The sequence below is a fragment of the Podarcis raffonei genome, chromosome 7, assembly GCF_027172205.1.
Source record: "Podarcis raffonei isolate rPodRaf1 chromosome 7, rPodRaf1.pri, whole genome shotgun sequence".
NCBI lineage: Eukaryota > Metazoa > Chordata > Lepidosauria > Squamata > Lacertidae > Podarcis > Podarcis raffonei.
In genome coordinates, this window is record NC_070608.1 from 37387090 (window position 1) to 37531268 (window position 144179).

General features: G+C 41.3%; 1 protein-coding gene across 4 annotated transcripts; it reads right to left on the reverse strand.

The window, feature by feature from the left end:
• Positions 1 to 25806: 25806 nt before the first annotated feature.
• Positions 25807 to 104332, reverse strand: FAM110B (family with sequence similarity 110 member B). Of its 4 annotated transcripts, none has more exons than XM_053396083.1 (2): positions 103761 to 104332; positions 25807 to 28979 (listed from the first exon to the last, which is right to left on the reverse strand). In XM_053396083.1, exon 2 carries the CDS (start codon positions 28643 to 28645, stop codon positions 27533 to 27535), a length of 1113 nt encoding a protein of 370 aa, XP_053252058.1. In that variant the 5' UTR covers positions 28646 to 28979; positions 103761 to 104332; the 3' UTR covers positions 25807 to 27532. The 4 variants fall into 4 exon arrangements, with proteins under 4 accessions (XP_053252058.1, XP_053252061.1, XP_053252060.1 ...); XM_053396086.1 differs by lacking the exon at positions 103761 to 104332 and adding an exon at positions 76781 to 76902; XM_053396085.1 differs by lacking the exon at positions 103761 to 104332 and adding an exon at positions 60371 to 60504.
• Between the last annotated feature and the right edge of the window lie 39847 nt (positions 104333 to 144179).

Sequence of the window (144179 nt, forward strand, 5' to 3'; positions counted from 1 at the left end):
GCTTTCCTTGTTTTCTTTTCTCTTCCTTCCACCCTGTTCACCACTATGTGAACTTTTTCCTCAATAATTTCTTGCTATTGTCTCCTAGTCTATTCTGAAAGGAGCAATTTTACTCAAGAGATTTCTGGCAGGAGAAAAAGGAAGACAAAAGTCCTCGTTGAAGGTTTTAGACAACAAATAAAAGGTTGAACAAGAAGGTAATTAAAGAAAAACACAAAATGCTTTTCATTCTGCAAGGAGTTTGGGGGGAGGGGGGAGATAGTGGGAAAGATAAAGAGTCTCCAAATCCCAGTTTAATTTTTCTTGTCATGTAGGCAATCCAGCCCTCACGAACAGACAAAATGTTTCTGCTTCTCTTCCTTTGTGTGTAGATGTTCAATTTTCTTTCCACCATGCTCCATATAAAAGTTTAAACATTGGGAACAGAGTGACCAGCTATGCATTGCTAAAAAAGAGGATTTGCCTCAGCAGGTAAAAAAGAGAACCAAAGAGAGCTCCAATTTGTACAACATTTGCATACGGCAATTTGTCTGCAGAGCTGCAAATTTAGAAAAAGTACAATAATTTGAACAGAAGTATTTAATTATTATATAGATGTACATATATAGAAATGAAGTAAGGAGTGAAGAGACACCAGGTGACTTATGTGTTGGCTTGATCTGCTGCCCAGACTCTGTTAACTATGGATGGTAAGCTTCAAGGCTCCTGCTCTCCCTTCTTAAGTGTTCCTTATGTTTAAATCAGACTTAAACTGGAGAGCTTTCAAATAGACTGTTCTCTGTTAAGTAGGAACCATCGCCACCACAGATAGAAAATAAAGGCAAGATGAAAAGGGATTGTTTCCCTCATCAGTGGTGAGAGTGTTGGACTAGGGCCTGGGAAACCAGGGTTCAGTTCTCCACTTGCCCAGGAAGCTCACTGGCTGACCTTGGGCCAGTCACTACCTCTCAGACACACCTGCCTCATGGAGATGTTGTGGGGATTAGATGAGGAGCAGGAAAACTATGAAAGCCACCATGAGGAAAAAGGTGGGATATAAATGCAAGCAAGCAAGAAATAAATAAATAAAGCAGGAGACAAGGGGCTCCTCCTCTTCCTGCATTTTCTCACCAGTCGTGCAATTTTCACACACTCCTGGGCCTATGCCCTTGGTGGGGGCCAACCTTACCAATCATTCCCAGGGAGGAGGTTGTGGCCACTGTGCTTTTCCTGCTGGAGTTGCACTGCTGTGAGCTAAGCTGTGGTTTGCCTATGGCTGTGTTCATACGCCTGCTTACTAGGTACTCGCTGAGTTTCCATTACTGGGTTTTTGTGTTCACACAATGTTATCTAATATGTATATGTATCCTCTACTAGTATTTGATGCAGTGTTTCTTAAACCAGTGTCACATCCTAATTCTCCTTTAATAAGGTTTGAACACATTTGCATAGGATACAGATACCCCCGCCCTGTCAACAACTCCTGGTCTGACACTAATGAAGCTCTGCTAATGTGAACAGCTGAGAGTGGGGAAAGGCATGAAACCCAACAACTTAACTGTGCTCTAAGGCAGTAATGTGGATACACCCTTACTGTGGCATCTAAACCTGGGCTTGTGGCATATCTCTTTCACATGTTTTTTTCTGAGTCAACACTGGTACCATTGGGCAGCATTCAACTAAGTTTTACTCATAGCAGGCCTATTTCAATTAAGGAACTTAACTATTTAGGCTGATTAATTTCACTGTGCAAAACTTGGCTAACTACTGTCCTTTATATGTTAGCCATCTTGTGCTTCCAGACAATTTGGTATCTTAGCTGCTTGCCACAAACAGTTTGGTGACCACGCAGAACAGGATGACAGTCTAGATGAGTCTCTGATATGATCGAACAGGGCTCTTCTTATGCAGTTTACGGCAGGTCAGCACAGGCTTGAGACTGATCTAACAATGTAGACCAAACCACATCCTATTAGTTCTAAACATCCCCACTCCCATCTCTTGTGTTTGGATACATTATTCTTCTATACCAACTTGCTCCCTCTCTCCTCTTTTCCAAACTTCCCACCCTTCTGCATACACTAAAGGAATAAAAGCCACAGACAATTTGCCCTCTCTTAAGAACTAATGCAAATAAAAAGGAGAGAAACCCAACTCCAGGATGTTGCTCTTGCCATTCTTGACACAAGAACCCATTCAGAGTTTGCTTGCACTGGCTGGACCATACTTTCATTGTGGATATACTACTGCAGTTGTGACTGAGAATTTTTTAACACAGTTCTTTCCCATGAAGTCAATGCACACACACTCACTCAGTATAAACAGTCCCTCTTGGCAGTATTGTACTCTGGTCTGTGTTTGTGTAACCCTCATCAAGCTTGCTCCCTGCCTCTCCGTTCCCTAAGGGGGTAAGAATTCAGAGTGAATCAATCTCTCTTTTATCTCCATACATTTCTAGAAAGATCAAAGCTTCATTATCAGTAGAATATAAATGCCACAACATTATAAATCCGGCGCATCAAGATGGAACATGTCATCTTCTCACCATTAAAAAAGTGTTCTTTCTTTCTTTTCTTTTTTTAAAAAAGAAGGATGCAACATTTTGGTAACATTTGAGAGCATGCCTTAAAAATGATCCCACATTTTTCAATCTACCTTCTGCTTCAGTGGCAACACAAACAACTGACCATTTAGCTTTACCAGTTTTAAAAGTAAGCTTATCCCTCAATCTTCTTCTATTCTTAACCTTCAGATGTTGAAGTTATCTCCCCCTGCCACTGCTCCCGATCCCTTTCCAGGGGAAAACACGAGGGGTGGGTGTGGCATCCAAGCCTCTTTCAACATCTTCATAAATTATTATAGTACCAGAGTGGGATTCAGGGGCCATGGTGAAAATGCAGAGGATGTGGGCCTGTCCGTGAAAAATGAGAAGATAAGATCTGTTAAAAAAAAAAAAAGGTTAGTCTGTGGGAGCGAGAAAGCAATGTGGTTTTAATTTAAGTCTGGGAATCAGATTTAACTGTGGAGATGACAGCGCTTGAAGCTCTGCAGTCTTTGCAGGAGACCCAAACAGCTGGTTATCTGAGTGCAAGGAGCCAGCACTCAGCTGGCGCATGTTGCTTTCATTCATTTGAAGCCAATGCAGTTAAGCAAATTCAAAAAAGGGAAAAGAGATAGAGAGAAAGAAACCCTGAGTACCTGGCCCAGGATCTTTTCCTGATTCTGCCCCCCTCATCTTGGCACCAGACCAGCATTGGGTTTGAATCTATTGCTTCCTTAAGTTTTCCATCTTTAAATGAATTGCATGTCATGTCCCATATGTTGATACCAAAGCTGAATCCAGGGGACAGCAAGGGGGGTGGGTTGGAGAGAAAAACCTGACAGACTCCTCTTTAGAGACAGGAAATTTTAATCATATCTCTAATACCTGGCAAACTCTTTTGGCGTCTGCAATTATCCTCCAAGTCTGCAGTCCATTTGGGAAAGGTTAACTAGATGGGACTTTTACTAGAGACAATTAAGAGACAATTTCAGACACTTCTGCTTGCTGGAGATATCTTATATAGCCTGAGAATAATAATGAATTTAAAACAATGACTTCTGTTTTTAATAAAACGTTAGAGGAGGAAAAGTATACTTCCACTGGGTGGTATTCCACTAAGTTTTATTCAGAGCAGACCTCCTGAAATGAATGGACCTAACTTATTCATGTTAAACTTAGCTGAATACCATCCCATTATTTTATTAAAATTAAAATTAATTTATTATTTTAAAAAAGCAAACTTTAAGAAAATTACTTTCTCGGTGTCATTATTTTGGGCAGGATTCAGCTAACTAGTCCTGCCAGTAGAAGCCTATGCAAGGACTTCCACTAGTGCCAGAGGGTTTCTCCTCCCACCATGCAGTGGCGTAGCGTGGGGGGTGCAGGGGGGGCGGCCGCACCAGGCGCAACATCTGGGGGGCGCGCGCTCGCACTCGCAGCTCTCTGCCCCCTGCTAAAATCCACAGGTTAGGGGGCGCAAATTAGAAGAAGAAGAAGAAGAGTTTGGATTTGATATCCCGCCTTTCACTCCCTTTAAGGAGTCTCAAAGCGGCTAACATTCTCCTTTCCCTTCCTCCCCCACAACAAACACTCTGTGAGGTGAGTGGGGCTGAGAGACTTCAGAGAAGTGTGACTGGCCCAAGGTCACCCAGCAGCTGCATGTGGAGGAGTGGAGACGCGAACCCGGTTCCCCAGATTACGAGTCTACCGCTCTTAACCACTACACCACACTGGCTCTCTTGCCTTGCCCCGGGTGCTGACAACCCACGCTACGCCACTGCCACCATGCACTCTGAAAGTGACTTGGGTAGGTCAGGAGAACCACAAAACAGTGTGTGGGAGAAAAAGGGGAAAGATCTTTCTGCCCGACAAGCTGAAAAGCTTGAGCTGCTGGAATGGTTGCTATAGCATCATGCTGCACTTTTCCCTATATTTTGTACCCCCCTCTTCTTCTAGCACATTCAATGCAGATCATCCTATTTAGTCTTACAGCAATGATTCTGTGGCAAAATTAGGTTGACCAATAGGGCCAGCAATAGTTAAGTCATGCCAGTTTTCTTTTTCTTACCTTTTCCTTGGTCAGTCTCTTCTCAGGGAACCAAACCTCTCTGTTCCCTGTTTGTCAACTACTGAATACATTGCAACATTCCAGCTACATTCAAACCATGAACCAGAGATACCCAGAAACTATGTACAATGGCACCTTGGGTTACATACGCTTCAGGTTACATACACTTCAGGTTACAGACTCCGCTAACCCAGAAATATTACCCCGGGTTAAGAACTTTGCTTCAGGATGAGAACAGAAATCGTGCTCCTGTGGTGTGGCGGCAGCGGGAGGCCCCATTAGCTAAAGTGGTGCTTCAGGTTAAGAACAGTTTCAGGTTAAGAACGGACCTCCAGAACAAATTAAGTACTTAACCCGAGGTACCACTGTATGTGCTGCAGTTCCTTTCCTACAATGAGAAACAAAGTGTCTATACATTTTGTTTTGAAATAAGAAGCATTTGTCAGGCCTCTTATTTTGAAAGGAAAAGAACGTCATTTGATGCCAGATTTAAGAAACTGAGTTGCTGTTATATGTAACAATCAACTTTTTTTTTGTTTACTAACCAACACGTCTATATAAAAAGCTAAAAATAAAAACCTAGGAATGAAAACATCTTGTCCAGACTATATATTTTGTAACACCCTGGGGCGTGGATTCCTTACTGTGCTGCGGCCCTCATAATGAGAAGATAACTTTTATTATTTATAGCACAGCCAAAATTTTATTCTGCATCTGCTCTGATAAGATTTTTGGAAGCAAAACAAAGAGCTCGGAGTGTCCTATTTTATTTCCGATTTTTAAAAAACTTTTTTCCCCCTCCCAGCAAGAGTCCCCTATTTTCTCCTTGAGCAACCAATTCCTTTCTTTCTCACTGGTGAAAGATAACTGCAAGTCCCATGATTAATGGCTCATGCCCAACCTTTATCTTTTGAAAAACGTTTTTGGTCTGTGTAAGGGAGTGCTAACTGTTAAATGGGGATTGTCATACTAAGCAGCTGGAGTAATCCCCTGGCATTTAAAAGAGGCCTGGACTCCTTTGACTCTTCCTTTTCATTCCTCTTGGCAGCACCTGAAAAAGATGCAGGAAAAAGATCTGTGCATAAGGAAGATGCTGTTGCACCTTGCATTGCAAATCCTGCATTGAGCGGGAGGGCGGGGTGGATTAGATGCTTTCCAAGACACTTTTCAACTCAGCAACTCCATGATTTTAACCTATAAACAATTGAAAGAGACAGAGCAAGATGAGTTATCTGAGGTAAGGAGTCTGAGACCTGGTTCACACACAGTGTTAAGCCATGCTTTGTTTAGGTCATGGTGCATTTAACCAATTTCAGGTTAACCCCAAGTTGTCCCCCGCAGCTGATCAAACAAACTGTGGTTTGTTTCTCCAAAGCTTGTTTTATTTTCCAGCTGCTCTTGCCTCAGGCCTTTATAGCTTGGTGATAACCTAGGGTGGTAGGGTGTTGGGTTCATATGTAACACCAAGCAGTAGTTAAAACAAACTGAAGTTCTTAAGCCAACAACAAACCATGGCTTCAGATAATGGTTTATTGGCAGAAAGCAAACAATAGTTAAGCTGCAGGGCTGCTTTCACATATTGTCAGTTTGCATTTCTTAGTGCATAAAGTATTTATATAATGTGTAGATATTTCCTATTCTAATTAATTCAAGAGGGTTCTGGAAGCTTCTGGAAGCTTCTCTGTGTGAAAGAAACAAGCAGAAGGTTCATGATGTTTGGGTTATTCCTTCAGAGAAGCTGATTACAATTGGCTTAAACTGGTTCTGTTATCTTTTCTGTCAAGGTCATGCTGACTACAAAAGTAAGGCTGGAAGGTTTCACTTTCTCTTTCTATCTCTCTTCCTTCTGGTGTGGTGTTCTGTACATAGCATGCTTAGTGTTAAGATTTAGACTTATAAGTTATTGTAAGTTTAAGTTAAGTCTGCTGCAACTGGATTTCTTATGGACAGTGCCAATCCTGAATGTATTGGATTTGTAACCATTATGCTCATTTGCCTTCAGTAACAGTAAAGCTCTGCTGGATGAAATACAATTGCCTCTGGTCTATTTTTTGAGAATCCTGCAACGTGTTTAAATTTTTACTCTGCTAACTATACATTGGAATCTACTCTGGATCAGTACTGAGTAGCATTCCACGACACATATAATGCTTGACCATGGTTTCATAAACCATAGTCTGATGACTCATGGTTTGGCATTATGTGTGAGCCAAATCTGAATGTGTGGGCCAAAGCCAAGTAGGCTGTGTCCCATGTATCCACCATTTACATTACATCATAAGCTACTGTTGAAATCTCTTGGTGGTCTAGCATGTGGGATAGTTATTCAAGAAATGCCCCTGAAGATACAAAATCTATAACATACCAAGTGTTGGTAGTTAAACCTACTACTGCAGAAGTACAGTGGTACCTCGGGTTAAGAACTTAATTCGTTCTGGAGGTCCATTCTTAACCTGAAACTGTTCTTAACCTGAGGTACCACTTTAGCTAATGGGGGCCTCCCACTGCCGCTGCGCCGCCGGAGCACGATTTCTGTTCTCATCCTGAAGCAAAGTTCTTAACCCAAGGTACTATTTCTGGGTTAGCGGAGTCTGTAACCTGAAGCGTCTGTAACCCGAGGTAACACTGTACACTCCAAGTCCAGTCTTACGAGACCAAAGCAGAGCTGCTATTAATAGACAGGGAATATATTCTAACATTGATTACTGCCTGGCTGTTTGCTTCCTGTTCACACTGGCTGCAAACTCTGAATAATGAGGAAACTCATTAAATGTGATTTATATCAACCCATGTAATGTTAGGTGCACCATGGCTTGAAACAACTTAATTTGTTTGTAATAAGGATTGTCTGAAAGACTAGCAATTACTGTGCTGGAACACTTATTGGGAAGAGAGCATCATAAATACAGAAGCAAAAGACTGCGCTAAAGTTTACATGGTACATTAAAAGAAGCCCCAGTGCGGTGTTGCAAACTGGCAACAATTTATCCCATGTCTAATGATGTACAGTACTGCTAGTAACACACAATAAACTTTTAGAGTGGTCCTTGTAGTCTCACACAAAGCAAACTCAGGCCTCTATTGTTCACTGGTTTGCACCCCTCAGATACCAAAAACAGTTATGAAAACTAGACAGTGCATCCATTAACGTCAGTCCTGCATGAAGACTTTCTTAAGCAACTGTATACAGTAGCAAAGTTGCGCAAAGCACATATTTGGAAATATCCCATGCAACCATTTAAAAACTGCATTGAATTGATAAAATATGGGAGACTTTGTTTACATTTGCTTACATTTACATTTGCTTACTAAGGTGCATTGTATTTTGATCTCAGCACATTACTTAGTCAAATATATGCCACTTCCGCTCGGCGCCGGCGATTAATGGCGGGTCCCCTCTGAGCTCCGGAGGGAACCGGCCCCGTGGAGCGTGGGTCTGGCCGCTGTGGCGAAGCGGAGACCCGAAGAAATCGCAGGCGGTGAAGCCTGCGAACGCGGAGGCTCGGTGGGCTCCATTTGCGCCCCCCCCCCCACTGCAAGGGAGCCTTTTTAAAGGCTTCTGAACGGAGCGGGGGTGAGTGGCGCGGAGCTGAGAGTCGCGCACCATCGTACCGTCTTCACGGGGCAAAGCCGCAAGCCATTGTCGGAGAGCGTCGATGCCTTTCTGGAAATTCGGACTGAAAACAACTACCCCTGAGTAGGGGGAAGAAGATAAATTTATACAAATTTTTTAAACAATTCGGCACTGAAAAGGGGAAGTACCAACAGGAAGTCTGCTTCTCCCGATTTGTAGACAAGACAAAGCAAAGAGAATATAAAGTAGAAACCTTGAAAGTCGTACTGGAAGACTTTAATTCAGCACTAAAGAAAAAGGATTCCCCTCTGCTTAGCAGGGGCAGAGGGGAGAAATTTGATCACTATCTCTCCTGCAAAGACAATGAGAGGCATTTCCATCGGCTGCCTCTAAAACCTGGAACGGACTGCTTTTGACAGCTGTCAAAAGGGCTAAGTGTTAAGAACGTTGATACTCTGTGAAGGGAATAATTGCTTATAAAGAGATTTTGGACAGAAAAAGCTATTTTTGGTGGAAAGTGTGCTTGACTAAAGAACAAAGAGGAGTTATTAGGACTATATTTGTTACCACTGAAATTGAAATTGAAACTGTGTCCCCCTAGAGGAGATTTGTTGCAATAAGCTTAGTGCTACAGAATAACAGAGCCTGGAAATCCCCTTTCAAAACAAAGTAACTAAGCGTGAGACTGACCTTGGACTGTTGTATGGGAGTGATATGGCAGATGAGAAGGGAAAAATAGAACAAACGGAAGGAAAAAAGCTTAGATCTGGGAAACAATATCAGCAGAGAAGGGCCTCAACATCTGGTCCAGCGGGTTCGGCAGGAGTTATAGTTCCACAACAAAAACCAAAAGTTATGTCATCTCAAGATCCAATCGCCCAGGCATTAAGTAAAATTAATACATCATTGGAATTCCTAGCTAAACAAGTTGCAGAGACAAATAAGCAAGTAGCGGAGGCCTCAGCAAAAATTGATTTGAATACTACAAGTATAAATGAATTGGGGAAGAAGGTGAATTCAAATACACAATCTATTGAGAAACTTATAGAGGAATCGACCTCCACTAGGAAATTAGCCGAAGAAGCAAAAGAAATTGCAACTGCCAATCAGGAGAGGTTTCCACCGGTATATAAGAAGCTTGAGGACCATGACTTGACCCTATCTATGTGGGAACTTCAAGGGAAAGAGAAGAATTTGAAACTTCGGGCGGTACCAGAAGAGGAACAAGATAATTTGGTGGACTTTCTTATGAAAGAATTTACTGAATTTTGGCAAAAGGATTTGGGAAAGGAAGAAATTAAAATAGTGAGTGCTTTCAGGATTGGTAGGAAGCAAAGAAAGAATAAAGCAAGGGACTGCCTGATCTCGTTAAGATCAAAAGAAGAAAGAGATAAAATTCTTAATTTACAGTATCAAAGACGTTTGGAAATTGGAGATTCTTTCGTGGAAATTTTTAGGGATATCCCTAAACTCATCTTGGATGTCAGGGCTCACTACAGAGATTTGGTGGACCTACTGAAAGGAATCAGAATTCCTTTTAGATGGGAATTTCCTCAAGGCCTATCCTTTAAATTTAAAGGAAGGAAAATAAGAATAAGGACCGTGGAGGATAAAGACAAATTTCTTAATGAACAAGGTGAGAATCTGCAGAAGGGAGTGATTGGACAGGACCCAACTGACTCACAAGGAACTTTGGATGTAGCAAATTTGTCATATGGACTTGCTGATCCAGGGAAAGACACACTACCGACTGAGGAAGAAGAGCAACTCGGGGCAGTAGGAGGGAAGAACAAATAATCAACCATGGCTCTGCAACTTCTAAGCTGGAACTGTAATGGGATCAATTCCCCTCGAAAGAGGAAAAGTGTTTTTCATATATTAAAGAAAGAACAACTGGATTTGATTTGTCTACAGGAAACACATGTAATGAGGTCACACAGGAAGTTGCTCATCAATAAGAGATTGGGACAAGAATTTATTTCATCGGATAAGGTTAAAAAAAGAGGAGTTGTGATATATGCAAAGGAGAAACTTTCACCGAAACAAATTTTTAAAGATGAACAAGGAAGATATTTGGCTATTGAAATTCAACTTCAAGGAGAAAAATTCCTGATTGTAGGGGTGTATGCTCCGAATGAGGGGAAATCTGAATTCTTTAAGAAGTTGCATGAGGTTCTTCTGGACTATTTGGACTATAATATAATCTTAATGGGAGATATGAATGGAGTTGTCTCTACAAATATGGACAAGGCACAAAGACAAGTAATCACCAAAGATGGGAGATTACCAAAGACCTTTTTTGAACTGACTGACAATATGGACTTGATTGACATTTGGAGAACTAAGAACCCTCTAGAGAGAGAGTGAACTTTTTTCTCTGAAGCAAAAATCACCTGGACACGGATTGACCAAATTTGGATTACTAGAGGAATGGCACCGAAGATAAAAAAGGTAGAAATCTGCCCCAAAACTTGCTCCAACCATAATGCAGTAAAGATGGAGATGAAACAAATGACACCCGGCTCCTTTAGATGGAGGATGAATGACACCTTATTTAGAGATGAAGAAGTATACAAAAAGGCCCAAAAAACTTTGAGAGATTATTTTGAAGTGAATTTGGCCACTAATGTTGAAAAAAGAGTAATATGGGATGCCAGTAAAGCCGTGATGAGAGGGTTTCTGATTCAACAGAATGCAATAAAGAAGAGAAGTCGAAATGAGAAAAAAGACAAAATTCTGGAGAAAATAAAAGAAGGAGAGAAGAAACTGAGAGCAAAGCCAAAGTCACAGGAGATTTTGAAAGAAATAAAGCTACTTCAAGTACAATATATGGAATTGATGAACCAGGAAATAGAATGGAAAATTAAACAAATGAGACAGAAGACATTTGAATCAGCAAACAAATGTGGGAAATTACTGGCATGGCAACTGAAAAAAAGACAAAAATTAAATACAATTACAAATCTGGAAGTGGAAGGGAAAGACATACATAATCCAAATGAGATTAGAAATTGCTTCCAGAGATATTTCAAACAACTTTTTGCACAAGGGCCATAGAACGAAATGGATATAGACCGATTTTTGAAGACGAATGGATTACAAAAAATTTCACAAGAAAGTAAATTTATCCTGAACTGTGAGATAACGGACCAGGAGATAGAAGGTGCCATTCTAAATATGAAAGCGGGCAAGTCTCCAGGACCGGATGGATTGTCTTCCTGCTACTATAGACTGTTGAAAGAGTGGCTAATGCAACCATTGAAGGAAGTTTGTAATGAAATTATGGAGGGGAAAAGGGCACCAGAATCGTGGAAAGAGGCCTACATTACACTAATACCAAAAACAGAGACTGAAAAGACTCAACTTAGGAACTACCGTCCCATATCCCTATTAAATGTGGATTACAAAATCTTTGCTGACATTTTAGCTAAGAGATTGAAAAAAGTATTGATTGAGGAGATTCATAAAGACCAGGCGGGCTTTCTTCCGGGTAGACATCTTTCGGATAACCTAAGGAATATAATTGACATTTTGGAGAAGTTGGAAGTGAATATAAACACTAAGGCTGTTTTGATATTTGTGGACGCGGAGAAAGCCTTTGATAACATTTCTTGGAGCTTTATGAAGAAGAACCTACAGGGTATGGGGGTAGGCCATGGTTTTGAGAATGGTATTGGTGCAATATATTCAGAACAAACGGCTAAACTAATTGTAAATAATGTGGTTACAGAACAGTTTAAGATAGAAAAGGGGACACGACAGGGATGCCCAATCTCCCCTCTGCTTTTTATTTCGGTCCTGGAGGTCTTGCTGAACATGATTAGAAGGGACCGGATGGTTAAAGGTATACAGGTCGGAGCCAAACAGTTTAAATTAAGAGCGTTTGCAGATGATTTAGTCTTGACACTACAGGAGCCAGAATCTAGTACTAAAAGAGTTTTAGAACTAATTCAAGAATTTGGTCAGGTGGCAGGATTTAAACTGAACAAGTTAAAAACCAAAGTACTTGAGAAAAATTTAACACCGATAGAGAGAGAAAAGTTCCAAAATGAAACAGGCCTGACTGTGGTTAAGAAAGTGAAATATTTGGGGATTAATATGACAGCTAAAAATGGGAATTTGTTCAAAGATAATTATGAAAAATGTTGGGCTGAAGTGAAAAAAGATTTAGAAATTTGGTCAAATTTGAAGCTTTCCTTGTTGGGTCGAATTGCAGCTATAAAGATGAATGTATTGCCTAAGATGTTGTGGATTGTTTCAAGAAGTGGCAGAAAGACATTTCTAAATTTGTCTGGCAGGGCAAGAAGCCTAGAATAAAATTTAAGATATTAACTGATGCAAAGGAAAGAGGTGGATTTGCCCTGCCAGACCTGAAACTTTATTATGAATCAGCAGCATTTTGCTGGTTGAAAGACTGGCTGCTTCTTGAGAACACAGACATTTTGGATCTTGAAGGTTTCAATAATGTTTTTGGGTGGCATGCATATTTGTGGTACGACAAGGTGAAAGCACACAAAGCTTTTAAAAATCATATTGTCAGGAGAGCACTGTTTAATGTTTGGACTAGATATAAAGATTTATTGGAAAATAAAACTCCAAGGTGGTTGTCACCAATGGAGGCTAAGGCTCAGAGAAAACTTAACATGGAGGCTAAATGGCCAAAATATTGGGAAATCTTGGAACTAGAAGGGGACAGATTGAAATTGCAGAGTTTTGAGAAATTGAAAGATAAAGTGCGAGATTGGCTTCATTATTACCAAATAATGGAGGTTTATAATTTGGACAAGAAAGTTGGTTTCCAGGTGGAAAAATCTAAATTGGAAACAGAGTTGCTAGAATCCAAAACTAAGACCTTGTCAAAAATGTATAACTTGCTGCTGAAATGGAATACTCAGGATGAGACGGTTAAATCTGTAATGATTAAATGGGCACAAGACGTTGGACATAATATTATGTTTGCTGACTGGGAACAGTTGTGGACCACCGGGATTAAATTCACGGCATGCAATGCCTTAAGAGAGAATATTATGAAAATGATATATAGGTGGTACATGACCCCAGTCAAGCTTGCAAAAATCTATCATTTGCCCGATAATAAATGTTGGAAATGTAAAGAGACTGAAGGTACATTCTTTCACCTTTGGTGGACGTGCCCAAAGATTAAGGCTTTCTGGGAAATGATATATAATGAACTGAAAAAGGTATTTAAATATACCTTCTTGAAGAAACCAGAGGCCTTTCTCTTGGGCATGGTCGGCCAAGTGGTGCCAAAGAAGGACAGAACTTTTTTTATGTATGCTACAACAGCAGCAAGGATACTCATCGCAAAGTATTGGAAGACGCAAGATCTACCCACTCTGGAAGAATGGCAGATGAAAATGATCGACTGTATGGGACTGGCAGAATTGATGAGCAGAATCCGTGACCAGGGAGAAGAGTCGGCTGAAGAAGATTGGAAAAAATTTAAGGACTATTTACAGAAACATTGTAAAATTTAAGAAAGTTAGATGGTGTTGGATTGAAACTGAGAGGTTTCTAGCTGCAGTAATATATAAGAACATAGATGGGGAAAAGAAGGGTTTGAAAAATAAGGTAATGTTATAAGCTGTAATGCTTTAAATGAAGGATTTGCTGAACAAATAATCTTAATTGGGATACAAGAAGGAGAAGTATGAGGAGGTCTGAGAAATTTATTATTTAAAAGTATGGTTTATGAATTTTATGCCTGTGTTTAATGTTTCTGTTTGTTTTGTTTGTTTGTTTGTTTAAAAAATTGGAAAATTTAATAAATATTCTTTAAAAAAAAACAAATATATGCCAATACAAGTATTATTTGAAGGTTAATATTGTGGAGTTTTATTTCTGCTATGGCCTTTTGTAGGAGTAGCATTTGCCCTTTTAAGAATATTGCAGCTAGGGATTTTGGCTCCTCTCATTTTTAATTTTCCCAGTCTTTAAGGTCATTTCATCATATTTCCACATCCATTTGTGATTCTGTTAAAAAATGTTAGACGTCCACATAAAATTGCATCTGCATGTTAGTACAAATTTCTCCCTATATACACATATTTGCAAAGGACTTTACCCTAATATACTGCAGTTGTATGTTATTTGCACTAATATATGCTCTTTTATGCACACTTAAAAATGGAAGCAATCTTCCCTTGCTGTTAGGCATCAACTTCTACAGAGGCAAAGGATACAACAGAATGGGGGAAAGGAGATGGGCTGAGAAGCTGGATGTATGAAAAACAAGCACAGGGACCCTTCACAATGGCAAGAATTGATGGTGACACAAAATTAATATACTAAAGTGTTTAGAGAACAGCATTACAAAATTTGGGAAACTGTGATTTTTGAAAGATGGGTTAAGTTTCAATTCATGTATTGTTTCACAAAACATGAATTAGGTGGGTTTACCTTTCAATATGAACTGAATTGAATATAGTGGAGCTATATTGGAATATAATGCAAGTTTAATGCTCATTTTCATATTATTTGCATATGGTTTTCCCCCAGAAGCAAATAAAATGGGAATGAGCGCTAAACTTTCACTATATTCCACTATGTTTCCAGAAGTAGCTTTTAAGTCACATGAAAACACAAATATAATTCAGAATTTAAGTTAGGGGAGAGTCGTGAAAACAGAATTGCCATGTGAATGCCGCCCAAGTGAGGAACAGCAAAGTTAAAGGAACAGAGAAGAAATGATTTCAAAAAAAGAAATAATGATTGTACAGGAGAGGATAACCTGATCAGCAAGCAAATTAAAATAGTGGAGCACTCAAATGGTTTCTTGAAAGAGTATTGTTGATCAACATGGCAGAAAGGAGTGGATTTATCATCAGCACCGTTCCTTTGCTGGATCCCAAATGTCTTCCCATTCAAATACTAACTAGGCATGGCTTCTTAATCTAAGTGGTATGACAAGCTCACAGCTCAGCAGAATAAGTAACCTGACAGCTCTGTCAATCAGTTCCATTTTAATTTGGTTGCTTACGTTACTATCGCTAGCAGTAACACGGTGCCATAAAACCAGCCCAAAGCAAACACTAACTTTTTTAAAAAAACAAACCTATTTCATTTTGAGAGTTGGGACGTGGAAGAGATTTACACAAATTTAATTCCTTTGCATGTTTGCTTCATATTTATTGACCAAAAAGGTGTCAACAAAAAACTGTATCAATTTTCAAACATATGCTTTAAATAAAAAAATGGACTCTACAAGTGTAAGAAACATAGGAAGTTGCCTTATACTGAGTCAGTTGAAACAGAAGGCACCAGCTGGGTATTCCACAATACTGGACCAAAGACACTAAAGACTGCATTTGTTGTTGTTGTCAAATGAGCTTCTGCGACTCAAGGAATGAATCTCTTGCAGAAGATCTAAGCTACTGAGCTAGGATATAAGGCTTCAGTCAATCCCAGAGGTACCTAAATTGTTCTAAGCTTTGCAAATTAATACAAGGACCTTAAACCTGACTCAGTAGTACATGGGCAGCCAGTGCAGCTGTTTTAACAATGGTGCCATGTGCTCCTGGCCAGATGCCCCCATCAGCAGTCTGGCTGTTGCATTCTGCACCAGCTGGAGCTTCTGAACCAGACCCAAGAGCAGCCCCACATAGGGTGCATTGTACAATTCCCTCTTCATGAAAGGATTATGTGCACATTCTCTAAGAGGCCTGGTGAATGTGCACAATGGCCAGTTATTATGCACATTAACCACTCAAACTACACCCCCCTAAACATATGTTCAAGCTCCCCTCGGTTCTCAAGGGGGAGGGGGAAAGCCCTGTTATCTGCCCTCAGCCTTAAATTATGCTCTTACCTGCTTAAAGGGGCAATCTATCCTGGGCAATGGAGAATAGTAAATCACCTTTGTGAGCAGAGAATTTTTCTGACTTACTGGGAACACTTAATATTAGAATATCTAAAGGCCCTAATGTTCTCATTTTATGAAGTTATACTCTACCCGTCTCTGCATATAATAAGCTTGTAATAAATAGTCTCTTTTATAGAAGATGAAAAAAAGAGTCTACAAGAATCTGGAATATGTTCCTGTAAAAGTCTTAGGCACACATTTTTCTCAATGGTTTGGTCTCCCAAACTGAAGCCTGCAGAGTTTAATGCAGCTGATCCGATTTCATCTGGCCATGATGGGAACAGGATGCTGGACTAGATGGGCTATTGGCCTGATCCAGCAGGCTCTTCTTATGGCTGAGATGATCACTGTGAAATACTCTGTACTTTTTTCTATAAAACAAAAAACCCCAAACCACTAGAGCAATATACAAATGTTAAAACTTTTGAGATGTGGTGGGGAACCAAATACATTACAGAATAAGTCTCACTCATTAATGGATGTTTTCATGACTAAGTACTGATATATTATATTAGTTCTTCTGGAAACCACTGTAGACAGAGATCAGTAAGGTGGTTGTATTGCAGAAATTCAGTTAATTTAGTCAATTAAGGGCTTAGCTGCAAGTCAGACAAACACAACCATTTTATGATTAAGGTGTTCTGTGCCAACCATCTCCAATACCTTCCCGAATTGTAGGCCATCACCCTTTCTATTTTGTCACGCAGACCTATGTTCCACAGAGGATATGTTGTTCATTAAGCAGGTTTGGTCAGTACTGAACATCATAATGTTCCATTTGCAGAAACACAACAACAAATAGGAAGACACAGCTCTGTCAGTTACTACATGTTTATTCTAGATATGGAACATAGGAGATAAATACAAATGTGTTTTAGGAAAATTCATGACTCTACTTATCAGAGTTGATTGGAGCTTTCTTCTTTGCATTGCACAGCCATTGCTATTTCCTCTTCAGATTTTTTTTTTTTGGGGGGGGTATAAACCTTAGCTTCCCATTAGAAGCTGTATTTGGAAATGATATTCTTTTAGTCTAGGTTAATATACCTTTAGTGCTTTTGACAAACCTCTGCCAAGGTTTGGTGCTTTGATCACAGACATGCTTCTAAGCTATTCCACTAGATCTGATGGTGGAATGGATTTAACCCCCTCTCCCCCAGCAAACTGGGTTCCTTTAAAAAAGAAAAAGAAATGCAAGTAGGAGTTGCGGCTTGCAGTTTCTATGGATTATTTTTATGGATTATCTGGTATTTTCAAAACAAAAAATCAATCACAGACCAGCCCAATAGCAGGATGACTTTATGCCATGAGTTTTTATTAGCAATGCAAAAATTGTATGGCCTTCACCTCACTTGTTTTTGCATCCCAGGATCTGAGATCTGCCTCCCAGACTTTCTCACAATGTGACAGAGGATGCAATACGGCACCTTTCAAGTTCATACACTGTTCACTAGTGTGCCTAACAATACTGCACACTAAGCCACAACTGTTTCTTGCACCAGCCTGGGAGCTGGCATGGCAAAGATACAAAGCATTTCTCTTCCTCCTCTCCCAGTTCTCCCCCCCCCCCCGCTCTATAATGCAATGCAATGGTGACTTGACTGCTTTATGTCCTGCTGCTGCCTAGGCAAGTTTACGATTGCAGCTGCAATGTTTCTGCTTTACTTGATCACAGTTTCAACTTTGGAAGGTTCTCTTGGAAATTTGTTTTAAAAAGACAAATTTGTTTTAAAAACTACTAACTACTTACTATACAATATGAGAACCTCATTGAACCTCATCAGTCCTCTATAACTCACAGGTGATATCTGTTAAGCTAGAATGATCTTGTGAAACAAGTATCTGTGCCTTGTGTGTGGCAAAGCCTTCTGTGTTTCATCTTTCCTCATATAACATAACAGCCCATCTGGGAAAAAGACTCTTCCAAGTGCCAGGAAATCGGAAAGAGGTTTGGTCAGAATCATAGAGTTGGAAGGGACACCTGAGGGTCACTGAGTCTAACCCCTGGCAGTGCAGGAATCTCAACTAAAGGATCCATGACCAATGGCCATCCAACCTCTGCTTAAAAACCTCCCAGAGGAAGGAGAATCTTCAACCACTGTTCCACTGCCGAAGCCCATTCTCAGCATACAGCAGAGGATCTACCTGAGCAGGAATGCTCTAACTAAGGCTGATCTTAACTGACATCAAAAACAAAGCACCAGATTTTGCTGAAAGTACATTTAATAATGAAAATTAGAGAGAGGTATTCCAATCTCTTCCCAACACATGAAGGTTATAAACTCATCAGGCTTGCCTGTATAACTCCACTCTGCTTGTATATCACTGCATGCCAGGAATCTTACAATTTAGATAACAGTGCTTTTTTGTTTTTTTTATTTACTTGCTTGCCATATTCTTCAGAATATGCACATGTTAACATACAGGACACAGACAATTCATCTGAATTGCCATTTAGTGTTTAACAGCTGGAGAAAGTGCAAAAAATGAGAACCTTGGGAAACCTAGGAGTGTTATGACTGCTTTCTTTCTTCACAAATGCTTTATACAACAGACACATCAGCAGATGGGAGTCCAAACCCATAAGCTCACAGGAAGGGTTTTCAGGAGAAGTTCATTTTGTGCCAGATAATGGTAAGCTGATCTGCTTGCCGATATGCATAACATGGATAGAGCAAATTAAGCATTTATTGAGATTTAATACTATAATTTTCATGCAGCGAGGCACATTAGCAAAGCACACATTCCCAAGTCATTTGCAGGTCAGAGTTAATGGAGAAGATATGTGGAAATTGGTCTACACTGAAACACTGCAGATAAAGCAGTGTTATATCCCATAATTTAAAATTGGGGGGGTGGAGGAGGAAAACTCTCTTTTGTACTCTGGAATATTATCTGCAGATGAGAGAGAGAGAGAGAGAGAGAGAGAGAGAGAGGGAGAGAGAAACCCTAGCACTATTCAATCGCCTCACAAAAGCAAGATTAACTATAAAATAATAATATGCTTGAAAAGCAGGTCACACATTTTAGCACACTTTTAAAAGCACCAAGCTATTCTCTTCTAACCTATATTTATATAAGCAATTCCTTCCCCCATCCCGATTTTCCTCCTGTCATGATTCGGAATTACCCAAAATGCCCTCATACAATCTTTTCTGCTCTCATGCCAAAATTTTGTTCATTTTAAGATGCTAGTTATCCTGTTAGCATAAAGCCACTGGGAAGTATCAGGAACTGTCGTTTTTTCTGCTTCTGAATCTTTTGGAAGCTGTTAACACTTTCCTAATGACTTTACCTGCTCACCGCTGACAGAGTAGATGTGTCAACAGTCAAAACTGGTCTTTCACACACTAGAGGCAATTGGCCATTACTTTCTCAATAACAGACCAGAACATGTACTCACAAGAAGAGTGCCAGCTTCTAATCGGGCTAAATCATTTTTTAAGGCAGCTGAATCCATTTTGTTTTGGTTCACTAGCAGTGCTATCCTAGATATGCATTCTCAGATGTTTGTTTAATTGCGCTTACTTCCAGGTGTGGAACAGGGGTGTGGGACCTGTGCCCCCCATGTTATTGACTACAACTCCCATAATCCCTAATCATTGGCTATTCTGTTTTAAGCTGATGAGAACTGTAGTCTAACAGCATCCAGAGAACTACAAGTTCTCCACCTTTGGTGTAGTGTAATAACAGCCCTGTAACTCCTCTTATACACCATGGGTAGGCAAACTAAGGCCCGGGAGCTGGATCCGGCCCAATTGCCTTCTAAATCCGGCCCGCGGACGGTCTGGGAATCAGCATGTTTTTACATGAGTAGAATGTGTGCTTTTGTTTAAAATGCATCTCTGGGTTATTTGTGGGGCATAGAAATTTGTTCACCCCCCAAAAAAATATATAGTTTGGCCCCCCACAAGGTCTGAGGGACAGTGGACTGGCCCCCTCCTGAAAAAGTTTGCTGAACCCTGTTATACACCCTGAAAATGGAAGTGCTCAGTTTCAATTCTGTACCTCCTACCTGAGAGGAGGGATTAAGAAGCCTCGTTTTCCATTGTGTTCTGTATTTCTTTCATGCAGCAGTATTAGTGTTCTGCTGCAGTTCATCTTCTTCCAAAAATCACATTATTCGTCTCATTATCTGTTGAGATGAAATTGCGTAACTTACACTATTAATTGCATAAATTACATTACCATTACGTTGTTCCACCACCACCCTACTAATGCAAAGTAAAGCAAACACAATGCGGGGGGGGGGGGATGTAATCAACTATGTATCATTTGAAATCAACAGCAAATACCGAACATATTTACTGGATTGTTTTCTCTCTGGACATTGGATGAATAAGTGAACACTGGTAATTTCCACCGCTGTTCCTGTTTTCATTGGAATTGTCCAACATCTCTAACTGAAACTAAGTCCCACTAATATTGATTGGAATCACTCATTTGTAAATGGTTAAACCACCTTCTCCCCCATGGTCCTGGTATATATTTTATTATTTTTTAAGTAGAATTGGTGTTGTTTCATGTGTTTGTGTGTAATGTGTGCTTGGCCTCTTATTTTCCCTCCCTGCTTCACTCTATTTCTTGGCCCATTTGTGAGATGACCTTCCCTCCCATTGACCTTTCATATTAAATCAGCTCAACTGATTATAGAAGATGCCATGGTCAGGTATGAACTGCTCCTGAAAGGGCTTAAGAGAACTGTTGAGACACCTCTTTTCTCACATTCTCTTAGGCGACTTAAGATCTGCAGGCCATGAGGGAAGAAAGAAGAGGGAGAAGCCCAACCAGTGATTGAGACTCTGTAGTTCACCATTTCATTCCTGAGAAGTTGGAATGTTCATGAAAACTCCAAGATGCCTCACTCTCAGTGGATTCATTGCCCCTAAGAAAACCCTCTAATAAACTGCAGTATAGGCTCCTGAGCTATAATCGTCAAAGCCTCTGTCACCGATCAATTCCGTTTATTGAGGCATCGTCCCCTTTTAATCTCTTTCATGTTGACGTTTATGCTACCTGTGAACTTGAAAAAAATAGAAAGAAAATAAATAAGTTATTTTGTCTGAAGCCAAGAATTATAGCATTACATGCAGGCAAGGGAAAAGTCTGCTCCAGCTGCTGATATTTGGCACTTTCCGGGTGATAGACTTCTGCGGGGAGTTTATTCAACTCCCTTTCCCAGAGCTCCATTAAGCACTTTGTTTCTCACTGAATGAACAGAGAGACTTGAATCAAATATGTGCAGCCTCCATGGATGGATGAAGCTGCAGCAGAAAAACAGAAAGAGAAAGTCAGCAATGCTGATTGGCTGCATTTTCTAAATGTGTCTTTTGACTGTTGAATTCCTGCCAAACATTTTATTCCTTCTGTGTTTGCCCTTCAAAAGCCCTTGATCATCAGATGTTAGATTTCTTTTGCAAACAAACAAGCCTGAAATGCATAATTTCTATCTGAAACTTTTCATCATCATTTGTCCCTATTTTCCTACCAGAATATAATTGCAAAATATGAAGTAGTAGCAGAACAGCTGCATTTTAACTTTCTCGTGACTCTCCCTTTTGGGCATATGCAGGAAGTTATTAATTCATTGTTCCACATTTTTGAAACAGAGCTTAGAATGACACATACATACCTTTGAAAGTGCAATGCTTTATGACAAATCTGAATTCCTGCTAATGGGAGTACACAGGCATGCAACTCCTATTTGTATCAACAACGAAGAAGTAGCAAATGCTTGTACTATAGTTGCTAACAGGAGTGTGCAGAGAAAAAGAATTCATTTTGGAACCTGCTTCAGTGCTTCCAATAGGGGACAGCTTTGCTTCAGATAATATTTGCTTTGCTTTGGAGGTGGGCCAAATACATCCAACTAAGTCCACAGGAGTTCAGCCTTGGCTCTCTCCAAAGCAGATACACAATCCAAGTACTGTAGCTAACTCCTTTGGAGAGTTACAATGCCTGCGGTGGGGGTAGAGACCAATACAGGAGCTACATGTTTTATTGTAGCTAGGGTACATAAAGGACAGACCACTGCAGGAGCATTTGGCTTTCCAACTCTAAAAATATATTATGACCCATTTAAATTCAAACAATTGATCCATGTTATCGAGAATGAGTCTTCCCTGGGAACTTCTGCTTCATTCGCCATCGTTAAGGGCAGTCCTCTCTTAACCATGGTAGAAATACACATATCTTTTTAAGGGCAATGTGGAAATCCTGGGCTAAAATGCTAACATTACATATATTTGTCTTATTCTTGGATCACCCCTGTTTCACAGACATGGGGATATATACCATATTTTTCGCTCCATAAGACACACTTTTTTCCTCTTAAAAACTAAGAGGAAATGTCTGTGTGTCTTATGGAGCGAATGTGTGGTCCCTGGGGCTGGAGGGGGGGGGGAACCCGGGCTTCCCCCGCCAGCCCTGGGAGCAGCAGGCAGGCTGCACGCAGATGCCCCACGCTCCTGAGCAGCTCTGGGGTAGCCCGCGAAGCCTCCGCAGCGCTCCTTCTAGCAGTTCTAGCATTTGCCTTAGTGAAGCCTCATCCCGCTGCCCTGTGGAGGCTTCACGCGGCTATCGCTGGCTTTTGCGGGAGGTGGGGGAAGGGACAGAGCGAGGCTCTCTCACTTCCCCCACCTCCCACAAAAGCCCCCAAGAACCGCGCTCCCTTTAAAGAGCCGTGTGGAGTGTGTGTGTGACACTTGGGGAAAAGCCTGCAAGCGCCGCACACACACTCCGCGCAGCTTGTGAAAGGGAGCGCTGAGCAGAGCCTGGGATGCACACAGGCTCTGCTCAGAGCTCCCTTTAAATAATTTTTTTTCTTGCATTCCCCCTCTAAAAACTAGGTGCGCCTTATGGTTAGGTGCATCTTATGGAGCAAAAAAATACGGTAAGCAATGCATTGGTTGTGGAAAATGCAGACTGAACAGAATACCAGACTTCTTTATTAAGGGTGGATGGCAAAGTAAAGCACAACTTGCTGAAAAGCTTCAAGGTATCAGTTTAACTGGCTGCTACATCATCAAATAAGCCCATTTGCACCTAAGCTTCTAAATATTCAGCAGGCAATGCTCTTAGAGCAATGTATTCATTTTCAGTCTTCTGATAACAATGAAGTTTTAAGAACTCTATGAGGAATGGATGGAGGAACCTTTATTCTGGAACTTCGCTTGTCATTCATGCGGACCAAAGTGCTCCGCAAAGTCCACCTCAGCTTCAGTATGTGTGGTTTCCTTGAAACTCATGCATAGGTGCTATCTTACCCCAAACCATTTTTGCAACATCGATGGAACAATGTCTCTCACGTTTGCTGGAGGAGATGCAAGGAAAGGGGGGGTGAATGATCTGCATGGGGTGGGCTGGTCAAGTGGTTAAGACATTCTGGGAACAGGGTTTAAGGATATATCAGACATTGTATGTCTAAACATACTGCATTGCCCCGTCAGGCCTGGTCGTTGTCCTCTTCAGATCACCACACAAACGCTTCTTGTTCTTTTATAACTTTTTATTGCGTATTAACAAAACAATCTTATAAACGGTTCTTAAATATTATTCCTCAGAGTCACTTATTTCAGATACCTTCTGAGCTCTGCTTCTCCGTGACCAGCCACCCTCAAAATGACGAAGGCGCCTTTCCCTTCGCTTTCCCGCTCTTTTTTCTAACCTCCTGGCTAGAGCTGGCTTGTATCTCCCCTCCTCCAAATCTGAGCTAGAACTTAACCCTTGCCTTTCCTGTGAACAGCCAGTCCCTCCCTGTTGTTCCTCTTGCTTCTCTTCTATTAGATTCACTGCTCTCCTTCCCCCCTTGGGGAATGCTTTCTCCCTCTGATAAACTGGAAACTTCTAACTCTTCCCTGACAGCCCCAAGTTACCATTTTGCATGTATGTGTGTGTATATGAAGAGCATCAATAACAGCTTCTCCGGAAGGACCTCATCATATTCTTCCTTATAGCAGCTAGAATGGAGGCAGATATAACTAGAAATGCTTCTCTAGATATTCAGTTCAGAATTGGTCCAGAATTATGTTTTTTGGGCAGTGCCTGAAAGATAACATGTCAAAGTAGACTGGCAAGTGATGCAGCTAAATAAGACTTCTTTGAAATGTGATTTCCCTTCATCACATCAACAAAGGGGTGTCAAGTACTCATCCCCTGCCTAATTCATCCTTTTTGAAAGATTCACTTATTTGAAATTATGGTTATCATGTTGTAATCTAACTTATTAGTCCTTTGGGCTATGACTTCATTCATATTCGTTATATGCCCTTATTCACATTTGTGTTTTTCTGTGTGGCAATATATGCACTTGTACTGCAGTAAAATAAAATACAAATAATAATTCTAGCTTTAATAATTCTACCAATTTACCTAGGACAAAGAGTAACTAGCTAATTGTTGTGACTCTCCCTTAGATCCCTTTTTAAGAACTAGTATTACATTGGCTGTTTTTCAGGATGGATTTTGGTGACAAGTTGCGTATTTTTTTGTCAAAGGTATAACAAATTTATATCTGCATTATTTAAAAACTATTGAGCGCATGCCACTGAGCCCCAGTGATCTGTTAAAATTCTGGGATTAATTGATAAAAGTTACCTTCTTCACCTCCTTTCATCTCTGCTCTTCTCTGCGAAAAATGTGGACACATACTTATACCTGAACCACTTTCTTTCAGGAATGGTCTCTAAAGAGGAGACAGTGTGTGAGGAGATAGGTTTTAATCCTTCCGCCCAGATGTGGCCCTCATGGAAATCACTCCCTCTTCTTTTAGCCTTAGAAGGCACGTTTGCATCTCCAGGTGGGGCTGGGAGAGCTACTGCCAGTCAAAATAGACAATGCTGTGGTAGTTGAACCAACAGTCTGACTCTGGTATAATTCACCTCCCTACAATTGTAACATCTAGCCTTAAGGATATCTAATGGCTGCCTGTTTACTACTGGGCCCAATTTATGATACTGACTTTGGCCTATGGCATCTATATAGCCTAAGCCAAAGTATTTAAAACAATGCCTCCCCTATTACCTGGTATCCCGTGCCTTAAGATTTCCAAGAGAGGCCTTGTTCTTAGTTCTGCTGTCGTCTCGTGATGTAATGATGTAGATTAGGATCTTTGTTGTAGCATTCTGGTTGTGGAATTCTCTCCCCTTCAAGATCCACCTGTCGCCTACACTTGTTTTTAGGTGTCAGATTCAGATGCATTAATTTCTACAGGCATATTATTATTATTATTATTATTATTATTATTATTATTATTATTTTATTCAAATTTGTATAATGCCCTTCATCTGAAGATCCCAGGGTGGTTCGCAGCAGAAAAATAACAAATAAGAGTACAAAATACATAATTATACAAAAACAAAAGAATATGGTCTGGGCTGATGTAACAGATAGATTGCTGCTGGGTTGTCTGATTCTGTTTTCTTGATATACTGGTTTGATATTTGCTTTATGACTTTTGTGTTGATTTTGTTATGAACTGTTATGGCCTTTGGCTAGCACAATAAACTTATTGAATTGATGAACAAACGTATTGTTATGCACTGCCCTGGGAACCTTGGGGTTGAAGGCTAAGACTACAATTTTAACAATAACAGCAACCCTGATTATGCCTAGTCTAGCAGTAAAAGGGTTGAGGTAGGGGATGGGGACTGTTCCCATTATACATTTAACCAGGAGTTGCTTTCACACTCATTACATTCAATATTTTTCCTGTGCCCACTTTAGCATAATGAGTACAAACAGAGAAACTCATGACCAGTAGCTGCACCAAGAGCTATTTATTAGCATAACACTTTTTTTTAAAGATCTCGTAAGAACTGAAATATGTACAAAGTCTTACAGCATTTACACAAGAAAAAGTTTCCTATTAGCTGATGAAGTATAAGAGTGCTGCAAAGTACTTCAAAGCATGAATAATAATAATGATAATAATGATAATAATAATAATAATAATAATAATGAAGCAGACCACTGCACTTTCAACTCTCTGCTATGCACCACAACTGCCACTTTGACATGACAGTTAAACCATTGGGAAGACACAAGATTGTCAAAAGAAAAATGTGTAACAGATTGACGTGCAGCACTAAACATCATACGGTGCAAGGAGGAAGAGAAGGGTACAAAAAGAAGAAGCTACATACTGTCATGTTTCTACAGTTTCCTAGAGCTGTAACAAACTTCCACAGCCTTAAGATATAACATATTTAAGACAACATAATCACAATTTCTCAGATATAGTTCAGCTATATTGAGTGTGTTTAAACTTCTGGGTAAGAGGCTCTTATTATACTGATATGGCTGTGTACTTCCATTTTCTGTTCATGAACTGCTCAAACAGATCTACAAAAAAAGTAGTCAGCAGCAGGAGCTTGTAATCATGATGTGCTTTGTCTAGTTTAAAGGCATTCAAAGATCAGCAAACAGGATCTAACCATTCCTGTCAAAAGTTTAAGACAAGGAAGTTTCCTTTAAAATGCCACCCATCCTTTTCATTTTCCCAGCCTCTTTTCAAAATACCCCTTGATTGGTGAAACCAAACCATTACCGTTCTTGCTACATCAAAAAAATAGTTTATAGCTTTCCAGACCACTGCTTGTAAAAAGGCTGTGTATGGGGGCACCAGGCATGTGGCTGGGTGTGGAGGGTGGATTCTGTTAGAAGATTACGACAGAAAACCTGTGTATCCTTTCTTTGAAAGGTAAACAACCTTTTTTTAAAAAAAGAAAGAAAAATAATTGCATTATACAATGTAGTTCATGGACAGGCCAGCCCCCACCCTCCCTGCAACCTCAGCCCTATACCACTGCCTTTTACTGCTGTTCACAGATGAAGACATCTGAAGGCAGCCCTGTATAGGGAAGTTTGTCATGTTTGACATTTTATTATGTTTTTATATGTGCTGGAAGCTGCTCAGAGTAGCTGGGGAAACCCAGCCAGATGGGCGGGGTATAAATAATAAAAATTATTATTATTATTATTATTATTATTATTATTATTATTATTACAGGTAATCTGACCCATTCATTCCACAGACTACTATGCCATTCTAATGCACGGTGCTATAACAATCTTAGGTTGGCAATTTCTGTCCTGTGTCTTAACTATACCTGTGCTCAAGACACACACAAAAATGTACAAAACAAAACAAAACCCCAAAACAACCACAAGGGACCTACAGATCTAGAAAAAAGAAGCCATATAACCATTTAATGTAAACAATTTGTTCATAAACAAAGCCCTATTTAGATTCTGGTCTTAAACTTTTGGCAGATAATGTGTGTATGCTTAGCCAGGCTCTGTAGCTAGTTATTGTTCAAGTGGAAGCCAGGTCAGTTCACATGTTGACAGGCATGCAACTTGAAAACATTGCACAACAAGCAACACAAAAAGAGATCTGAGAAGTGTATTAAGACTTCAAGTAGACTTCACAACCCTTCACAATATTCACAAAGATACAGTCCCTCTTTGCCCCCCTGCGGATCCAACTCACACATGGGACACTTTCTGTGACTCTCTAGCTTGCTTGATGCTGTATAACCACTTGATGATTCTGGCATTTCTTTCGATTGCAGAAATGCCATATGGCACGCGGTCATTGGCACTATCATCGTTTCTAAGGTCACTGTTGCTGTCCTGAGACTGTTCACAGTCTGAACTGATCATACTTGCACTGCGAAAATTGAGAGAGATAATATCAGAGTTAGCCCTTGCAAAATTTTCCATCCCAAGATTTTCAAGTTCTTCAGGATCCAGTCCACAGTAGTTAAAGAATCTTTCAACATCTGCATCAACTCGAAAGTATCTGTCACTTAAGTCTGACTTAGATCGCTGTAGAGAAGGTCGTCTACTGACTCCACAGCTGGATTCTACTGTGTCCATCTCTGGTGATTTCAGCGTGGTGATGGCAGCAATTTTGGGTTTGGGAGGGAGAGGTGGAGCTGAACTACTGCACGGTATTGCTTTTAAGGTTTTGCCACTAGATACTTTCCTAATGTCTGATGAGCTATGGGAAACGTGCAAGAATGACTCTGGCGACTGTCCCAATAGCCTTCTACCCACATTGGAGTTGCTTTCTTGAGGACTGCTACGGCCTTGGGTGGGGTAAACCTTTAAGGATTCTGCAAACGAATGCCGGTTAAGGTCTCCTGAATCGGATTTGTGGGGAGGCCAGTTTCGTGAACTATGTTTGTGACCCGAACCTGAACTAGAGCCCTCTGAGCTATTGATTATGTTTTTCAAAATCTCTAGCTTCAGATTCTCCCTTTGGACACCACTCTCAGTCTTTGCATTGTTGCTAAACACTTTCAAGGTAGGGCTGCCCAAAGCCCGCTTGGCTGCAGGACACACTGGCGGCTTGGGAAGCACTGCTGGTTTCACAGGCTCTTGTTTGGCGTTGATGACCTCTTGGCTCTTAACATATTTTGCCTTGTCAGCTTCCAGCCTCTCCACGGCACTAAGTCTTTTTGGGTTAGGCTCTGCTTGCCTGCGAAAATAGTCAGGTCCTTTGTTTAGAATGCGGAGTGGAACGGCTGAAGTGAAAGTGATGGCAGGGCTGACAGGTTTCACCATGCTACCTGTCTGTAGTGTTTCTGTAGGCATGTTTGGTGGTCTTTCCCCGGCAGCCGTTTTGAATTCCTTTCTGGGATCTTCTAAATGCACAGTGCAGAAACATGTATATTAAGCACAATGAATAGCAGATGAATCTAGGAATTGGGAGGTTAGCAGCAGCAGCAGCAGCAGTGCTTCATTTCACAGCTCATTAAATAAGCACGGTGTTTCTTTCTTCCTTCTTCCCCCACCCTCGAAGGCAGCCTTTGTATAAGAAGACCACCAGAAACAAGCCTGTATTAATCCTGCTCTGCTGGCTTCTTTCTTCTCAATGAAGGACGTGGAAGACTCTGCGGTTCCTTTGTGCTCCACTACAAGCAGTGATCTGAAACGCAAAATAACCAACCACATGTTAGTAACGTGTATGATATCACAGCTATAGCAACAGAGATCTCTCTCCACACCCCTTCATTTGTTGGCTGAGCTACAGCTGTGGACTGTTCAAGCTAAAACATTCCATCATACCTTCGACTAATGGCATGCGCCTTATTAATATGGGATTAACAAACTGGGATTGATGCACTTCTATGTAGGTATATTTATGCATCTTTTAAAGATGTTAGTTATTTGTAATCTAAGCCTGGTTGTTGTTGTTTTTAAAAATAAGTTACAGCGACAAAGCTGCAGGCTTATACGGTAAATGATATTCTTGCTTAGACATTTTATGTGGTCTCTTGAATTTTCAAGGCTGTCCCTATATTTCTGCCTGTCATTTGAAACATGGGAAAGAGGCTGAATGAAAAGGACCAACCGGGATGGAAAATTTAATAATCCCTCCTGCTATATTTATTGTCACAAAAGAAAACCAGAACTGCAGCTGTTGGCGTTTTGCCTAGATGATCTTAATTCATGTATTTTATACTGAACAGTTTATGCAGAGTTAAAAACAGCAATAGCTTCCTTCTCTCTTAATGTTTGCCTCTGCTGTGAATGTTTAAACAAGATGGAGCTTTGTGGCACCTTTAAAAGACTAACACATTTTGTTGTTGCTGCTGCAACAGACTATCATGGCTCCCCCCTGGAATGTTTAAGACAAATGCTACAAATGTCTAAGATAAACATCTCCTTCTGATCTTAGGGTTACTTCATCATCAGCTCTGTACTCGCTATACCTTTAAAGCACATTCAGAGCACATTTTTCTTCTTAAAGAATTCTGGGTGCTGCAGTTTGTTACGGACTGATGGAATTGAAACCCTGTGAGGGGTAAACTAGAGTTCCCAGAATTCTTTGAGGGAAGCAACGTGTTTCAAATGCTGTGTACAGAACCCTTTTGATCTCATATGATCACACGCCAAAATCAGTTACAAAAATAAATCAGTCTTGCAAAGCTTACCTCTCAAAGGGGGACTCCTGTCTCCTCTACTTGCTCTGCCTACTCATGCCCCAGTCCTTCCACCCTATTTTTGTTACTCTTGCTCACTCACTACTTCTTTACCTAATACTCTTTCCCTTCAACTATGCTTATTGCCTTTCCTCTGCTATAGTTACTACTGCTGATGTTATGGTATTTCTTCAAGTAGAAGCACCAGCAACAAAAGGGGGAGGAAACAGAATATAGTGGCAGCACCTGGTGGGCAGAGAATGAATTAATGTATCTGCCATCAACACAGCTGCTACTTACTGGTGGTAAATGATGAATTGAATGGCTGATAATGCAGGGTGAAAACCATAACAACCTAATTAAATTGCAAGCAAATTAATCTACCATCAAAGGGTACTTAGTGCCTACAAGCCATGAAGCACCATTCCTATACCTATACCTGTGATTATCTAGTGCTGGGGAGCAACAGACCAAGATATGACAATCATGCCTTCCACAAGAATCACACAATAGTATCTGACTGGTCACAGTCAGCAGGCAAAATAATGAGTTAGACAGAAAACTAGTTTAATCCAATATGGCAGCTTGTATGAAAACATCTCATTTTGAAGTGGACATAAATCAAATGAATAGAGGGTAGCTCTGCACCAGGGGTGTGAAAGTGCTCCCCATGCCCTTGCACTGGGACTGAGTGGGGGATCCAAAAGCTTTTTTATATGTCTTCCTTCTAACAAGCAAATTATGTTACCAGCATGGGCATTAAATAAAAACACAATTTGGTAACATTTTATTAAGGCACTCCAAACAGAACATTATCTTCTTTCTTTTTCAGAGATGTTACATGGGCATAAAAATATTTATTATTATTTCTTGCTATGAAATTATGACACCAGTAATTCACATATATTATTAATTCTTAAGATCTCTTAATCTACTTATTAGTATCCAACTCAATAAAAGTTCTTTAAAGCTTCATAGAGCAGGAAAGGTTTGTCATACTTCCTCAGTAACTGCTGAAATAAACACAGCAATAAAGACAGAATTATACATCATTTAGTGACATTAAGAATATGGAATGAATTCTTTAATAGGCATTACCAGGCAAACTATGGAACACTAAGGCTACAAAAAAGGCAGCAAATTATGCAACAAAGCTATATTGAATATCCAACCAGAAAGTATATGCAATACTGCAAAACCTAAGATGTTTAAAGAGTGTGGTAAGCAAGTGTTCCAGCCATACAAACACTGGCTGGTAATTAACCTCCATTGCCCCCTCCATTGATGCAAGGTATCCACTTGTGAAAGAGGGGAAATTTTCTCTCTCCCTATTTCCCTATAGCCCCCTGTCCTCCCTATAGCGCCCTGTCACACACATATCCCCCGAAAGTCTGAGGTGGTGGTGGAAGGGAAAAGGAAGAACAGCATAGCAAGTAAACCATTGCATTTATTTACAGCACAGACAATGCAGGACTAACCTGTGCCCTTTCTGTATCAGAAGTCTAAGATCAATGTCAATGGATGCCATTTATCGATCAAAGCTCAAAGCTCTGCTTTCACAATAGATGTTCCCCTCACCAAACCTGTTAAGTTTCATATAGATTCCCCCCACCCTTGACTCAAAGTTTGTTGTTGTTATTGTTCTTTATAGTTCCATATAATCAGCAGATACTAGTAATAAAACAAGCACCAAGGAATGTCCTGATTCCTGTTACTATATTCTTGGCCTTTTTATTGCTTTTGTGACTCCATACTAAATCTGCAGTGAATTCTAAGTTTCTTGCACAAGATGCTAATCAGTTCCTGGAAGTTGCTGCAATTGACAGTCACTGTCCTGAAACACTGACACCATAAACATATCAGCTGTGATATGGCATGCCTTGCATCGCTATATCTCTCATTATACTGCAGAACTGCAGTGTTATTTCAGTATATGAGGATCTAAATTCAGTTTCCAAAATGTAAATTCAGCAGCATGTAAAAAAAACCTGGGTTAAAACCTGGCACACGTGTAACTCATATGCTCTCAGATGCAAACTATTCTCTTTAAAAGGTTGCCAAACACAAAAAACCTTGCATCGCCTTGCATCTGGATTATCAATAGACTTACTGGTTTCTCACTAGGTGGAAGTGTCCTTCAAAAGGGTGCTGTAAGTTTTTAAGCAACACTGTGTGCCAAATTTTATCCCTTAGCTATGTCTTGTGGAAAGGGAGATTTGTTTACAGTAGTACCTCTGGTTAAGTACTTAATTCGTTCCGGAGGTCTGTTCTTAACCTGAAACTGTTCTTAACCTGAAGCACCACTTTAGCTAATGGGGCCTCCTGCTGCCGCCGTGCAGCCAGAGCACGATTTCTGTTCTCACCCTGAAGCAAAGTTCTTAACCTGAAGCACTATTTCTGGGTTAGCGGAATCTGTAACCTGAAGCGTATGTAACCTGAGGTACCACTGTATTTCAAGGAGACACATGACTCAGAACTTAATTTTAGAAAGCAAACTTAAATCAGACAATTGTTGTGCTGCACACATGCTGGCCATAAAAAAAAGATCTCTTCAATGGCATGTAGATGTTGAATTGAATATCTCTAGAAAGTAGAGCTAAAATATGCACTTCAAAAACTGACTTCATATAGTCTCTAATCAGTTAAGAGTTCAGAATACCCTGCTGAACGATCATCTTGTTTTCTGGATGGTGATTCATAAAACTTTATAGCACTATACCCTATTACCTTTTGACTGCTACTTAAAAACAGCCTTCTCTGCAATAACGGCACTGTAAAGGTTACTATTTATTGGCTTCCATCCTTCCCCTCTCTTATACATCATTAATAATGGAAACTCTTTGGAACTCTCTATTTAAGCAATCCCTTTGTGTTCTGCTATTAGCCTTTTATCTTAGGGCTACTATGCTAGCTTTCAAAGCACCCTGGAAAAAACCATGATTACTCTTGTTGCAATCTAAGGCAGTGCGCACATTACTGGCTTAAAACACAGCTAGGTCATTCTTTTTCTCAATTCGGATCGAAGCAGGTTTGTGGGGGAAATGGATCAAAATGCAGTATTTCTTAAGAAATGACAGGATAGGTGTAGATTGTGGTTAACCTCTTGTGTACATGGCTTTCCAAATCAGCCATGGGAGAACATTGGATAAAGAGCAAAACAGAGAGTGTCCACAGCCTATTTCGACATTACTAGCAAATACGAACAGAGCAAACAAAAACCTAGTGCTACATATAAAATGTGTGCTTAGAAACTAGCTTATTTCTTTGTTTTCTTCCTTGCCCTTTTGCTTAGGCCTGACAAGGAAAAAATGGCAGATTTTGGATATTTTAAAAAGCCCATAAAACAAGCAGTCGTAGTACTGGATGTGAGAGAAAATCAGTCTGTGCACAACATACATTCAGAGCATATTTCTCCACTCACAAGAAGCTGGGAAATGTAGTTTGATGGTGGGGTAAAAGCTACAGTTCCCAGGATTCTTGGTCCAGGTGTGCTTTAAGAGAGCTTTAAATATATGTTGTGTATGCAGCCTCAAATAAAGAAAGGCTGGCTGAGATTTAATGACTGTCCTGTGGTGAATACCAGAATTCTTAAGAGATGAGAGTTCAAGAACCATCGTGTAGGATTTTTCTTGTCCAACAAGAAAAGGGATTAGGCAAACTGGCTACTAGGCATGATGGCTATGCTCTACCTTCCAAGGTCACCAGTATGCCTCTGAATGCCAGTGGCTGGGTTACATGAGTGCTGAGTATACTGTTGAAATCATGTCCTGCTTCTGAGCTTCTCAAGTATCTGCCTGGCAATGAAGAACAAAATGTTGGATTAGATGAACCTTTGGTATATGATCCATCAAAGCAAAGACACACTTAAGTCTCTGATAGTCAGGTATTAGTTAAAGGAAGTTATTGCACATCTTAGGGTTTTTATTTTGGTTTTAATTTAGCAAGATGAAAGGCAAATTTTCCACTGCCTTAGGAGCTGTGAAACAGAAACAAATGAAGCAGGTACAAAATGTTGTTTTCTATGGTACAGTTGCACTGGATGTAGGCAAAGGTGGTGATGGAGGGGTTATCTCTCTGAAAATGAGGCTCCAGTGACCCTAGTTGAAAAGCAATTGGTTAAATAAGAACGTAAGAAGAGCCGGGTGGATCAGGCCAATGGCCCATCTAGGAAAGTATCCTGTTCTCACAATGGCCAACCAGATGCCTGTGGGAAACCTGCAAGGAAGACATGAGTGCAACAAGACCCCGTCACCTGTAATCCCCAGCATACTGCCTCTGACAGTGGAGCTGCAACATAGCCATCGTGGCTACCCTGTGATCCTACAGGGTGCTGCTGGACTGAAACTTAGTGGTCTGATTTTGTGTTTAAAATCCAGTCTTATATCTAAGGTAGAATGCTGAGTCATATTGGTGTGAATTATACGTACAGCGGAAGCAAAGGTGGAAAACTGTGGGCACAGCTTTTTCCTTCTCTGTGTTGGGGAGCATGTCAGTGGGGAAGAATGGCTTCTATGCTAGCATTTGTGAAGTGTGATAAGCTGGATGCCAGAAAAGTCAAAGTGAAAGTGTTCTGAGGAAATTGGTCATTTGACTCTTAAGGAGAAAACATCAGATATCTTCCCAAATAGACACCATGGCTCATGCAAAGGGGGTTGGGGAGAGAGAGGTCTTTTAGAAGCAGATTAGGGCAGTGAGCCAGATTTCTTGCAAGCTGACTATGGACTCAGATAAAAGGTAAAGGACCGCTGACAGTTAAGTCCAGTCATGAACAACTCTGGGGTTGCGGCGCTCATCTCGCTTTACTGGTCGAGGGAGCCGACATTTGTCCGCAGACGGTTTTTCCAGGTCATGTGGCCAGCATGACTAAGCCACTTCAGGTGAAACCAGAGCAGTGCACGGAAATGCTGTTTACCTTCCGCTGGAACGGTACCTATTTATCTACTTGCACTTTAACGTGCTTTCGAAGTGCTAGGTTGGCAGGAGCTGGGACTGAGCAATGGGAGCTCACCCCATTGCAGGGATTCAAATCGCCGACCTTCCGGTCGGCATAGACCACAGCACCACCCACGTTCCTAATATAGACTCAGCTACACAGCTGCAAATAAAATGTTTTAGATGTGCAATATACAGATGTGACACTAGATGGCGGCAGTGAGCTATGCAAAATTCAATGTATTTTTCAAAACATTTCCTATAAAAGCATTTTCACAGAGTTTTTTAATGTGTGTGTAGATTCCACCTATATGGCTTAGAATTCCAAGTGTTCTTGGAATATTGCAAAAATTTCATGGTCTGTGCAGAGTCTGGAATCAGCTACAGTGCTGAGATGGAAAACCTCACTTTAAGATAATAAGAGAAATTTAGATAATTTGGATCCAATATTGATCTTTTTAGTGCTCTAGATCAAGACAGCAGCTTCGGATATGGAGAAAAACATGCCAGAAAACAGATTTGTGATCCATGGATATAAAAGTTTGAATAACAGAGGCAACTATGAAATAAAGGAAAACAAATGGGATAGGGGCGTTATGGATTAGTACAGCTTAGGCAGTGTCTGGTAAAGTACTGTGGTTTACTTAGCTGTTCCTTTCATTGATAATTGCATTGATTGATTGATTGATTGATTGATTGCAGGTAGAATCAATGGCATTTTAGGAGAAACCTGAAGATGAGTTTTAGAGTGAGAGTAGGGACTAAAATATAAAGAAAATCCAGCAACAGATTCAGGCACCAAGTTAGGAAGACTAGGCAGGCAAAACAAAGATATTGAGCAAGATATCAGCATGTTTCAGGGAGCCCCATTTCAGAAGTTTAGGCAAGCCCCAACTGGCATGAGGGCTGTGTTGCAGGTTATTGCACAAGTCGGTGGAGAATGCATAAGTCCATTACAACCCTACACCACTCCATCTTCTTTGGGTCCAAAAATGGCCCGTGCGTGCATGCTTGCACATTCTTTGAATGTGCACAAAGTGCAGATTGCCTGTACAAACCACCATTTAGGAAAAAAATCCAAGGGAGCAACTGTGCACCTACCAAACAGTTCAATGATGACCAAGCATGCTCAGTCACCACAATATGCTAAGTATAAATTGGGCATGAGAAAACTGATTGTGGTGGCCTGAAAGAAGACATGGCTGGCTGGCACACTGAACAAGAGTACTGTACACAGCAAGATTTTGCTGCAGGTCCATGTTTAACATTTTATTGTCAAATTTGGTATCCCTCCATAACTTCCATCACCCAACTTAGCATAGATGTCTGCTACTGAATTTCAATAAAAGCAAACTTCCCATTCTCTTTCTATTAAGGACATACCTACAAAATTAACACAATACAAACAAGATATTCAGGGTGTGTTGTTGTTGTTAAGAGGAGAGGCATCTCCAATTCTGTTCTTCCTCCAAATACATGCCCCTGCACTGCCTCTTCCCCATAAGAACCCTCTCTATAGCAGGGGTGGGAAAACTTTTTGGAGATGAGAGCCACATGACCCCTATAATATGTCCTCACTTGCTAGATCATCATCTTGTCATGGTGAGTGGGCTTGCACGTTCCTATGACCCTTGTGAGCAAAGCTGTCGGGAATCTCGTACTCCCAGCAGGGTCAGCCAAGGTGGTAAGGTCAAAGGGAAGGAGCTAGACAAAGAATGATTCAAGAAGTCCTCAACGGCAGAACAGGCGGATGATAACAAGTGGTATGTTACAACGGCTGTGAAGGCAGATGAAGGCTGCAGCAGCTAAGAATCTACTGGTCGTCGTGACTACTCATGCCATTGGAACAGAGCCTTACTGCGAAGACTGTGTGTTGGTCAGCGTGCACTGATCTACACATATAAAACAAATTCACACACAGGCGTCTTCCAAAATCCCCCTGTGTTTATGGAAGACAATCTTACTCGGCTACAAGTGATCGCCAAAGAAGAAGATAATATGTCAGGGAGCACATTCCAGGAGTAGTGGGTGGGGCGAGACCCCCACACAGTCACACAACCTTCTCTCAATCTGTCTCATGAACATAGCTATTCCCTAAGGAAACAGCAATTCTCAGTAATTCCACTCATTTCACCTACCATTTTCTCTACAAACTTTATTCACAATGCTTGTAAACAACCAAACAAACAAAAATGCTCACCAACCTTTATTTGTCTGTCTGTGCAAAAAGAACTCAGTAATCACAGCAGGCTACAAATAAGGTGAATGCACAACAGAAAGCCCTGCCTTGCACCTATCTAAAAACTCAAACCTCCAAATGCAATTGCATCCTGCAAAACTGCATGTATGCAACTGCAAAATGCATGGACTACATTTTACATATTTGCAATGAACACAAGTCTGCGGAGACATTTTCTCTTCTACTTTGATTTAAAGTGCTAACTTAAAAAAAGAAACCCACAGCAGGATATATCTGGTGCATGGATCTGTAAAGGTAAAGGTAAAGATAAAGGATCCTACAATTACTCGACTCAATTCAGAGTAAAAATAACAAAGCGTTCTGGAACCTAGTGTACGGAGGATTGAAAGCCGAAAATCAACTAACTTTACCACCAATTGCAGAATCCAAATGGTCCCAATATTTTACATCGGTATTTAACAATCTACACAGTGAGCTTAAAGGAAATGAAACCACTAAAAATAAAATCAATAAACTCCAGGAGTGGCCAAGGGTAGAAGAAGAGGAAATTAGAGAGATAGTTAAAAATTTCAAATCGGGGAAATCTCCTGGGCCAGACGGTCTACCAATAGAATTATTCAAGACCTATATAGATTGGTGGGCAGAACCCTTAGCTCAATTGTTTACTCTCATAGATAAATATGGGATCATACCTGAGATATGGTTAAGATCAATAATTATCCCAATCTTTAAAAATGGCGACCCAAAAGAACCAAGGAATTATAGACCGATAAGCCTATTATCAGTGATAGGGAAAATCTACGCTAAGCACCTTTTATCTAAACTCCTTACCTGGATGAAAAATCTAAATTTACCAGGGAAAGAACAAATAGGTTTCTCCAAAGGTTGCTCTACATTAGACCACTGCCTTATACTTATGCACTTGGTTGAAAAATACAGATCTCAAAGGCAATCTAAGATATATGCTGCTTTTGTAGATTTTCGTGGTGCATTTGATTCAATTGGCCGCCCAAAGCTGTGGAGGAAACTCACAGAATTAAAAATTGATCAGCGCTTATTGATCCTAATAAAAAATTTATACTCTTCCAATATCTGTCAAGTCAAACTTAACACCAAAGGTCACCTCTCACCAGACATCCCAAACTCGAAAGGGGTAAAACAAGGGTGTATTCTTGCCCCCTTCCTATTTAATTTATTTTTATCAGACTTGCCAGATCACCTTCAAAAAATAGAATCACATGCCCCTAAACTTAATCAGAAACCAGTTTCTCTGTTATTATACGCAGACGATGCTGTTCTACTATCATTAACGAGCTTGGGTCTGAAACGTCTTATATCTTCTCTGATCCTTTACTGCGAATGTAACAAGCTCTCTATAAATTATGAGAAGACAAAAATTTTGGTCTTCTCGAATGGTTGGAAATTAGAGAAATGGAAAATAAGAGGGCAGGAAATCCAACAAGTGAAAATCTATAGGTATCTGGGAATCTTATTCCAGAGCAATTTAGGGTGGGCAAATCATCGCACAAATGCCATAAAACAGGCAAAGTGCACCTCATCAGCTGTTGCCCGTTTTTATTATCAGAAAGGCAATCAATTTATTCCTGCGGCCAATCAGATATTCCAAACAAAAGTGCAATCCCAGATATTTTATGGAATCCCGCTATGGGTCCAAGCATATAATAGTGATCTAAAAAAGATTCACTCCAGCTTTCTGAGACGTATTCTTGGACTCCCAACTGTGATCAAATATGAAACAATGTGTGCAGAAATAGGCATACACACAATGGAATATTGGGCCTGGTCCACCTCAATAAAGTACTGGTTACGCTGCCATTTTCGCTGCCCTCCATCAAGTCTGCTCGCTGATTTGCTCAAAGACTCCTACAAATCAAGATGGTATCAGTACCTCGAAAAAAAGATTGAATCTTTAGGCATCGAGCTGGAGCCCCTGTACAATTCTAATGAGCAATACATTTTCCATAATATCCTAACTAGACTAAAGGATGTCGAGAGGCAAAATATTATGGCAGCTGTAAACAAAATTTGTTCGCCCATATTCTATGATTTAAATATCTTAGATAGCAGAGCCAATTACGTCACCAAATTAATAATTCCAGCCCAACGTAGGGCCTTTATGCTGGCCCGTTTGAATGTTTTTCCCTCAGCATTTGTCAGGGGAAGATATCAAAACATCCCCAGAAACAAGAGATTCTGCAGATGTTTTATGAATGTCCCGGACACGGTAGAGCACATTCTCTTTCAGTGCCCATTGTACAGTACGCTCCGTCAACGCGTGCTGTCCCCTCTTTTGGGTGGTCTGGAGCCCCAACAAGGTGAATGTGTGGGATTCTGCCTATCCGACGTTGACCAAAGGGTAACGGCGGGGGTAGCCGAGTTTTTGGTAGTAGCCCTCCAAGGAGCGGGTTAGCAAGGAAAACCACTGATTTTATATGTATATATATATATATGTATGTAGCCAACTGCTGCCTTTCTGTATATATCTCAAGGCTTTTATATGTTACTTTCTCTTTTATCGATTTATTTGTATAATGCCTAATAAAGGTTTGAATAAGTAAGTAAAGATAAAGGATCCCTGACAAATAAGTCCAGTCGCAGCTGCAGCGCTCATCTCGCTTTACAGGCCAAGGGATCTGTACTGCATTTCAAATAGGGACGCTCTGAGTTGTGGGAATTCCCTTGATTAACTCTGCAAGGCAAAACACTTTTTCAAAGTGTCCATGAGAAGAGAAAATCAAGTGTCTCAAGCAACAATAGGGAAGATATGTATCCAACTATTTTCACCACATTTGAAGTCCTGTAGCACAACTCCTGCGGAATAATATATTTTTGCAAAGCAAAGTTGTAACTTCTAAGCATTTAGTCAGTCTTTGAGAGCAAATCTGGCAGAACAGCAGCAAGGGAGTATCAAATTCACTTGCAAAACTCTGAATTTATCAAAAATCCATCTGTAGTAGCTCAAGCAGTCATCTTTGGGTTTGTTTGTTTTTTAATTGGTTTCAATAAACTGCTTTCCATGGGGCAATTTGTTTCCTCTCTATGGACACAAATTCAGTGTTTGGCATGACTCAGATCCAGGCACATTCCAAGAAAACTGCTTTCATGCACGGTAGTGTTTACAATTTACAGGGAGTGATTCTGCATATACTACAACAGTGATTAAGTGTAAACTAATGTGTAGCTCTTAGTCAAATGCAGATGAAATGCAAATCCTTTCTGCTGAAGGTGAACCAAGAGTTCCACCCTCTCTAGCAATTCTAGCTCACAAAGCATTAAGCCTCACATAATCATCAGCACATTAAGTTTTTTCACAGCTGCAAGCACTTCATGTCAGGGGATGGGTAGGTGTTTGTGCCTGGACAGGTGCGGGAGAGAGAGGTGGTGGCAAGAGGAGGGGTGCATGCCACCTGAAACAATGGGTTGCAATGGGGTGCTAAAGCCCAGCATAATTGATAAACATTGATATTTGCTTTTTAAAAAGAAAGCAAAACACTATGCACTGTTCAACAAATTTTATCACAACTATCCTTAAGGAAACTCAAAGTCCAACCCTTGATTTCACTACTGTTTCTGCTTCTTCAGTGAACTTCCAATAAATAAAGTAAAATGACCTCAAGTACAAGTTATCTAACTTTATATTTAGATGTAAACTGAAGGAGCACAGAATTACTCAAGACATCAAGAAAACAAATTTGTAAACTGATATCTATGTTACAATAATTACGTTTTAAGGCGAAGTGGGTTACAGCATCAAATACTGGAAACACTTAAGATAATTCTTTGAAATATCCCCTCATTTTTATTTTTTGCCTTAGATATTCCAAGACGAATTTGCACAAAAATATTTACAAGGCCTATGCAATAAATATATATCAGTAATTGTATTCTGGGAAGAGTATGCTAGGTTTCTATATTTAGATGCTCCATCATGCTTTTATATGGAGAATAACAATCACAATAGCTTGTTCCCCTGATCTGAGTAAATTTGGCACAGCACAGCTAGTGATACTAAATGCCCAATCCTCAGCTGAATTGCTCTTTCAAACTTTTATCTCATTTCTTGTGATTAAAAACACTGAGCAAGTAGCAAACTGCATAACCTCTGTCAAATGCAATCATAGTTTATAAGCTCAATTTTAGAACTAGAGATGTATAGGATACAGAAGCATAGACCAATCAATCAAAATGTAATAGAGCCAATTAGAATACACAGTGCTAACTCACAATTGAATTCAACTGTCTTATCTATACAGCTTGTTTGATAATTGCTGGTATAACCCTTGATACTTCATTTTTTGCAATGAACTGGATCCAGGCACTTCTACGGCAGTAGAACAGCCCTGGAACCCTGAGGTTGGGCGCAGAGATCCTTTCCCTGAATTATCTTGGACATCACACACAGAGGCAACTTATCTGCCAGAGATATCTACCAATGTTGCAGAGAAACTACTCCAAGGCCAACACACTTATTTATTTAACTAGACTTGTACAGTTTATAGAGTACCACCATCTTGTTTTGCTGCTTATGGCACCACTCTGTGTTGGCACCCAAGGCAGTTTTATCAAGATATGAGCACTGGCACTTCATTTTTTACACCCCCACCGGGTCCTCCCAAAGCACTGCAATTATATCTCAACTTTTCTCCAAGGAGCTCAATGTGATATACAGTACATTGTTTTGTCCTCCCCATTTTGTCTTCCATACAACCTTGTGAGGTAGGTTAGGCTGAGTGATGGTGACTGGCCCAAGGTCACCCTGTGAATCAGAGCTGAATATTCTCTGAGACCTAGTCCAACAATGTAGCACCACACTTTAGTAAAACAGACCTGTGAATCATTTTACAGCCCCAATACAAATAATTCACTATACCAGAGAAACATATATATGACTACCCTAATTCATGCCATTTTGACTAGTGAGATGTCACCCATTTCAGTGACCCACCGAACAGTTTAGACTGAAGAGAGTGCAAAACTTGCCATTGTTCCTCACAAATCCAATCCATTAATACAAATCCTTACTTCCATTCAATTGCTTTCTTTCCAGTTGCCTGGCTGATGTGACAACATTCCTGTTCTTAAGACAAACACACACTATTCTTGTTATAAAATCTGTCCAACAATTGTGGGAATACCAATTATCTTGACACCCACCCTCTCTGTGTCCACTTGGCTTACAAACAAAAATGAATTTGAAACCCAGATCATCATCGATGTGCTTGTTGGTTCGATTTATTACAGAGACACTACAAGATCAAAGTAAGTGAGCAAGCTTTGATTAAACGCTTGCAACTAATAGAGATGGGGATAAAATTGGAAGAAAAAATAATAGTTAAGCACAGACGTGGAATGCATAAAGTTGTGTTAAATGATATTCTAGATGCTTAAATGACGTGTGTGTTAAATAATGGTAAATGATTTGAAGTGTTACTAAGTTTTGATTAACTATGTGTAATTATTAGAAAATTGGGTAAATGGACATGGAAATATAAGATAATTTTGTTTATATAAAAAACCAGAAGAGGGGATGGAGGGAAGTCCAGAGATTCTTGGAATCTCGAAGAAAACGTTTTGAAAAGATATTGCTAAACATGGGGATTGGGTGTGTGTGTAAAAATGTTCTTTTTTATTGGTGTTAATATGGAATTAAATTGTGGAAAACAATAAAAAATTATTTAACGAAAGAAAGAAAGAAAGAAAGAAAGAAAGAAAGAAAGAAAGATCAAAGTAAGTGGAAGTAGCCAATACATTTTTTAAATAAGGAAGTATGTACCGATAATAGTAGAAGGAGGGAGGATTTGTTTGCTTTTAAAGAAATAACAAAATTCAATATATATCATTTTAAAAAATCTGGACATTCTGATCAAACTTTAAACTATGCAAACCTTACTTGTAGAATATATGCTGAACATGCACTAAAATGGACAATGGTTTTCAGACCAAACCTCTCTCTCATTCCATCTTCTCCCTCCAATAATACAGGACTGAAAACATGACAAGAAAGCCTGGGAATATTTAATATGATATCATTAAACCTCTCTAAGTTTAGATGTACCCATATGGATAATTTTATGGCTTATGGGTGGAAAGACTGAATATTCCAATAGTCCCAACACAAGCTAAAAGATATACACAGAGAGCAAGCTGTGTGCAATGGTGATATCTTTGCAATCAAACCCGATTTTCTTCAAAAGACAGATGAAAAGCTTTATGGCACAAGCAGCAGTAAAGAAAGTTAATGAAAAAATGTTTGAACATTAAAACTTATTAGATGCAAGTGGAAAATATATGCATGAACCACAAATAATTCAAAGTTATTTTAAAAGGGGCAATGGTATAATTAAAAAATAACAAATAGCTGTTAAATGTCAGAAGGTATTTAGGAAGGAACAAGGAAGATATATGGAGAGGAAATCTGTGATTCTCCAGATGTTGTTGGGCACCAATTACAACCAGCCCTAGCCAGCATGGTCAATGGTCAAGGATGATGGGAGTTGTAGTCCAGCAACATCTGGAGGACCACTGAATTTCTACCTATGCTCTAAAGTATTAAGTTTGGAGGAGGAAAATGGAGTAAAGGCATCAGCCTGTACAGCTCATCTGTTAAACCTCTTAAAGGAAACAGTGATCCCCTCCAATAGTTAGGGTTAGACAGAGTGCTTCTGCAACCACTCCATATATTTCATCTTCAAGAAATTTGCAGCAGAAAACAATCTTTCAGGAGCGGATTTCAGGAGTAGGTCAGCAATCAATCACATAGCGTCAAGTGCAGTTAACTTTTTATTCAAGGGGGAAATGTCGGCTCAGGAGGCCAGGCCTACTGAGCATAGCAACTCATCCTGGTAGATCCTGCTCCTATGAGGCAGTTGTGGGGACTGAAGGACCCCACCTCCCTACAGTTCTCCTATGTCTTCCCTTGGGCCCTTCCCAAGCAATCGGAGACTCCATCGCTGTGCCTGTCTTTGCTCCTCCATCTTCATACCTCCTCCAGGAGACCAGAATGGGAGGGGAGCTGGTCACAGCAGGAGGGGAAGACACCCTGGCTTCATCACCAGCTTGACTCATATCCCTGCTTCTTGACCCCCCTCCTCTTTGGCCTCTGCTTCTGGACTGCTCTCTTCCTGCTCACCAAGCCCTGTTACCTCTTCAGCTTCCAACACCTCCTCCTCCCAGTCTTCTCCCTCTGACCACTCATCATCATCATCATCATCCCACCACCAAATCTCAGGCCCTGAGTCTTATTCCCTTGGGGGTTATTCAGCTGGCACCTCCCATCACTCCTTGGCATCCAGCCAGTCTATGACACAATCCGTGGAGGGGACAAGACTTATTGTACCTTAAGAGTTTTTGCTTAAAACTGAGAAATAGGCACAATACCACCTTTAATATTCTGCTATATGTTAGTACATAGAAAGGCACACTTGAAAGTGAATCTTCTATGTATTTCTTCTGCATAGGATCTTTGGGGGACAGTCATCTGTAATGGGAGAGGGTTGGGAAGTTCAATCCTGTTGCTACTACTTGATATCTCAGCAGCTTTTGATACTATTGACAATGGTATCCTTCTAAACTGGCTGTGTAGGGTGGATATAAGAGGCACTGTACTATAGGGGTTCCATTCCTACCTACATCATCAAGTCCAAAGAGTAGCATTGGGGGAGTGCTCTTAAGACTACCTGGCACCTGTGCTATGGGGTTCCCTGGGGCACTGTTTTCTTTCCAATGCTATTTAACATCTATATGCTATGGCTTCGGCTAATTAAACAATCTATGACCTTTTAAACAATGTGTATGTGTGGTTATTGTTTTAGTTTGTTATGCATCTTTGTGTTTTTATATTGTAATCCTTGTGATCCTTGGGTGAAGGTGCTGTAGATATTCAATAAATAAATACTATTAATAATAGTAGTAGTTGTAATAATAATAATAATAATAATAATAATAATAATAATAATAATATATGAAGTTATTGGGAGTTTTGGAACATAGTGGCATCAGTATGCTGGTGACCTGAAGCTATACTTCTCCATTAACATATGGATCAGGAGAGAGATAAATCAAAGAAAATAAATAAACAAGACGAGAACAAATAAAAATAAATATCACCCCCTAATGTTCATCCTTGCACATCCTTGACTCTATTTATCTCTTTTGTTCAATTTCAATGGAAGCTTAGTCACTAGCTTCAATGCAGTGGAAATTAAACCCAGTTGAAGTACTTCAAATTCTATCATGCAGCCTCTTCCAAAACAAGCTGCTGTTTATATAGCACATTAAAATTAAAAACATTGTTGGGGAAAAAACGTTAGTTCAGTAAATAAGGAACTTGCTAAGCTTGTGCTTAAATTAAACCATTTCTATTTCTTCTTCTGCAGCACATTATTTTTGTGTTGCAGAAGTGTAAGTAGTATTTGTTCTTGGCACAGATAACCTAGGATGAAAATTACAAGTCAGTGTTGCAGTAATTTCAGTCCTACCAAAAAAGAAAAGGGAAAAAAAAATACTTTAAGAGAGTAGAAATAAATCAACACATTTTTCAAGTGACTGAATAGTTATCAGACAAGAGGCCAGTTATATTCTGTGATTACTCTTGAAGAACAGCATCATTAGCATTCCACAGGCTAAATATGAAAACTCTGAAAAAGTTTAAACTGATATTATGAGGAGCCATCTAACTCCCATTTGTCATCACAAGCGCAGCACTAGCACACAACAGTACACATGTGTATCATGAAGGGAGTGGGGTTGATATGCACTCTCTGGACTGTACGTTGGATGCAGCTGACGCCTGCTGTAGCTGCATCCTATATTCAGCATAAAATTTGGTTGGCCTAATGAAGGTAACCCCCTAATGCAGATTTTGCCATTTTTCTTATGGGCCAGCACATCTACCTGCAAATGACTACCTAAGAATACAATGTATCTCTTGTAATTTACACCTAAAAGATAAAGTAACACAGATTTGAAAGCAACACCGTTGCATATTATCTATGCATTATTATGTAGAAATAATTGCTTCAATATACCAATAAACTGTCGTGCTAGACTACATTTTTAGTTCTCCTGGAAGGAGAGATATGAATTCCAAAAAAAGGTCAGAAGAGCCAAGCCAAGTTACCCCCCCCCAAAAAAAAAGCAGTTTGAGGTAATAAATCTGTGCCTTGATTTAGTTTTGAGGTGTGAACTTGTATGAGGGAAGGAAAAGAATATTCCTCCACCTGGAAAATTAGTAAGTTGGGGGCATGGGAGAAACTTGGCTAGAAAAATGGCATTTGATTATGTATTCCTATACATAATTCATTCATGCAAACCATGGCAGTTTGCAGTGATACCCAGACATAGGTATACCACCTTATCTGCCTGTTTGGGACAATGAGGCTTGTAATTCCAGTCTAAAGAGCTCTTAAAATTCTTTTAGAATAAAACTTTAATGCAGAGGGAAGTGCAGAGGGAAGAAGAGAACAGAACCAAGTTAGAATATCAGCTGCTTTAAATCCCAAGTGTTGTTTATTCCTTTTGTATGCCACAGACATCATGCTTAAGACAGCCAGGGTTCTATCTTGGGGACACTACAGGGAATTAACTGAATGGGCACATCAAGCAATTCATATGTCAGCCATTGGTTATACAAGTATTCACATGCATTTTTTTTTGCACGAAAGGTAGCATTTTCAATGGACAAAACTGCCCTCTACCTGTCTGCTAATACCTTTCTCTGCTCTTCAAAGGCTGCTAAGTGCCTGATAAGAAACTGCATCCTTTTACAACAATAAGAACATTATCCTAAGAACTTGGGCATCATGTAATAAGTGTGATGATGGCATTAAACATTTTAGCCTGAGTAATCTACAGAGTGATATCATGTGACCCATTCAATGCAAGCGCCATTGTTTTTGGTGTCTTTGCACAGGCAAACATTTTCAAGCCAGTAACAGACTCCTTCCAAAATTTGCCCTATTCTGGCTGAGCCTCACTTATTATAGAGACACAGAACACAAGACACAAAGAAATAGTTAAATTTGGGGTGCATCAGTAGAATACCTCCTATGCCATACCATAGCACCACCACCAAACAATTCCTTCACTCACAGCCTCCAAAGCTCTTGCTGATCATACATAATTTTCTTTTGGCTAATTTATCTCTGTTTGGGATAGCATTGTTTCTAATAAGCCTTCATATTTGTTTTAATGTGAGAAGGTAAAAAATATATGTGAGCATGTGTGTGTCAGCAGGGGGTTGGCTGCATAAGAAATAACATCTACAGAAAGGTGACCTGTGTCTCAGCAGATTTATAGGAAATAGAAAGAAAAAATAAGGCTACACAGCAGAGTCTACAACCATATTCACCAAAATATTATCTATGACTCACTCTGCTTAAACTTTCCTGCCACCAAACGTAATTATTTTTGTGTGGGTTGATGCTGCCAAGCAGTCTTGTACTGAACAGTGCTATGCTTAAAAAATGTACTTGGCAAAAAGTTGAAAGCGAAAATACGGATAAACTTTTTGGAAAATGTAGATAAATAGTTAAAAGTTTCAAAAGCCCATGAATGGGCAAGTGATAGCTGGTCAGCCAGCTTGAGATATAGCCACCTGAACAAGATAACAGAAGATAGAAGGCTCCCTTTTGCGCTTTACAAAAGTAATTTAGTGTATACAATGGGAGGTGTAGGCTGTTTTATATACCTTCAACATGCAAACAGTCTGGCCACCTAATTCAAATCACGGATACTTAAACCAAAATTGTACACAGATAACAAACAGTATGATCATATGGATTAACATCAAGTTAGTATATTGCAGAACAAGTTCAATTAGTATATAATATGATATAATATGAAAAATAAATTAATTTGTACACCAATGCCAAGATGCATAAACTTCTAACCAAGTTGAATTCCTGTTGCTTGTATAATGGATCTATGATATATTTGAAAATTTTGAACACAGCATGTTGCACATATTGACTGTGCATACTACATTCAGTGTTAAATAAACTTATGACCTGCAAACACTTTAGTGATTAGATTTTAAGTAAATATCCAGAAGTGGCTTTCATATGTGAAAGGTTACATAAAATGTGAAAATTATCAGCTACATAAATGTCAGGACAAAAGGACAAAATTGCTGTCTGACTGTGGCCTTAAAATACACCAGCTGTTGTGATTCAAGTGTATCGATTTTTTCAAAACCCACAACAGATTGGAGTTTTCTGACATCTCAATGTGGAAAACTGTTGGGATATTTCAAAAGGTACATCTCTTGTGATGTAGGAATACACAGTCGTCATGTCAGATCTTGAAACATTAGTTTAATGGAAAAGAGTTTATTTGAAAATAAGGACAAATCCTGATTTTGCCATTATCACCATTGGTAGCAAAGTCATATCCGCATCAGCCTACTCTAACAATAAGTTTATTGTATATGCTATGTGTCAGGGAACTGCCATCAGTGCCGGAGGGAGAGAGCAAAATCCAGAGGGATTCCAGAGAGCGTCCCGGGATTGGGAGAGGCAGCCCATCTTCTGGGGAAGAGAATCAGCATAGCACCAGTGGAGAAGGGGGGCAGATGGGGGAAGCGGCAAGGCGGTCCCATGACTCCTTGCCTGGGACCAGCGGGGAGCGTAGGGGTCCTCCGTTGCCCACGCCCTCCTTGCGCAGAAGGCTTTCGCGCAGAGAGAATAGGAGGAGACTAGGCATCAAAGAGCTTCTTTGCTGGAAGAAGTTTAAGAAAGGCCCACTGACGGATTCTGCCAGCGATTGAGTCAGCCACGAGTGAGTGGCTGTCCGGACAGAAAAGGTTCACTTTGGCAACCCAGCCAGGTGTTTGCACCCAGCCGGGGAGATAAGCACCGGCTTACGCACGAGCAACCCCTAGAACCATTACACTATGGATATTGCAGCAGGCTGCAGAGTGGTCCATTCCTAAAATATGTTTTTTGAAACTGGAATATAGAGAACCAAAAAAAGAAAAAAAGAAAAAAGTGGATGGTTTCATACCAGGCAGCTACATGATGTTGCAAATAGAAGCATGATGTCAGAATCCCTGAGAAAACAACCTTGAATTATCAGATTTGATTTTTTTTAAAGTAGATTTGTCCAAGACTTAAGCAACGTGTGTAGGATTTGACCTACAGCATTGAGAAAGCAACTATAAGTTAGGCAGTAGACAATAGTTGGAGAAATCAGCATTACAGAATATGAACCTGAGATTATGATCTGATAAGCCTGCTCAATGTCTCTTAATACACTTGATTACTCATTAGCTGGCCTTTAAATTCCCTACTGTCATCAAAAGTTGGTAAGCCCTGCTATATTCATCCCGCACACCAGCTCAAAAACTTGTAGGCTATGTGAAAGAAATATACTAAGAAGAGGTTTAGTCGTATAGGGCAAAGTACAGGTAACTCACAACTCACAACAAAGTACAGGTAACTCACAGCTCAAATCACACAAATTAAACGTGCACGAGGAGGAGAGGTTAAAAGCTCTTTCCGCCTTGGAAAAAGCTTTTAAACTCTCCACCTTGCTTAGCAGTCCCTTGCAAGAACTTGGATGGCTTAAAAGCTCCCCACCTTGTTTGGTGGTGGTTGGGCGATGGCAAAAATGCCTCCTCAATGCACCAGCTTTGGAAAGGTAGGGATGCTCACATGGGGGTGGTTTCAGGGCTGCCTTGACAATACACAATATTGGCTTTATGTGAGTTACCTGTTAGTTGCAGTATATACTGGCTGCCAGGCAGAGCTGTAACTAGGTGATCTTGCACCCCTGGCAGAATTGTTCAGATTGCATCCCCTAGCCACTGACAAATTAGTTCTTCTTTCCACCTCTCCTCCAACACCCCCCCCATTCAATTCACCCTCTATTTAAAACCTTCTATTATGATGCAATAATCAATACAGTGGTACCTCGGGTTACAGACATTTCAGGTTACATACGCTTCAGATTACAGACTCTGCTAACCCAGAAATAGTACCTCGGGTTAAGAACTTTGCTTCAGGATGAGAACAGAAATCGCGGTGCGGCGGCAGTGGGAGGCCCCATTAGCTAAAGTGGTACCTCAGGTTAAGAACTGTTTCAGGTTAAGAACAGACTTCCAGAACAAATTAAGTTCTTAACCCGAGGTACCACTGTATTTTTATTTATAGACATATTTATGGACATATTTTTAGCCCCTCCCCCTTTCCTGCGCCCCTGGCAGGGGCCCACCTCACCACCCCCTAGCTAAGGCCCTGCTGCCAGGCTCCACTGCCTTACTTCTTGTACCATCATCAGTCTGCTTATTTGCAAGTCCAGCAAACTGAGCTCCCTGCCCAAGGTCTACTAATCATGTTAAACTTTAGTGCTCAATTTGAGCAACTCTGTCCTAGTGTAATCAAGTTGTCAACAACAAATTTCAGCTTGCCTTATTAGGCAAAACCATTGCTTGTGTTGCTACTCACCCTTTCCTCCCAAAATACTTGCTTTTTTTCAGGGAACTCAGGGAGGAAGTGTACTCGCCCTTAGAAGATATATTTTGCAGCAGGTGCAAGTAGGACTTTGCTGGCGTTGTCTCCAGCAAAAATTCAAGAGCATGGAGGATCCCCCCAAATTCACCCCCCCAAAAAAAATCCTAAAAGAACCATCTTGCATCTACTCAAGCACACGTTTTAGCCATGAAGTTTTTATGGTGAACTTTGATGTGTACATATTTCTGTAGTCAAACATTTAACAGTTATTTAAGACACTGGATCTATAATATCATATTTGTATACATGCATAGCAATAATATTTGTAAAGAAGCCTGGAGGGTTTCCATGGTAACACATTTGTTAACAAAGAACAATTATTTCACACATTTGCAAAGGAAGCAAACCTAGCAACTTGTAGAAAGAAAATATAATTTCTGTATCACTACGATAAAATCAGGTGGGTAACAGTTCTGCAAGAGCAACTGCCATAGGCAGCAGAAGTTCATTTGTGATTTTCACTTGGTTTGAAATTACTGCTATTTGCAGATAGCAAACATTATTTTGAGTGAAAAAGGCATTTTGAAAAAAATTGTTTTTGAATGAAACATTACTGTTTAAATCAGGAGAAAGAGGCACACAGAATGCAGTCTTTAACTGAACCAAACTGTTACCATCTCATCTTCTCTTGTCTCAGTTCAATTTAAGCTTTTTCATTATCATCTAGTCTATGCTTGAACTCAGGCAGATCATTCAGGGAAGGCATCACAATAGCACACTGTTATGAAAAGGAGAAATGGGGCAGTGTGTCATCAGCAGACCAGTGAAATTTCACCCTATAAATGACTTGGCACAATGCGTCATGGATAATAACAACACATTTATGTTAATTTTTATTTGATTATTTGATTTGATAAATTGTTGATTTAACTGGATTAATATATTGCTTAAGCATCAAAAACTCTAGGTGGTTTATGTAAAATACACATGAAAATTACCGGTACAAATAACATCAGATGTTAAAAACATGTTCGCCCTATTTTTTTCATGTAGTTATCTCACATCACAAACTTTGCCAGTGTGCAGACAGCACTAGAAGTTGGATGTCTTGTTATTCACTAAGTATAATATTTCTTATTAGAGTCAGGATTATGCTAGAATAATCCTTTATTACTCTAGGATAATATAGAATAATTAAACCACCTGATAGAAAAGGTTTCATTTCTGTCAAGACATCTGAAAATGTGTTTTACAGGGCACCTATTTCATTAAAAAGAAAAGAAAAGAAAAAAATCCAAATAGCTTGCATTGTTTTTGAAAGATAAAGGTCTTTAAAGCTCTTCCTTTTTAGAATCTGGCTATAGAAAAACTACTTCCACAGTCAATGAAAAATGCTGCTCCAGTCATCTCTTCCCAAAAGAAATCTCTCTTTACAGCACATACCTTCAAAACAAACTTATTCATTGAAAGCCCAGAAGAAAGTTACCCATGCCCTCATTATGTTCCTAATTAATGTTGGTAAACCAATGTTTAGAAATGGAAAGTTCTTCAGAAAAATATAGATGTGGAGAATATTCACTTCACATCACTAATCAAAACTATAGCACTTGGAAAACAGACCACTTTCACTCCTTTTCTTTTTACACATCTTCTAAACCTTTCACATTACCATGCCACTATACAACATTTTTCTGCTGTATTAAAAAGGGAGGGAAAAGAAGCAGAAACAAAAGCTTCAGGATTTCAAAGAAGAGCTTACAAGCAATTTGTTGCCTCTGTAGCTATGTACTATGCACCCAAGTTCAGTATCACCAACTGGCAAAGTCCCAATCAGAGATGCTAAGGAAAAGGAAACAGATTTGAAGCAGAAGGCTGGCGCTGGCAGGGGAAAACAGCATGAAAGAGTGTCATGTTCTACTAAATCCCCTATTGCAGTGGATGATGCAGGGGCTCCGGAATGACTTCCCATTCTCCAATGGAGCAAACAAAATCCCACCAGCACTGAACTTGCTTCAAAGAAGATCAGGGCTAGAAGGTCCAAAAGGAGCCAAAGAAAGAATCAGCTGTAGTCTATCCCATTCCTCTTTACTGTCATTTCACCCCTTTTCCATTGCTTGAAGTAGTGTTCATGCACACAGAAAGGGGACTGAGGAGGTGGTGACACTGAAAAGAGATGCTGGTAGTTAAGACACTGGAGATGTCACTAGCCCACCCCACTCCCCAAAAGAAGCGGGGGGTTCTCTCCAACCCCAACCATGGACATATCCTTGATTCCTTGATGTCAGAGAACTTGGGTTTATGGCAAGCGGACACAGTGTAAACAACTTTGCTTTCAGTGAGAATGACAATATATCAGAACCATTTTAAATGCAAATTAATGTCTTTGAAAGATAACATGTCCCTGCACTTTTATGAGATAATAATACTGTTGGCTAGTGTATCATATTTTCATATTGAGAGATAATGATACAAGCACCATTTCAACAACAAAAATTAACGGAGCTGTAACAGGCAGACCAAGATAGTTGGAAAATAAGAGTTGAATGCTGCATTTTCTCATATCTGCTGAATTAATAGCTTAATAGGTGGCTTGTCAATTGGTGAAACAGAGCAGAAATCAAGCAGTTTTAGCTATGGGTGAATGTTTTGTCTGCTAAAACAAAGTGTGAGCAAATTATTTCATATCATGCATTCCCTTAAAAATCCAACTTTTTCCTGAGTGAAACTAGCCATGTGTGGAAGTTTTTACTGTAGCCTCTTTGCAACTGGTTTGATTGCCTGCCTTGAAGTATTAAAGTTTTACAGCACATTTTCACTGCCTGTCAGGAGGACATTCTCTTGTCAAAGGCAATATTTATGTATCCAAGGAAAATCAGATTTCTCTGACAAAGTAGGAGTTATGAATTTTTTATGAGAGTGTATTATAAAGTTGAAGTGCATTTCTATCAGCTGGGAAAACTGATGTTTAACCAGGTAAAAGAAAAAAAAATACTTCTTTATAACTCTTGGTCAAAATATTGTTTCACCTTGCTGTATTTACTTATTTAAAGCATACACACTGCCCTCCCAAGGTGGCTTGCCAAAACATTTTAACATATGTAAACATATATTTTACACCAAGCTACAAGAAGTACAATGTTAAAATTAAAAGCCAGCAGCAGTTAAAATTTCCAAAATTAGTTAAACAGCCTGGAAATAAAAAGAATAGATATTCCAAAGTTAATTAATATAATAATAATAATAATAATAATAATAATAATAATAATAATAATAATAAATTATTTATACCCTACCCATCTGGCTGGGCTTCCCCAGCCACTCTGGGCGGGTTCTAACAAAATATAAAAATACAGTAATGCATCAAACATTGAAAGCTTCCCTAAACAGGACTGCCTTCAGATGTCTTCTAAAAGTCTGGTAGTTCTTGTTCTCTTTGGCATCTGGTGGGAGGGCATTCCACAGGGTGGGTGCCACTACCAAGAAGGCCCTATGCCTGGTTCCCTGTAACTTGGCTTCTCACAGTGAGGGAACTGCCAGAAGGCCCTCAGCGCTGGACCTCAATGTCTGGGTAGAACGATGGGGCTGGAGACGCTCCTTCAGATATACTGGACTGAGACCGTTTAGGGCTTTAAAGGTCAGCACCAACACTTTGAATTCTGCTCAGAAAGGTACTGGGAGCCAATGTAGGTCTTTCAAGACCGGTGTTATGTGGTCTTGGTGGCTGCTCCCAGGCACCAGTCTAGCTGCCGCATTCTGGATTAGTTGTAGTTTTCGGGTCACCTTCAAAGGTAGCCCCACATAGAGCGCATTGCAGTAGTCCAAGCGAGAGATAACCAGATCATGCACCACTCTGGCGAGGCAGTATATGGGCAGATAGGGTCTCAGCCTGTGTACCAGATGGAGCTGGTAAACAGCTGTCCTGGACACAGAATTGACCTGCGACTCCATGGACAGCTGCGAGTCCAAAATGACTCCCAGGCTGCACACCTGGTCCTTCAGGGGCACAGTTACCCCATTCAGGACCAGGGAGTCCTCCACACCCACCCACCTCCTGTCCCCCCAAAACAGTACTTCTGTCTTGTCAGGATTCAACCTCTATCTGTTAGCCTCCATCCATCCTCTAACTGCCTCCAGACACTCACACAGGAACTTCACTGGTTCTGATTTGAAAGAGAGGTAGAGCTGGCTATCATCCGCATATTGATGGACACCCAGCCCAAACCCCCTGATGATCTCTTCCAGTGGCTGCATGTAGATGTTGAAAAGCATGGGGGAGAGGACAGAACCCTGAGGCACTCCACAAGTGAGAGCCCAGGGGTCTGAACACTCACCCCCCCCCCCACTTTCTGAACACGGCCCAGGAGGAAGGAGCGGAACCACTGTATAACAGTGCCCCCAGTCCCTCTAGACCGTCCAGAAGGATGTTATGGTCGATGGTATCAAACACCGCTGAGAGATCCTGCAGAACTAGGAAACAGCTCTCACCTTTGTCCCTAGCTCGCTGGAGATCATCAACCAGTGTGACTGGTCATTTTCAGTCTCATGATGAGGCCTAAATCCTGACTGGAAGGGATCCAAATGGTCCGCTTCTTCCAGGCGTGTCTGGAGTTGTTCAGCAACCACTCGCTCAACCACCTTGCCCAGAATGGAAGATTTAAGACTGGGTGATAGTTGGCCATACTGGCCGCATCTAAAGATGGTTTTTTAAGAAGCAGTTTGATAACCGCCTCTTTCAGCGGGTCTGGGCAGGCTCCTTCACGGAGGGAAGCATTCACTACCCCGTGAAGCCCATCACCAAGCCCTTCCCGGCTAGCTTTTATAAGCCAGGATGGGCAAGAATCAAGGAGACAGGTGGTTGGTTTCACTCGTCCAAGCAGCCTGTCCACATCCTCAGAGGTAACAGATTGGAATTAATCCCACGCAACTTGACTAGGCAGGACTCTAGTACTCTCCCGCTCCAGCCCTGCTCCCACGGTGGAGTCCACCTCTTCCTGAATCTGAGCGACTTTATCTGCAAAAAACTTTGCAAAATCATTGCAGGAGATCATGTGGCCTGTACTGGGCCCCGATGCAGCAGGTTGTTGCGCTAAATTGTGAACCACCTGAAAGAGTCTCCTGCTGCTGTTTTCCACAGATGCAATACAGGTGAAGAAGGTCTTCTTCGCCGTTGCTATCGCCACTTGGTAGGCTCGACATTGAGCTCTAACCCTTGTCCAGTCAGATGCAGAATGAGTTATCTGCCACCGGCGCTCTAGCCGTCTCAGCGATTGTTTCATTGCCCTCAGATCCAAGGAAAACCACGGGGCTGTCTGGGCTCCATGCAATCAGAGAGGGCACTTCAGAGCCAAATAGTCAGTAGCCCTGGTTAACTCCACATTCCAGCGGGCCACCCGGGAATCAGCTGAAAGGTCATCAACATGGGATAAAACATCCCCTACCACTCTCTGGAAACCATTTGGATCCATTAAGTGGTGGGGGCGGACCATCCGAATCGGTTCCACCTCCCTGCAGAGGGGAAGGGTTGCACCCAGTTGCACCAGGAAGTGATCTGACCATGGCACTTTTTTAGTTTTGCTTTTACTTAGTATCAAATCACCAACATCCATAGAGGTGAACACCAGGTCTAAGGCATGTCCGCGGCTATGAGTTGGGCCAGACTTATTCAGGGACAGCCCCATGGAGGCCATGCTTTATGCTTTCCACAAAGTGCCGAGCAGCCCCTTGTAAGGTCGTGTCGGTGTGGATGTTAAAATCCCCTAAGACAATCAAACCAGGTGTCTCCAGGAGAATAGCAACAGTGACGCCCTTGGGGAGGGATTCCCCCAAAAATGTGGGGCCACTACTGAAAAGGCCCTGTCTCTGATGCTTGTCAGCCTAATGGCTCTTATTACTGGGCCTAACTGGGTCCTCCATTTGTAATAACCATAGCTCCTTTTTTTCATTCCAGGAAAGGCGGCCATCCCATATAGATTGCTGGCAATTGAAGTTCTATTTGTACATTGATACAAATGACTGAGGAACATGAGTGGGGGTGGAAATGTTATCTGACTGCTGGATATAGAAAAAGCCCCCGGTACATAATTCACTGTGTGTAACATCCTCATGCACAGAGTGACCATGATTTCTGAACTTTTAAAATACTGTGATAAAGCAGAGAGTCTAGGACCAAGAGTCCACGTAATCTATGAACACAGCTATATCTGACATTCTCCTAATATGTTATCTGGTTGTTTATTTTTGTGGTAGTGTTGGTTGGCCAGAATCCAGAGTTCTTCCTTTTATAAAACCATACTGCTACATTCATCATGAAACTGTTTGTTCTAATGTATACTGGTGTTTACTGGTATTCTTTTGTTTGGTATTTAACTATTCATCGGTTATCTCACAAAGAAGTTTCCGAGGAACCTGGTTAAGATAGAAACATGCAGTCTCTTAAGAGTGGTCCCAAACATCTGAGGGCAGATTGTTGGCACAATCCATTGGAAGAAAGCATCCCGTGGGATCTACAATGAATGCAAACTGGTGGCAGTAGTGCTCTTCTCAACAACTGTTTCCACCCTTGGAAAAGTACTACTGTCACACACAGGGAACCTCTTGGAAAAAATGGAAGGTGACCCAGCATGATAAGAAAAAACAAACAAATCTGGTATCCCTCTTTCTCTTAGCCCTCTCCCAGGAAATTTTATAGCATTCTCCAACCTGGTACCCTCTGGATGCTGTTAGATTATAGCTCCCACTGTCTCTAACCATTGGCTATATGGCTGTGGCTGATGGGAGTTAGGAGTCCAATACACCTTTGTAAAACAAAACATAAACCAGCTTATTTCTCAGCAATATCTTAATGTGATGCAATATCACATTCGTTCTTATGTTTACAAGGTCTCTTAACATGAAAAGCAGGACAGATACCATATGCATTACTAGACTGCCTTTGACATTGCTTTTCCTCACTTGCATTAAAAATAAATAAATTATGGGGAAGGGAAGCTGTTAGGAAACAAATCAGGCACAAATGTTTGGAAAATGGTCAGAAAAACTCAGAAACATGTATTTGTCAGATAAACACCAGGAAGAACTTTCTGACAAGTAAGAGCTGTTCGACAATGGAATGGATTCTCCAGGAGGGTGGTGGACTCTCCTTGTAGGTTTTTAAGCACAGGTTGGATGGCCATCTGTCCTGTAAGATTTAGTTGAGAACAATGCATAGCAGGGGTTGGACTAGACGACCCTCAGGGTACCTTCAAACTCTACAATTCTATTATCACAACAAAATGAGGGTGTATTGTAGGAACACCTTCTTCCTTCCATTCTTTAACATTGTTAGAAACCACAAGCTTTCATGTCATCTTGCTAGCACAGTACTGATAAGGGACTAGATCAGTTTTCTCTAACCTGATGTCTTCCAGATATTGTTGGATTACACCGCCCATCATTTTATGACCATTTCCCATACTGTCTGAAACCGATGGGAAGTGTAGTCCAATAATATCTTCTGGAGGGCACCAGGTTGGGAAAGGCTGACAGGGTTACTGTGTCAGAAACAGCTTTCAGTATGGAAGATACCACATGCATGAAGTGGTTATTAAGAGATGTATATAAAACCTGCCACAAATTAAGGCGTTACATCCATGTTTTCAGAAAACTAGAGCTTGTCCTATATACCGGTAGTTGCTGGCACAGAAAAGACAGGTACTTCTCATTTTGAATTAAAACTGTCTAGAACTGTCACATGAGCTGCTGTCAACATCTGCAAGGCACTGGCAGCATCATGCCATGCCATAAAAAGACTGCAACATTTTATTTTCCACCCACATAGATAATTACAGGAGGCAGTAGGTCTCTTTTGAAAAAGAAAACACAGGACAATTATAATTGGCAATATAGCACAGAGAGGGGCGAGCAGACAGTAACACACAGGTTCTGTGTGTCTCTCTCTATTCATCATTGTCCTAGACTTAACTGTTGCTATGCAAAAGGGCTATTCTATAATTTCTGGGAATACAGAGTTCAGAAAACACTGGTACTGAAGTTTCTTCAAGGCAATAAACAAGTAAATTAAATTAAAAAAAAATCTACAGTTCCACCCCCACATTCATGTTCAAAGTTCTTTGCATATATTATCAATTTAATCCTGTAATATGATGAGTATTATTAATATTTTAAACCTGGGAGAGGAAGGTTGAGGTTGAGGGGGTTGCCAAAAGCCACCAACCAGTTCATAGCTGGGCTCAGATTCAAAAGTGTGATGAACCAAATTTGGGATGTCAGTCATAACCACTAGTTTAACTCTTGTTCTACAAATAGAACAAAACAAACTATCAACATTATGCACCATATTAAAACAATCTAGGCTGAAGGTTAAACTCAGTAAAATATTTGATGAACGACTACTTTCTTGTGTTTGCTTTCCATCCTCTCTGTGTTCAAATGTAAAATGCACAAAGCTGACAACAAATGACAAAACCCCCTGCTTTTATGGGCAAAAGACCGATAGCTATGACTCACCTAGTTTTGCTTTGCAATGCAGTGCAAAACTTCACTGAGATGGGGGGGGGGAGGGAGGGAGCCAGAGATTAGTGGGAGAGATAAGAAGTGAAAGCAAAGTAGTGAAAGTCCATAGCTTGTGCTCACTTGAGGCAAATCTCCTGTTACCCAGACGCATGGTGGCGAAGTGCCAGCTGGACAACTGGTGACCTAATGCACATTTATGGGCTATCAGCAGTCAAAACAAACCAAGGGAACATCCTCAAAGAACCTCTCCTGCAGAAACCCACTGAAACCATCGTCATCATGTGCAAGGTCCCATGCATTTGAATGGGATTTGAACACAGTAAGTCACAGCACACTCTGAGACTACATGGAGATAGAGCTCTCTTTGGCTGCTCTTTTAATAAACCCTCGCAATCAGCATAGTTTTGAATAAGTTTGGATCGGTCACCACACAAATCCCAAATGAAAAAACAGGACAATACGAGGTGAATGAAATTTCGGAAATGTTTTTTTCCTGAACAGCCCCCCCCCCGCCCCACCAAAAAAACAAAAACCAAAAAACCCACCCAAGCTTGTCAGATATATCACTGCAGCAATATATACCTCTTTCACTACATTCAGGGCAAGGTCCCTACACACACACACACACACACACACACACACACACACAAGCTTGATCTCACTGTTTGGCCTTTGGGAACAATGAGTGTGCAGAGATGGATTCACTGCACTATAGTGGCTGTTTTTGAAAGGCTGCTTAAAAATTCAAAGGATCAAACAAAGAATTCACCCAAACAACGTAAGGTGACAGACAGACAATGGAGCATATTAATCCGAATTCCTTTCCCTATGCATAAATCGGCAGGCAGTTATTGCACCGATCACATTAAAGCATACATCCTGACATTATTCCCTGTTATCTGCTCGTTGCTTAGAAATATCTCCATCTCCATGAAAGGCAAAATCATATATGCTCTAATTCCAATGTTCAGCCACCCCCCTTCAAATAAACACCAACACTGCTCTTAGAATAACAAAAAAGGTACATGCCACGCTCCAGATTTCATATGAGAGCTATTTCTTTATGCAGTACACATTATACTTCTCTGCTAAATTCTTAGTATAATGATGTGTTTTATAATGTGATGACCATCTCGCTGGAGTACACACAATATTAATGAAAGCAAGATCAAATTAAACAGATGACATGATTAACTGTATTCATTTCATGCATGGATGTGTTTTATGGGGGGGAGATAAAGACCTGAAAGTAATTACCATTAACTGAAACTCCTTCACTGACCTCTGCTTGCAGCCAACAGTTGTTAAATGCTGATGGGTTTATAACAAAGAGCAATGCCTCTATTGTCTGTAGGCTTTTCTTTTATTCTACACAGAAGAGGCAGACTTCCTCCACCGTTGCATGAACACTGTACCTCTGTATCTATGTCTCTAATGCAGCATAAAGATTACTGTGGAAACCTATCAAATTGGCAAGCAGCAAACGCCAGCAGCCAATCGGAGAAAGGCGCATGCAGAATCTAGCACATGCTCTCTGAGACTTGGATACTGTCACTGCTGTTTAGCAGGCTGTTAATCTAATTATAGCAGTTTGCTAGCACAGTACTATGAAAAACGGCACATGATCAAGAAAATAAAACACCCCCCCAAAGGCAGGTATTCTAGGAATGTCTAATTGTATGTGTATGAGTGTGTGTGTACATGTGCTATTTCTTTAAATGCAAAAAATCAAATTCACACATTCAGCTTATTTAAATACTCCCTCATGAGATCTGAAACCACGAAGCAGCATTCATCAATTTCAAAGCCAGTTTCCTTCATAAGTTATGCTACAATATAGTGTTTCATTTTTTATATGCAAAATCGTTGCATTTGCATGAAATACGATCATTTTCCTTGACATATCACAGACTGGCAGTGGAGAAGGATGAGTAATTCCAATTCTGGTTTATTGTGCTAGTGTAATGAGGATGCATATAAACGTTTGGCAAATGGCTTCTCAAAGCAAAGTTATAGTGGAGCTGCTGAAACTTGTAAAGAATATGCTTGAGTATTTTGCTGAATTGTGACTCTATATCTGTGTTTCCAAAAACAATTCAGGGGTCTACATACCCTCACTAGTTCCCCAGAAGCAAATGTTCCTCTCTATCAGTGAGCATCCCTGCCCAGTACAAAGATTCCTTTCCATGCATTATCTGCACTTGGCAGGGACCTCTGGAAGAAAGAAGCATTCTGTGTTGGACACAACAGACCAGCTCTGTCCTCTTCCAAGTTTTTTGTTGCATGCAAAGAACCTTATTTTGTGTGCAGCAGGTACATACAGGATACTAGGATCGGCAGAGGATGCCCACTAATCATTTTCTTGATGGCATATTGAGAGGAACAAGTGTAAGATGTGCAACAATATCAAGTCTCAGCAGCCAGGAGAACCAGGAAAGTTGGCAGTGGATCTGGGCCACTGCTCCTCCTGTTCCTCCACACCAGGCCTGTTCCCGCTTCCATTCAGGTGGTGTCAAGTAGTGAGAAAGGAGTGGGGTAGTTAGCCTGGCAGGCAGGTATGTGGCTGGGATTTAGGTTACTTGATTTGGGGAGCATGACAAGACAAGTCACACCCCATTACAACAATGTGAAATGACATGAATTACCATATTTTTCGGACCATAGGGCGCACCTAGTTTTGGGAGGCGGAAAACAAGAAAAAATTATTCTGAACCCCAGAAGCCAGAACAGCAAGAGGGATCTGGCTTCTGGGATACCGTGTGGCTGTTCTGGCTTCTGGGGTAACCGCGCCAAGCCTCTTCAGGGCAGCGGGATGAAGGATCCCGCTGCCCAAAGAGGCTGCACAGGGCTTCACAGGAGAGGCGCTGCGCAGAGAGGGAGAAGGGGCAGCGCCCTTCAGTGAAGCTGGAGAAGGAACAGAAGAAGACCCTTCTGTTCCTCCTCGGGCTTCGCTGGACAGGCGCGTCGCTGCGAAGCGGGAGGAGGAACAGGAGACCCTTCTGTTCCTCCTCCGGCTTCGCTTGATAGGCGCGTTGCTCAAGGGGCGCTGCGCCTTCTCTCTCTTCGCAGCGCCTCTCCTTCACAGGAGAGGCGCTGCGCAGATAGGGAGAAGGCGCAGCGCCCTTCAGCGAAGCTGGAGAAGGAACAGAAGGAGACCCTTCTGTTCCTCCTCTGGCTTCCAGCACAGGCGCGTTGCTCAAGGGGCGCTGCGCCTTCTCTCTCTCTCTGCGCAGCGCCTCTCCTTCACAGGAGAGGCGCTGCGCAGAGAGGGAGAAGGTGCAGCGCCCTTCAGTGAAGCTGGAGAAGGAACAGAAGGAGACCCTTCTGTTCCTCCTCCGGCTTCGCTGGACAGGCGCGTCGCGGCGAAGCCAAGGAGCCTGCATTCGCTCCATAGGATGCACACACATTTGCCCGAGCATTGGTTGCGCCTGAAGCAGTCCAGGCAACACCATGGGACACGATCCAAGAGAAGCTCCGCAACCACTACGCACCAAAGCCATCCAAGATTGCTGCCCGCCATGCGTTTTACCACCGGAACCAGGCAGAGGGGGAGTCAATCAGCAACTACACCACTGCCCTCAGACAGGCTGCCATGCACTGTGAGTTCCGAGACTTAGACGATGCCCTGATGGATCGAATCGTCTGCGGGGTCCGGGACATCCATCTGCAATGGCGTCTCCTCGCCAAGCCAGACCTCACGCTACAGAAAGCCATTGAGGCGGCTGTGGCCTCAGAAGCTGCTGAACGCTCCGCCCAGGAGATCCGCAAGTCCAGCAGCCCGTGTCTTGCTGGGAAGCCAGTTCCAGTGCATCATGAAGAGGCCAGCAGTGATGAGGCATCCTCCAGTGAAGACGATGACGTGCACCAGACAAAGCGGGAGCGCAGGAAGTTCCAACAGAAGTCCAAGGGCCAACCGGAATGTGCCGGCTGCGGAGGCAACCATTCCCGTGCCAAGTGTCGATTCAGAGACACCATCTGTAGGAAGTGTTCCAGAAGGGGCCACATCGCTAAGGTCTGCCGATCGGCTCCGTCTGACACCCCCCTTCACCGACCCGCAAGTCCAAGTCTTCACTCCAGTCTGCCAAGGAAAGCTGTTTCGCTCTCACCAACTACCGCTGCCCGTCTGGAACCACGATTGGCCAAACTGACTCGCCTACGCGACGCAAGCTGAACGTCACAGTGCTCATTGAAGGAGCTCCATGTGACATGGAGATTGACACCGGGTGTGCCCTGTCCATCGTGTCTTGGAGCACCATCAAAAGACTGGTACCCAGAGTGTCCAAAAGGCAACTCGACTCTCACCGCGTACACCTGAGAGACTACCAGGGAAACGACATTCCCGTGGTAGGCGTTGGCTGGTTCCGGATTGCCTTCAAGGATTTTTCGGGCCTGCTCCGACTGGTGGTGGTCAAAGGTCAGCGGCCAAGCCTCCTAGGGCTAGACTGGTTTGATGCCCTCGACCTGGAAGTCACCGGCATCAACTGCATCTCTAACGCAGAGACTGAGGGTCTGGTCAAAGACTTTGCCGAGGTTTTTGATGGCGCTTTGGGGCAATATACAGGTATGCCCATCTCCTTTAGCCTTGATCCACAAGTCGCCCCCATCAAGCTAAAGCCACGCCGGGTTCCCTTTGCTCTCAAGGTTAAGGTGGATGAACAACTAGACAAGGTGATCGCCCAAGGAGTTTTGGAGCCAGTTGACCACGCCAAGTGGGAAACACCCATCGTCACGCCTGTCAAGCCAGACGGGTCAGTGAGAATCTGCGCCGACTACAAGTGCACAATCAACAAGGCACTTCAGCAGCACGCTTACCCGGTTCCTGTTGTTCAACACCTGCTGCATTCCCTGGGCGAGGGTAAGGTCTTCGCTAAGCTGGACCTTGCCCAAGCCTATCAACAACTGCCCGTCGATGATGCCACTGCTGAAGCCCAGACGATCGTCACCCACCGAGGGGCATTCCGTTGCCACCGGTTGCAGTTCGGGGTGAGTGTGGCTCCTGGCATCTTCCAAAGCCTTATGGAACGTCTCCTGCAAGGGCTTCCGGGCGTGGTACCATATTTTGATGACGTCTTGGTGTCCGCAGACTCACACTAGCAGCTGTTCGAGCGCCTCCGTTCCGTGCTGACCAGGTTCCAAGAGGCCGGGCTCAAGGTAAAGAGTGAGAAGTGCCAGATCGCCGTTCCACAGGTAGAGTTCCTGGGCTATCTTATCAACGCCTCCGGCCTTCACCCGACCACATCCAAGATCCGCGCTATCCAGCAGGCCCCCATCCCAAAGAACAAGACGGAGTTGCAGGCGTTCCTGGGGCTGCTGAACTTTTATAACATGTTCCTGCCCCACAAAGCCACGGTGGCTGAGCCTCTTCACCGACTCCTCAGCACAAAGACGCCTTGGTCCTGGGGTCATTGGGAGACGGCGGCCTTCAACACGGTCAAGGCTCTCCTTTCATCGGACAGTGTGCTGGTACAGTACAGTGAAGCCAGGCCGCTGGTCCTTGCCTGTGACCCCTCACCTTTTGGCATCGGCGCTGTCCTTAGTCACCGTTTTCCAGACGGAAGAGAAGCACCGCTCACCTACTTTTCCAGGACACTATCTCCAACGGAACGGAATTACAGCCAGCTTGACAAGGAGGCACTGGCACTTGTGGCTGGAGTGAAGAGGTTCCATGAATACCTCTATGGCAGGACTTTTGACCTCATCACTGACCACAAGCCGCTCCTGGGCCTCCTCACCGGTGATTGTCCAACTCCACCGGTCCTCTCATCGCGCATGCTACAATGGACTGTTTTCCTGGCTGCCTACCACTACCGGCTCGTCCATCGCCCGGGGAAATCAATGGGCCATGCCGACGCCCTCAGCCGTTTCCCTCTTCCAGCGTTTGTGGAAGACCCGGCTCCAGCTTCATCGCTCCTCCTGATTGAGGATCTTCCGGCAGCGCCTGTATCGGCTGCCACTGTGGCCTCCGCATCTGCCCAGGATCACAGCATCAGCCATGTGCTCAACTGGGTGTGGGGGGGTGGCCACAAGGGCCTTTTGCATCGGAGTTCCAGCCCTTTGCAACCAGACAACATGAACTTTCGGCTCATCGCGGCTGTCTGCTGTGGGGAGACTGTGTCGTGATTCCCCAAACACTCCGTCAATGCGTCCTGGAGGCTCTGCACATTGGCCACCCAGGAATTGTCAAAATGAAGGTGTTGGCTTGGTGTTACGTCTGGTGGCCTAACATGGACGATGCCATCACTGCCTGGGTGTCCGCCTATCAAGCGTGCCAAGAATCGAGGCCTGCACCACCGGCAGCTAAGGGACACACCTGGGAGACGCCAAAGACACCCTGGTCGAGGGTGCACATCGATCTGGCTGGCCCCTTTCACGGCCGGACCTTTATGGTAGTGGTGGACGCCTATTCCAAATGGCTGGAGGTGGCCCTGAGGCCCTCCACCACTACCGAGGCCGTCATCCGGGTGCTGCGAGGCCTCTTTGCGGCGCATGGGTGTCCTGATGTCCTTGTCTCCGACAACGGACCGCAGTTCACGTCAGGCACTTTTGAGCGGTATCTTTTGGGACTGGGCATCCGCCATGCCCTAACGGCACCCTTTCATCCATCCAGCAACGGGCAAGCGGAGAGAATGGTGCGCTCGGCAAAACAGGCACTGGCGCGCCTGGACCGGGGAGACTGGCACGAGCGGGTCGCCAAATACTTGTTCGTACAACACATCACCCCTCATGCAGCCACAGGGCGGAGTCCTGCTGAACTGCTTATGGGCCGCCGCCTCAGGTCACCGCTTGGCCGGCTGCACCCGGACTTTGCCGTGGCCGAACCCCCAGGCTGTGCCAACGCGTCACGGTCATTTGTTCCAGGAAACCAGGTCTTTGCCCGGAACTATGTGGGGGATATTCCTTGGGTGCCAGCCACAGTAGTGGGAGTCACTGGACCTCGCTCGTACCTGGTGGCACTCGAAGACGGACGCTTGTGGCACTGGCACATATACCAGCTTAGGCGCAGGGTTGGGGACTTGGACACTACCGTGGTGCCCCCAACTGCGCTTGTGGCTCCAGAAGAGACACTTACAGATGGCGAGGCTCCACCTACACCTCCCTCGCAAACTGCCAGCATGGAGCCGAACCAAGCCACTTCAGAGGGTCTGCCAGACTTACCACAGACTCAGACCACTCCACTTGCGGAGGCTCCACCCCCAGCAGCGGATCCAGGGGATTTGGTTTCAACGCCACCTAGGGTCGCACCACAGCCTCAGCAAGAATTGTGTGGCCCCCCGGACTTGGCTACCAGGCCCTGGCGGTCTGGCAGAGTTTCCAAGCGCCCAACTTATTTAAAGGACTATGTTGTTGGACATGTATCACTGTTGGTCTAAGTATGGGAAATGTAACCAATATGCTTTTGTGCCTAATTGAACCATTACGTGTAGTGCTGTATATAAGGAAACCATTACGATTGTAACTAACGCCTTATCTCGGTGGGGAGGGGTGTTATGTACTGAAGTTCTCACCCTGGGCCAGGAGGGATACTGTAGATAGTTTTCACTCAGGTCCACGTCAGTTATTTTAGGCGGGAAACCCTGGGTTGTTGTTGCTACAATGTTGATAGCTGGCTGCCTATAGAAGCAGGCCGGCTGAGCTGTTTGCTGTTCAGTTTTCTGTTTCAGCTTACAAAATAAAGAGCTGCTTTGGAGAAATCGCTGTGTCGTCTGCCATGTCTACCCACTATTCAACAAAAAGTGCTTCCTATAGAGCGAAAAATACGGTATCTGCCCCATCCTCTACAGTAATTGCATACGCCAAGCAACCTGTAGAGTAAAGTGGGCAGTGGCTATGATGGCGAGCACAAATAATGACTAGCCAAGATAAAATTTATAGAATCCTGATTTAGGGTGGTCAAATAGCTAAAACAGGGCAAAATAATAATGCTTATTTCAACGACCTACAATTAAGGGAAAGCCAGCAAAACAAATCAATGCTAGAGGCAGGGCTTGAAGCTAGCCTCCCAGTTCTCATTTTCTTTCCCTCTCTTGACCCAATCTGGTTGGTAGTGAAAATTAACATCTGAATAATGAATACACTAATTCAACCCAGGAATAAAAACTTTAAACTGTTTATGCAGCTATATACTATATACTGAGAAGTATTTTTAAACTTTGCTAAAAATGCATGTGCTTAAACTCACTGAATGAAACATAGACATCAACCGTATCTGTCCCAATTTACTCCAGTAGTACTTAAACACACTTAAAAAAACAACAGCAACCAGATTGAACTTGTTAGGTCCATAACTGTATTTTATTTGACACCCACATTCTCTAATGATTCTCAAATTATGAAGATGCTTCATCTGGAGATTCACAAAATCTATGCTATTTAGGCTAGTCCTTCCTTCTGTAAATGAAACACGATCAAGCCCTTCCCAACAAATCTTTTTGTATACATAATCAGTGGAAACCACCAGTAATTGTTAGGGTGAAAACAGGCCTTTGTGGACTTTTGTTTTTACACAAAAACATTTCTGAATTCCTTGAATATGGCCATAAATTGAGTGAAGTTAAATTACAGGTCATTCACTGACAAGCCACTATTTGACAAACTCTAGTATCTTGCCATCAACATGTACATCCATCTTTGCACATTATATGAACTGAGGAAAGACCCTTTATCCCGCTCTGAAGTTTTAGCATAATGGCCCAGATTTATTTAATAAGTAGCCATGAATTTAACATCCAGATGTTATGTGTGCTAAATTCATGTCAATCTGAAATTCATGTCAAGTTTAACACCTATGGACACTTACTGTGGGAGTAAATTCCACTGAACTCAAATGAGTATACTTGTCAAAAGACATCTGTGGGACTATACTGTATATTTTTTTTCTGGTTTCTTATTATTAATAATGCAAGTTATGAGATACTTTCCTTCTGTATTTAATTATGACTTTTATCTTTCTGTTGCATCAGACATACCATGGCAGCATAAATTAAGCTTGCAATTCCTGTGCAATAACCAACATAATTAAAGCTTTTCCAACATTAATCCAAATTAGTTGATAAAAAGTGTTATTGACATATCTGCAAATTATTTTACTGAACTGGTGAAGAAGAAGAAAATTTAACATGCAAGGCTTACATGCTGCTCAAACATTCAAATTCAATAAACAAATCTCCCAAACTGAGCATGCCTAGGAATTTAATTGGAATGTAAAAAGATGGAATGTCTCACTGCCCACGTTCACATTTTGCAGAAAACTTTAAGAAGTTTAAAATGAAAGGAGAGCAAAAATGTGCTTCTTGATTGCCTTGATAAAATGCCAGTAATGAAAACACAGCCAACATATCTAGTCTCCATTCATAAATTTATTCCTCATTCTATAAATTAATGAAAACTCTTATTGTATTTTTCTGAACTAAAAAATGGCTTGTAATACCTTAAAACTAAGGTGCTGCAAGCTTTTGTTGCTTTTTCCAGCACAGATTAATACAATTACTCTTCCAGAATTTAAGAGTCCCAGACTGTTCCTACAAAGATTTACTCAGAGGTAAGAGTCAATAAGTTCATCAAAGCAGACTCCCAACTAAGCATCCATAGGATTGCTGCCTAAGAGAGTTTCACTTCCTTAAAAAAACCTGAGAAGAGCATTTGCAGTCCCCTTCTATCTCTGAGGCAAGCAGGAAGCTGCATAAGAAACATGGACGAGATATTAAGGGCTTGCTTGCAAACAAAAAATAAACAAGCGGGATTAACTGCTGAAGTTATATTATGTGCTGTGGTGGTGACTGTTCATTGGGACTGCTAGGGTGGAAGGCAAGGAGGAAACGAGCAGGCGGAGCCAGAGTCAATGACATGCAGGGCCATCCACAATTGCTTGGAAGACTGCAGATTGACTGAAAATGACAGAGGTTGGTCATCCTCAGTAAGTGCCCCAGTTACCCAAGGAACTAGCCTCCCCTGCTTTATTTAGAATATCAGTGTTGCACAACTAGAACAGTAAGCATTAAGCTCTTCTGGATTTCTGGCTACTTTGCATTAAGAGAGGAGTACTACTTCTGGATTTTATCCCTTATGTTAAATAGCATCCTATTTTAGTTAGAAAGCTATATCTTAGAAAGCACCCCTTTCTAAGATATCTAAACATATGCCACAAGGGCATTTTGGAATCTTGTTAGCACTCTCTTCAGCAACTTTTGTAATTTCTACCTCAGGCAAATCTTTGGATTGCTTTGCCATAGGAAGTCAAGCTAGGATGAGTATTCCTAGTGCAGAATGAGCTCTTGGTTCTGACACACCTACATCACAATAAATGGAGGGGTGAAAGCTTCCAGGAAGTAGAAGCAAGAGCAGCACTCCCATAAGCCTGTAGTGAAGGCAAGGGAACAGAATGCCATTTTCAAAAGCACAAATAATCTCCTTCCTTTCTCATTAGACACTCATATATACTGTTAGAATATACTTGTTAGAAGGCCATGGAATTCACTTGGTAGAATCTTTTGTCTATAAAAGGAAAAAAGTTGCATGTTTTGTCTCTTTTGCCACACACTACAAAGAAACACAACCTGGTAGAGCTACACAGACAAGGTTCCCCTTTGGGTCTCTCTGGGATTATGCCAATGGAACAAAACCAGCCTCCCCTGCTGCAGTAGTTGTGGCTAACAGTAACAGGCATGTGACAGATTTATTTCCCAGCTGCAGTCCACCGATTGAGTTAATCTCTCCATACCCAAACCCTTAATTCTACTTCATTTTACCTTTTTTCTTCATGTTTAACAAGTGCCCCTTTTTGAAAGTGTGTTGGACTATGAAAGACCTTTGGGGCAATGTTACGCTCATATGCATGCTGAATTTCACCGCACAGTGGCAATTGTTCCAGACTATCATACAAGTTCTTGGGCAATATGGAGGATAGTCATATCCTGCTACCTGCAATAGTTTAAAATATGCTCCATCCATTCTTGCAAATCAGTACAATCACAGCATGGTACCTTTACATATGTGAATTGTCTGAAACTATTTGGAGGAACATGCAGCAGGCTAGCAATCTGGAGCTACCTGAATACAAACTGGGACTGAGCAAACAAAATGTACTGGTTTAAGTATTTTATTATAAGCAGTAAACATCTCAGTTCATCCTATTTCCCTTAAATCCAATTAGCCCATTTAAACAATGCAACTATTTAGTTCTTTTCAAACTCATGCACATAATAATAACATCACCATCATTATTGATATGCACTCCATACAATTCTGGAAAGCAGCCCTTATGTGCCTTTCAGTAAAGTCTTCAATCATCTGGAAATCGAAGTAGCTGAAACCTGGAGCATTTTTCTTGCTATTTAAATTTATGATAAATACGGTCATATGCATGTTTAGGTATTTGCTCTCATACTTTAGAATGCCAGCCTAACAAAGATGCAAAATGGGAAGATAATTGACCCTCTGATTCATTTCATAAGGAATAAAACCTTATTAGTTCAAGTTACATATTTATTAGAAAGTCACTATGAGAAATTCCAAGGAACCCTAGCTATGACTGTTTTCAAATATATAAATCGATCCATTTCCAAAAATGGGGTTGGTGGTAGTTTGTAACTGCCAACTGTACCTCTAGCAATGTAGACAGGTTTTATGGTTAAGTACTGTACATTTAATTTACATAGTCTTCAAGGCAGTCAGATGGAAAAAGAGCATTGATTTCTTGACTGAACCCTTTGCAGCCTGTGGCTACATTTGCCAATGAGCTGCTTTAAAAACAAAACAAACAAACAAACAAAAAACACCCCACTCATAAGTGCATTCACTCATAACTGCAACAAAGAAATAGTAATCCAGGTCACAAATACTAAGCTTGTTATTTTCACATCAGAAAAAATTCTGCAAATCTTTCAGCATTACATAAAGTTGCCCATGATGCTGCTTCCTCCCCAAAACCAGCAAACTGCTGGGCATTTCTCTACTTTAAAACTGCATTGTTGTTTTTCTTTATAAGAAGAGTGAGAAAGCAACAGAATGCCAGGCCCTAAATGTAGATGGTGGTTGGTACTGAATTCAGATTTCATTTTTATAAAGTTTTTTCTCCTTTAATACCGTATGTTTAAATCAGATTTTAAGCTTTTAAATTATGAGATCTGATTCTGAAGCAATTGTATCCATCTTGTTGTTCCAAATACAATATTATGACTTGATGTGGCCAGTTCCTTGTTTATTATGTACCAAATCCAGCTTTTAATGGGCTGGATCCAAAGAGCCCATTCTTCCATAAGAGGAAGACTCCTTCTTTGGGGAGGAACAGAACCTTCGGCTACAACCCAACATTTTATAAGTTTTAAATCAAAACAGAATATTGATTTTAACAGCAGTCCATGACATGGTATACTTCTATATTCCATTCAAATAGGGAAAAAGCAGGCTTGCCAAGTTCTGAGAAACACTGTTTTCAAACGAAGATTTGCTTCAGGTTATTGTTGTACTTTTTGGTATACTAAAGCTGATGCACTCTCTTATGTCATAGATGCTTTCCCAGGCCTGTACAAATTCTGTTCCAGCTCTTCAGTTTTCTCAGGGATAGCTAACATGGTGCTCTCCAGATGTTGCTGAACTCCAAATACCAACAAACCCATACTGGCTGGAGCTGATGGGAGTTGTAGTCCAACAATAGCTGACTAAACCTGTCTTAAGACGACATTTCTTGAATGGCTCTTTCTATGACTGGCTTTGGAGCATCTGTGAAATGAGGAGAGAAGGTGGTTGCTGCTGGGTATCCCTTTAAGTCTAGATGGAATTTGTATCTTATCTGTGGTGTAAACATCACCATTGTTGCTGTTAATAATAGCAACCATAACAATATATTTGATTTATTATATGCTCTTTACCCTAATGTCCCAGGGTGGGTCACATCAATTTAAAACAAAAGAAAAATAGTTTCAAACAAATTATGGTCACAAAAATAGGACAAGCCCTAAAAGGACTCATTCCAAGTTTCAGAGGTCAGAGTAAAAAGGTATTTCTTCAGCATATGATGAAGGTGCCAAGTGCAACTCAGGGAAGAGAATTCCATCTCCCAAATCATCACCATCACCCTGAGCTTCTGAAGGCAATGGTGCTATCAATTGTATTTTAAAAATTGAAAGATCGCAGTATTGTGACAAATATGATTTGAAAAATCCAGTTTCCAGCAGCATAAAATAGAACTTGCTGATGACATCAGCAAACATGTCACTGATGTACTCAGTATGAAGAAGGCTGATCCCTACAATCAGTAAGAAGAACTTGCTTTATCTGAGCCCTTGTTTACAGGCCAAGCAACTACAAAGCTTATAAAACTAGAGAGAGAAATGGTTCCATCTCTTGCAGTATACAAATGCTACCTTGCCCCACAACACATTTCCAGGTCCTTACAAACCACAAAATACACAAGGGCAAGTAAGAATAGCAATGGCTTTTAGAACATCACATCAACTTGCTGAATTTGCTATAGCAAAGTTTCAATAACTTCCTAATGGAAACAAAGCAGTCAATTAAAGCTTACCCCATAATGTCTCAGCGCTAAAGTGCTGACTAAAAAACAAAAACCAAGAGTCATTACTTTGGGTTTGCGGTACAGAAGTTTATATTTGAACACAGCTGCATCTCAGTCAGCCAGTTCCCATGACAGCCCCTCCAAGCTGTATTGATTTCCAGAGGAAAAGGCACCATAAATCTACTTCAGCTGAATTGCATCATTTTCGAGGTTGGCTTTAGAAGGCAAATTAAATGTCTTCCGCTAGAAACAGCAAAACAGATACACAGAGCTCTGTTTTCATTTCTTTTGGAGTCTCCCCTTACAAAATACTATGTGGCAAACCCCTCATGTTTAATATCCGTAAAGACAGCAAATCCAGACTTGTGAGGAAACATCTCTTCTAGGTCTGTAATATTTTTTTTAGAGGAGGGAGGAAAGGGGGGCAGGCAGATGTTTGTTTCAATACTAATGTTGATTTCTGAACGTTTTATTTAAATCATGGAGGGAATTGAAGCAAAAGCCAGCACTCACACTGGGGAATGAAACATCACAAACATCTAAGAAGCTCTGTGCCATAATAAAGAGTGAAGCACAGCTCTGAGCAGCAAGTGAGCAGAATATTACTTTGGGTAACGAGTGAGGTATCCTTGTTCAATTATTCATACAATCTGCAACAGTTAAACTTGCTTCAGTGAGGAGAAATAAAGTAGGACAAACATCACCTTGACAACTTTAAAGAGAACCTTCCATTTTCCTTGAACATATTGCAATGGTAGTATTTCAAATATTTCCTATTAGTACCTTCATTCCACCCACATTTTAGGGGAAGGAGAAGCAACACACCAATGTACTGCAAAGAAGAAGGGTGTCCAAGACAAGTGCTCCATCCTGTATCTCCTACTATTCCCCATAAACACACACACACACACACACACACACACATTTATATTGTTTTTCAGCCCTGCAAACCAATATATCTAGAAAAACAAAACCTAACTTCCAAAATGTGTTGACTAGCACTGAGATTTAGTTTTAATTTTTGCTACTTAATCAACAAAAAATAAAGCTAAATCTTCAACCATGTATTAAGAACCAAAGAGAATAAGTATATATTCACTGCCTCCCTAAATACAATCATGGACATGGCTTGTCTCACCACTTCCTAGCAGGGAATTCCACAACATGGGTGCTGCTACAGAAAAGGCTCTGTCTCACATTGAGCTGCCATTAAATTTTCTACTCTCATAGCAGCCTAAAGCACCATCTTAAGTACATTGACTAAAGAGTTTAGTTCACTGAAATCAAAGGAATTAATTTCTGAGTTGAGATGCAAATTGTGTTGGATATTAAATAATTTTAATTTTTCATAAGGAAAACGTACTTTCCATTTTCTACCAAGTTTGACAAAATTATTCCATTCTTATTTTATTTTAGGTTCTATTTAGATATCAGTACAATTAAAAAGAGAATCCAAGGTAACATTCCTCCAGCTTCCTGGTGCCAGAGGAAATTTACTTAGTGTAATCATGTATTGTGGACATTGTTTCTGCTATGCCCTTCCAGTGATGCAGTTATTAAAATAGCTCCACCAATCTGCTGATGGTTCACACTTTTTCTTGTGCCTTGTTCAAGAGTGTTTAGCAGAAACCATCAAAATCTCAATGCAAACTTCTAAAGACGGCTGGCAGGGTAAAAACTAAAGAATACGGGGGAAAGATGATGAAGGGCTTCAGCACACTTCCAAAGCTGCTGCTTATTCTTTTGATCAAGAGAAGTGTCTAATATTACTTGCATTTCTCAGTATACGAAATCTAGCCCTGATTACCTACTGCCTGAATGATAAACACCCCACAGTTTTAAGAACAGCTAAGCACAAAGCTGCCTTTCGCTATTCAAAGGATATTTTTAATTGATGACGCTTCTTTTGAAAGAGCTCCATTCAGAAGAGTGAAACTTATTTATTCAATTATTCATTTTCTAAGTGCTAAGTTGGCAACAGCCTTTTAAAATAGCCTGCATTTAACTTTGATGAACTGTGTTACTGTGGGTCACTCCAATTGTCCCTAGTGCCAGTCAAATAAATGTGTCAGGCTGCAAGCCAAAGTGTTACAAAATTGGCTTTGATACAAGCGCTTCCTCTCTGTATGTTGTTGGTAGACCAAGTCAGTCAGTAGACCAATATGTAGCTGCCGTATTTTTCGCTCTATAAGACCCACCAGACCACAAGACACACCTAGTTTTTGGAGGAGAAAAACAAGAAAAAAAATATTCTGAATCTCAGAAGCCAGAACAGCAAGAGGGATCACTGCACAGTGAAAGCAGCAATCCCTCTTGCTGTTCTGGCTTCTGGGATAGCTGTGCAGCCTGCATTCGCTTCATAAGACGCACACACATTTCCCCTTACTTTTTAGGAGGGAAAAAGTGAGTCTTATAGAGCAAAAAATACGGTAAATGAACTAAACAGCTGTTTGAGACTCTTCTACCACCAAGAGCTCCCAGTTAGGTTCCACCAGAGTGAATGACTCCACAATGAAGGATGAGCTGAGCATTAGAAGCCGTGAAAGCACACAGGTAGACAGGTTCCCATTCATGTTTTCCAGTTCCTCAAGACAAAGCAGAAACGATACACAAATGCATGGAGCAGTTGCTTTTACTGCCTATTTCACTACAGTGGTACCTCGGGTTACAAACACCTCAGGTTACAAACACTTTGGGTTACAGACTCCGCTAACCTGGAAGTAGTACCTAGGGTTAAGAACTTTACCTCAGGATGAGACCTGAAATAGCGCTGGTGGCGCAGTGGCAGCGGCAGACCCCATTAGCTAAAGTGGTACCTCAGGTTAAGAACGGTTTCAGGTTAAGAACAGACCTCTGGAATGAATTAAGTTTGTAACCAGAGGTACCGCTGTATTTCAGAGAAAGCGTGTTCTCCCTAACAGAGAGCACGTGTTGCGGTTGGGGGAACAAGCCACCCTGCAGTGACTAGGCAAATTTGGTAAGGAACCCAAGCCTTTAAGTGGTTAAATTTGGGTTGCTGGGGAGTTTTGATTGTTGCCAATTTGGAGGAGGGGTAAGAGTCTTTAAATACAGGGGCCAGACGTTGGACGTCCTCTTGGCCGTTTTGCACCGGATCACCCGCCCTCCCTCCCTTTTATAGGGTGGTTTTTCTTGATCACTTGACCTTGCTATGCCTGTCATGGGGTCGTCCGCCTTGGAGCGGGGGCCTGGTAGGAATTTTGCCATTTGGCTGATTGGCTGGTGCCATTTGGTTTTTGCCTACTGCGTAGCAAATCGTCACAACTTGTAAGGTTGGCGGTTAGGCATTGGTTAAATTGGTGCTTGGAGGGGTAAGTGCCTATCCCTCCAAATGATGCGGAAAGGGAATTCCGTTAAAGGAATCCAGGGGCTTGCCATTCTTTTCGTCCTTGTCCCCGGAGTCGGACTTGGGCCGTGCAAGCCCCACAGGAACATGAGGGTGAGAAGTGAGGGACTGATGCCCAGCTCCATTTTCTCACCCAATACTTGTTTCCCACGCTGGCTTCCGCCGGAGTCCGGAAGGCCAGCTCTGTCCCTGAGGGCAAGGACAGATAGTCATAACCAATGCCTAAGCAACCACTCACATTTTTTGTATTTTGAATAAAGTTGTGGCCAAAATTATGCCAAAAACCTTAAACAAAAATTGATGTGTGAAGTGTGAATTTTTTTTGGGGGGGGTGGCATTGTGGGACTCAACACGCAACTATAAAGCCAGCTTGAAGCCTTTGGTTGTAATAAACTTTAAGGCAATGAGAATCAACTTTTGCAGTAGCTTTCCATTCTTGGGGACAATTAGTAAGCTTCAGGAAACCCCAACGTGAAAACCACTACTTCAAGGGAATGATGAACTCCGCTCCCCCCATATAAGTACTAAAGTCTGGGAGGAGGAGCAGAAACGTAATTGCACAAAACCAGTCCTGTTCCTTCCAGCCTTCACCTTAAACTGGTCCTATGAGCTGAATGCAGTTTAATCAGCCAAGATTCTCCACATATTTTGAAAGTCCTTCCAAGGTAAATAAACCCATACCATATTAGGATGAAAAATTAAGATAGCTGAAGCAAGCAAAGAGATGGTACACAGAAATTCCATACCAGGGAAAGAACTGAATGCTGCACTCTACCAATCTTTTTGTCAGAATCAATGTATAAAAAGTATCTCACCAGCTAGTGTGTTTTCAGAATTTTTGATATGCCCGCCTGGACCACAGATAGTTTCTTGATGTAAGGTGGTGTTTCAGATTTGAATTTTTTTTTTTTTGGTGGTGGTGGGGGGTGTTAGTAGCTCTCCAAGGCCAAACTCCTCTACAAGCACTTTCAGGATATTTTTTTGCAGCGCCTAGAGCAAGTAACAGCAGAAGATAGTCAGGTTGGTGGGTCCACAGTCTCGGAAGCCACATTTTTGTAAAGGCATAACATTTATCCAAGCACTTGTCAAAGTAGCTGTCAAAACAACTTGCATTGACAAGAAAATATATGTTAAACGCCCTACAAATTAATGAGTACAACTTGAGGTGTTAGGAAATTCTTGGGCTGAATAAACATATATTGATTCATTTTTATAATATCATACAAATATCAGACACAAAGACCTAGTTTATCAGGATAACTGGGTTATCATTTTCAAAAGAAGGGGGGACGGACGGGACTACAATGCAAAATAAATAAATAAATAAATAAATAAATAAATAAATAAATAAATATCCAGAAGAATGATACCTATTCAATAGGAAGAACAACCTACCCAGTATTATATCCCTTTAAGTCCAATTGATTAAATGGAAGTGTAAAGCAGATGCATTAACAACAGTCTTGTATACAAGCACATAATATTTAGCTAAAAATGCAATCAAATTGTTTGTCTCAAGAACTACTAAAGTGTTACAGAATCTCTTTTCACAAGCAAGGGAACAAGTGCTGAATAAGCTATTGACAACTTCCTACAGCCTTGTGCCAAGAGAAAGGAGCTATTGATGGATATGTGCCTTTACCACAAAATGCAGAATGCAGCTGCTGCGTGAGGGAAGTTACTAAGATACATGAACCACAGTAATTTCAAGCTAGAATAGCTTTTTTCAAAATTGTGGTTTGGTAATATTTGCAGTCAAAACTAAGCTCTCTTTTAAATAAACAGCTCTAGCCCTAAGGATTGCACCTCTACAGACTGTCAGAAAACCAAGTCACATTCACAATGATAAGTGCTTACAGGCTATATTCTGTTCAGCTAAAACAGAATAAGCAACAGCATCTCACCGCTTACATAAAGATAAATGGCATTAGAAACTTCTCTGCACACCTGAAAGAGAGCATGCACCTTACTTCAGTACTCACAGCCCACCTGCAAACACGCTTGGAAGAAGTGGATTATCTAAACCCATTTCAATCTGATTTCAGGCCCAGATATGGAACCAAAACTACTTTGGCCACTCTGGTTGATGACCATTGTCAGTAGAGAGGGCATAAATCAGAATTTTTCAAACTTGGGTCTCCAGCTGTTTTTAGACGACAACTTCCCTCATCCCTAGCCAGCAGGACCAGTGGTCAGGGATGATTGGGACTGTAGCCCAAAAACAGCTTTTAAAATTCCCATTTTAAACAAAGTCATTCTCAGAATATGGAGTTGTTTATAGTGAAGAATTTGAACTCTCCTTGTGAAGTAATTTCAAGAATCAATGTGCCATGGTGGTTAGAGTGCTGGACTAGAACCTAGGAGAGAAGGGTTCAAATCCCCACTCAACCCCAAAGTTTACTGGGTCACCTTGGACCAGTCACGGTCTCTTAACCCAACCTATTCTTAACCTAATCTACTCTCAACATAGTTGTGGGGATTAAATGAGGAGGGGGAAGAACTATATATGCCACCCTGAGCTCCTTGGGGGGAAGGTACAATATAAATGTACAAGTGAAAGTAAGCAGAGTAATTCACTTGTCCTCTTACTCCCATTTCAAACTGAAGACAAATGATAATCTAGTGCATGCTTCAGCAATCACACATAACTACTACTTACTACTACTACTACTACACCTAAAAAGTGAGATCTTCCTTATGAGGCCCAAGGCATATGTAACATTTTCTGATCTCTTGTTAAGACCCTGGGTGAAATAAACACATGGGTGCTGTTCTGTCCCTTCCAGGTGCCATCCCTGTATGACACACACACACACACAATTTAAAAAGTTATTTGCAGAAAATATGTTTAAACTCATAAGAGTTAGTGTTAACTGTGCTTTGCAAACCACTTTGAACTCTGTCTAAAGCTGAAGATGGCTAGCGTTATTCTCAATTCAACACTGGTATTTTAGAATTTCAGCAAACAAAATGACAAAATGTACTGCACTATGTACAATGATGTGAGAACTGCCAGATCTGTCACATCCAGGGCACATCGTGTCCCTTTGGGTTGCAGATTAGGCTCACTGCTCCCCAAAATAAAGTGTGGGTAAGCCACATACTACCACAAACGAACACTCCCCCAACATACTATGTGTGTCACTATCCTGGGAATCTATGCAGCACAGGGCAGACTAAAGCCTGTTTGGCCATGCCAGGTAAGCTGCAATCCTGGGTTCAGAATATATATGGACCTTTTCTACCTGGGATTATCAGGGCGAGATCTTCCACACATACAAACATACATGTTTTTCAGTAAGAATGTGCAAATCCATACTTTTAGGTTGAATTTTAGCAGTTCTTATTTTTATCTGCATGCCACCTTGAGTCCTGCCAGAGGTAAATCAAATTGAAACCACAGAACTCTGCAAGATCCTCTTTACATGCCTATTAAATGTAACAGTCTCTTCTTTTTAGCTTCTAACACAAAAACTCTGATTTATTCTGAGTATGCTAATCTGCCCCATGTTTCAGTCTGGAAATTCAATAATCCACAACTTTTGAGCCTATTGCCCTAATCTTGTCATTTTAGGATATCAGTTCTGTTTATATTAGATACAGTTTGCTCATCTGACATCGCCTGACCTCTCTTTACTCTTGTTGATTACATTCCAGTGCCCGTGAAAGTATACAGTACTATGTTCTCAAAACAAGCCAAGGTTAGTTTGGGACAAATTTATGAAGCTGGGTTGACTAACATTCCCTGAAAAGCCACTATATGTATTCAAATCTACGAAAGGATGTTTTAATCCATTGCTCAGTCTTAAAGATGATAAGCAATGCCAATTTTGATACTTAACAGGAACATACAGAAGCTACTGATATAGCACTTTAACACTATAAACAGAATTAACATACTAATGAAAGAGAAAGAATTATGCCAATTTTAACTGACTAGACAGCTACAGGATTCTGTGACTATTCAGTTGAAGCATGACAGTCTCTTCCAAAAGAGCACCTTCTGCTATGCAACTGAACTAGGAAAGATAGTTCTATTCTTGGAACAAGAGAAGTGATTTGACAAAACAAAAGGTGTGGGAGATCCTGGCCTTGCATCTAATTGGAAACAGAAGATCTTTGCCAGTGGACATTATGACAAAGAGAATCAGTCTGTAAAAAGAATACTCTCAATTCAAGGAGACAGGCAGGCTGAGTCACTATTTTTTAAAACACACACACACACTTTACAGGAATAACTGAAGCCCAAATGAGGTCGCAACAGGAAACCTTTAAAAGTTATCGCACCCCATATAATCTGAGAAGTGCATTTCTGTTTAAGGAAATAAATAGAATCAAACAACTTCCACAGTGGCATTAAGACACCAAACAAACACTTTTGCCACTCCCACATCAAGCCACCTGCATAAAATCAATGATAAGATTCGGAAATGAAAAATGCAGAAGACAAACTATGCAACATGTTCTACAGCGACTCAAGCCACCCATACTACATAAAATGAATTATGTATAACATCTGTTTATAGTTTGTCCATAACATGTGCCTTAATAGACCTCTTCAGCACAGCGCTGGGGAACCTGTGGGCCCCTAAACATTGATGGACTACAACGAGGGCCAGGCTAAGGCCTGAGGAGCCCCTAAGCTATGTCAAACTTTAAAAGGCCCCACAGCATTAACAAAAATGAAGGACAAATAAAATTGAAATAATCATACATAGGCAAGAGTTCAGCTAAAAAATAATCATTTAACCAAAACATACATCTTGCAATAAGCCTATTTGCATATGAAATATTTTAAAATTAAAATACCTTATGACATCTTATATATAAACTTTTAATGTACACCAACACAAGAGTCATTACTCGTACAGTTTATTTCAAGTACAGTGGTACCTCGGGTTACATATGCTTCAGGTTACAGATGCTTCAGGTTACGGACTCTGCTAACCCAGAAATAGTACCTCGGGTTAAGAACTTTGCTTCAGGATGAGAACAGAAATCGTGCTCCGGCGGCGCAGCGGCAGCGGGAGGCCCCATTAGCTAAAATGGTACCTCAGGTTAAGAACAGTTTCAGGTTAAGAACGGACCTCCAGAACGAATTAAAATCTTAACCCGAGTTACCACTTCTTCGAGCATCTTGGAAGCCGAACATTTTAGAACCTAAACGCCAAAAACCCAGAAGTAATTGCTTCCATTTTCAAATGTTCCTCAGAAGTCGAATGGCTTCTGCAGCGTTTTCTTCTTTTTTCTCCACTGACTTTGCCAAACCCCCTCTGTGCCTCGGTTGTTGAATGTTTTGGAAGTCGAACTGTCTTCCGGAACGGATTACGTTCAACAACCAAGGTACCACTGTGTTTCTTTACCAGTTAATATTCAACTGCTACTTATTTACGAGATCTGATTGCAAAGACAGAGTCTAAGTGCAGAGAGTTTGCATAGGCATGCAATACAAATATCTTTCTGATATCACACTGAATACATGTAGGGCAGGTATGGAGTCAGCACACACAATCTTGCTCCCCTCTCCCTACACACTTTCAAATAAATGTCTGAACATGAACCAACCTTACACTAATGAGAAATCTATGTTTATGTATGGTGCAGACCCTGGACAATATCCAACTGTTTCTGCCAGCACAATGATTTTTGCTTGTGTAGTGCAACTTCCCTTCTCCTCTCTGTATGCATGCCCTGCACTCTCCTCAAATCTGCTCTGGGGAGTCAGGGGAAAACCCAGAGCATATTTCAGGAGTACACATGGGGGAAGTGGTGAAGTTCTGTTGCGCAATAGAAAGTCCTTTGTCATTCAACATCTCAGTTTCCATGAATCTGTGTGCCTGCAGTATTTTTCGTGTCGGCATATATGAGCAGGATTGAATAGATGCTCACTAAAGCAAGCAAAATATATACTCAAAGTTAGAACAAGCATCTCCTAGAATATCCGATGCCCAATCCTTTCCCCCCCCTCCAAAGTGGAAACCACAACACCATGGTCTCTCCGTGCTGACTGCTATATCCTCATTCTGGAAGCCAAGAAGTTGTGACAAACCCCAAAATGAAAATGGGCTGCAGTACAGTGGGATTTAATTATTGGTACCTTGCCCTCTGCCTTCATTATTCAGCACTATTATTCCCCTAATGCAACAGAAATCCTGATGGGCACCTAGCTTTTTGAGTTCACCTTTCTGTAGCTTTCTACTTAAAGGAAATTCTGTGTCAAAATGTTCACTCAAGCATTTCCAAGGGACAAAGTGGGCTTTCAAGAGATGCAGAAAAAACAACAACAACCCTCTTGGAAAAGTTTATTTTTTGCTGCAAGTTGTAGTCCTCAGTTACTGCTGCTTCGACACCATTTTAGGGCTCATTTGAAGAGGAAGGAATGTGTTCATGTTGCTGAGGCTCAGTTTCATTGCATGGCAGCATGGTGTAGCAAGGCTTTTGCCCTGAGAAAGCTCTAGTTTCACTTAGTTAAGAGTGACGAATTGCAGAACATGAATGGGGGAATGCACATTCCAATGCACATCCCATTTAAAGCAATACACTATGGATGGACAACCATACAGCCAAATAAATATGTCGATCCACCATTCCATACTGTATTACTGAATGAAAGCACATCCCTATCCATGTTATGCTGAAACTAATCAGCTACAAGTTGTTATATCAGCACACAAGAATATCAGCCCAATTGCTTTGGCATTTCAGCTCACCACTATCACCCTTCAGTAGCCTTCTGACAACCTTGAAATATTAGAACAGAAGGAAATGACATGTATACAAAAGAAGTGCACATCACATGTTTAGTCACCTTGTAGCCATTATTCTATGTTTAGTATTTTTGTACCTCTTACTTATGAGAGTGCATTTGACATCCAGCCCTCTTGGAAAGCTTGTGTCTTCTACAGTTTCACTTAATAGGAAACAGATTTTATACGAGAAGTTCTGAAACAGCAGATGGAGAAAGTTTCCCATCATTCTTCCACAGAAACTCCAAGGAAGCTGTTTGGTGCTACTATACAAATGTGGCAAAGAGAAGAATTGAGAAAGTAGAGGGGCGATGTGTGAACACAGACAGTGCTCATGTGGTGCACAAATGAAAGAGTTCCATCATAAGCAAAGGAAAGGGGGGTATTCATAGCAGAAGCTGTGAAAATAAAGAACACAAGTTCCCTTATAGACCTAGGCTCCAGTGAAACTCACCACTCTGATTACTTTTAATGAAAATATTATTATTAACTATTTAATAACATTTTACACGTCTTTAGAGAGGCGTCTAACACCAAAGCCTTTAATTTCTCCTTCCCTAGCCATAAATGGACCATCACGGTAAGTAACTGGTGATGTTCTATTTCCAATGCAAATATTTGTTGTTCTGATGGTGACTGAAATTTATGACCAGTTCTATCCAATTTATTTTCTTGTCTGAGAGGGAAGAGTTGGCTGTTGGATGTGCAAAGTCTTGGGTGGTATTCAACTAACCTTTACTCAGAGTAGACCCATTGAAATTACTAGGCCTAAATAAGTCATAGACCTTAATCTCAATGGGTCTACCCTGAGTAAACGTTAACTGAATAAAACCCTTTGGTACAGAGTAAAATGGACGAAGGATTGCAGTGGGGATGAACATTCAAATGCAAATCCCCATCCCAAACCAGCTAAGATAAATACATCTCGCCTGCCACTATAAATGTGCATCAGTTTGTGCAACTGCTCTTTCAGAGGGAGGGCAGAACACAGGAAGAATTGCTTGGAAAAGCAAGGATATCCAAGACACTTTGCAGACTTCCCATGGATATCTGAGACCATGGCGAGACATAGTGCAAAACTCCATGAAAATCCCCAAATGTAACAAAATAGAACTGAATTAAGACAGCAATGTATGACCATACAAACACACAGAAATACAACTGAGAACTCTGGAAAGAAATGTATGCAATATGAGAATTCAAACAGTATGCCAAATGAGGGAGGGGGTAGAAACCAAAGTTTCAAAATCTATGAAGTCATCCAAAAATGTTTTAAATAGAACAGTCCTAGGCAAGGAGACAGTTTTCTCAACTTTTTAAAGGCTTGCTGCAACTAGCTGCTAATTAAAATGATATTTTAAACAAAAGGGTTTGTTCATTTCCCTCCCTGCCCACATCTATGTTCTACAGCACTGCAAAAAATATGCAATTGGATAAAAGACAGAGATATTAGTTCTTTTTGTGTGGGTTAGAGAAGGACACACAATGCAATATTCATGAGTAAGTTAGATTTTAGGTTTCTTGGTGCCCTAATTTTCCCTTTTGATCCCAGTGCTTTCCGTCCTTTATGCGGAAGATGTGATGAAATCAGATGTTAGAATAAACAGAATGACAGAAAATGTATTTATTTTTTGTTTTATGGTAATGCCTCTGATATGCTAGTGACTTTAAGGACATTCAAGATATTCAGCTTATGCCCAGGGAAATGCATAATTTAAAGGACACTCATGCAAGCAAAAATGATGTTCATGGAAAAGAATTCTGTTATTTCAGATACATCTAAATATGTTATGTAGGTGTCAGGGAACTGCCATCAGAGCCTAGAGTGGAGGTAAGGCTCCCTAACGATGCAGGAGAAGGGACGAGCAGGGAGAGAGAGCAAACTTCGAGGAAGGAAATAGGAGGCACACCAGGAAGCAAGGGGGAACTGCGGAGAGAGGGCTCCAAGACTCTTCCACAGAGAGCAGCGGGGAGAGCCCAGGACCTCCGTTGGGCACGCCCACTCTGCGCAGGAGACTTCCGCGCAGAGAGGCTAGGAGGAGACTTGGGGTCAAAGAATTTTTATGTTGGAAGAAGTTCAGAAAATGCCCACTGACGGATTCTGCCAGCGACTGACACAGCCGTGGAGAAAGGGCTGTCCAGCCAGGGAAAGGTTTAGCCAGTCAACGTTGCCTAGAGCTGCAGCACCCTTTACGCACAAGCAATTCCCTTTACAGTAGGCAACAAGCAAAGGTTTTTTTTAAACAAACAAACAAACGGAAAGAAAATGGCATTTGATACCAATGCCAGGGACATGTCACACTGGCAAACACTAGTTTATTAGCGATAGATGAGGATACTGGGGGAATGTGGAGTTTTTTGCAGTTTCCAGTACAAACTGAATTATTCTGCATCTCCTAGATTAATGCACAGATTGGAATGCAGCCATCCACTGGAATTCACACTGTGACATAGTGATTTTCGGGGGGGGGTGCAGAATCAAACTACATATTCTAAAATCCTTATTTTGAGAGAAAATGCATTTAGAAATGCCTATTTAAAAACATATTTAAATGGAAATTTTAATCCCGCTTGGTTTTCAAAATTCACCGATTAATGCAGAAAAGGGATAGAACACACTTGAAAGCGGATGGAAGCAGAAACAGAATTGTCCATAACTATTTAGAAATACTTCCTGCACTAAGGTAGGAATTTACAGGTGCAAGCAGGGGAGCTGGGGGGAAAAGTCAATCCAACATACAGGAAGAGACAGAATTTGGGTGACTAGGTCAGATTATATTCAGGTCATACAGATGCACCATGTCTGCACTATTACCACTAACAAATAAAATAAAATTTAAAAAGCTACATAATTCAAGGGAAGGGGCTTGTTGTGAAATACAGTGCCATCCATCTTAGTGATTGTGCTATGAAGTTACCGTATTTTTCACTCCATAAGATGCACTTTTTTTCTCCTAAAAAGTAAGGGGAAATGTCTGTCTTATGAAGTGAATGCTGCGCGGAGGAAGGACGGACTGGAGCCAGGGTTCCTGTCCATCCCTCCTCCATGGCTTGCTTTAAAGCAGCAAAGCAGGAAAGGAGCCACTTACACGGGTGTAAAGCAAGCATAGCGGCCACCCCATTGGGATGGGTGGGCACGCTCGTGCAACCCCCTTGGGATGATGCTTGCATGGGTGGAGGGATTCTACATACAAGACTAGCATATAAGATTCCTTTTAAACTAGAGGTTGTAAAATATGCTAAGGAGCATGGAAATAGAGCAGCGGAGAGACATTTTGGGCCACCTCCAACTGAAAAAATGGTAAGAGAGTGGAGGAAACAGGAGGATCAGCTGCAAAAAGCAGATAAAAGCACACTTTTCATGGAAATGCTGCAAAGTGGCCACAGTTGGCCGTGGCCATGAAAGAATGGATCACAAATCACTGGAATAATGGCTTCTCAGTCTCTACAAAAATGATAATATATGAAGCCAAAAGCATTGCTGTAGAGAAAGGCATTCACGATTTTACTGGATCACCATTGTGGTGCTACAGATTTATGAGGCCATGTGGCCTTGCTATGCACACCAAAACTAGAATTGCACAAAAAATGCCAGAAGAATATGAATCTAAGATTCTGTCTTTTCATAAATTTGTAAGTGATGCTAGGAAGAGAAATGAGTTTGAAATTGGCTAGATTGGGAATATGGATGAAGCCCCGCTAACCTTTGATGTGCCATCTAATAGGACTGTTGATCTGAAAGGTGCCAAAACTATCGTCGTGAAAACCTCCGGACATGAGAAAACCCGTTACACGGTTGTGTTGTCTTGCTGTGCAGACGGCACCAAATTGCCACCCATGTTAATTTTCAAAAGGAAAACATTTTCAATAGAAGTGATTCCAAGAGGAGTTGTTGTACATGTTCATGAGAAAGGATGGATGGACGAAAATGGAATGAGAGTATGGGTTGAAAAAGTGTGGTCCAAAAACCTGCCTTATTAGTACTTGACCAGTTTAGAGCACATATTAGCGAAACTACAAAAAAGTGCTTTAAAGAAGTGAAGACTCATCTAGCTATAATTCCTGGAGGTCTTACCAGCCAGTTGCAACCTCTCAACGTTTCCATCAAAAAGCCATTTAAGGTCTTTATGCGAGAAGAGTGGAACAAATGGATGGCTGCTGGTAATCATGATCTCACACCTACTGGACGAATGAAGAGGCCCAGTATCACTCAAGTTTGTGAATGGGTGAAAACACTTGGTGAAGGAGGAAATTGTTCTACAGTCATTGAAAAAATGTGGCATTAGCAATGCTTTGGATGGAAACGAAGATGGTATCTTGTATGAAGATAGCGAAGAAAGTGATGTCAGTGATTGTGAACAACTGAGCTTCATAAATTCTGACTATAGCACTGATGAGTTCTTGGGGTTCACAGAAGACTAGAAGAGTACTCAAACCTTAAAGTCTCTCTTCATTTGTTAATGTCACTGTTGACTGCTGTTCACCTTACATGGTTAAAATATTATTCTGATATACCGGTAGTTTATTAAATAGTTTAGTACAACATTTGATTCAGAATAATTTTTTTCTTGTTTTCCCCCTCTAAAAACTAGGTGAGTCTTATGGACACTTACTTTCCTGGACCAGAGTCCACGAAAGCTTATGACGTAATAAATGTGTTAACCTTGAAAGTTAACAACCCTACAGTACTGGGGGAGAGGGCCCCCATCCCAGGGGCCACTGGATGTGTCAAATCTCCCTCTCTAGTGGCAGAGAGAAAAGTCCACCATTGCAGAGAAATATACAATGTTGCAAGTCCCTTCTGTAAGGATCTGGGAAAGTCCATTATAGGTTCCTCTCCAACAAAGAGGATACATCAGGTGGTTCTCCAGGGTCATTCTGGGAGAATCCTCCCATTCCCGACACACTACTCCACCCACACTTTCCTCTGATGGCATAAGCCCAACAGGGCATTGGATTAGGCCATGGGTAGGCAAACTAAGGCCCAGGATCCGGCTCAATCGCCTTCTAAATCCGGCCCACGGACGGTCCAGGAATCAGCGTGTTTTTACATGAGTAGAATGTGTCCTTTTTTTTAAAAAAAAAAAATGCATCTCTGGGTTATTTATGGGGCATAGGAATTTGTTCATTCCCCCCCCAAAAGAACATAGTCCGGCCCCCCCACAAGGTCTGAGGGGACAGTGGATTGGCCCCCTGCTGAAAACGTTTGCTGACTCCTGGATTAGGCCGTTCATCCACCTTTGTTTCTTCCCTCCCTGTTAGATTACACCCTTAGTTGTTTTAACATGCAAACACGATTTAGAAAGTGCATGTCCTGCCTCTGCTTATTAACCTGCTTTCCCTCAAAATTCACACACCTCTTTTAAGTCTGACTAGCATAAAATGCAACAAATGTTTTATTTTTGGAAATGATTTATTAACAAGGTGTGGGCTCAGCTGTTCTAGTAAACAAAATACTGAATGTTATAACAGTGCACCAATTCTTTGTACTTAGCACCTCCAAACTGGATTATTATTTATTTAGCAACTTAAAAGAACATCATATTAAAGCCTGCAGTCCAACTAGTCACTATGACAGAGTTTGCAACTCAACAAGGCAATGCTACAAATCAAAACCAGAAAAAGACATTAATACTAGTAGGCCTCATTTCAAAGGGGGATGAATTTTGGGGCCAAATTAACTGCAGTAGTTCACACAGTGGGCCAAATACCAGTATCATTTCTTAATTTAGTATTGTCTATGCTGTTTGATGTGGGTGGGCCTTTTTTACATTTCAATATAATTTTAGGTTTCTGGTGTATAAAATGAATTGTGTTTGACATTGTTTTATTATTTAGTGCTGGTTTGACTTTCAGTACGAATTTTTTTCATTGTTACATTTTAAAGCTGTTTTCATTTAACTTATTGTACATATTCTAAACAATCTAATAAATGTTGATATACAAGTTTTGCATTTAACTCCTTATATGGTCATCTACTTGTAGAAGCAAGAAGCCATATTGGGTTGTGAGTGAAAGGCACCTCTTGCCCCAGATACAATCACAGAAGACAGCTTTCTTAGACCTGGAAAACAAGCCTTCCCCTATGATGATGGCCCTCCTGTGGAGAACCTTCTATTACTGTCTGGGTACCAAAAATTGATGCTGCAGGTGAGCTACCTAGTAAGATTTTGGTTCACCTTGGAAGTAGTTGTGCTGGGAGTAATTCCTCTAGGTTAACTTCTTCCTTTCACATCTCAGGCTCATGCAAACCCAAGCATTTACATCATGAAAAGATGCAACTTCTTTTGTGTAGCCAATCTCTGCAAATGCCCCCAGCCTCTTACAAAATATTAGTTAAATGCATAAGGATTTACCTCCATCTAAGATGTAGTGATGGGCTTTCATGAGTTTTCTCTAAAACCTTCCCCTCATCCAGAAATAATCTCAACATATTAACCCTCATCATTGCAGAAAACTTCTCCTGGGACAGCCTTCCTAAATGCTGACCAAAAACAATAGATAAAGTATACTTCCCAACAAGAAGTTCAGGGTTCCAACCCTAGGCATTATTACTGGGAAATATAGTACCCTTCAAACACATGCCTCCCATTCTGAACTAGCAGCTAATTTGGAAAGCTACAGCTGTAAGGACATATATAGAGTGAGAACATGAGAACAATTATTTAATATATATTTTATACCAGCCTTCATACAAATCCCAAAGTAGTTTACAACAGTAAAATACAACTTAACAAAACAATACAGGAAAACAAAGTAAAATCACAATAAACAAACACACTAAATTCATCATTACCAGTCAATGCCTTGCACCAGTGATTCATAAAAGGATATGGCCCATTCGGTTGTTCACAACATGCAGAAGAGCATTTGGCAGGAATCAGGGTGAGGGCTCTCCCCCCCCCCCTCTTGTGGCACCTGGTCCATGGAAATAAGATGGACACCAATTTTGTCGTGTTTTCAGGAGGTGCCAAAAACTCAACAGAATTGGTGTCCATCTTATTTCCATGGACCAGGTGCCACAAGAGGGGGGGAGAGCCCTCACCCTGATTCCTGCCAAATGCTCTTCTGCATGTTGTGAACAACCGAACGGGCCATATCCTAATATCTTGATAGCCAGTCTATATGGGTGAACACATTCCTTCAGGTTCCAAACTGCTTAAGGCTTTGTAAGACAACAAAACCTTAAACTTGGCCTGGTAGCAAACTGACAGCCATTGCTGCTCTTTCAGCAATGGTGTTACATGACCATAGTAGGTTGCTCCAGCTAGCAGCATTACCACTGCATTTTGCACAGCTGCAGAAGCCTCGTGGCGTAAAGGGTTGGTGCATATGGCTGTTAACAAGGTTAATGGTTCAAGCCCACCCAGGGATGGTTGTGGGCAGGATTCCTGCATTGTGGGGCATTGGACAAGATGAGCCTCAGGTTCCCTTCCAACCATACAATTCTAGACCAATGTCAAGGGCAGCGCCACAGAGAGCACACTGCAGTAGTCTAATCATGAGGTTACCTGTGCATGGATCACTGTTGCCAACCTATCCTTGTTCAGATACAAAAGTAGATAGCACACCAAATGAAGCTGTAAAAAATGTTCCTAGCCAGGCACTTGGGGCTCCAGTGTTAAAGGTGAGTTCTCCCAGGGCACACACCTGCTCCCTAATAGGGAGAGCCACCTCAGTCCAAAACAGGGAGACTAACTCCCAGAACTGGGGACCACCACTCACAGCCAGGGTCTCAGCTTTGTCAGCATTCAGCTTCAGCTTGTGGCCCTCATGCAGACCACCAATGTATCCAGGCACTGGGCTCAGAACTTGCACATCTGCACATTATTCAGTTGTGACAGAGCTGTGTGTCACTTGCATCTTGATGATACGGTATGCCAAATCCCCTAAGCACTGTTAAACCGCTTCAGAGACAGAATGGTACCCCGTGGCACCCCACAGTGGAATACAGTAGTCACAGTGCCAACATATAGTAATGTGCATGTGAAGTAGACCTTATTCTCACTTAAATCAAAAGAACTTGCTTCTGAGTAAAATATGTTTAGCCACTGAGTCATGCTAGCAAGTATTTCTGTTGGAGGAATAGCAATATAAATGCAGAAACAAAAGCTGAAAAAAAATCCAAAGAAATCAATCATAAGTACACACAGTCACACGACCTTTGGCTGTATGAAACTTAGAAGGCTGTAGAGGAGGAAAAGGTCAGAAGCAAGGGTCTCAGAACAATGGATATGGAACAGAGAAGCTAGGAAGCCACTGAAGATAATTTCTGTTGAACGGAGCCCTAAGTTATTAATAAGACAGCATCTCTTTGACCTAGATTTTTTTCCCTAGCTACAAGAAGGAAAGAGACTGCATTTTAAAAAGAAGAAGAAGCAACATATTATACCACATAAAAGGTAAGGGTAAAGGTACCCCTGCCCGTACGGGCCAGTCTTGACAGACTCTGGGGTTGTGCGCCCATCTCACTTAAGAGGCCAGGGGCCAGCGCTGTCCGGAGACACTTCCGGGTCACGTGGCCAGCGTGACAAAGCTGCATCTGGCGAGCCAGAGCTGCACACGGAAACGCCGTTTACCTTCCCGCCAGTAAGCGGTCCCTATTTATCTACTTGCACCCGGGAGTGCTTTCGAACTGCTAGGTTGGCAGGCGCTGGGACCAAGCAACGGGAGTGCACCCCGCCGCGGGGATTCGAACCGCCGACCTTTCAATCGGCAAGCCCTAGGCGCTGAGGCTTTTACCCACAGCGCCACCCGCATCCCTATTATACCACATACTGAATTATATTAGACAGATACGAACAAGTAAAACTAAAAGAATATCTACACTCTGCTGGATTGCATATAATTGAAAGAGTGCTTGTACTTTGGGTCAAAATCCGGTTTATTTGGACTAGGGTTAAAGATTTATTTTCAAACTTATTTGATTTCTTCTTTCTCTTACTGTTGTTTAATTAAATGTTTACATGTAGGCATCCCCAGCACAGTAGTATATCTAGATTTAACTTCCAAGAGAGATGCTTGCTGGATTTTTGTTTTATTTATAACAGCTTTGATATTAATATATATTATCTGTGCAACAGATTAAACATTAGGCTATCAAAAATAGTTTGCATTCTCATAATCTCATTTATTTTTATAATGATTAAAAAAACAAACAAGCCCAGAAACAAAGCTAACACAAAAATTCAGGGCTTTTTAAAAAAAAACCACTCCAAAGTAATAGAATCTAAATTGAAAAGGCCTTCTAAGGGAGATGTTGAACCTGTGGCTCTCCCTCAAAAAACCTTAAATGATCATATAATAAATCTCCTATTGTGTTATTCTGAAACATATTTTGAAAGCCAAATTCATCAGCATCAGAGAAACAGATCTATACTGGAATGCACTTTTGAATTAACAGTGTATCCAAAGTTCCTAAGTTCCCTTTTTTACTATACAAAACCATATACATTTGGCTGTATGATTAATCAACAACAATTTCCTCCTGAACTTATTATGTGGATTGGAACCTAAATTGAGACGCTGTGCACGCAAAGTCCATAGTCAGCCAGGTGATGAAAGTGAGCTGCTTTTTGGGGGAAATGGGCATTGATTCTTTATATGTTAACTCCTTATTATCAAGTGAACTCTCACAGATTGCAACAAAACTATATCCAATAACTAAATTCAATAAATAAATAAATAAATAAATAAATAAATAGCATGTAAAATTGCAAGGCAATATTGTGCTGCATGGATAACAGCTGGAGAGATTCTGAACAGCTGTTGCATCTGAGATTCTGTTGCAGCATCTGTACTCTCCATAATAACAATAATACTTGGGAGTATCAACCCAAACTACACTACAATGTGATAGAAATATGTATTAGGCACCATCAGTATGCATGGAATAACACTACAAGCCAGGAAGAACGGTCCAACAAAAAAGTTGTCTCCTAAGGCTTGCTGAGAACACTCCAATACATCAAGCTACTAGAACTGACCTGAAAGCAGCTTGTTCTCTAGATGCTTGAACCAATAATTAGTTGTTGCTATGACCACACTACCTTAACCCCTTACCTCATGACACACCTCTGAAACACAGCATGAAAACTCACGTTCTACCTAATGCAGACTCTGAGCTAGGAGTCCTCACTCCAGGGGACATAGAACACACTAGGCAAGTGTAGGACCAAAACAAATCACAAGCTTCAGTGGAAATTTGAGGTTGGGGAGGCAACAGGCTTTATTCTTTCACCTCTGTGGCTCCAAGTTTCAGAGAAAGCTTTGAGCATACTCAGCCCCTGGGGTGAGCAACATTGTTGAAACCCTGAGGATCACTATTTAGAATTATGGTTTTAAAAATACAACTCACAAGAGAGTGCAAACATTAATGTCACACACACACACTGTATACTTATGAGGGGAGCACACAATTAAAAGTATTTCACTAGTATCATAGAATTATAGAGTTGGAAAGAACCCTGGGGATCATCTATTCCAACCTTCTGTAATGCAGCTGTCCCATATGGGGATTGAACTTGAAACCTTGGTGTCATCAGCACCATGCTCTAGCCAACTGAGCTATCTAGGGACACAATCTAAGGCTCCAAAACTGAAAATCAGCTTCAGCCCTCCCAACTCTGTCTCTGTTCCCTTTGCCAGTTGAACAATACTACAGCTGGACCAACACTTCCAAGACCTCCAAGTAAAGCAAAAGTGGGGAAGCTGTTTCCAAGCCCCCATATGCAAGTGGTGGGTGGGACCAAAGGAAAAAGTGGCTGGAACAAGGGAAGAAACATTTAGTGACAGTAGGCTAATTTCTACACACATCCACCTCTATTTTCCATCCAGATAAGAAAGAGTTGTTATTGCAGTTCTAGGACACATTCCAACCAGACAAGAGCACTCAACAAGGGTGGGAAGCAGAGTTGGTGAGTAGGTGTTGCCTGAGGAGAGTTCCAAGGCCAGAGAGAAAGGCCCATTTGGCCTCTGGACCCAAGGTTCCCAACCCTAGCAGTGAAGATACAGTATCTTAACACAAGAACACGATATAGCAATTTGGAGTGCTATCCTGTCATAGCTACTTTAAGAGACTTTCATTAATGCTTCTCATCTCTGTTGTCCACTTTCCTGACACTTCGCAAATACAAAATTTTATCAGCATTTGCCTTTTCCCACACTAGCTGCTCTTCCCGATTTCCCAGGAACTGACCAAAAACAGGCACAGAGCGGATGAACCTGGCTAAATCCCAAGCCAGAGAAAAAAAGAGCCTATTGGTAAGCACATCTGGAACGAGTTATGTCAATGCGGTTCCTTTTCCCCTTATGAGGATTACATTTTAATTGAACTGGTTTGATAACTTTCATGTTTAAAGCTGGAAAAGTGAGTCCATGGCAAAATATTCACCCAGTTGCTCAGCCATGAGAACCCAGGCTGCCACCCACCTCACTTCTTATGGAAACCCACTGGTAGAAAGTTTGTACCGGAGTTATCAGATTATTGGAAAAGAGAATGGGGTTAAATGAAAAGAGCAAACACACAACACACAGCACCTTGAGCAGCAGCAAAATGACACAAATATAGTTGATACTTTACTTTAGCATGTCCTCACATACTTGCGTTCTTATATCCCCCTCCTTTTTTCCCCTTTTTGCAATTACCTCCCATAGTTTAGGAAGCTGCCTTAGGCTAAGTGACATTACTGGTGTATTTAGCTCAGCATTTACATGGACTTGGAAGGAAGGACTACCTGGAGATTTTTAGATAATGGGACTCAACCTGGGACTTTCTGCTTTGCATGTGCTCTACCACTACAACTACAGCTTGCTTGTGCGGGGCCCTGGGGGTGCAGAGAACAGTAATGTTCAGAGACTGTCACTTATCATTTAGGCAGGTATATATGATATATTGATGCATTGTAAGATGTTTCTAAGGTTCATTTGATAGAGCAAACTCTTTTCGCACAAAAGCATGTTAAAATTAATAGATATTAACCAGCAAGTCTTTCTCTGCACAGTTAGCAAATTTTGCTATTCCAGTCACTAGGATAAGTATTATAAAAGAATTACTGTAGTTCATGGATAATTTGCAATAGATTGCATGTCAAAGGGACTCTGTGGGAAGGCTCCATGAGCCCAGAGGGTGTGGCAGGTAAGGCAGCACATGGAAGTTATCCAACTCATTGTCCTTGGGAATCCACAGATCTACCAAACTAAAGTAGTTTTTACTCTAAAGAAGTAACATATTAGCTTCATAATGACATAAAACTGAAACCATCCTAATCAGAGCTACCGAAAGACTAGAAAGAGTACACTAAATTCCAAGAGATAAAAAAACAAACAAACCCAGATGCATTTCCATAGCAGAAAAATATTTAGCTAGCACAGCAATTGATTCTATGCAACTTACTCAAAAGTAAAGCCACTAGTTTATTTAGTTATTAAGTTTATACCCTGTCCTCCCTCCTAAAGGAGCCCAAGGAAGCAAACAAACAATAAAACAATGAAAATATCTTAAAAACTAGTTCAGTTATATAACTCGCAATGTGTTTGTAGGACTGCAGCCTTAAACACCAGTCCCATATATTAAGGATTTGGTTTCACTGGTTTCTCAATGAAAAATAAAAGAAGTCAGAATTAGACAATCTTTTTTTTTTTGGAGCGGGGTGAAAAGAGAGTAAGGAACATTCATTGGCTCCAGACAAATAAATATCCTATCTGGCCTTGTAAATTATATTAGTGATAGGAAATCCTTTATGATTCATCGAACAAGTCTCAGAAAAAACACATGCCAAAAACACGGACATCAAAGGGATGAAGGTACCACGCTAAATTCATGGCACATTTTTTTTATTACTACAAATATACATACATGAACATTCTTCTCAGTATACTAAGAACTCAGTGCCCAGTGATATTTATCAAGCAGCTGCAAACACATCTGTACACAATGGTGCTCCTCACATGACTGCCTCTCCCCATATTGGCAGCAGCTTGTCATCAGTTCAAGCAGTGAGTATCATGGTAGGAGGTGGCCATTAAAAAAAATAATCAGCAGGATTTCTTGCAAGTGGAACAAGGCGCAGGGTTGCAACCCAATGGCATGCCCACTTTTAAAATTTGCTCAATATACTATACTTTTCCGTGTATAAGACAAAGGTTTTTTTACACAAAAATAAAGTTTTAAATGGGGGGGGGGATCTTATACATGGGTAGTGCAGAGGGGGGACGACAACGGGCGATTGGTTGCAGCCGCAAGCAGGACCTTGCGATTGGGTGGGTGAATGGAGTCTGCTGCAAGGGCTGCTTTGGATTGGCTGCTGCTTTGTCAAATGGGTGGGTTATTAGCGGATGCAGCAAGGGCTGCTTTGGATTGGCTTTGGCAATTTGGCTGGTGTCTCGATTGTTAGCGTTCGTCAGTTGGGTGAGTGATTTTCAGCAATCTTCCCCCATTTTCTTTAATTTTAGTCCCCCAAAATAGGGGGCATCTTATACATGGGGGCATGTTATACACAGAAAAGTATGGTAAGTGCAAGGCATGGATCAAATGGATTTCTTTACTATTTGCACTTGCAAGGCTGCAACCAGGCATGTATAAATAACATTTCCATTATGTAGCGCCAAACCACATTACGGTGAGGGAAAATGGAGAAAGTTGTCAAGCTAGCAGTTCAGCTATACTTCTAAACTCAAAGGGGTAACTCCTTAAACGTAAGCCTTTTATCTTCTCCAATTTCATGCTAAATTTTACATTGATTAAAAGTGAGGAGGGGGAGCTTTGTTTTATCTCATTTCTACGAAGCTTATGTTTTAATTCATGGAACTTTGGGGGGGTGTATTTTATTTTACTAACAGTGGGATTACAGAGTTAGCAAATGCTGTGTCACCAGTTATTAATTTTGTCACTTTTGACCTAAACGGAACAGTCTCTTCCTGAAAGGAAGGATTGCTCTTGGAGTTACACAATTTCATAGATTCATAAAAACAAAGACAGTTCTGTTGTAGTAGTATAGTTTTGCTGTGGGCAGGAAGAGAAAGAAATGGTATCTACTTGTCTTATAATTAAATTAAATAAAAGGAGGCAACAATAGATTTGCAGTCTTATGGCTATAAACAGCCATGAATAGACATTAAAAGACTACCTTAAATCAGTATTACTTTGAGGCTTTTGCAAATGCTTAATTTTGCTGCAATATAAATCTTTAATATCTCACACAGTTGATTTGATAGTAAGCAAACAAGAGGTAAGACTGTTTAGGATCAAAATGTCATGCAGCATCAAGAGTAAACACAAGTGTGTCTATACAGATGAAAGTATGCAACTGTTGTCACCTGGAATACCAATGGCAATACAATATGAATATTGATAAGGGCGGGGCATTATTTGTAACTACACAGATTTCTCAACATTCACTATAGTTCTGAGGATCATGCCTAAAGCCAAAATTGCATATGGTCATGGGTTCAATGGCAGGTGGGATTGCCAAAGTCTTTTCCCCCCAGACACTGACGCCTTTCCACCCCTTATTTGTTTGTTTTTTTGCCAAGCACATAAAGCGGAATGTGCACAAGTTAAATGTGCATACGTTGCGTGCTTATTATATTTCCTTCTAACTGAATGTACATTATTTCCGTTGACAGAACAGACCACAAAGCAGCATAGATGTCCACATGGAAAATCCTTTCTACATAATGGGCTGTAGCCAGAAGAAATCAGGCATGCTTTAGTTGGCTCCTGCAGAGCAGTGGTTCCCAAACTTCCTTTCGCCATGAACCACTTGAAAAGTGCTAAGGTTCCTGGCAGAACCCTGTTTTCTGCCTGTTGTAGCAACTGTAATGCACTTTGCTAGATGCTATATGATCTTTAGTTGTATTTTTATTGCTTCTTATTTTCTTATACAGTGGTACCTCAGTTTACAAACTTAATCTATTCCGGAAGTCTGTTCTTAAACTGAAACCGTTCTTAAACCGAGACGTGCTTTCCCTAATGAGGCCTCCTGCCGCCGGTGCCCATCCACTGTTCGGCTTCCATTCTTAGACTGAGGTAAAGTTCGCAAACCAGGATACTATTTCCAGTTTTGCGGCGTTCTTAAACTGGAATAGTTCATAAACAGGGCTGTTGTTAAACCGAGGAACCACTGTAATGTATTTTATTGTAACAGAATTTGAATGCCATCAAATTTTATGGAATTCAAATTGTAACTGTTCTTCACAGATATGCTGTGGACCACCTGAATGAAGGTTGTGGACAACTACAGTGGTACCTCGGGTTACAGACGCTTCAGGTCACAGACACTTCAGGTTACAGACTCCACTAACCCAGAAATAGTACCTCGGGTTAAGAACTTTGCTTCAGGATGAGAACAGAAATTGTGCGGCGGCCGCAGCAGGAGGCCCCATTAGCTAAAGTGGTACCTCAGGTTAAGAACAGTTTCAGGTTAAGAACGGACCTCCAGAACGAATTAAGTTCTTAACCAGGGGTACCACTGTAGTTGCCTGTGGAACACAGTTTGGGAGTTGCTACTCTAGAGAGCAAAACTAGCCCAGAAAACAACAAGAAGAGATCTGTGTAACAAAGAAACCAACAGAAACTAATGCAAAATGAATTTGCCCATCCAGCTGAGTTGCAAATAGGGGTTTTGAAGGTTAGATTCAAAGCAATAACCATGGTCATTAATTTTCACATCAAGTATTTCCATAGAGTCCTAATCTCATGTTCTACTCATCTATGCAAAGCTTACTTCTGAATCTGCATAGAAGTACAAAAGCCAACATTCAGATATGAGAGTGAAAATCAACCTTGTTCCACGAAAGTCATCCTAAAGGTTTTACATGATTTTTTGAAGTTTGACGATTCAAGACTGAAGAAAATCCTTTGCTGCCATGATCTTGGAGTACTGACACTGCATGGCAAACACCTCAGCGCAGACTTTCTGCTCTAAACATTTATGCTCTAAAAACATAAATGGATATATATATATATGACTGCAACTTGTTGTCTTGCAATCTATACATTTATTTATTTTACTGCACTTTTCTCCAGCCTTTTTGTCAAAGAAGCTTAAGCGGGGTGGCTTCTCAATCCCATTACCACATAAGTAACATTGTGTAGTGAACAGGATACAGTTTTCTCTGTAGCAGCAGCCCAACTATGGAATGCTCTCCAAGCATCAACAGTTTACTTTTCCATGTCAGCTGAAATACATCTCTCTTTCGATAGGCTTTTACAGATATTTGATTCCATTTGACCAGCTACAAAATAACGGGTTACCTGTCTGCTCTGGTAATAATACAGTTTTACTTGAAATGAAATTTTAATGGCTGTATCTCATAATCAACCACTATGATTTATCAATTACTTCTCCACCTCAACATAGGGCAAATCATTATCATGCTTCTGAGAACATAACATTATGAAATGAAATACAAGATTTCAGGCAACTCATTGGTAAAGGAATATTGCTCAATTGACCAGTCAAATATTATCAAAGAGTAGACAAGTATTTAAATCATCAACTTAAGAGAAGAGCGCATGAGACACTGACATCACTTACAAAACAGAACCAAGTCCATCAACTGTTATTATGACATGATGAAATAAAATGGTTAACTATTTTAAGGGAAATTACCAATAATGTTCTGTAAATACAAAGGTACATAATTCTGAAGAGAATAAAGAGTTCTTAGTTTTCATCATGGAATCTCAGGAAGAGCCCAAAGAGATATTTTAAAAAATGAAGTTAAACAAATAAAATACAGAGTACATATGAAACACACATGTTGAATGCACAGCAAAAGCCAGATTTTAAATGTGGTGAAGGTTACACTAAGCAGACGTCAGGCCAACACAAGCATTTTTGCTTCATATTATCCAACTCAGATGCTTCAGTGTCATCACCTTTCTCATCAGTATCCCCCACCCTCCTCTTGTATACTCCTGCTCACTGACACAAGTCTTAATCAGGCATTCTTCACAACTTAAAACTGAGATATGTGGATATCAGTCTTACGACAATGGAAGACTTGAAACTGATTTCTGGCTCTTGGAAAGTTGATTCCATTCTGCACTAGCAGCAACACAATAATTTCTGCCACTATGGCTGATCCATAAGGAAGTCTCCACCCTTTCCACTATCATGAAGGAGCAAGCTGCCTTGATTGATCCGCTGGAATTTCACGTCACATTGTTGTAGCAACCAAGAGATTTCCCCGCCCCCATTTCATTATTTGCTACCTCCATCACAATTGTCTGATCGTTTTACAAATGGTTAAGACTTAGGACCCTGGCACTCCTGAAGCTGACTGTGGCAGGGTGCAGCAAGGAGCTCCTTGTATTTCCTATCAGGAGACATCATGATTGAGATAAAAAAGGTACATCGCCATTTCCATAAAAAGGATACATGACATATATCTGACTACTGTGAAACCAGTGCTCAGTTGACTGACTAACAAAATAACCTCTAAAGAGCTAGAAAATATATAAGGAAGTATAGTCTCTATGTATCTTTTTAGCATTTTTGCCGCACTAGGTTCACCTCTCTGAAAAGAAAGAGCATCCCTTTGAAATATGACCAGTTACCAACCTTTTATTTAAAAAAGTTACCCTCATAGGAGCCTAATTTCATGTAGTGTTGTGATAGATGTGTACCAGATTTGGAACAGGACAGAAGTCTGGGTTAGAGGAAGGAACCTTGTGTTTATTCATTCATCATAAAAGAATTAAAGCACATTGGACAACCCCAAGATCAAGTCATAAATATGTAATCTTTCTAGGCCAGTGTTGTTATAGTTTAAAATTTTATTAACAGCTTTTCAATGGTCCTGTAAGGAGCAGCTTACTCAGGACCATTTAAGTGAAGCAAAATTGCTCAATGAATTAAATAAAAAAAAGTATTTCAGACATACAACAGGCCCAAGACAAATTCTTGATGTAATGAAGAACTAACCTGGATTTATATTTGCACTGGCTCAATAGTTTTTCCACTGAGTTTGCTGCTCATAACATATCCTGAAGTCAAATGCTTATTAATGCAATTTCTCTTGATACCAGTGAGATTTTTTTTAAATGCAAAACATTTCTGCTTCCATTTTCACAAAGCTACTAAAAGGTCCATTCAAATATTGCAGCCCACATGTGGATAGCAATGAAAAATGCTTTTGCAGAGGGCAAGAGATGCTCTACAAACAAGGCTGCACGTGGAATGGGCATGAAGAGTCTCTTATACCAGTGGTTTTAGAACTCTCTGTCTTCAGAAAACCTCTTCTGCATCAACTTATCTGCCGGACTACATACTTGCTACAGAACATTAGCACAGTACGTTTCCGAGCACAATTCAAAGTGTTGGTGCTGACCTTTAAAGCCCTAAACGGCCTCGGTCCAGTATATCTGAAGGAGCGTCTCCTCCCCATCGTTCTGCCCGGACACTGAGGTCCAGCTCCGAGGGCCTTCTGGCGGTTCCCTCACTGCGAGAGGCCAAGTTACAGGGAACCAGGCAGAGGGCCTTCTCGGTAGTGGCGCCCGCCCTGTGGAACGCCCTCCCATCAGATGTCAAAGCGATAAACATCTACTTGACATTCAGAAGACATCTGAAGGCAGCCCTGTTCAGGGAAGTTTTTAATATGTGACATTTTAGTGTATCTTTCATCTTTGTTGGAAGCCGCCCAGAGTGGCTGGGGAAACCCAGCCAGATAGGCGGGGTACAAATAATAAATTATTATTATTATTATTATTATTATTATTATTACATGACCAAAAAGTCCTTGTATACTGTAGGGCAAGGTGGGGGAACCTGTGACCCTCCAAATACTGCTGACCTAAAACTTCCATCAGTTCTAGTCAGTTATGACCAATGGTCAGGAATGATGGGAGTTGTAGTTCAGCAGTATTTGGACAGACACAGGTTCCCCATCTCTGTTGTAGGAGATCATGCACTGCAATCATCAGGCACTGGCCATACATTTTGAGTTCCACTGTTATCCTATGTGCACCCATAAGCGTGCCTTAAATGCACCCAACATCTTCTGGCAAAACTGTTCAGGAAAGAAAGATCAATAATGGAGGACTAAATGTAATGAACTTTGTCTAACATCATAGGTCTTCTCACTAAAGAATGCACTGATAAGTTCTCCAAAAACACCAGGATTCCCTAGAAGGGTTTTAAAACTATGACTGGGGAGGTGGCATGGAGTAAATAGCTTTAAGCCTACTGTATAGAATGCCACCACAAGCAAGAATTTTACATAGCCTCTTCATGAGGCCCATTCATATCTAAGCAGTTCTAGTGCATAACCTGTTGCCTAACTGGTTGAATATTTCATGTTTTCTTAAAAGTTACTATAACAGCCCTATGCAGTAGGCCATTACTGTATTCTTATCCTCACACTACAAATGGGTTCAGATAGCTCAGGTGGTTAGAGAATGGTGTTGATAATGCCAAGGTCATGAGTTTGAGCCCCATACCGGCCACCTGCCTATGAACTAGGTGACCCTCAGAGTCCCTTCCAACTCTACAATTACATGATTCTAAAAGGGGAGGGAGAAAGTCCCCCCCCCCATAAATTAGATGAGATTTTAAGTAGAATCTTCCCACATCACAACTTATACTCCTAGCCACTATACCACATCTATGGATGAGACTGAGATCATAATATTGCCATTACAAGGACCTGCACTAAAATGAAATGACACAGATGAAAGAAGTTTGGCAGGCAAGTATCATGGATGTTTTAGGTAAGGAAAGCCTGTGTGAAAAGTCCTCCTCTGGATCCGTACCATTACTAGAAATCTAGGATACTGCCTTAACACGATTTATTCAGTTGCAACTGTAACTCCAGTTCCCACCTAACAGGTGCACCTCAAATGTGAAAACACAGTTGTCCTCCAATAATGCAACCCTATGGATGTTTACTTGGAAGCAAGTCCCACTGTGCTTAGTTCCACTTACTTCCCAAGTAAATGTTCCTAGGACTGCAACCAAAAACACTGCTGAACTATTATAAAGAGAGAGAGAGAGAGAGAGAGAGAGAATGACATTCAAGCTGAAACCCTAAAAATACTTACTAGGGAGTAAACTCCAATGAGTATGGCTTCTGAGGATTGCCATGCACAATGCCAAAAGCAAACTATTCACAACATACATATTCTCAGGAGCCATACAGCCTATTCCTGTGCATGCTTACTCAAAAATAATCTCACCTAAGGTGAAGAGAGACTGATCATCACAAGTGTGGTGCTGGTGCTCTCAAGCAAACTGTAGCAATTATTTGGGGCGGGGAGGATGTTCGTTCAAAGCAGTCCCCCCCCCCCCAGCTTTGGCTGTCTTCAGTCCAAGTTCAGGCATCCCCGAGTAAGTATGCACGTGATCCCAGCCTCGGGATGCAACAGTGATACTAGCAAGACTTTGGAACCAGAAGCTGCTGCACCTGGATCTCAGCAACCAACAGCTCTTCCGCTTCCCAGGCAGAGCCAACAGAATCCTCTTGGCAGCTCTGGGTATCCAACCTTTTGCTATTCTCCTGGAATTACTTCCATCTCTGGAGATCTGCAAGGAAACAAGCCTGCCTCCCTCTACGCACACGCAGATAACCCACCCTCCTCTCTGCAGTACAAACCCAGTTTACACGAGCAACCTCCCCCCAAAACCTGCCCCCACTTCCTGCTTCTAACCCAAATATCTCCGAGAGACTGGAAGAACAATGCCCTTTTGGAGGGGGGGGGGCTTCAGTCCAGGTGGTTGGCGCATGCACAAAGCAAGCAAGCGCCCCCCCCCCTTTCCCAAAGGACTCAGCTGCTGCTATTTCAACGGGCAGCAGCGTTGCTTGCTGGCTTGCTTGCCTGTGCTTATGGCCATTGCAACAAAACAAGGCACAGGCGCTCCAGTCAGAGCAGCCGAGATGTGAGGGGGTTGGGGAGGGCAGACGAGACGGAGCTGTAGCTGCGCCAGACAACGAGCGCGACAGACAGACAGCCACCCTTCTCCACACACCCCTCCGGTATTCTTCCGCCGCCGCCACCGGTCCCGAGGCGCCCGGATTCCCTCTCCGTTTCTCTCAGAAGCACCCTTACCTGCAGCGCCTCTCCTCGGAGATACCAAGCCCCGCGCCAGGCGACGCCAGCTTCCGTGGAAAGGGGAGACGAGGCGGCGAACCGCTGAGGGCGCGCGGGAGCAGCGCAGCCCGCTAAGCCGTCCCGCCGGCGCGCGCGGGGCTCCCTCCACGCGCTGAATGAAACTCTCCCACGACCGAGCTGCTGCTGCTGCTGCTGCCACAGCTAGAGCCGCTGGCTGCGGCGGCGGCGCCGAGCTCCGTCCTTCCCACTGCCTCGCCAACGCGGAGGGGGAGTCGAGGGAAAGAAGCTGCCTTGCTCCGGGGCTGCCTTTTCTCCATGGGCGGCCTCGCAGGGTCTAGCCAAAAAGCAGCCAGAAGCCCCGGTTCGAGCTCCGGCCTTGAGCTCTCGGGAGAGCGCGGCTGGGCCAAGTGGCTGGCATGCTCCTTTCCCCGCTGCCTCTCGGGGCCCCCTCGATTTCGGGATGGTTTGGTCCAGGCTGAAATGGGGAAGGGGGCGGGGCGGGGGATGCTGCTGCCCGCACACAATAGGCTTGAATCGGCCCCCTCCGTGTAACGGAGCAGACGCTGCCGAGAAAGCGGCGCTCTCGCCATCCCCTCCCTTTTCTTTCTTTTTAAAGGCAATGCTCTGGGTTTGGACCAAGACGTGTGAGGGGAGGAAGAGAGAGAAGGCAGCCAGCCAATGCAGGCGTCCAAATAAATGAATAGTAAGCCAGGGAAAGTCCCCCCCTTTTTTCCCCTTTAAACCAGTCATAATTTGGATTGCGAGAACTGTGACGATCTATTCTTCCGCATTCGGCTTTGTTGTTTTAGCAGCATGTGCGAAGCTGCGCAAAGTGATTTGCGCGCAAGCCCTCGCCCTCCCCCTGAGAACTATCAGCCTAAAAGCCTCTGCGCTTTTCCTCCGAAGTAACATCGATTCAGTTGAAGTTTACTCTCAGGTTAAAAAAAAAAAGTATAGGATTAAAGCGAGGGTGTTTTCTCACACTGGTTTTGTGTGGCCTGAACCAGTTCTTGGTTTGGCCTGTTGTTGCTTTAACCTCTCCCCCCCCCTCCAGGCTATGATGCCAATTTGAAACTCATTGTAGTACTGGATACAGTCAGTTTAAAGCTGGCGCTAGGAAACGGAATTCTTCACACTCTCTATGGATGGTTGTTATCGGTGATTTGTAAATAATGAGCCAATGGCCAAATGTTTTCCTGCAAGGCATATGTCATTGGGGTCAAATATACCTACAGTGTACATAGACTGCAGTCTTAAAACATGTCTACTTGGAAGCAGACACTATTGAATTTAATAGGACTTACTCCCTCGTAAATGGAAGTAGGATTGCAACCTAAGTCCCATTATAATTACAGTGGTACCTCGGGTTACAGACACTTCAGGTTACAGACGCTTCAGGTTACAGACTCTGCTAATTCAGAAATAATACCTCGGGTTAAGAACTTTGCCTCAGGATGAGAACAGAAATTGTGCTCTGGCGGCGCAGTGGCAGCGGGATGCTCCATTAGCTAAAGTGGTACCTCAGGTTAAGAACAGTTTCAGGTTAAGAACGGACCTCCAGAACGAATTAAGTTCTTAACCTGAGGTAGCACTGTATATACTGACTTGTTACTACCATGCTTCATTTTGGTTCCCCCCCCTTATAAAAAAAATGTATGAAAAGGCCCTGCCAATGCAATTCCAGTAAAAATGCAATCTCTTAGCTTGCTATTTCAGGATGGGAGACCATGGTTAAAGATGTCGTTTATGACAGTCCTGTAGTGTAGTCAGTATTTCAAGTCATTGGTGGGACTTTGGATGGAAGGGGATACAAAGCAGCCTATCAGGCTGCAACAAAGGTCAATCTACCTAAATTGTTTTTGATTTTCCAATATGTTGTATAGAATATTAATGTGTTACATTATTCCCATCCTTTCTATGTATAGCACATAGTTCTATATATATGTATATTTTTAAAATGTGAATTGCTGGGGGACCCTTTGGGTGACAAGTGACAATTAGGTTTGATAATAAAAATATAGTTCCTCGGAAGTCTTCCCAGCTCAAATGAAAACCTTATCTGCATGCAGCAGTCTTATTGCTTTTGAAGGTAGAAGTGTTGCACTTTTAAATACTCACCCCCCCCCCAATATCACATGAAATAAGATTAAATTGAGAAAGAGCAGAAACCATTTTGCTGCGTTCTCTCCCCCCCCCTTTTTTTAGGGAAGGGGGCATGTTGGTGCACCTGGAATGAAGACTTGACATAGGAATATGTTTAAAGCTTATATTGATTAAAATATAGCAAGGGCAGCTTGCACGAAACCAAGCAGAAGTGCAGGAAAGTATAACCTGTGCCTGCTGCTAAAGGCCAAACCACCTCAGAACAACTCCCTCATGCAAGTTATCCTGTAGGAAGCCAAACCATCTTCCCATAAATGGAAGCCATGACCATCCTGCCCTATGCTGTTCAGCATTCCACAGGTGGCACCTATAGATATGTTTGTAGTGAAGGAGCTCTGTATGGAGTAGGGACACTCTATTCATTTTCTAGTCTGCTTCTATGGCTCTCTAGACTTTTCCCAGAATGGAAGTATGCTGGGGACTAGAATGACGAAGTTCCCACTGCAGTGGATAGAATGCAGAAGTGTCCTAATAACACATATTTAAGCATATGAGTGTTCTAATTCACATTTGCACTTTTTGAGAACATCATGTTTCATTTTGAAATAAATAAATAAATAAATAAATTGTCCAGTAGCACCTTAGAGACCAACTAAGTTTGTTCTGGGTATAAGCTTTCATGTGCATGCACACTTATTCAGCTACTTACCTGAATCATGTTTCATTGTGTATGTTGCACCACAGGATTTTTTTTTTTTGGTTCAAATCCCTTTCACCCATGGACTTTCTAGTTGCCTAGACTGGACTTTCCCAACCTTGGGTCCCCTCTCCAGATGTTGTTGGACTATAACTCCCATCATCCCTAGCCTGCAGAACCAGTAGGGGAGGGGGAAAGCTGGTCTAGACAAGTCACTGGCTAAGCCTCATTTTCCTGTCCATAAAATGAGACCATTAATTATCTAATTAGGGCTGTTGTGGGTATAAAGCATTAGGTTGGGATTCTTATAGAAGTGATAATCGCTTTCTTTATGTGTATTTATTTGGATTTCATCTACAGCGTACTGCACAGATGTCTCGCAAAGCTGCTGTTAATATGACTGATTTTGAAGAACATGGCAAAGCTTTATTGCTAATCCTCCTAACTCTATGATAAATCTTCACTGTTTTGTTCAAATACACACTATGACACAATGTGGCTGTGCTTCTTGCCACATCTTATCATGTTTCATTTTGCAAATCTCAGGACCTCGAGATTAGGATAAACACTATAAAATTTAAATTCTGTGGCTTAGCCTTACTATATATATAAACTTTTACTCCATTTTTAATGTATGGTTTATCTTGCAGGATTTAGTTGCAGGATTTCTGTATTATAATAGATTTACAAGCTTCGGGAGCCAAACAGTTTTGGAATCTATAGGTGGATTCAAGAGCCCATGATGAATCCATAACCTGCTTTGGTACCAAAACCATGCTTCCAGCAGAAAAACAAATCTAGTGAATTGCTTCCAGATTTGCATGGTGGGATTGGCTACCTCTCCTCCACATGTCCCTTTGAGATGAATGTGGGGCTGACTATGGAAGATAGTCTAATGGCATGCTTGTTGTTGTCTGTTGATTTTATTGCTCTTTCCATTTCTGGTCCTAACTTGGCTTCTCCCAAGTTGTGTATGCTGACGCAGGTAGGACAGCTAGAACAGGTGAAAAGCACAGTGCCCTACTGCTGGCCAGCAGAGGCTCACCCAACTGGGTTGTGGCATGGATGACAAAGTGAGAGGAGCTGGAGGAAAAGGGATTGACCTAAGGCCCCTATCCCAAGAACAGATCCAAAAGGATAGAGACTCATGAAAATTGAGTGCATCCTCTATACAGTGCATGGCATGTATTAGCTAGGTTTCTGTCTATTTCCAGAAGAAAACACTAAATAGGTACTGTCTACCTGTGAAAGTATAATGGGGAGTTTAGATATTTAGGAAATTATTCTGTATTGCATCTCCTGCACATTACTTCCTGCTGAGCCATGAAACTCCAACTCTGCCCATTTTAAAAAATGCAAACCCCATATTATACACTTTTACAGGGGGACAGTACCTATTGAGTTAGTGTTTTCTTCTGGAAGGAGACAGAGAAGGGGGGCTTGGAATGCCTTGTTCTTGTTACTACATTCCCTCAGAGGTAAAAGCTGTCCATTTCTGCACTGTAGTGCAAATGGGATCCATTCACGATAAAGTTGGCTATAAGTAGTTATGCTTTTAGCTATCATAACCATTATATCCAAACATCATTTCCCTTGGTATATTCTAGCAACACTTTTGCCATCTGGTAATCCCCTTCATGGATCATTGCCTTGCCGTGGCGAAGGGGCTTGAATAACTCAGAGAAGCTATGAACTATGCCGAGCAGGGCATCTAAGATGGACAGGTCATAGTGACCAAACGTGATCCACCTGGAGCAGGAACCGGCAAGTCACTCCAGTATCCCTGCCAAGAAAAACTCCATGGACAAAGACAACAGGCATATAAAATGAGTTTGACCAAACTGCAGGAGGCAGTGGAAGACAGGAGTGCCTGGCGTGCTCTGGTCCATGGGGTCACGAAGAGTCGGACACGACTAAATGACTAAACAACAACAATCTTGACAGTTCACTGGTTTTCATATTTCAAACTATTTCATAGCACAGGTTGAAAAAAAGCATTCATATTAGAACCCATAACTTCAGGCACTACTTGAAATGTAAGCTGCTAATAAGCCAATGAGATAATCTTGGTGGCAATTCACTGAACTTCTGAGATCACTTCTTAAAATCTGCAAAACAGAAATCTCTTTAATTTATAATATATTCATCAGTGAAAGCTCCTGATTAGATGAATATATTTTAGCAGCATGAATTTTAATATTTGTATTTTCCCTTTGTTATTAAGTCTCACTTGATGGGACAGAATTTGCTCATTTTAGTGTAATGAAACTACCTAAAACCAGTAGTAGTAGTAGTAGTAGTAGAAAAAGAAGAAGAAGAAGAAGAAGAAGAAGAAGAAGAAGAAGAAGAAGAAGAAGAAGAGTTTGGATTTGATATCCCACCTTTCACTCCCTTTAAGGAGTCTCAAAGCGGCTAACAATCTCCTTTCCCTTCCTCCCCCACAACAAACACTCTGTGAGGTGAGTGGGGCTGAGAGACTTCAGAGAAGTGTGACTGGCCCAAGGTCACCCAGCAGCTGCATGTGGAGGAGCGGAGACGCGAACCCGGTTCCCCAGATTACGAAACTACCGCTCTTAACCACTACACCACACAAATAAGAAAAGACTTAACAATCAAAGGATGTTTAGATCTGACATCTCTTCTATAGAGGAATGTCTACTGTTGTAGCCATAGGAAAATTGGGAAGCAGGCTCACTCCATCAGCTCTGGTGAAAGGCCAGCTCCATCCCTCAACTTTTCCCACTCTAGCTATTATAAGAGCTTTTACCTTTAATAATTGGTGCCTCCATTTGTTTGCTCTCCTCACTCACTATATTTTCTTCCTTTTGTTTTGTATCTGCCCGTAGGCAGAGACTGTTTTTGTTTCTATGGGTTATATGTAAGCTCCTCCACGAGTCTCTTTGGCTTAACAGTGCAGGAAAAATGCTCTGAATGAATAAATAATGCATTCTAAAGAAAATGGCTAAGATTAGCTTGTCTTAATGCAAGCCTTGAAGATTTTTTTTAGAATATTGCTCTCTCATTTTTTAAAAAAAGAATTCCTTCCACATTATACTGACATATCCTTGCCTGGAAGAGCCTATAGCAAACCTTTCAGCAAAGCATCAGCGTGCATGGGATTGTGGCTTTTGTCATTATTAAAAGCTGCTGACCTCATAGGACACCTTTGCAAGACAGCCATAGAAATGAAGACTTGGAATCACTGCCATAAGTTGAGTAAGCAATTGTCTGAAAAGCTCCTCAAACAAAAGGAACAAGCACACATCAGAGTGGAAAGAAGAAATCCAGATGTATTTGAGGATGCTATTCCATGTGTTTTGCAATGACCTGATTGAAGGGGATGATACAGAGTTTTAAGGTTATCACTACAGTAGCAAGTCCTGCAATAAAACCATGCCTGCCCCTCTGAGGTCCAGATCTGAGGGCCTTCTGGCAGTTCCCTCACTGTGAGAACTGAAGTCACAGGGAATCAGACAAAGGGCCTTCTTGGCAGTGGCACCCTCCCTATGGAATACCCTCCATCAGTTGTAAAGGAAGTAAATAACTACACAACTTTTAGAAGACACCTGAAGGCAGCACTGTACTATAGGGAAGTTTTTAATGCTTGCCCGAGTGGCTGGGGCAACCCAGTCATATGGGTGGGGTACAAAATATAAATATTGTTGTTGTTATAAATAATAATATAACAGCAAGCCAGGGGGCATGTCAACTGTTGGATCAACAGAACAGCCTGTTTAGCCATGCCTTGAACCTGCTGCACCTTTGAACTTTGCTTTGCTTATGTATCACCATACTGACTGGTGGTACATAACATTTTTGGCAGAAAATGGTACCGTATTTTTCGCTCTATAAGACGCACCAGACCACAAGACACACCTAGTTTTTGGAGGAGGAAAACAAGGGGGGAAAAAATCTGAATCCCAGAAGCCAGAACAGTAAGAGGGGTCGCTGCGTAGTGAAAGCAGCAATCCCTCTTGCTGTTCTGGCTTCTGTGATAGCCGCGCAGCCTGCATTCGCTCCATAAGACACACACACATTTCCCCTTACTTTTTAGGAGGGAAAAAGTGAGTCTTATAGAGCAAAAAATACGGTAATTGTCCTTTGTCCAGCATGAGCCAGGACAGGTTGTGAGCCTCTTCTGGATCCCCAGTGCAGCCCTTTGCTGTTAGATAGTTCAGAAATGAACCTATAATGGACCGTGCTGACAGTAGGTCAGTTGATTTATGTATTTTCTGGTGCAAAGATGCTAAATAATGGCAAGTTCAACTAGCACTGATACCGTAAAGGCACTTAAAGCAATGTTTATGAGCTTGATACAGGAAAACACTAGGACATGTTTCATTTTGGGCATACAGTCTGCTTCACTAAAACATGAACAAGGTGGAATTACGCATTTACCTGGAAATAAGACCCAGTGAACACAGTGGGGGTTATTTTTGCATAGACATCATGCTGCACAGCATAGATATAAATATCAACTAGCTTTCTAATTTGTGGGAAATGCTTAGTACATTTGGAACATTAAAAGAAAATTAAAACATGTTGAATTTTTCATGATGCCAAATGCAATAGCCTTTTGTTTCCACAAAAGCTCTCAGGCAATCAAGACTGTTATTACCAATAAACTTTCCCTAGTGAATGTGTCCTTATTTGCAGAAAAAATATATATTTAATTTTTAACTGGTGCTATTTTCAACTGATATTTTTCAAAATTTTTATTTTATGCCATCATCTTACACTTCTCCTAGTAAATAAATAATGGACAAACCTTTCATTCACAAAAGGTGTGCATATTCTTTTTAAGCAATGCATAACCCATTCAATTGTTTGTTTCCTTGAATGCAAAACCCACTAACTTAGCTGAGATGTATTTGAGTAAGGATACATAACATTGAAACAAGTGCTTCCAAGTATACATACATTGTCATATAATTCAGGAATTCATCAACCATTTAACTGCATGGATACACCAGCTGGAAATTATTAGGCTAAAAAAAATCAAATCAACCTGACCTCTCTTCATTTACCATTTTGTAAGCATTTTATAATGTTTTACCCCAGAACCACCACCACTCCAACTTCCAAAACAGAAATGTATATGAATGCGGCAAATATTTATGCATTCAGTATTTTAAAATAGTAGATGAAAGATTCTGTTTCCTTACAGTTCATAATGTACTTATTTCTACTGTGGGGTTCACGGCTTAATTCAAAACTAAAGAGAGAATGTATCGATTAGTGTTAAAGTGAGCATATAAAGAGCCACTGTCTGTGCAAATTCTAAATCACACAGTTTTGATAGGGTCTCATGTGGGCTTCCTTTGTGCTGCAGCAAAAGAAGTAAACCCTGGTAAAGAGGAGACTGCATAGCTTAATTTATGCATGGTCTCTTTCCTGGGAAGACTTGTGACTAGGTTTACATGCTAACTCTGAGTAATCCCCCAAATAATGTGGTGTGGTCATAAGGTTAGCAGGGTTTGAATGAGATTGTTAAATTCATCCTCTCTACTGAGCTGTAATGCACATACCAAACACCAAACACAAATGCACATACAGTGGTACCTCGGGTTAAGTACTTAATTCATTCCGGAGGTCTGTTCTTAACCTGAAACTGTTCTTAACCTGAAGCACCACTTTAGCTAATGGGGCCTCCTGCTGCCACTGCGCTGCCGGAGCCCGATTTCTGTTCTTATCATGAAGCAAAGTTCTTAACCTGAAGCACTATTTCTGACTTACTGGAGTGTGTAACCTGAAGCGTATGTAACCCGAGGTACCACTGTACTCCTCAACCCTGAAGTAAATGAAGAAACTCTTGTTTGCACAAAGTTCTGTATGCTCATTAGTGTCTCTGCAAATGTCCCTTGAGCAATGGCTATGGGATACTGACTGCTTGATTGTGATTATGGTTTAATGACACAGTTAAGCATGTGGATCAGTAGATAAGAAGTACCCTGCTGGATCGGACCAAAAGTTTATTTCCTTGACTATTCTAGTTCCCCCAGTGGCTATACAGATGCTCTGGGAAGTCTAGGTGCAGTGCATGTGGGCAATGGCCTTCTCTAGCTGTTACCCCACAAGGCTGATACATGCTGATGCTGGACCTTCCTGAACGGCACCTCCTAAGCAGCATTGTGAGAATGTGTCAGTTGTGCATTTGCAATAAGAAGCCAAGTTAGAACTCTATAAAATGTCCTTTAAAAAGCAAAGCACCCATTCACAGATGCCACTCATTGTTCCTGGCCCATTTATGATTTGCATCAAGAAAGCTTTGCCCCATCTTGACAGGTTTTGTGGGAAAACACTGAAACACACAACAGTCAGTCACATTTATAGTCCACAACACTTCACAGTGTGTACCCCCCCCCCCAAGTATTTCATTCCATACAATGAAAAAGCTGAGAAGTAGAAGAAAGTCAATATATTTTTCATAATGAAAAAATTAAGCTAGATTAGGACAAAATTAAAACCAGAAATGAATCTGGAAAAGCTGCTTGTGCATCTTTATAGCTTGGAACATAAATCTGCAACAGATCGGTATTTACAATAGTTTTATAAAGTTCTGTTTCCATGACCAGGAAGGCCATATGCCACTTTCTGGGAACCACTTAGAACCATACAGTCATAGAATGGTAGAACTGGAAGGGGTCCCGGGGGTCATCTAGTCCAACCCCCTGCCATGCAGGAATCTCTTGCCCAACATGGGGCTCGAACCCATGACCCTAAGTCTCGTGCTCTGCCGACTGGGCTAGCCTCAGTGGGTGCATCAGTCAGGCTATTCTGTCTCTCTAAAAATCACACGAGAGTAACACATAGGCCCCTGCCTTATACTGAGGCAGACCATTGGCCCATCTAGCTCACTATTGCCATGCACTGACTGGAAGTAGCTCTCCAGGGTTTCAGACAGAAAGGATTCCAAGCCTTACCTGGAGATGCTGGAGACTGAGCCAATAACCTTCTGCATGCAAAGTACTGTAGAAGTTATTTTTCTGCTGAGCTACAGCCCTTCCCCAAATGCATGCAATTTGCATATGGAATGCCATTAAAACCAGCTTCCAAAGCAGCTGTGGGGAGAACATTTAAGTGAATTAGTATAAATGCTTTCCTATATTCTGGAAGACATAACCTCAACAGGAATTCCATTATTTTTATTATAAACTTTGAAGTGAATTAGTGTAAATGCTTTCCACTATTTGGGGAGAAATAATGATCTCAACAGGAAATTCATTACGTGTATTGCTAAATCATTAACTGGCTACTTAAAAGTAACATTTTGCAGTGTGTGTGTTTATAGAATGGATTAAAATTATTGGCTTAATTACTGAAAGAAGGTAAATCACTGAAAGAATTTTTTTATTCCATTTGCAAGAAAGTATTGATCTACCTTTTGACAGGTGAAGGCAGCCCTGAAATTGGGCTCTGTGTAAGATCTAAACCAGCATAACCTGGATGAAGCCAGTTGAAGTCTTGGACAAAGAAGTTCCTATCTGTTCATAAGATAGGTATGGACTGCAGAGAGTCAGTACTGTGTAGTGGCTGCAGTGTTACACTAAGCCTGGGAGATCAGAGTTAAAATCCCAGTGTAGCCCTGAAGTTCACTGGATGCCATGAAACCCACCCAGAGATAGTCACAGTTTCTCTCAGCCTAACCTACAGGATTGTTGTGAAGAATTGGAGGGAGTGTCCTTGTATAGCAGCTTGAGCTCCTTGGCAGAAAGGTGGGATATACTGAGGTCCTCCTCCTCTGAAGGTCTTCTGCTGGTTCACTCACTGAAAGAAGTGAAGTTACAGGGAACCAGGTAGAGGGCCTTCTCAGTAGTGGCGCCCTCCCTGTGGAACATACTCCCTTCAGTTGTCAAGGAGATAAAGAATTACACAACTTTTAGAATACATCTGAAGGTAGCCTTGTATCAGGAGGTTTTCCCCTCATGTTCCAATGCCTAAATTAATACCTGCCTACAAAAGCAGAAATACAAATGGAAGAAATTGACACAAAACCGAATGCTAGATGCAGACGTGGCCAAACCCTTTTTTGTTTGGCCATATGACCTTCTAGGCAGCCCTGTATAGGGCACATGCCACTTGTGGATGGGTTCAGAGGATAAAGTGAGTGGAACAATGAATCTAAATTTTACTTTTGTACAATTGTCCCTAACACACATTCACCACCCCCTTTATCCTCTATTCAGGCAACTGTGAAGCATTATCAGAGGTCAAGGATACATTCCAGCCAGAAAAAAACCCAAAACATTCCAAGATGGTATGAAGCACAGCTGGTCAGAGGTGTGGCCTGAGGGGAGAAGGTATGGCCTGAGGAGGTGGTGTGGCCTGGAGAAAGTCCCAAGGGCCAGAAAGGCCTGGAAGGACACATTTGGCCTGCAGGCCTGAGGTTCCCCACCCCTGCACTAAGGGCTGCATGTCTGTGGTGAGTATGGCAAAATTGCATACTCTGCAACATTTCTCTAATAAAAATAGGGACGTTCTATTTCATCACCACCATAACCATCATCATTTTTTTATTTATACCCCGCACATCTAACTGGGTTGCCCCAACCACTATGGGTGGCTTTCAACATATATAAAAAACCATAATAAAACATTAAACATCTGTCTTTAGATGTCTTCTAAAGCTAGTATAGTAAATTATCTGCTTGGCTCAGGGGTCGCATAACTCTGTACCCTCCACCATTTATCTGATGAAAATAGGGATGTCCTAAGGAAAAACGGGACATTTCAGGATCAAATCAAAACCTGGGACGATCTTGATCAAATCAAAATCCAGAACTTAGGGACACTTAGAGGGTCTGAAATTGGCCAGCACAAACTCCCTCCGTTTTACACACACACACACACACACACACACACACACACACACACTGTACTTGCTAATTCAGAGAGAGAATGTCCATACACATTCAGACAAACATGTCCATGGACACACACATATTCAGTAACTAGAGCCTTTGCCCCTGAGCTCTTTTTTCCCCAGAAGGCTCGTTTGAGGAGGGATGGAAAGTTGGTCCCATTCCACAAAGAGAATTAATAGATAGTCACCTTGCCACAGCCAGTCCTCCTACATATTCTTCTTAACTCTGAGTGGGCACTGGGAACCATGCCCCCAAGGAAGCCACATTTGATTCTGGCCTTCCTAAGCCTTAAAATTGTCCTCCTCATACATTAACACTTAATATAAACCTTCGCACACAATGAAGGTTTGCAACTTTCACTTCCTTTGTTATCTGTGGCCACAACCATTCTATAATGCAGCTTTTCATAATTTAAATGATGTAACATAACATGTAATTTCATCAGAAATTGGAGTTAATACAGTGTGAATTAATAGGCTACATCTATTTCCTGTTTATTTAAGACGTTCTAGGAGAGAACCACAGCGGACCCATTTGAACGAAAGCTCTGTGGCATTGGTTTACACAGTTATACGCAAAGCGGCAATAGAAAATTAGATTACATAGCACAGCCTTGATAAAATGTTTAGTTAAAGCATGTTTAATTTGACCTGTTGGTTTGAGGCCAAATTTTGCAGTCAGCCATGAAGCAGTTGGGCAGCATGTGTGAAATTGAGGTTAGAACTGCTGCTGCTATACTTAAGTCTGCTGCAAGCTCATTAAATCACTGCTCTGTCCAAAACCCAAAAAAGGTCAATTAAAAGAAGAGGGGGGAAGTGCCACTTTTGGTGCATCCACCGGATTTAGCAGGACCAGTGCTATGTTGTGACTTATGTCCTTTTTTAGATTTTATAGCCTCTTTCTTATTTATTTATCCATTTTAAAAAGGCTTGTCGTGTGGCACAAGGAGAAGCTGTTTGAGACACATGAGACCACATTCCCCTAAGGCATGGCTTATCTAGTTGCACAGTTTTGGTTTTGGTTTGTTTTTTACTCCAAGCTGTTATATTTATCTGGCCTGCTTATTTTTGCTCCAGATTTGGACTTTAAACATAGCAATGTGGCACAATTCTATACTACTTAAATTCAGTCCCACTGAATTTAAAGAGACTCATGTATAGATAAGTGGGCATAATATTGCAGTCTTGTGTGATAAGCAGCAAATCTACACTCACTTGCCATAAACTAAGTCCTCTTGAACACAGTGGGATTCATTTGTGAGAACAACTACATTACACATTCAGTAGGGATGGACGAATCCATCAATTGCAGTTTCTCATTTTTCAAGTCTTCAGTTATCCACATTTCAACATCAGTTTGCTTTAACTTATGAAAATTCACCAGCATTTTAGTGCAAAATTCCGCAATATTTCTGTATGCAATTTTACCTAATACACACATTTTTCAAAGCAATTTTGCATAGTATAATGCATTTTTATATCTTATTTTCACTATTATATACATTTGATGCAAATTTTATCCTAGCATATGCATTATGTACACATAGGGTCCATATCATATGGTTTAACATACAACATGGTAGCTGCCAACAAATGGACCTCAGTCAGCAACACTGCACTATAACAGCATGCCACTTTCTCCTCATTCAAATTTTCCCCAGGCTTGTACAGGTCAAAATTACTTGGTCTTGTTTCTCAAGTAGAACTGATGAATCTGAATCCATCATGATTTGATTGATTTTTATTTTTCAGCTTTGCTCAGAGCACTGTGAATGCACAGCTATCAATTCCTTCAATTCATTTGTGACTCTTCTCCACCCCACTCTGCATTACCAAATGTGTGTGTGTATTTCTAAAGCACTTCCAAAAAGCTGCACTCTCAGTGCGATTATTATATGATTGCATCCAGATTTTTGTTAATGTGCGAGTGCATATGTATATATTAATAAAAAGCTGCACAAAAGGAATCGTTGTTGTTGTTGTAATATTTTCTTACCCACCCTTCAGCCTAAGATTCCATACTCATATTATTAATTATCACACCAAGACTTCACTTATTTTGGCAGTGTGCTAGCTGTACACACATGCACATTTGATTATGTACAGATTTTAAAATATGGAGATTTTCTGAAGGAACTGAACTCCATGGCAAACTAGACAAGTTCCTATTCCATAAATAGTTTCAAAAATTGTCCTATTTTAGAAGCTAGAGAGACATGTTATTTATTGGCCTGTCAGTTACAATTTAATCCATATGCTCACATTAAATTAACCATATGGGGTAATGCAGATCTGAAGACAGAGAAGCAGTCTTGGGGGAAATGGTTAAAATGTGGAATATTTACATTATACCAACTGAGAGGCTCAGATTGAGATTTGCCAATCGGAAGGTGGGCAGTTCGAATCCCTGCGATGGGGTGAGCTCCTGTTGTTCAGTCCCAGCTCCTGCCCACCTAGCAGTTTGAAAGCACGTCAAGTGCAAGTAGATAAATAGGTACTGCTCCGGCGGGAAGGTAAATAATGTTTCTGTGCGCTGCTCTGGTTCGCCAGAAGCAGCTTCGTCATGCTGGCCACAAGACTCGGAAGCTGTCTGAAGACAACCCCGGCTCCCTCGGCCTATAGAGCGAGATGAGCGCACAACCCCAGAGTTGTCCACGACTGGACCTAATGGTCAGGGGTACCTTTACCTTTAAACTGTTTGGTACTTACAGAAAACTAAACCCATATTTAACCCATGTTAAATGGATTTTGGTAAGGTAGAAGTTTAGAAATTTAGAGAAGTGTAGAGCAGGGAATTAGACGGTATTATACAATGTAAACAATGGAAAATTGGTATAGAGTCTATACAAAATGTTTCTTTAGACCTCAAATTGAGATTGGTGCAGGAAAAGGCAGTCTTTTGAGCATACTACAACATTTGCATAGGAAAGCATTTATAATACAGATGTGGAAGATGTAATGCTGAGAATGCCTCTTATGACGTCAGCTTCTCCAGTGATATCTACCCTTTGGTCTTAATTTGTTACAGCACTTTTGTATTGGTGAAATCCTTGGTATTTACAGATTTTCATGTACTTTTAAACTATATTCCTGTGGTATGGGGATTAATGGATGGACAGTGAAAGTTGAGTTTTTGATTCCTTATGGTGGCTAGGACACTTATACTTCAAGCCTGGAAAGAAAAATACCCAATGGCATTTATAGTGGTCTTAGGACCTCACTGCCCTAGCTACTTTTCATATACATGTTGTCTGTTAAATTAATATACATTCTGATTTGCTGAGAGTAGGGTTGGAAGGATCTGCCAGTTTAGGTTCTCTCTTGTTTCTCATTTTTACAAATCAAATTAAGTTCTCCACATCTTACAGCAATTTGCAACAAAAATCCTCATTAAAATTCATTACCATTTTAGTGCAAATTTTTCCTAGTAAACACACTTTATATGCAGTTTTCACTAATGTGTGTAAGTCCCCCTAATATAATGCATTTTTGTATGTTCCTTTCATGAATATAATTGTTTTTATGCACACTTCCCCACAATATATGCATCTTTGTAAACATTGTTTGGTTGGAGAACTGCGTCACAATGTGTATGTTCATATGTTGTTTTGGAAAGTGTGGGTTCAACAGTGTTAAATGAATCAAATTTCTCCTCCATTCCCCAGTTACAGTGATACTTTGGGTTAAGTACTTAATTCGTTCAGGAGGTCCGTACTTAACCTGAAGCTGTTCTTAACCTGAAGCACCACTTTAGCTAATGGGGCCTCCTGCTGTTGCTGTGCCGCCGGAGCACGATTTCTGTTCTCAACCTGAAGCAAAGTTCTTAACCTGAAGCACTATTTCTTGGTTAGCAGAGTCTGTAACCTGAAGCGTATGTAACCTGAAGCGTATGTAACCTGAGGTCCCACTGTAGTGGAAAGGTTAGATAATGTTGTATCTAAGCAAGTGTTGCCCACCCTTTCCAGTGCAGTTCCCTGTCACTTTCCTTGTTGCCAAACGTTCGATACTTTGAAGAAGCCGGTCTGTTACACAAGACCTTCCAATCAAGTATAATTGTGCAACCTGCTGGTTTGTGATTGACTCTCACTAGTAAATAGCAACAGTCTAGAAGCATCCCATGTCCATTTTCTCTAAACTATATATAACTCTATACACTTTGATCATGTCACCATTTAATATATGGCACCATGCTTGTGTATTTTGTGACTGACACATTATAAACTGCAGCTTCAGATATCTGGAAGGAGGCAGGTTATCTAACCACAAAAAAAGAATAGCAAAAGATAACTCTCCTTCACTTTTATAATTAACAGTGAATAATAATTTTTGCACAAAAGTGTAGCCATCTTTTGTGATCTAGCACCACTTGAAGAGAATGGGAAAGAAATCAGTTTAAAAGAGCCATTGGAGTCTGACCTTGGGATAGACAACAGGAATGAATAAACAACTTGGATCAGATATAATAACAGTAATGGAAACTTGCCGTCATAGAAATGAAATGCCATTCTGCATACAAGCAGGACTCGGCTTTTTGAATCCATCACACTGATTCAGGCAAATATTCACAAGGCTATGAATGTGATTGAAAAGAGGGATGCCAAGGTTACCCTCTGCCTACGCAGTGTGATGAATACACTGACACATCTCCTGAAGTGACAAACTTGCATGTGAAAATGGAACTTAACTCATTGGCATAGGATGATGGCGATGATGCAGCCACAGGGGTTGGGTGACGGATGGAGCTGACATTTGGAGGTTATTCTGAGTATGAGCTCTCGCCTGAGCATTTCATATAGCTAAATGTGTGGCAAAATGAAGTTCTGATGTGCTCTACTAGTATTCTATGAGACGTGTTTCCTCAAGATTCCATGCTAGTTATCAACAGATGTGTTAAATCTTTCTGTATGGCATTCCAGGATGATTTGCAAAGGGAGGGGATTGCTACATTAGGGGAACATAATATAACAATATTTAAACAGGACAAGGTCTGCAACTTTGGTTGCTAACATGGTGACCTCCAGATGTTGTTGGACTACAACTCATTATTTAGCATTAGATTTTATTTGGCTACCCTTAACTTACTTAGTATAGATTATAAGAAGATGTACGCCTGGAGCAGAGCCATCATGACCATGAGAGTCTTAGGAAGATAAGAATTCTGACTGGAATTCAGTGCTTCACTGGGGTAGGAGTTTGGGAATGGTAGATAAACTGTTAAATCCATCTGCCTGCCTATTCCTTAGCTACCCTGCTGACCTGGGCTATTTCTTTGTCTTGGTTGATCTTGGAGGGAGAGAACTGAAACCAGCTGTGGGTAATGTGAAAGACCTGGCCCATAGACTTATTTAAAGGGTGCTGCTGTTTGAAGGGTCATAGCTCAGTAGCAGAGTGTCTGCCTTGCAAGCAGAAGTTTCCTGGTTCAATCCCTAACATGTCCAGTTAGGGTTGGGAGAGACTCCTCTCTGAAATCCTGGCGAGCTGCCAACAGTACTGAGCTAGTTGGACTAATGGTGTGACCTGGTACAAGGCCGCTTCCTAAGTTCTCAGTAGTAGATTATTATTATTTTTTTAACCTTCTCTTTCTCTTTCCTTCCTCTTTCTATTTTGGATTCCCACCCTTTCCTCTTCCTTTCTTCTCTTCTTCCCTGCTCAGTTTTCTGTTTGTTTTGGAAGGTACGAAGGTTATAGTAGTTGGTCTGATGGGTGGTTGGGAGTGGGAGTTTATAGCTCAGGGAAAGAGCCTGAGCAGCTGGAATATTGGTGAGATAAAGTTGCTTATTGCTGTTTGGAGCAAGAATTTTATCGACACAGAGCTGCCTTTGGGGATGAGGCAAGGAGACGACATTATTGATTTATCTTTACTTTAATTCCAAGGCTGTATAAGTTGTTATCTGGTCAGGTGTCTTTGCTTGACAGAGTGATTAGGATTTTCCAATCATTACTGGTTTAAAAATGGTTTATTTAATTATTCATATTTCATACTCTATTTGATTTTTCTTTCGTATTCTGTTTTGAGATGTATTTATTTATTGTCTTTGAGTTCTGCTTGGTATATTGTTTGATTTTTTGGTATTGTATTTTGACCTACACTTTGCATGCAGTTTTCAGATTCTTTTATACATACTATATTTGATTTTCATATTCTATACCAACTTGAGCTTTTGTTTATTCCATATTCGATCTATATTTTGTCCATGGCTTTGAGGTTCTTTCATATGCTACAAGATCTCTACTTTGTATTATGCTTTGAAACACTGGTTTATTGTATTTGATTTTGATTTCCTGTACATCACTTTGAGATTCTAAAGCAATTGGGACATTTTCTAAATAGGTAGATAGAGCTATCCTATATGGGGGTCATAACTGTTGGACAACGAGGCCACACAAGAATATTGATATACAATATTGTCATTGTCCCATACAGAACAATGAAATTGAAAATCTATATAAAACATTCAAAAACCCCTAAAAACTCTGAAACCCCATTTTAAAATACAGTATACTATAGAGACTCCTTATGCTGCGTTTTGAACCAGAATTGCATTTGCGGAATATCACCAACTTTGTTGGTTGTTTTATATTGCTACTGTTTGTGGGGCCTGGAAGAGGATTCATTTCCGTGAGAGTGAAGTCCCAGAGGAAGAGGTGTAGAGTTTATCCCAGTCTCTAGATGAGAGCTTGAGTTTAAGGGACAGCAGCTTGGCTGGGAGTAGGGCTGCTGCCCATGCATCTATATGATTTGGATGCTTGTTACACTACAGATCTCTTTGTAGGCATTTCTGTTGGATCATAGTCCTCTTGTATGCTGGCCATGTATTTTTATGAAGTGAGTGGAGAGAATAATTATTGGACTATTCTTGGTGGTAGTGGTGAGTTTAATAATGCTTAGCTCACTTTTTAGATGCTGTATTTTTAAAATAGGTTAGAATTATTTATAGTTGTCTTATTAATGACCTACTAATTATATAAGCTGTGCTGTAACTATGGGGTTTTTTGTTTTGTTGTTTATTGCTTGCAGGCCCCTTCGGCTTATTTTGAATGGAAAGTGGCATAGAAATGCAATTAATCAAATCAATAAGCAGGAGGTTCAAATCAGGGAAAGCAGAATATCCAATTATGAAGACTGAATCCTGGCAGCAGAAGTGGCATGCAGTAGGGGGAAATGTGCCAACACTGACGGTTCAAAAGGTGCATGAAGAAACAGGAATGAGAAATGCAAATAATGCAGCGCCCCAACTCTGTATTAAAGGGACTTTCTGCCCAACACTATTCTGATACTGGAAGCAACCCAGGCTGGGGAGGAGGTGAAATGCATGAAACAAGGAGGGAGGAGAGTAAGAATGGGGGTGGCTTCAGATCACTTTGGGCATGCATCCATTTGCAAATTGTTGTTGTTTAGTCATGTCCAACTCTTCATGACCCCATGGACCAGAGCACACCAGGCACTCCTGTCTTGCAAATATTATTTATTTAATAATATTAGTTTTATAGGTGCAGAACAAGAAAAGGAAAAACAAATCCCCAACTCTCCCTCTTCACCCTCTCCTTGGTTGCACCAGTGAGCATTATGTAATCCATCCCATCCCAAAATGCTTTCCTATATGTGTCTATGCATCCCCGGTGGATGCAATCCATGATCTTTTGCTGTAGCATATGTCATATGTCATAAAACTTGAAAGAGCTTGGTATAGAACTTGTCAGTTGAATGTTCATTTCTCATGAGTCAAGTTTCCCATTAATGCCCAGGTCCATATTTAGGTAGTTCATTCCAACAAGTCTCCGACCACAGTTCTCCAGTGCTTAGCAATTGTCAGACCAGTTGCTACAATAAGATACTGTATATCACTAATTCTTTATAGAACAATGTTTCAAAGACGGGATCAAAAAGAGAATGGAGAGTGGACTTGGGGTCAGGCAAAATTTTCTTCTTAGTTATGTGTTTGATTTCCTGAAACCCTTTTCAGCAAAAATAAAACAACTTTAGGGTAAGATCACCAAATGAAGTAAAAGGAGTTGGAGACCCCTGTGCCCTCTTTCCTAGTATATTGATTCTAATCACCCAATGTCCACAGAGTGGTTTACATAAAAAAAAAGATAAACCACATCATTACAACTCACAGAACACAATTAAAATAGCAATAATAAAACCATGCATGCAAAACAATTGCTATAAAACCAAAGATGCTCAAGGTTCAAACACAGTCTAACTGTAGACACCGAAAGCTAGGGAAAAAAACAACAACTAAATTTCCGTCAAACAGTGAAAGCCCAACAATGACTAATGTTTGATGTTTTATCGTCTTTTTAATATTTTGTTGGGAGCCCCCCAGAGTAGCTGGGGAAACCCAGCCAGATGGGCAGGGTATAAATAATAAAACTGATAACAACAACAACAACATGTCCTTTAAGCGCTCTCCAGGTGTTCTCTAAATGTATTAACTAAGCACACAAGGAGGTTAGCAGAGATGAGTGTGGCACCCACTATTATCATTTTCCCTGGCAGTTCTAAAAAGTGCTGGTTAGCTACATAAATTCAGGGGTCTCCCGACTTCAGACTGTTGCCCTCCAACTTGTGAAGGGCAATGAGAATAATGATGTGGGCCTGGAGCTAGCATGCTCCTCCCAACTACCCCCCTTGCATGTTCAGTTAAGACATTTAGATGATGCCTGGAGAGGGCTACATATGCATCTGGAACCAGTGTAGGAGCCTAACTTCTGTGGGAAAGTGTGTGGTGTCCTTGCCATTTTGAAAACTCATAAATCACAATTTGCATAGAGTTTGCTACTCCCTAAATGCTGGTGATTGAGTTATAAAAAATTCTGTTGGACAAGGCAGTAGTGAGCGCATTAGAAAGATCTGTAATGACTGCATTGCTGCAAAAGAAGTGTTAGAGATAATCCACTGCCATCTGTCTTTATTTTGCAGAGCCACTCAACTGGAGACCATATTTACAAAGGAAAAACAACAACACTTATTACAAGAAAGAGCTGGAAGACTAGTGCAAAATTATCTTCACAGAGATACAGCTGCATTCCAAACAGTACTATGTTCATTCAGTTACCCAATTTTAATTTGAAGCCTTGCAAGCAAAGCTTTTATTTAAAAATAAATAAATGTAAAAATGCAGATCTTTGTGTAATCAGAATACACAGGATACATAGGTGTGCACTGAGTGTTACTTCTGGGCATAATTTTCTTCTAAATCAGGGGTGTCAAACTCAAATTCATCGGGGGGCCGCATCAGCAGTTTGGTCACCCTCAAAGGGCCGGTTGTTCAGGCAGCTGTTGGATCTGTCACATCACAGGATGGCATGCGCTCAATATAAAAACAAGTGGAGGTTTCCTGAATGCATGTAAAGTGGAGGTTTCCTGTGTAGAATGGCCGGCACAGCTAGAGGGCAGATGTTCTCTGGCTTGTAGGCTGCCGCGCATGCGCTGAAGAGGCGGCTTTCTTGTGTCAAAAAAAAAAGTGAGAATAAAAGGTGAAGGCTGGCGGCGGCTACACGGGCCACATGACGAGGTCTGGCGGGCCGGATTCAGCCCGCGGACCTTGTGTTTGACACCCGTGTTCTAAATGATTTCTTTTTTGTTCAGTGTGTCACACACTGGTAAATTAATCACGCAGAGTCTTCTTCATAAACAAATTAAAACTTTACTGAAGAAAATAAACTTGTTCATAAACAGGATAGTTAAAGTGCATACACAGAGTGCTCATAGCTGCTATCTGCCTCTTCACAGAGGCACAATCTTAGTTAGTGATTTACTAGAGTCCTGGAGCCACTCTGTCTGCCTTAGCTTTACACAGCAGCAGCAACAGCAGCACCATTCCACAGACTACTACATACACAATCCATACAGCTCTCTGATGGAGGCCTATAGCGAGACTGGCTACTTTTATAGGGAGAATGAGTCATGAGTCACAGTGACTTAGAGTTTGCTGTTAACAGTTAGCAGGCTTAGGCTTGAATGATTTTGTAGGCCTTACTGCTTCTTCTGCTCTCAAGAATCTTTGTCTCATGACACAGTGGCCACAACATTATCACACAGGGTTGGTTTACTGAATATGAAATATGAACTGCATACAATCAAACAGAAAAATTGTTGAACATCCTACAAGGTGGAGCTAGATTGCCTAATGTGCAGAAATATAGTACACAATTTGCAAGAAAGGAAAAGGACTAACAGTGCTGAGAGTGCCATTCTAAATGCACCTACAAGCCTCATAATTCCAAGTATAGGATTACCGTTGCAAATGAGTGACTTGCAGGGAACACTGGTGGCAATCGTTTTAGGCGCATCCAACTGACACATGATTGGCAACACGTGGGTGCTTTGGGACCTGGTAGAAGGCAGAATGGGGGGCTGCAGGGAATAGAACGGGGCATAGCAGGGCTGAAATACAATGCTTGGAGTACAATGTTTACTTTTTCTTTGGTTTTGATCTTAAACAGCAATATTGACATTTTGTTGTGTTTTGTTTACTTCTTAATACATGAATTTAATATCAGTGTAGTATAGGTGATTATGCCTTTTGGCAAGACAGGTGAGATGTTATGATTTATTTATTCGTTCATGGAAGATCCTTACATCTCACTATTCCTCCTATCTGGAGCATAGAGCATCTAACATCCAATAGATAAACAATTATACAAAATAACACATAACTGAAACCACAAAATTGTACTCTGTCTCAAGTGACAGCTGAGATTTCAGTGTGTAGCACTTATTAGTTGAATTGCTGTTGGATTATTAAGTGAGGCAATAAAAATATAACCATCAGCTAATAGTGGAACAATAAAATAAATCCCAAATAATCAACTAATAACAGAAATAAAAGCACACATTATAATTTACCCTCTGCCTTTCCCTTCCTCAGTAGCAACAGCATTTTACACAGACACACACAGACACACACACACAAGCTTATACAGGATTTAGCAGCTCAACCACTACCATTTCCACAATTGATGTCAGTACTGGTAACTACAGTACTTCTCCACAGTATCACATTTTTTCTCTTCCAGTCACGTCAGGGGTTGCCCTCCCCACTGGAAGCAGTCTACACCTCAATCTCCCATCCTGGGGTGCCTTTTCTTGACTCTCACTCAATGATCCCTTCAACCCATCAGTCATTTTTAGAGGGGTGCTCCATCCATGTTGCTTCTGAAGCAGTCACTTCCCTACTTCCCAAAAGCAGTTAATGGGATGCAGCAGAGTCACTACACCAGCTTCACAGCAGGTGAGACACTGCTGCTTACCAGGAGATGAGAGGCAACACAACACAAACACATCAACAGAGCCAATCTGGCACCTCTGCCAATGTGTTTGCACCACACTGACCTCCCTGTCCCCTCCCACTCTCCCTCCTGTTCTGTCTCCTGGAGACAAATGGAAACATCCACCCTCACATTCTAGTGTAGCCGTGCTACTTTGTGCTACTTTGCTTCCATTAGAACAGATTAGCATTTTATTGTGCATTCCCTCTGTCCACACCTCATACTAAATATGCATTCAGTCTCACACTGGAGCAGCCGCAGTAGCAGATACAGTCGTAAACATTCTGTCAACGTATCAATGCTAGCATAGTAAGCAAATTATTCTTTTCATGCCCAGAGATGGCGTCATCCATTTAAAATGACTAAAACCCTTCTGCATTTGCCAGCTGTGCAGCATATGGTACTTATTCTTTGACCTGAAGCTTTGAGCATCTCGAGAGAAATTCTGCCAGGTACTATTAACACTGATCTCTTGTGCTGACTCCCCAAGCCATACCTGCATCCTTACACAAGGTTTATACCTAGAGCTATAATCGCATAATGAGCATAACCTAGTAATTGGAGTGAAGAAGAGAGGAGAGAGGGAATAAATTTCCATATTTCTTTATGTAACTTTGTTGGGATAAACTACGCAATTTTTATAACTTCTTCTTTTGAATTTTTGAGCTCATTTGTTCACCCAGGGTTTCCCCGATGGATAAGCCAGCTATGTTGAATGTCCTCAGCTGATCTACTGATTTGTGACTAATTTTGTTGATTTTATGCTGTTTTATGCACTTTGGTATTTTTGCTTAATATTGATGACATAGAAAAATCTGCAAATAAAATAAATAAATTATAGGTAACCCCCTTTCTACAGATACTGAGTTCCCAGTGCTAGGCCTAGCTATGCTAGGATTTGCATGTGCACTTTGTTACCTTATGCCCAAATTCCTGTGTCAAAGCAGCAACAGCCATTAACCAGTCTCCATAGATGAGGCCCTGATTCCAGCTTAAAAGTAAGCTTTGCAGAAGTGTGGGCTAAGATACTTTGATCTACATTTTTGGGGTGCCTTCTGAAAGAAGTTCACCTGGCAGTACTCCTTTATGAGTTCAGGAGAATGAGAAAGCCACACTTTTGCTGCCGGGTGTTTTGCCAGTAATTGGTAGCTGGTGCTGGTTGGCTCTGTAATCTTTTTGGATATAATTAGTAGCAGCTGCTTTAAACGTTATTTTTTTTAAAAAAACTATGTCAGCTGTGATTATGGGTGTTGCAAGCATTTGATCAGAGAGCTTGTAAATGCAAGCACCCTTGACTGAAAACTTGAAAGTCAGGGCCAGTCATACTATTAGGCAAAGTGAGGCGACAGATACTGGAGAGCAGCAGCTGTACTTCCTGAGCCCCAGTTCATTCCCTTCTGTTGACACACAGACTATTATGCCCCCCAATCTGTCCCACTGCTTTAGATTTGGAGCAGGATCATCATCATGGCCAAGGTAAGATGTAACTGCCAGGCCAGTTGGCTTCTGTACATGGGATAGGGAAGGGGTGCCACCCCAGAGGGTGGAAAGATCATTTTAAAAAGGAAATAGTTCTAGTACAACATGTCCAAAATAATTCCAGTTCACATTTGACCACTTACAAAACAAACTAATTTGGGTCACATTCGAATCAGAGTTCCAGTTCATCCAAATGATCCTCAGCAAAGATTTTTTTAAATTAAGTATTTTAACCGTATTTTAGTATTTTTCTTAGAATGAAAAGTGAATATTGTCTCCTTTTTATTTATTTCCTCTTCAGCCAAGCAACTTCTTGCTATATATTCCAAAGAAAAACTTGTTACTTCCTATCACTCATGCAACTACTTTCAAGAAGGAATAAATGCCACATGCCAATTATTTATTACTATTATTACTACTACTATTTATTATTTAGTTTAAAATAAAGCTCTTCAGCAAGCAATATGTCTATCATATTTTGGAATAATGTGGAAGGGAAAGCGGCATTTTGGTTCTATAAGTATTGCACTGATTTCCAATTTGATTTTATTCATGAGGATAATGGGTTTTGATGGTTCAGCTTTTTAAATACAGCTGAAGGTTTCACAGAATGAAGAATGGATCTATTGTGTGCTCTGACACTACTAGTCAAAATACATAACAAAACAAAAAAGAACCTTTTAGTAGGGAGAAGCAATACTTTCAGTCTGTGTTCCTTTTTTTAAATGTACTCCTTCCTTTATGAATGATTATTATTTGAAACTTACTAGTTATTTTCTACACAGCAAAGGTCTCCAAATGACTTACAAAAATACAGCAATGAAAACATCAATAAAATAGTGATTTTATGTTGTGGTTTTTCCTACTTGAGGAAGGGGCTGAAATGAAACAATAATCTATACCAATCATGAAAGTAGTTAAGATGTGTGTGGTAATTCTAAAGTGATGTTCTTAAATGAAGAATTTGAAATTGTGCACCCTGTGTGGTTAGAAAATTTCAATGATCTGTCTATAAAGCTAGTTCAAATGAGCTTTATTTATTCCCCCCCCCCATCATTTTTAATGGACCCATTGTGCATTGGCTTCATGCCTACAAACACAACTGCCATGAGCAATCTAAGGTGCAATTCATCTTTAAGATGGAGAATCCATATTGCAGGCTGACAGTGTTGAATTATGAAAGGCCAGGATGGTATTTGTTCTAGATGTCACAGTTCCCCTGGTGTTTGAGGTACCAATGAGTTATTCCTTCCACTTTTTCCTGAATGGCCTGGGAAGTAGGGATGAATCCAAAGAAAAATTGGCATGCAGGAATATCCTAGGCAAAATATATGCAGTCAACCCCTAGATGTCAACTTTGAAGACAGTACAGTTAACCTGTATCCGTTCAGGAGAGGCAGTTGAGGTGCTATACTGGTTCTTGGAGGTGGTAATGGCTGGTTGTGTGCCAATAAACTGAATCCTAAAAAAAAAGAGGCATTATGTGTTCCAAGTTCTCCAGTATGAGAGGTGGGGAAGGCATTTGTTATGGGTGTCATTTGGGCCTTGTCCTTGAAAGCTACTGATATTTCAATATGATCGTACCAGAGAAAGAAAATATAGTAAATTGCTTTGGTTCTGCAGATATTGATTGAAGGTTCTGAACTTCTGAGTACTACTGTTTATGCCTGAAGCAACAATATGCAGTGGTGGACTTTCAAATTTCAGCAACACCCTGTGCAATGCCCAAATTCAGAGTCCCCCACCTCTCATCTTCTGTTCTACATCATTGTTGTGGTGCCTCTCAGCACCCAGTATGGGCAAGCTGGTTGCACTCCCCATAATCTGCCTCTGCAGTCACAGAGAGAAAACTTAATGTTGCCAGGCTGTGCAGAGTAAATGGGAAGCCATTTTACCTGATGGGTTTTTCCAGCTCATATTGCAATGGTAAGAAACTTTTGGTACCTACTGATGCGTCAAGTGTTTACATATGCGTTTTGCTGTATTATCCATAGTGCCATACCTTTTCTGGTGATCTTTGGGAGCTCTCCTTTATCTAGTTTGTAAGAGTGTATCATTGCATGTTTGATAAAACTGGCTGATGTGCATGTTATTGTAATTTACAAGATGCAGAGCGCTGCACATTCTATATTTGAGGGTTCAGTTAATCCCTTAGCACAGCAGAATTCTCTCAGTACAGCAAGGGATTTGATAATTGGACAGATGAAGCATGAAGGAATAAGGCGAAAGTGCAGGAGCCAGATATTCTCATTTAAATCAACCAATCCCAGCACAAAGTTTTTTAAAACTTTAGGCCTAGGCTATGTATTGGTGGAGAGGAAGGTCTTCCATGCCACCAGTACATTCTTCAAGGTTGCATTCTTAAAATAACAATCATCCCACAGAGCAGAAACTAGTAATGTAGCTACACAATGTTGAAAATATTAATGTGTCATGTACATATAATTTTAAATAATATATTCCAACCTAAATCTGTTCAAATTCCACATGAAACTTGCTAAAAATCTTATAAACATTTTAAAAAAGTAAGAAGAATTGATTCATTAAGTGCTATGTGATGAATTAAATCAGAATGCAGAAATTGTCATGGCCCATGATCTGGAGACTAGCGTGTGGTGGACTCTAAAGGGAATGCTTTTCAGGCTATTTCCTTGGGTGCAGAACTATCAGGACCGTATTTGGTGCCCCCTGTGACGGCGCGACAGCACTTTTTCACCCTGGTGCCGTTGGGCCGGCCCTCACTTAAATATAGTGCCACCACCTCACAGTACACCAATTACCTGAATTTCTACAAATTACCCTAGATTATCTAGTGGGGGACTTCTGTGAGGGAAAATGTAATGATTTGGAGTCTCAGGTAGGATTTGATCAAATAAACAAGAAAGATTGTATTAAACAAAGGACACTTCATGTTATAATGTTATTTCAGGTAACCATTCACCTAATAATATTTATAATAAATCTAACTGTTGTTATCGACTTCTAATCAAGCACAGCTTCTTTTAAACTTCAGTTGCTTATGTTCAGTTACTTAGCTTCAGGTAGATGTTACAGGTTTATAGACTAAAGGGTAAATGCTCAGCTTATTTCCAGTTATTTCACCTCAGTTCTTTCTCAGCTGTTGTACAGCTGTTGCCGCTTAATACTTTGATTCTTAACAAGGTGGTATTTTCTGACAGTTACACACCCCTTTGACAACCTTACTCCTGAGGTCCTCCAAGTAACAGACCCAAGGGATCACCACACACCTCTTAACTGGTTTGGGAGTCTTCTCTTTTTGTAGCAGAATCTCTCCCCTCCTGACTGGAATGAGACCTAAGTAGACTGTATCTTTCCAGATTCTACTTCTCCTGGCTCAGCCTCAGTCTCCCAGTTAATTCCTGGCCTATTACTCTCACTGGACACCACACACTGTCCTTCACACTAAGCTCAGAGACTCCTTTCTGTAGCTTTTGTTACACTCCTCAGAGTGGATGTTTCTACCCAGAACCAACTCTCTCTCCTCTCCCAACATGTCTCCCAACCTCTCCTTTTCAACTCCCTCTCCTGGAACCCCAGCCAATCAGAAGCTGAATTTCATTAACCGTTTGCTGGCAGGGAGAAAGAAAAAGAAAACACTTGGTGACCCAACCCACCCAGCACACCCCGTCACACCCCCTGGCCTGAAAACACAGCCTTCCACTATCCTCTGACCCATAGGATAATATCCCCACTATATCCCCAGCCATGCAGAAGCTCCAGATTAGCCTCTTAGCCAGTTCCTCCGGAGAGGTGGAGCGTCCTACACTGCAGGTCTAGACAGTTTCAGATGGCTCTAGGTCCCTGCAGAGATAACATCTTCTGTAGCTGTCTTAGGGGGGAAGAAAGTTTCTGAGCAGAGACCCTCTTAGAGCTGTCCAAGGTGCTGTTCTCATCTGACTTAATTCTTTCTTAAAATTCCTTTTTCAATTTAATGAAAAACATACAACAAACAATCCCCATCTCACTCCCACCCCACAAGAATCTTTCCATGCATATACAAAGTAAATGATACAGTCATGCAGGTTTGATTATAGCAGTTAAAGGTCTTCTACACTTTCTTCTTAACAGATTGTCCCAGAGTGAGCCATGGGTAGCTGGTGGTAAGGGGACAACATTGCCATTTCAGATGTACTGAATAAACACGGACAATACATTTTCAAAATATACTTTGGTCTTTGTGTTTGTCTGACTTCTTAACTGGACTCTGCCTCCTTTCTTTGTGCACTTCAAGTCCAATGGAAATGAACAGAAAGATGAGGAAATACCCACTCCACATTGAACTTTTGAAGACTATTTAATGGCGTGAAATATATCATTTGTGCTCTATTTGTGTTCTATTTGTCCACATACTCACCATACTGGGATGAATAGGTGGAACATGTCTAGCTAAAACACCCCTTCCCCTGGTCAATCCTGGCCTTCCTGGTTACTCATTTACACCACCCATCCCCTTCTAATGAGAGGGTAACATGTGCTCTGGTCCCCTTTGGTCCCCTATAAACCTATTTGTTAACCCCAGTCCTTGACACTAGAAATAGCATCAAGTCTGGAATCATATTAGTGATAGCCTTGCCCTCAGTGGAAAGGACAGGCTCCTTTATTTTCCTCTGTTATCCTTATTTCTATTCAGCCCATGTCTACAGTGGCCCCGTGGCAATAAGAAAAAATAGTCAAGATAACTGATTTAAACCAAGCCCCAACCACAACAGACAGATTCACTAACCATCAACTCTAGGAGATCACCATCAACAAAATGAAAATATATCCACCGAGTTAGGCTTCATGATAGACATGATAGTATCAGTGTAAGAGAATTATAAAAAAATCAATAAATTTGCCAGAAAATAAAAACCTTCCTTCCCATAATACAAAGTAAGAAGCTAAGCCAATGAGGGCATGGATCCATAAGGATGTGTGTGTCTTGAACTGGGATTCCTGGCAATCAGGATCTAATGACTCTACTACCTCCACATATAAGGGCGCCATCTAACCTACAGTACCTCTGCAAGCCGGTGGTGCAAGGGTGTCATCCAGGCTGTGCTGGACTAGATGAGCCTTTGGTCTGATCAAGCAGGTTCTTTTTAATGTTCTTATTTTTGTAGTACTGCTAGCAGATGCTATGTTCTAAATGAATACTTTCAGAGGTGTTCCTGGACATTCCAGGGTGTTTTTTCTTTCTGTAACATAAAAGACTGCTCTGACTGCAAACTCTCAAACATGAAAGATACCCAGGAAAGCTAGTCTCTGACGATCTTAGTTTCTAGTAATGGGATTTGAGAAGTTTCTGAAAGCAGTCTTTCTTTCATTTATCACCAATGGGCCAAGAGGGGAAAAGAAACTGAGTTTTTATGAAATGTCTTGTGAATTACTGACCTAGAAAGACAGTCCTGAAAATCTTTTCTGTGAAAAACATGTCCAGAAAGTGATTGCATTCATCTCCTTCCATCTCTCTGCTGGATTATTGGATTGGACAAGAAAGGCAGTGTCCGATTAAAGAACAGGGCATTCAAAGAAAGACTCCACGTTGCAAGGACTAAACCCAGAATACTTTGCAGAAGACACAATAAAAAAGAGAAAACAAATTCACATGGAAAAATTGTCTATCAGTATTACTGAGCTCTAAATTCCTGTTCAAGAATAAAAGATGTTTTTATTTATTTTATTTTATCTATTATGTAGTGAACAAGTAACCCAGTTCAATAAAGATAAGAATCAGTTAAAACTCTAAAATTAGAATTCAATGCCTGCTGAAAAGGAAAAGTCCTCAGTAGGTGCCGCACATTCAGCTGGAAGGGGGCCTATCTAACCACAACTGGAAGGGATTTCCATAAAATGGGGTTCATAGTACTAGATACTGGTAGATACAAACCATGCATCTAAGCCAAAGGAGATGATTAACAGTGATTCCCCCAAAGACCTCAGTTATCTTGAGCAGGGAATTGAGGAATCATGTGGTCCTTGAGGAATCCTAGACCCAAGTTCTTAAGGACCTTGTAAATTTACACAATAACCTCGAACCTCACCTGCTAGCATATGGTTGAAACAAATGACTGATCTGGATGTTAGGAATAAAATAATTACATCTGAAAACTTAGTTCTTTGAATCTTTATCAGTGTGTGTAGATCTGGTTATTCTGGAGCCATTGTTTAGTATACTGTTTGAAGTAACTAACAGAATTTACTGAATTTGAGTGAATTGTGTTCTCTTTAGAACTAGGGATATTGGAGGAATTCATTCTTTGTGTATTCTGATATTGGTCTCGCGGGCACTTCCTACCAGTACCTGGTTGTCTGATGCTGCCAGATGTGATTGGCTCTAGCTGACTGTCCCCTCCTCCAGCTGCACTGAAGATGGTGGCCTCCCCAGACCCACCACAGTCATGGCAAAGACTGTCCACCCAGAGCTCCAGGTGAGTGGATATTCTCTTTGTATTCTGATATGAACCAACATTGATTTATTTATTTTTTAATGAATACTGATACAATCAAAGTGGTTTACAACAATTGTACATTCCTGAATGTTCCAACACCTTTCTTGGGTCAAAAACATATACAGTGGTACCTTGGGTTAAGAACTTAATTCGTTAGGTCTGTTCTTAACCTGAAACTGTTCTTAACCTGAGGTACCACTTTAGCTAATTGGGCCTCCTCCTCCTCCTGCTGCTGCTGCACTGCCGCCCAATTTCTGTTCTCATCCTGAAGCGAAGTTCTTAACCCAAGGTACTATTTCTGGGTTAGTGGAGTCTGTAACTTGAAGCATCTCTAATCTGAAGCGTCTGTAATCCAAGGTACCACTCTACAAATGTCTTTTAAGATGTGTATTTTGAGGCGGGGGGGGGGGGAATGTATTTTAAATGCAGAAATGGGATGGATTGGATTTACGAATGAAAAATATGAAAATGCTGTACCCTGGTCATCCATGCCTTTGTAATAGAAACACAGGAAGCTGGTTTATACCCGGTCAAACTATGTGCATCTACTCAAGTTGTGTCTCCTCTGCCTGGCAGCACCTCTCCAGCCCTGAAGGGAAGAGGAACAGATGGAGTCAAGTGGCAGTGAGGCCAAGCAAGGCCTGTCAGGCTTCATAGCAGCCCTACTGTCTCCACCTGAGCCCGAGCTCAGAGACAGAGATGGAATCCCCACCCTGCCCATTGGGCCAGTCACTATGTCTCAATGTAACCTTCCTCACAAGGTTGCTGTGAGGATAAACTAGGGAAGAACCATGTCTACCTCCTTGAACTACTTGGAGGAAAGGCAGGATATTTAAATGGGGGGCAATTAATTGCGGCATCACTAAAAATATTCTCAAACAGCATTATAATTATGGTATAACACCCTACAACAATGTTTCAACAATATCTTAGAAACAGTGCATTATCCTATCTCCCCATATTTCTTTTTAATTAGGGTATGGAGGGTGGTGGGATCACTTTGCAATTCTTTGCCACTTAAAAAAAATAAATAGTGGCATGTATGAAATGGGCAGCACAATTTCAAACTATCCAACCTCCCTTGCATGCACTAAAAAACTTTTATAAAAGCTTTTAAAATGGCATGACATCACACAGTTTCCAAACAATTAAGACTGCAATCCTATCCCCATTTACCCAGGAGAAAACCTCAGAGGGACTTCAAAATAAACAAGCATCGCATTACACTATATGTCTCAGTGAACACTGTGGAACACTTCTGGGTAAACAAGCATAGGATTGTACTGGACAAAGCCTAAAAACAAAACAAAAAATCCCCATAATTTAAAATGGATTAAAAATAGATCAGCATGCTTGAGCTACTAATGTAATATTGTTGAAGGGGAGAGATTCTGTCACTGGACACTAATTACAGAATAGGTGACATTCAGGCAACCACATTCCATACTGCAATGGCAATGGGTACACAATGTGAAGGAAGTATTGTGCTTTTCTAGGTAAAATATGCTTTGACTGCCTGGAAAATGCATTGACCTTGAGACAGAAATATCTATAGATTCTTTGAAGCCCATGGGGATCTCTTGATTTGGGATTTGCAGGCTCATGGGGAGTGCAATCCTCAGGGCCATCCCCTCTGTCAGGACAGCTTCTAGCTCAAAGCTTGTTTTCATTGTGGTTTGACTGCTATCAACTGCTATTGTGCCAGGGTCGGGTGTTTTTTAATCATTGTCAACCCCCTTAGAGGCTCTTATTGGGGCTGAAAGGCACTATATAGCTGTTTCTACAAATACATCAAGGGACAGTGGAGCTGTGCTATTCCCCATGTTGCCTATGTCTTGGAAGAAGATCTGCTTCCTTGGTCTGGGGTTTGGAAAGCAGACAAACTGAATGACTCAACTCCCCCATACAAACTTTTACAATGTGACAGCATTAAGACTCAACATATCCTATTTGCCCTTTCCTCAAGAGTTCTCTTAGGATTACTTGAAGTAGACTTGCATTTGGGAATAAGCAGCAGGGCTGTTGTATCATCAGCCCCACACACACTTCGGGAGACCCTGCCTTTATCCCCGCCAAACACACACAGACACGAAACAGGAAGCCAGATTCACACTGTATATATTATACACACAGAGAGAGACTGTGCAAAAGTCCAATAACCATTTCCTGTTCTTTTGTTGTGTAGAATTACTTTGTAATTGTAGATTAAAAATAAATAAATTCTGCCACTGGCAAGGCAGATATGATGAATGCTGTGTCTTATGAACATCTAGCTTGCTGCTCAAAGTATTAAGGTCACATTCCATACATTCTGAAAATAGCCTGATTCCACAAAACTTAAGTGAGATTCCAAAGCAGAAGGGAACTGGGACAAGGTATGTGCTGACAGTGTCCTAGAGATTTTTATTAGAATGAAATCAAACAAACAAACAGCAACATTGTGCCAAAATTCTTGAGTCATTCTGTGTGATGGGCCCATAATCCTTGCCCCACTAGCAGGGTGAGAGCTTCCTGTAAGTACATTTCATAACACTTAGGAAGCGTGCAGTAGCATTTGAAGAAGTGAACTCTTACTTAAAGAGCTTACTATTGCTCATGCAGAGTTTGGAAATCTGAAACACTTCATGGAAGCTGCAGAATCATTGTCCCTGCCAGATATGCAGAGGGAGTATCAAGGTTGTTATTTCTCTAGGGTCCATTCAGCAGAGGCCTGTTAATTTATTTGGGAGTTAATCCGAAAAACCTCAGAGACAGGGTGGAACAAAGGAGGATTGATTTCCAAAAACCAAAAACAGGCAGAGCAGTCATTTTCTTACTGAAGCGGCCTGAATTAAAGAATAGTAATGGGTTATTCCAACAAGCCTTGCTTTATTGTTTTACCAATAACAGTATTTCTCTTGTCATTTCAAAGGGGAGGCATGCCAAGGGTTCAGCAAAGTTTCTTGCCCCGTAGCGATAGCTTTCACTATGTTCCTCCAGGCAAGAGTGGGCTGCTGACTAGTTAGAGAAGCATAATCCTGCTGCATGGACTCTTTCATTGTGAGTCAGATGTTTTCTTTCCCTTTTGTTTAGGAAAGGAAAATACGTTGTGGGCAGGGAATTATTACTTTTTCCTGACGACATACATAATTATGCCTCATGATTGTTCAGAAGAACGTCAAGATGAGGAATCAGTTCGTTCCTGTGCGTCAGCTCTTCTGAAAACAACCAGCCATCTCAGAGTCGAGAAATGCTTTCTCTTTAGAGCAGGAGTGGGTGGGCAGATGTCAGGCTTGCGAGATCTGCTATGTTTTCTGCTAGGACCCCCAAGATCCACCAACTGCAGCCTGGCACAAAAGGTATGTACATAGAATTAAATAATTCTTAGTCCAGGAATTTGTTTTGAGTTCCAGAATGAACAGAACTCATAGTCATAGAATCATAGAATCATAGAGTTGGAAGAGACCACAAGGGCCATCGAGTCCAATCCCCTGCCAAGTAGGAAACACCATCAGAGCACTCCTGACATATGGTTGTCAAGCCTCTGCTTAAAGACCTCCAAAGAAGGAGACTCCACCACACTCCTTGCCAGCAAATTCCACTGTCAAACAGCTCTTACTGTCAGGAAGTTCATCCTAATGTTTAGGTGGAATCTTCTTTCTTGTAGTTTGGATCCATTGCTCCGTGTCCACTTCTCTGGAGCAGCAGAAAACAACCTTTCTCCCTCCTCTATGTGACATCCTTTTATATATTTGAACATGGCTCTCATATCACCCCTTAACCTCCTCTTCTCCAGGCTAAACATGCCCAGCTCCCTTAGCCGTTCCTCATAAGGCATCGTTTCCAGGCCTTTGACCATTTTGGTTGCCCTCCTCTGGACACGTTCCAGTTTGTCAGTGTCCTTCTTGAACTGTGGTGCCCAGAACTGGACACAGTACTCCAGGTGAGGTCTGACCAGAGCAGAATACAGTGGCACTATTACTTCCCTTGATCTAGATGCTATACTCCTATTGATGCAGCCCAGAATTGCATTGGCTTTTTTAGCTGCCGCGTCACACTGTTGGCTCATGTCAAGTTTGTGGTCAACCAAGACTCCTAGATCCTTTTCACATGTACTGCTCTCAAGCCAGGTGTCACCCATCTTGTATTTGTGCCTCTCATTTTTTTTGCCCAAGTGCAATACTTTACATTTCTCCCTGTTAAAATTCATCTTGTTTGTTTTGGCCCAGTTCTCTAATCTGTCAAGGTCGTTTTGAAGTGTGATCCTGTCCTCTGGGGTGTTAGCCACCCCTCCCAGTTTGGTGTCATCTGCAAATTTGATCAGGATGCCCTTGAGTACATCATCCAAGTCGTTGATAAAGATGTTGAATAAGACCGGGCCCAAGACAGAACCCTGTGGCACCCCACTAGTCACTCTTCTCCAGGATGAAGAGGAACCATTGATGAGCACCCTTTGGGTTCGGTCAGTCAGCCAGTTACAAATCCACTGAGTGGTAGCATAGTCAAGACCGCATTTTACCAGCTTCTTTACAAGAATATCATGGGGCACCTTGTCAAATGCCTTGCTGAAATCAAGGTAGGCTACATCCACTACGTTCCCTTCATCTACCAGGCTTGTAATTCTGTCAAAAAACGAGATCAGGTTAGTCTGACATGACTTATTTTTCAGAAATCCATGCTGACTATTGGTGATCACAGCATTCCTTTCTAGGTGCTCACAGACTGTTTGCTTAATGATCTGCTCCAGAATCTTCCCTGGTATTGATGTCAGACTGACTGGGCGGTAATTATTTGGGTCCTCTCTTTTCCCCTTTTTGAAAATAGGGACAACATTTACCCTCCTCCAGTCTGCCGGGACTTCGCCTGTTCTCCAGGAATTCTCAAAGATGACTGCCAGTGGTTCTGAGATCACATCTGCCAGTTCTTTTAATACTCTTGGATGCAGTTCATCTGGCCCTGGAGACTTGAATACATCTAAACTAGCCAAGTATTCTTGTACTATCTCCTTAGTTATTCTGGGCTGTGTTTCCTCTGCTGAATCATTTGCTCCAAATTCTTCAGGTCGGGCATTGTTTTCTTTATCGGAGAAGACTGAGACAAAGAAGGCATTGAGGAGTTCAGCCCTTTCTGTGTCCCCTGTTTGCATTTCACCATCTTCTCCTCTGAATGACCCCACTGTTTCTTTGTTCTTCCTTTTGCTACGAACATACCCATAAAAGCCTTTTTTGTTGCTTTTAACCTCTCTAGCAAGCCTGAGTTCATTCTGTGCTTTAGCTTTTCTTACTTTGTGTCTACACGTGCTGGCTATTTGTTTGAATTCCTCTTTGGTGGTTTCCCCCCTTTTCCATTTTTTGTACACATCCTTTTTTAATCCTAACTCAGTTATAAGTTCTTTAGATAGCCACCCTGGCTTCTTTAGGCACCTTCCATGTTTCCATCTCATTGGTATTGCCTGAAGTTGTGCTTTTACTATCTCCCTCTTAACAAACTCCCAGCCATCATGAACTCCCTTTCCTTTTAGTATTACTGTCCATGGGATCTCACCCAGCACTTCCCTAAGTTTTATGAAGTCGGCTTTCTTAAAGTCAAGAAATTGAGTCCTAGTATGCTTGGCTGCTCCTTTCCGCTGTATAGTAAACTTCAAAAGAGCATGATCACTCGCGCCTAATGATCCTTCCACTTCTACCCCACTAACCAGGTCATCAACATTGGTTAGGACCAGATCTTTCCATAGAAAAACCCCCTGCTTTCCATAGAAAAACCCACTGCTGGTTATCCTACTTTAATTCTAGCAGTATACCTTAGGCTAAAACATTCAATGACATAGACGTTCAATACCAGGGAAGCAGTCATTTTGTTGCTGCTTTTATTTAACAACTGGGAATCAGAAATACTTGCTGATCTATTGCAAATCAACCTTCTGCTCATTTGAGATTAAGAGCACAATGCAACAAGAATCTACCCTGCACAACTTCCATTGATATGAATGGGAGAAGTGCAAGGGATCAGAATGTGAGTTCTTGGACAGCCTCCCTTCATTTTACTGGTGCAGGTGTGGTGCCTATAGAGACTTCTAAAAAGAAATAACCTGGAAGATTGTGTTTACCACTTTTATCTTACAGAAGAAGACAGCTGCCACCAAAGGAAGTAATTCTTGAGTTATCCTTTGGGTAATCCTAGTCAGAATCTCAGAAACTGCTGGAGAAAGCAGGAGGAGAAAAAGAGAAGTCATGTTGGTAGTGTCTTGTTGTTTCTGTTGTTTTCATTACAATCTGCTTTCAGTATTATTTTGATAGAAAAGTGGGTTTAAATATTAACTTCTAATCTAGTAAGCAACATGATGGTGCAGTGCATTGGATTCGTAGCATTTAAACATTTTGTAAGCTTTCTAACTCTGACAATTCATCATCCAAAAAAGGTAGCCCAAGCAACATTAGAATAATTTCTTACGTTTCCGAGCACAATTCAAAGTGTTGGCGCTTACCATTAAAGCCCTAAATGGCCTCGGCCCAGTATACCTGAAGGAGTGTCTCCACCCTCATCATTCAGCCCAGTCACTGAGGTCCAGCGCCTCTGGTGGTTCCCTCACTGCGAGATGTGAAGTTACAGGGAACCAGGCAGAGGGCCTTCTCGGTTGTGGTGCCCACCCTGTGGAAGGCCCTCCCATCAGATGTCAAGGAAATAAACAACTGACTTTTAGAAGACAGCTGAAGGCAGCTCTGTTTAGGGAAATTTTTAATGTTTTATGTTTTATCATGTTTTTAATAGCCTGTTGGAAGCTGCCCAGAGTGGTAGGGAAATCTAGCCAGATGGGCGGGGTATAAATAATAAATTGTTATTGCTATTGCTATTATCTCTGGACTACTCTTTAGCTGCCTGACTATTCTGTGTTGAGAACAAGGATCATAGTATTTTAACAAAGTCCTGCCTCTTATAGTGTCGTTAGCTGGCCTGAATTGGAAGAAGGACTTTAGTTTCTATAAGCCATAAAAATGAAGCAAATTAGGCCAATAACTTCACAAGGGTAGAGCAATGCTCATCATCTTGCATTTAGGTTTCAAAGGACTCAAGTTATGATTGTTTTTCTCACAATATATGCCACAGAACTGTCAGGCACAGGAGGGGCGCTAGTGCAAGGTCCAAGCTCCACTTAAGGAAGGTCAGCAGTCCTTGATGTTGTGGCTGCATCAGTACACTGCAGTGATCAGGTGAGTCATAGAATCATAGAACTGGAAGGGACGGGAGGGTCATCTAGTCCAACCCTCTGCAATGCAGGAATCTCAACTAAATACAATCCCCAGAGTTTCATGGAAAGAAGGAATGATTGATAAACCACTCTGGGAAGTGTAGCTTTGTGAGGTGAATAGTTCACAACACAAAATGTGGAAGTGAGCAAACATGTGGATTCACTTTAAGGGAAATGTTCAAATGTCAGTTGTGACACAATGCTATTGAAGACATGCGTTTTGGATAAATTATTTTTATTTTCTACTTTAAAAAGAGTATACTAACACATTTAACATGCAGAAGTGCCATTATTTGACAGTCTGTTGAGTCCAAATTTATTTGGATGTGGATAGCTCATACTAGTTTCAGATGCCCACAATGCCATTTACATGAGATTATAGTGTATCTTTGTGACTTTTGAAGGCCTCATGCAGAAACACTGTTGTATTTTTTCATGGTGAGGTGTTTTGAGAAAAGGTTTCTTAAGTATTTTTCTTTGGTGTGGTATCCCCTCCCCCCCCCCACACATGGAGGCTATTCTCAAGAATACCTCACCATGTGAAAATAATGTGGTAAGTCATTGCATGAAGGTTTTGCTATGTCAACAAATAATGTGGGAACTGACCTTCATTGCTTAGAGAGTTTAAAAAGAACTATCAGGGAAACCTGGCTGAAGGCTATGCACAAACACTCTTTCTCTTTATACATCCCTTCTGAATCTCACTGCAGCTGGAAAGTATCATAGCACAGATGTGTTCTCAGGAAGCTATTCATTAAAATTCAAGAGCGGTATAAATCAAAATGCATTTTTCACTTTTTTGAAAAGAAAAACAAAACTGTCTGCATAAATTTCCTCTCGTTTTCCTTCCTCAGGTTTCTCTTCCGTCCTCACAACTCAGGGATGAGATAAAATAAACAAAAGAACATCTGAAGATCACCTTGTAAAATTAATTTCACTTACAGTTATTACAGGTGATTCATTCCCACACATATTCAAAGTGGGAGGCAAGGCTGACAAATCAAAGTGACTTCTAGAGGAATCCGGACCATTTTCTTAAGATCTTTCTATGTTCACTTTTGACCTTGCTCCGACTACTTCCATCACCAGTCTTAATAATTCTTACATTAATAGCCTGCCACCATCTATTCTAGAAGACAATTAGAAGATCATCAGATTCACCGTGGCAACAAACATCCAGAGTCTCTTAAATGTTGTGCTGCCTGGAAAGAGAACAAATGCCTGGGTCGCTCATAACCTTTTCAAATGTTTGTTCCATGTTCAGTAGTGAAAGTGGACAGGGACAGGAAGGGGCAGGGATAGAGTTGAAGCAAAACATTGCCGATCTTCTGCTGGCACAGTTGTGCTGTCATTGCTGCCTACACTGGTGTCTTGTTTCTTTTAAGAAAATGATACTCGCTGAGATGGGTTAGAAGAGTGAATCAGAGACTGATTCTCTGCATCTTCACTGCACAGTCAACTAATGGAAGAAGAAGAAGAAGAAGAAGAAGAAGAAGAAGAAGAAGAAGAAGAAGAAGAAAGCGGCAACATAACGCATAGAGCTGTGTAGAAATGGCTTCTCAAAATTCTTCTTTGTTGGCAAAGAAATTTGGGGAATTTCCATAGGAAGCGGAGAAATTCTTTAACTGTTTTTTTTGGGGGGGTCCACTACTAGCAGTGACATTACCTTAGCTTCCTTCTTTTAAATTCCTTCCTTTCTTCCTTTGAGCCAATTGGGGGGGGGGAGAACATGACGGGGAAGAAGAGGGAGAAACCCCCCCCCCCAAAGTGAAAGTCCTTACATGGACTTCTGCTAGCAGGAACAGTTTGTTGAATCTGGCTCCAAGCTTCCATCTATCCATTCTACTCTGGGTGGCAGATAAAATGCTCTCATCCTCTGCTCTGCTCGTGCAAGACCCTCTGCCAACATTGGATAATTCCTCATCCTCGCTGAAGCCCTGTAAGGCACATCTCACAATGCCCCCTAGGTCCCCTCAACTCTCTAGAGAGATTTTTTAGGGAATAGATGGGGTTGCAGGGAAGAAGAGGGGAAGGGAAATATCTGTTGGATCAGTTGCACTCTTCTTGCATAGTATTGTGTACAACCCATACACCATAGCGGACCTAGAAGGAATATTAAACCGGAAATGATAGCAGAGAAGGAGGAGTTTTCTTGGCTCTGATAGAAGGAGAAGGCAATGCAATGATAAGATGGTTCCTGACTACACTAAAGACATGAGGCTCTGTCTACCCATTGGATTGGTTCAACTCATTCAAATCAAGTGGCTTAACTTACTCATTTTGCAACTAGTGTACACTGAATTTATACAATTCTGGAAGT

Bases quoted from the DNA above. Each gene is read 5' to 3' on its own strand.
- FAM110B (XM_053396083.1), bottom strand. From the start codon at position 28,645: ATGCCTACAGAAACACTACAGACAGGTAGCATGGTGAAACCTGTCAGC.